This window comes from Camellia sinensis, chromosome 11 (assembly GCF_055761805.1).
Source record: "Camellia sinensis isolate YWXY chromosome 11, ASM5576180v1, whole genome shotgun sequence".
NCBI lineage: Eukaryota > Viridiplantae > Streptophyta > Magnoliopsida > Ericales > Theaceae > Camellia > Camellia sinensis.
In genome coordinates this window covers 6,087,632-6,209,434 of record NC_138971.1, presented here as the reverse complement: position 1 = coordinate 6,209,434, position 121,803 = coordinate 6,087,632, and the positions used below count along the sequence as shown (strand labels likewise).

The 121,803-nt window shown below is 38.5% G+C and overlaps 2 protein-coding genes across 2 annotated transcripts; both read right to left on the bottom strand.

The window, feature by feature from the left end:
* Window positions 1-7,511: 7,511 nt before the first annotated feature.
* On the bottom strand, window positions 7,512-46,266 carry LOC114301372 (WD repeat-containing protein 26 homolog). Its single transcript, XM_028246341.2, has 5 exons — window positions 45,881-46,266; window positions 44,102-44,927; window positions 39,447-39,548; window positions 8,958-9,587; window positions 7,512-8,061 (listed from the first exon to the last, which is right to left on the bottom strand). The coding sequence occupies exons 2-5, from the start codon at window positions 44,897-44,899 to the stop codon at window positions 7,834-7,836; spliced, it is 1,758 nt and encodes a 585-aa protein (XP_028102142.1). The 5' UTR covers window positions 44,900-44,927; window positions 45,881-46,266; the 3' UTR covers window positions 7,512-7,833.
* Window positions 46,267-61,390: 15,124 nt separating this feature from the next.
* On the bottom strand, window positions 61,391-73,759 carry LOC114301375 (uncharacterized). Its single transcript, XM_082893496.1, has 4 exons — window positions 73,482-73,759; window positions 73,179-73,232; window positions 69,231-69,359; window positions 61,391-61,845 (listed from the first exon to the last, which is right to left on the bottom strand). Exons 1-4 carry the CDS (start codon window positions 73,605-73,607, stop codon window positions 61,717-61,719), a joined length of 438 nt encoding a protein of 145 aa, XP_082749622.1. The 5' UTR covers window positions 73,608-73,759; the 3' UTR covers window positions 61,391-61,716.
* Between the last annotated feature and the right edge of the window lie 48,044 nt (window positions 73,760-121,803).

The window sequence follows — 121,803 nt, the reverse complement described above, 5'->3', positions numbered from 1 at the left end:
TATAAAAATTTTAAAAAAAATTCAAAAATATTTTTTATTTATAATATAAAAATAACAGGTATCAAAAAAAAAAATAAATAAATATTGTTCTGGTCAATCGGCCGGACATCCGGGTTAGCAAAATTTTTCCGCTTGGAAAGGAATTTTTAAAAATGAGTATGAAATTATAATTTAAAAATTCAAAACAAGCACAACACTCAAATCAATGGGTGAAAATGTATTTGAAATACGTAACCAAACATAGCCTTAACTTTTATCTCTATTTCTTGGAGTGTTTTTATTGGACCAAAATATTTTACTGACTATGAACATTTAAAAAAAGCAAGAAATTACTTTATATCTATAATTTCTATTTTTTGTTTTTGTTTTTTTTTTTTTTTTTTTTTTTTTTTTTTTTTTTGACTGTGAATGCATGAGATGGAGTAAGAAACATGTGCATTGTTTGCTTGAGAACTGAATAATATCTTCTCATTTCTCTTAAAATTTAGGATATAAATTACATTAACATTCTATATATTTTTTTAAAATCACACTATCATCCTCTTTATTTTATGAAATCACATTGACTTCCCCTGTTTCAAAAAATATTAGGGTAAATTACATTTACCTCCCCTGAGGTTTCTGACAAATACAGGGACCTTCCTGTGATTTGAATAATTACAGTAATCTTCCGTACTTTGCCTGACAATATCAAGATTCTCCCCTGCTGTCAAAAACCACCAAACAGTGTTACTTTTTTCATAAGAAATTACCTTATTGCCCTTCCTTTTAGAATATTAAAAAAAAATGGATTGGATGACAGGTTTGAAAGAAACAAACAGTGTTTGGAACAATATTTTGGATTTATTTTTTAAAAAATGCTCCAAAAAAATTATTTTTTATTTTAAATATATAATTTTTATTTAAATATTTTATTTTATTTTATTTTATTTTTTAAATATTTTAATTTTTAAATTTTAATATTTTAAACCCAAAACACAATTTCATACTCAAATCGTAACCAAACACATGACTAAAAACTCAATTCAAAAATTATTTTCAAATCTCATAACCAAACACATAACTCGATACTCCACACTACTTTCAAAACTCTACACTCAAATCGTAACCAAACGCATAACAAAAAATTAAAATATTTAAAAATATATTTATAAAATAAAATAAAATATTTAAAATAAAAACTATATATTTAAAATAAAAATAAAAATTTTAAAATTTTTTAATATTTTAAATATTTTAAAAAATACAACATGTAGATGTATGAAATATAATGCACATTAAAATAAATAAATAAATATTTAAAATGTAAAATATTTACCTTAAAAAAATAAATTCAAAAAATTATTTCTAATTGGAATTGTGATTCTATGAGTTTTGAAAAGATTTTTGAAAATTTCTAATTGGAATTGTGTATTTGGTTAAGACTCTGTGAGTTTTGAAAAGATTTTTGGAAAATTTCTAATTGGAATTGTGATTCTAAAAGAGAACCAAATATATTTCTAAAAAAAATCTTTTTTCGGAACATGTTTTTACTTAAAACTCAATTCAAAAATTATTTTCAAAACTCATAACCAAACACAAACTTAAAACTCAATTCAAAACTTTTTTCAAAACTCAAAATTCTTTCCAAAACTCAAAACCAAACTTTTTCAAAAACTCTATTTTAAAAGGAAAAAAATTACAAAAAAAAATTATTTTATTTTTTTTGGTTATAAATTTTGAAATTTTTTGAAATTATTTTTTTAGGGTAAATATTTTATATTTAAAATATTTATTTTAATGTGCATTATATTTCATACATCTATGTGTTGTATTTTTTTTTAATATTTTAAATATTAAAAAAATTTAAAATTTTTATTTTTATTTTAAATATATAGTTTTATTTTAAATATTTTATTTTATTTTATAAATATATTTTTAAATATTTTAATTTTTTTTGTTATGCGTTTGGTTACGATTTGAGTGTAGAGTTTTGAAAATAGTGTGGAGTGTCAAGTTATGTGTTTAGTTATGAGGTTTGAAAATAATTTTTGAATTGAATTTTGAGTTATGTGTTTAGTTACAATTTGAGTGTGAAATTGTGTTTTAAGTTTAAAATATTAAAATTAAAAAATTAAAATATTTACAAAATGAAATAAAATATTTAAATAGAAATTACATATTTAAAATAAAAATAATAAATTTTTTAAAAACATTTTTTAATATTTAAAATAATTAATCCAAAAATACTATTCCAACACAGACACTGTTTGTTTCTTTCAAACCTATCATCTAATCTAAAAACATTTTTTAATATTTTAAAGGGAAGGGCAATAAGGTAATTTTCTAAGGAAAAAGTAACACCGTTTAGTGATTTTTGACCGCAGGGGAAATCTTGATATTGTCAAGTAAAGTAGGGGAGGTTACTATAATTATTCAAACTATAGGAAATGTCCTTATATTTATCAGAGACCTCAGGGGAGGTAAGTGTAATTTACCCAAAATATTATAACACAGACGTCTTTGTAAGTCAACCGTTTGTTGACTTGACGGAAATTGCTAATGTTGGCAAAAAAAAAATTCGTAAATGCCCACTTTGCCCTTATTGGTTTATTTTCTCATCCAAACCTTCCTCACCAATCTGTTAAAATAAAAGGAAGATTTAGTTAAAAACCGTCGTAACATTAAAGAATAAACTAAAAAAATGTTTTTTTAAAAAGCCTAATATATACCATTATTACTAGAATATTAATCTTTAAATAATATAATTTTTCATTTAAATATCAATTTTTAATAAAATTAATATTTTTAGAATCATCTCATCAAGATATATCAAATAACAGATCAAAAAAAAAAAGATATATCAAATAAGATTCATATTGACTATGAAATTTTAAAAAAAAATAAAAAAATATTTCTATTGAAATTGATGTAAACAATAACATGTTACTCTTATTTGACAGTAACATGTTATTCTGTCTCACAGTAACATGTTACTCTAATAATATTGTCCAAGAAAAAAAAATATTTTATTTTATCATTACTTAATTGTGCGCCTTATTTTTAGAAAGTTTATGAAGCAAAATAAATTGGGCGACTTTTTTTACCAAATAAGAATCCAATGAAGAGATTTTGGCTAAATTTCCACACAAAAAAAAAAAATACTAGCAACTGTTTTTCTTTCTCTATAAAAACACTATCAGTAATCCTCCCACCCCACAACAGCCTCACCTTTCATCCTCCACATATTTTTTTTTTTTTTTTTTTTGGATATAAAAGTAAGATTTTATTGATGGTAAAAGAACACATTACAATATAATTTTGAAAAAAAAATACTTAAAGATGACTCCTGAAACTCAATAAGACACCCTTATTCAATGCAAATCCTCGGTTCCAATAGCTCAAGTCCACAGCATCCACCTTTCATGATTTCTACAAAGTTATAGACCCTTGAGGGATCAAAAGACCCTAAAACATTTTTGCTGCCTCTCAAAGAACATTGAATAATTAAAAAATAAAGTACTAGAAATTCCAACAAATGGGTAATAAAAGAGTATGTAGAACTAGTGCCGACAATCCAGCAATTCTAACACAGAGATAGCTCTGTTAATCACGCCTTGACAACTTAGGCCAAAATCATCAATCACATTATCACCCCAACCCTATCTTCCACTGCACCCCCACTCCGCCTCCCATAAATCCATCACATAACCACTATATAAATCAATGGCATCATTTTGATCCATCAACAGCAGTAAGTGGCCTTCCCACAAACACCTTATAAACAATATTTATTGACATCGGTGGGCCCACAAAAGATTTTGGCCCACAACTTAGAGCCTAATTCACGGTCCAAGTACTAAAGCCTAGCACCCTATGTTGAACCAGGGACCAATGGCATCTAAACACTTGTCAAGCAGGGAACCAGCCACGTAAGTAGATCAAGATCTGCAAAGTTATTACACCCATACATCAGCCATTAATGAGACCTTGGTAGCATTAAATGCAGTAGTCCCTTCACGTCGGAGAAAACAGGCTCAACGTGAATGACGTCAGCTAAAACTTAGACTTACGGCCGACGAGGCAGCTGGGAAGGAACAAGGAAATGATGAATGAAAAAGATAAAAGGCTTCAAAAGAACGACATAGGTTAAGTTTTCTCTGATTCCTCTCGTACATTATCTCTCTGGAAAAACCTCATTGCCTTGAACTAACTTGATTGTCGGAGTGTCCACTAGGGGACTTCCCTTCATTGGACCGTCTTTGCAGGTGTATTCTGCGAACTATAAGCCCAACAGACCTATCTGAAGTATGGATCAATCTGGCCCATCCATCCTTCAAGTTTACAGTATCATCATATATATATGTGCAACAATCCAATTGATGTAGCAAACACAGCCCCGACCCCAACTCTACCACACAAAATCAATCCAATTGATGCACAATTTGAACCCATACTCACAAAATCAAAATACACAAATCATGTTGGAACAATCTTTTGTGTAAAAAATAAATTGAAACCAAATCAAACAAATAAAATAAATAACTTACAGAATTTATTTTACCGAACTGAATGAATAATAAAAAAATCATGTCGAATATGTAACACTCTATCCTTAAGACAGATTCGCCCCGCTACGGTGCTTACAGATATAAGGCGTCTATCTCCAAGGATACAATGATCTTTACAAATTATAGTAGCACTACAAACAATTTATACGGCGAACCAAACCTGTATTCTATATTCTCTTTATTTTTTTTTCCCCTAAAATTAATATGAAGAATAATGCAACCAAAGAGCAAAACTGGAAAGAAAATGAATTTTTTCAGACTTTTCCTGGATGATTTCAGATCTCCAAAAACTGCTGGAATCAATTCTATTTATAGGCAAATTGCAGACCCGAACAGGTATTAATTTCAAACTGGAACAGATTCAATTCAAACCAACAGGTGCAACACTGTTTGAATAGATAACTGTTGGAGTTTGAATCTGTTGGTAACTGTTGGACAGATTTGAATCTGTCTGGGCCAAGGTTCTGAAAAGCGGTTGCGGTCGCCGTAACGGTGGCGGTGACGCGGTTGCGGTTGCGGGGTGTAAAGGCCGTAGCGTAACTGTTGCGGTAACCGGAACCGTGAATTTTTCTATTTTTCGCACAATTTGAAAAAAACTTACCGATACGCATATTTTTTTTCCATGATCATATTTATTAGGTTTTAAAATAAATATTGATCAATTTTTATAAATTTTTAAGTTTGATCCAATATATTTCATATTTTTAAATCACTATAAACTAAGTTTTTTATATTTTATTTTAATAATTAATGACTTTATATTATACAAAAAATCAATCACTAACTATTATATATAAGATAAAAAATGACAAAAGTAAGAATAAATAAAAGCCTATATATATATATATATTAATCAAACCAAATAGATAATGACCACACTTATTATTATTATTATTATTATTATTATTATTATTATTATCAAACAATATATAGATACGCACACACAAACAAAATGGTTGAGTGATAGCAGCTGAATAAAATAGCATAGGTCTTACAACTTCAACAAATCAATAATATGTTCTTCATCTTCCCTATTCTTTCTCTCTATCTCTTGTTCCTCCATCTTCCCTCTTCTCTCTCTATCTCTCTTCCCTCATTTTCAACTTTTTTTTTTTTTTTTTGTGTTTTTTCGAAAGAAGCAATTCGGAACCGTTACGTAACGGTGCGTAACAGGCCGTTACGGCCGTTACGGCACCGTTACGACCGCTATAGCAGCCGCTACGGCCGATACACCTGTGAATCTCAATCACACTGCAAAAGCGACCGTAACGGGTGACGGTAACTACCATAACCGTTTCGTAACGGTTGCGGACGCGTTTTAAAACCTTGGTCTAGGCAGTTTTATAACTATAAAACTAATTTGAATCTGTCCAAATTTGAACAGATTGAAAAACTGTTGTGGAATTCGGATCTAAAAAGGGGCGCAAAATTTGAATTCAAATACAAATTACAGTGGCACAAAATTTAAATTAATTTTTCTGCAAGAAATTTGGAAAAAATTTAAATAAATTTTGTCCAAAAAATTAATATAAGAACCGATCTGATCCACAACTCACACCCGCGCCCGGCTCGACCGGCCGAACAGCGGTGGCAGTGCGCGTGTGGTGGTTCGGGCTAAGGTATACTTTGTCTATAACTCCTCCCTTCTACAAACTTGAGGTGCCTCTTGGAGCCCAACCCAAGTGTTGCCACTTAGAACTTATATACACACATAAGTTCTCTTAAAGTTTCAATGTGGAATAACCTATTTCAAGGAAACCCACATTTAATTCTTTAAATGTCTATTCCACGAACCTGAAAACAATATCAAGTTCTCACTCACTCATAAATGATTTTGACGAACCGTCTTTATCGAGTGACTTGTCATGCAGTAAGGAACACATCACCTCTTCGGACCCACCTCAAAAGACATGGGACCCTCTCTATTTTGGACTCAAAGATTGCTCAAAATAAGCCTATATAAAACCAATTTTTCCAATAAATCAAACCCTATTTTGATGATTTAGAGAGAGGGTAGAAGAGTGATAGAAAGAAAAGGTAGGTTTGTGGCTTCAATGGACGACGGGTTCATAGCTGTCGGCGGCGACTAAGGGCTTCCACTCTATTGCTGGTGGCTCACGATGGACACTCTAGAAATCAAAACCATAAAAACAATCCCCATTAGAGTGATCAAAGCCCCTAACATTGAGGGCAATCGAACCCAAGATTGGTGTGGTGAGCTCACCAATTGTGTTCTTCAAACATTAGCAGCAACTGTCATCAGTGGTGATGAGGCTGTATGTGAAGGAAAAAATAGTGGAGAAAAGAGTGGTTATATTGTAGGATAGCGACAACAGCTGCACTGATACAGAGTGAATAAGTGATCATTGACGGTGATAGAGAGTTTGGTTGTGAGAGTGTGTCTCTGGAAGGTACGAAAAGTTAGAGAAGAAGGAAAGGACGAAATAAGTGGGTATTAAGGTAATTTTACCATTGCATTAAACAGAGTTAGCTAACAGGGGTGCCAGTGTGATTTTAGAGAATAAGGGATAAGGAGTGTAAGTGTAATTTACCCTAAAATTTATAACCAAAAAAATTTGGTTAAAAAATGATAAATCATCAGTGATTCGCAATTATCAGTCAGTCAGTGAAATGTTGATGTTTGAAGACACTGTAGACAAATAGTGAGTATGAATTGAAAAAAATAACAAATTATAAAAACTAAGTTTTAATTTGTTATGAGTTTCAAACCTGTTTTCAATAAATAAATAAATGAAGTCAAAAGAAAAGAGAATCACAGACAATAACATGCCTGGAAACATACTTGCAGAGCATAAGTAGCTTGCCGTAGCTAAGATCATCCAAATAGGTCACCTGCAAATACTGAGAAAGCTACCTGCCATGATAAAGGATGGCCCAAACAGTGTTTTTGGCCAACTAGACTAAAAGTTACATAAAGATACTCAAAAGGACTGACCAGGGTTTTATTCGAAAATCAGAAATGTACCCATTTGTATTTCCCAACGAAGAAATCAAAGAACAGAACACAAAATTATAAGGTAAAACTCGTAACCACTAGTATAACCAATTCAAATAAAGGAAATAAATATTGTAAAAAAATGGCCATTAAGTTGCAGAGATTATTGGCAGATGGCGGTCCTACATAATAGAGAGTTTTTGCATGCTTCAGAAAAGAAAAGCCAATGAGAGGGAGATTTATACAAAATGTGGATGAAGATAAGCTACAAAGAAAACTTCCATCTATCATGAATGCAAGGGAACTTTTCAACTCTTAATAATCATCTCAAGTTCTTCCATTGGACTGGTGAACAATGCCATTGCCATTGCCATTGCTGTGAGTACCTCCTAAACACTGGAGATCATCTAGACCCCATATTCGAATTGTATGATCATCACCGGCAGAAGCCAGCATGTGAAGATTTCTTGGATTCCAGCTGACACAATTAACAGCTCCAGAATGCCCTGGCAGTGTTGAAATGAGTTCCCCAGAGCCTCTATGCCATATATATACCTGCACAAGGAAGGATTAAAAAAGTTACCAGTAATCTAGAGACAGAATGGAGCTATGTTTCTGCATGACAGGGAGAGAGGCTCCTCCTTTCACAACGCAAGGTGTTCACCTTCTACATTAAAAAGACCCAAAAGGTTGCCATTCTCAACCAATTTGACAAGGCTTGTTAATTGCCCACATCATGAATCAGCCAGATTTCTAAAATCACACTAGTAAAGAAAGTCGCCCATCATGTCAATAGACATCTAAGGAATCTAAGTGGCTCATTGTCTCTTAAAACCAAACTGAATTGATGACCGAATGAAGTTTGGCAGAGTCATTTCATCAAGCTGCAAGAAAAGACAGTTAGTAGTACTGCAGTCAGGATGCTGACCCCCAAAAGCTTTCGGATCAGCACCCTAACTTGATAAATCCTATTAGCATGTCTGAAACATTGCTCTATTTGCTAACTTAAATAGCATTAAAACATGAAAGCTTAGTTACTGTAGGATCTAGTTGGCTAAATTCTTTCAAGTTCCCTAGCTTAACCTTGTAAATTGTAATTGAACTGGCCTGACATCATTTAATAAACAAGACATACAAAGCTTGCCACTTTCCAACCTATCTTGAGCTAACCTTATAGTATGATTGAACCAAAAGAAAAAAGTACATTAAACAAAACAAAAAAAATGGGCTGGGTTTAAACCTTCTATCTTAACTCCAAAGCACAAAACACTAAAATATAATTAAAAAGAGGCAGAAAAAAATAAGTTTTCAAAGTCTGCCCTTGCTCCTTTTTTCTATATAGTGAAGTGAGAAATAGAGAGAGAACAGTAATGAGCAGTTAATTGAATTTGAGAAGTGGAAATGACAACTCTAATAAATCACGTCAAAACTAAACACGAAGAAGATTGTACCTGTGAATCTTCACTCCCACTGGCAATAAACGCTTGCTCAAATCCACCAAAACAAGATCTGATGACGAATCGAGTACGTTTCTGACCTTTATACTTGGAAACAACCTCTACATCATCCTCTATGCTCCAAAGATGAATTTCTTGGTTCATAAGATTAACCAATAAGAACTTGTTGTCCTTTGACAATGAAAATGAAGTAATTACCTCCTGCTCTTCAATTAGTCTCTCAAATTTTGCTTCCCTGTCAAGCAACAAGATTGCAGTCTCTCTACAAATGCTTATGATCCTCTTCCCATCATCAGTTATGGCCATGTCTGATATATTGAGCGTCCGCTGCCCTTTCCAACATTCCAGCTCTCTTCCCTCCAAGTCCCACAAGCAAATGCTCTTGTCCGTCATGCCAGAAACTATCCCTTTACCATCCGGAAACCATCCACAGGATACCAGGCCAACACCAGGTCTTTCATAAACATACAGACATTCACCAGAATTAACATCCCAGCGTTTGATAACCTCCTCCAGTCCACATGTAAGGAGCTGACAATCATCAGGGCTCCATGAGACAGCCGACACTGGTTTCTGGTGACCAGTTAATGTGTTCTTCAGCACCACTTGACCATTATCTTTGACCTGAGAAGTGAAATTTGTCAAATCTAGAAACATATAATCAGCATACCCTACCACGTCTAGGTAGGTGATAGAAACACTAACAGGTAAAGACTAAAGAACATCAAAAGCTTTACAAGGCTGTCAAAGAAGCTAGTTATAGTGATAGTGATAGTTATAGTTTGCATTTGGGTGCTGAAAGTTTGTAGTTCTAAATGTTAGTTTCATGCTAATGTTTTTGGTTTGGGTACTGTTGCTAATCTGCAACTGCCACTGATGCTGTGTTGCTGCATCTCCTTTTTTTGCCTTGGTTGTTATTGTTGTCCCCCTGCTGTAGTAGCCACGCTGTGGGGTTGCTACTGCTGCTGTTGCTTTTTGTGCATGTCTTTTTATGAGTTGAGAACCCATAGATGCACTTTCTCAACAAAAAAAATACTATAGCAGCTTTTAAACCAGTCTAAATGGTTGAATAGGTATCAATCACCTAGGAGGCCCGGGAAGATTTGATTCGGTGTGTTTTTTGAATCTTGAAGGCTATGCCAGATGGAAGACCCATAGCTTTCTGTTGCTATGGTTGCACTAAGCCATAAATAATGGTTGAATAGCTGCTTCAACCACCTAGGAGACCCAGGAAAGATGGCTGTCTTGTTATCTGCTTTGTTTTTCTTTCGATTTATTATTTTGGGTATGTAAATAGATGTGATATTGGCCTACAAGTGAGATAAAGCACATGCTGTAATTATGGTGTGGGATTTGGATTAGAGTTGGTTCATTTTGGTTAATATAGGTATATCCTGGATTGTGGTTGTAATTGTAAAATTAGATAGGTTTATACTCACTTGTGGGTTGTGCAAAGTATAGAAGTCCATCCTTCCCAGCTCTTCTGCTACAGGCTCATGTTCAGTCTATGGTGGTAGTGGTTGGGTGACCTTTGGTTAGGACTTTGGTTAGATATGGTTTGTTTACCCCTTCTTAATGGTTTGATTTTTTGGGTTTGAGTTATTTGTATGAATATGCCTAAGGTATGCCCCTTGTAGACTTGTATATTTTCTGTCTTTTATACAATGTTTTAAAAAGCTCCAGGCGCATTAAGGCCCTAAGGTCTTCTGGAGCTTAAGCGTGGCGCCTCACCGAAGCGAGGTGCAAGTTGTTGAAGATAACCAAAATATTAATATAGGTGAAGGTTTTAATATAAAACAAACATTCTTAGAATTTCAAAAAATAAAAAATAAATAAAAAGAACGACATTTAATATTCCAAAACTAATGAAAAATAACATTCAACGTTTCAAAAATTTCTCAAAAATAACATTAAATTTTTTTTGAATAACAACAAAATTTTATTAAAACGGGAAAGAGAAAGAGGACAAGAAGTCCTTATACAAAGAAAGAAAAGAAGAAAGAGCAAAACAAAATCACAAAACTCGAACCCAAAGGATGGCAAACAGTAGCCCAATCCCTAGAGATCAAAAACAAAAGGACTCCTTTAAAAGAAGGAGATACAAATGCCCAAAAAGAGGCCAAATATTCAGCCTTATCCCACAAATCCTCTACACTTCCTTGCCTTCAAAAATTCCAACATTTCTCTCCAACCATATAACCCAGAAAATAACAAAAACAATGCCTATCCACATTGTTTTAGCTTTCTTGGTACTCCCAAACCCGTCAAACCAAATAAGAAACATATGCATACACTCCCGTGGAGCAACCCACTGCACTTCACATAACCTGAAAAGGCGCTGCCATAATACAGCAGCAACCGAGCAATGAAGAAAAAGATAATCCGCTACCTCCAAGCTTCTCTTGCACATCACACACCATTGGGGGCATAAAGAGTGATTAGGCCTTCTCCTCTGGAAAACATCATTAGTTGTAACACTCTTTTGAGCCAAAGACCACATGAAAAACTTCACTTTATGAGGGACACCCGCTTCCCAAAATTTCTTATGAAAAGGGAACAAGAGAACCGAGGGATTATCAATAATCTTATCAAAAAAGGATTTGCATGAAAAGACCCCAGAAGAGACAAGATTCCACACCCTACTATCGGAAGATGAAGAAAGAGAAACCCCCTCAAGCACAACCAACAAAGATGCCAACTCCCCCGCCTCCCAATCATTCAAGTTTCTAATGAGATCAAAATTCCAGGAGATGGGTGTCGTAGACGAGCAAGCCACCGATGCTATAGACACATTTGGAGAACGAGCCAACCTGTAAAGAAGGGGAAAAGATCTAGCAAACGAAATATCCCCTATCCAAACATCCTCCCAAAACCGAACATTCTTCCCATTACCCACTTTGAATGAAAAAAAATTAGACACTAGAGGATACAAACGAGAAATGGATTTCCACGGAGAACGACAATTGCCTCTATTAACCACATTAGAATCCCTACCATTGGATTGAACTCCATACTTGCTTTTAATAATTGAACACCATAACGACTCACTTTCAAGAGGAAATCTCCACAACCACTTACCTAAAAAAACAATATTCCTAGCAACGATGTTTCCTATAGCCAAGCCACCTTTTGCCCTAAAAAGAGAAACAGTCTCCCACCTAACCAAATGAACTCCTTTACCCTCTTCACAGCTTTCCCAGAGAAAATCCCTCATCAGTTTCTCAATCTTTCTTTCAATGCTAACTGTTAAATGTATAGATGAGAAGAAGAAGAAGAATAAGAAGAAGAAGAAGAAGAATAAGAAGAAGAAGAAATAGAACAAGAGAAAACTACTGTAGATTATTGATTCAAAAAACTTAGGGTTTCCCCCTTACACACAACTACTTATACTAATAAGAATAATACATAAAGACCAAACTACCCCTAACACTTAACACTCCCCCTCAAGTTGGTGCAAAGATGTTTCTCATGCCCAACTTGCAACAAATAGGGTGATACATATCACACCCTTAGTAAAAAAGTTGGTGAAAGACTTTACTACTAAGACTCTTAGTAAAAACATCCGCCAGTTGATCTTCAGACTTAACAAAAGGCATACATATCACACCCTTATTCAATTTCTCCTTAATGAAACGTTTGTCAATCTCAATATGCTTAGTCCGGTCATGTTGAACAGGATTGTGTGCAATACTAATAGCAGCCTTGTTGTCGCAATACAAAGTCATGGGACCACTCCAATCAAGCCCTATATCACTCAACAAAGATTGAAGCCACAAAATTGATGTATAAAGAGAAATAGAGAATTGTATTATTGATTGATATATGTTGTGTTTACAATGAGTCCTATATATAGAAGAATAGAGGAGGTAGGTATGTAGTAGGTGGAGTAGTAGGTGGAGTAGGTGAAGTGGGTGGAGTAGGTGTAGTGGTAGGTTTTGGTACATTTTAACAGTCCCCCGCAAACTCAAGGGGGATAGGAACTAACCAACTTGAGTTTGGAGAGAGTAACAAAACAAGAAAACAATCTGAAAAATAAAAAATGGATAGGAGACACTGTATGGTCGTGTCAGACCGGTGTAGAAGACTGTATGGTTATGGCAGACCGATTTAGAAGACAGTTTATGGGGTCATGTCGGACCGTTGTAGCAGACAATGTTGTGACAGTTGTTGTGACAGTTTACGGAGTCTTGCTGGACCCTTGTAGAAACTAACCGGAATCAATGTCGGGACAGTTTACAGAGTCTTGTCGGACCCATGAAGGAGCTAACCGGAATCAATGTCGGGACAGTTTACAGAGTCTTGTCGGACCCATGAAGGAGCTAACCGGAATCAATGTCGGGACAGTTTACAGAGTCTTGTCGGACCCTTAAAAAGTCGCACCCTCAAAAGGTGTGCCCAATCTTTCAAAAGGCGTGCCCAATCCATAAAAAGGCGTGCCATCAAAAGGCGAGCCCAAGTCATAAAAAGATGTGCCAGACATGATGGCGAGGCGCGTCACCACATTGGCTTGCGCGCCCGTTTTGTCGTCTGGCGTCAAGTGGCGCGCGATGCGCGTGTCTGCCTCTTCATTATGGTCTTTATAAACCGAAGCGGAGGCTGAGGCTGAGGCAGAAAACCTGCTAAAAAACTCTGAAAAAATTCTTCGTTGTCTGAGAGAGAAACTCTGTAATACTCTGTAACAACTATTGCCCAGAAAATGGCCTCTTCTTCCCGTGGTCTGCTCACTCTCTTTCCAGACCTCAACGAGTCAACAAGAGAGACAACTGGTGTGGCGGCCCGTGAACCTCAACCAAACACCTCTGGTTTTGCTCCGTTGAACTTTCCGATGCGGTCGGTGGAGCAAAAAATGGCAGTACAAACAGATATTGAAGCCAATCAGTATACATTGAAGTCATGTGTTGAAACCATGACTGCGGTCACAAACTTGTCGCACCAGCTGCGGAGTAGGACAAATGAGGTGCAGCAGTTAAACGCCCAACTGGCTCTGCTCCAACGCATGTATAAGGATGCGCGAGCAGAGATAAGTGTGCTAAAGGCGGAAAACAAGGAGCTGAAGCGGAAGGCCACCGTGATGTTTCGATTTGGAGGTCCGCCATATGCTGCAGTGGAGGAGTAGGGAGTAGTGATCGTGCCCAGTGGAGTGGGAAACACGGAGGCAACACCGGCAAGGACTGCCCAGGACGGAGGCAAGAAGAAAAGACCGGCAGCAGAGTAGAGAAGGGATAAGGAAAAAAGTCCCGCCTGTGGGTGATGTTTTTTTTTTTTTTTTTTTATGTGTAAAATTGTGATCGGGGTTGATCCTGGAGATGAATAAAATATGGGTGTTGTGCAAATTGGTAAAATGATTGGTTTTTTTTTATTTATTTATTTATTTATTTTTATTTTTTTTTAAATTGAGCATGGGGATGATGAAGATATAATGATGAATAAAAATAATAAAGGTGGGAGTGGGGAACAGACTGTTAATGGGTTCTGAAACGGTGGGATGAAAGAGAAAAAAATATATAAAAAAATAATAATAATAATAAAAATGGGTCAAATTGTGAGTGTGTGGAGAATTATTATGTTATAGGATGGTGTATGGTCAGCATGATGATTGTGGCCATCTTTTATATATGTATTTATATATATATATATATATCAATAGGACCAAGTGATGTATGCTGCAAAACCGAAGAGGAGTTGTAAGTGGGTCATGTGGGTTGATTTTGCTAGCATATTTTAATATGATAATGGCCATACATGTGCTGCAAGTGGGTGGAATAAAGTAAGGCAAAAGAAGGATATGATTAAAGGGAGTATGGTGGAGAGAAAAAGGGACCAGAGAGAGAGGGAGTGGGTGGATTAAATGTTTTCATCATAAAGTGCATGTGTATCTGTGCTTTCTGTTTTTTGTTTTTTGTTTTTTTTTTTTTCTTCAACACCCCAAACCCGAGAGAGAGAAAGAGCTTGGTGAGTGTATTGCAAAGAGAGAGACCCAGCATAGAGAGAGATAGAGATACCGCTAGAGGGCCAGAACATGGGGTGATTGCTCGTAATATCTCTCCGCAAACGCCTCTAGCACCCTCTGTATCTTCTGAGATTCTCCAGGCAATCGAAAATTTTCCAAGAAAACACGCAATGCGGTATCCAAATTCATGCCTTGGAAATCAAATGCCCCAGCAAATTCATGAAGCACTTGAATACAGAATTCATCATGATTTCCAAGGAAATCTCCGACAAGATTCTTATCTAACCCAGTCGTGTATCTGAAGAAGTATGCTACACTTTTGGGGTCAAGTTCATCAGGCAACAGATGCATTCCTTGGAGAAATTCTAAACCCTTCTTTGGATCCCTGTTGAAGTGATCGACTCCAATCATCAACCTTTTCTTGATGAACTTCATCTTATGGACAAATGCAACCCAATGTTTAGGGTCATCATAGTTCTCACATTTCACTGTCCAGAATGGATTGTATTCCTCAAGATCTGATGAAGCAGTTTGTTCTGGAGCTGGAGAATCATTGCCTATCCTGTCAGCCATACCTTGAATCATCGCATTCAGACCATCCAAAGCAAGAACATGCATTGCAGATAGAGGGCCAGAGGGTTTGCCGAAGAAGGAACGGCCGTTGGGAGGTGAGAGACGACCGAACACGGCTGAGACGCAGCCAGTGTCAGAATTAGAATCGTCGAAGTTGAATATTGCTGGAAATGGACAAGCATTCGATCCTTGAAGTTGAAGACTCAATTTGGTTCTGTGATTCGTGGCAGTGAAAACCCAGAAGGCGGCGAGGAGAGTAACTCCGATTGTGGCTGCTTCTAGAGTTTTTCTCCGAGTCCAAGGACCCTTCCATCTCCTGATGCTGATAGTCGTGTCCATGGAAGCGAGTTGAAGATGCAGCGGAGTGAAGGTACGTGTAGAAAATTCCAGCGGGCAGTGAAGGCAAGGTTGCCGGCCGACTGCCCGCTGGTGAGAAAGAAATATAGGCCTAAATCTTATGGCCCTGATACCATGTTAAAATTGATGTATAAAGAGAAATAGAGAATTGTATTATTGATTGATATATGTTGTGTTTACAATGAGTCCTATATATAGAAGATTAGAGGAGATAGGTATGTAGTAGGTGGAGTAGGTGAAGTGGGTGGAGTAGGTGAAGTGGTAGGTTTTGGTACATTTTAACATGTTCCATGTGCCATAACCCTGTATTCAGCTTCAACACTAGATCTAGAAACGACCCCCTGCTTCTTACTACGCCATGTGACTAGATTTCCCCCTACAAAAGCACAATAACCAGATGTAGAGCGTCGGTCATCTATAGAGCCTGCCCAATCTGCATCTGTGAATGCTTCCAACCTCAAGTGACCATGATTAGAGAACAAAATTCCTTTTCCAGGGGCAGATTTAAGGTACCTCAAAATGCGATAGACTGCATCCAAATGAGTTACACGAGGATCATGCATAAACTGACTCACTATTCCAACTGCATAGGCAATATCTGGACGAGTATGAGAGAGATATATCAGTCTTCCTACAAGTCTTTGGTACCTTTCCTTCTCCACAGGCTCACCAATTCCACTACAAAGATGATGATTAGTCTCAATTGGTGAATCAGCTGGTCTGCAGCCCAACATGCCCGTTTTCTCAAGAAGATCTAGAATGTACTTCCTTTGAGAAATAAAAATGCCTTTGTCAGATCTAGTAACTTCAATCCCAAGGAAGTATCTCAATGGACCAAGTTCTTTTATCTCAAACTCCTTGGCTAACTGCATCTTAAGATGAGTCACCTCCTCCTCATCATTACCTGTCACAACTATGTCATCCACGTATACAATAAGCACTGTTACCTTATGTACATTACGTTTGACAAACAAGGTGTGATCCGCATTGCTTTGCTGATACCCAAATCCCAGCATTGCCTTGAGGAATCTACCAAACCAGGCTCTAGGAGATTGTTTCAAACCGTACAAAGCCTTCTTTAATCTACAAACCTTTCCAACTGTAGACTGAGATGAGAATCCTGGAGGTACATCCATATATACCTCCTCCTCCAAATCCCCATGAAGAAAAGCATTCTTCACATCTAGTTGTTGTAGAGACCATCCCAAATTAGCCGCACATGACAGAATAGCTCGAATGGAATTCATCTTTGCTACCGGGGCAAAAGTTTCTTGATAATCTGTTCCATATGTTTGGGTAAATCCCTTGGCCACTAGTCTTGCTTTGTACCGTTCAATCGTCTCATCTGCATTGTGCTTAATGGTGAACACCCACTTACATCCGACTGGGTGTTTCCCATTTGGAAGAGACGCCAACTCCCATGTGTTATTTTTACTCAAAGCTTGCATCTCTTCTACCATAGCTACCTTTCACTTAGGATCATTGATGGCTTCTTTCCAACCCTACGGAATACACACAGAAGAAAGGGACGAAACAAAAGCACGATACGTAGAAGACAACGAATCATATGACACGAATTTAGAAATAGGGTGTTGAGTACAAGCTCTAACCCCCTTTCTGAGAGCAATAGGGAGACTCAAATCATCCGTAATAGGACCATCAACAACAGGTGAAGAAATGAGATGAGGATCATTACCTGAAGAGTTAGTGGAAACTGGGTGTGGAACTGGCATAGGAGATGATGATTGACTTGGTGGCACAAGAGAAGCCGGCTCTTTCTGACGTCGTGAATAAGTCTTAAGATCAGCTCTGTCCAAACGACCACCAATATCCGACTCCTCATCAACAGAACTCCTAGGCTCCCCCTCACCACAAATAACAGCCCGTTGAGGAGGAAGGAAAAAAGACAACTCATGCTGATATGATGCCGTCTCATCCGCAATCTCATCGATACCACGCTCCCCCTGAGAGATGGCGGAGGACCAGGAAAAAAAGACTCAGATTCACGGAAGATGACAGCCATACTAACATACAACCTATGAGAGTGAGGGTCATAGCATTTGTAGCCTTTCTGAGTAGCAGAATAACCAAGAAAGACACACCGGACAGCCTTAGGATCAAGCTTCCCACGAGTCCGAGGTTGAAGATGAACAAAACAGACACTACCAAAAACCCGAGGCGGAAGAGAAGAAGTGGGATACGTCACAGGAAGAAGCTCAAGAGGTATTTGGAAATGGAGGACACTAGAGGGCATACGGTTAATAAGATAAGCCGCGGTAAGAACCGCATCCCCCCAAAAGGACTTAGGAACGTTCATGGTAAACAAGAGAGAGCGAGCAACCTCAAGTAGATGGCCATTCTTACGTTCAGCAACTCTATTCTGTTCAGGAGTGCCAACACAACTAGTCTGATAAAGAATGCCATGGTCGTCGAGGTATGCCCGGAAAGCGCCATCAACATACTCAGTCCCATTATCACTCCTAAGAATTTTGATAGTAGCATTGAAGAGATTGGATACCATTTTATGAAAACTTTTGAAACATGAGAAAACTTCATTTTTTGTACGAAGTAAATAAAGCCAAGTCACACGGGAATAACAATCAATGAATGTGACAAACCATCGATAACCAGAGGTAGAAACAACAGGGGAAGGACCCCACACATCGGTATGAATAAGCATAAAAGGAAAAGTACTTCTTTTATTAATTGAAGGATAACAAGTACGTTTATGCTTAGCAAGCTCACAAGCATCACAAACAAAGTTATTCCTAGGACAATCACGAACTAATAAAGGAAAAAGTTTCTCTAAAATGCTAAAGGAAGGATGCCCCAAACGGCGATGCCACTGGTGAAGGAGACGAAGGGAGGAGCCAGAAGTGCATTGAAGAGCCTGAGAGGACAAAGGTGAGACAAGCATGGCATCCAGAAAGTACAGACCACTTTGTGCTCTACCACTGCCAATCATTTTCCCCGTAGCCAGTTCCTGAAAGACACAATGAGTCGGAAAAAAGGTTACAGAGCAATTGAGAGCAATAGTAAGGCTACTAACAGAAAGTAAGTTAGTTGAAAAATTAGGAACATGAAGAACAGATGAAAGCGAAAGTAAAGAGGTGCAACGAACAGAACCCTTGCCGGAGATAGAAGATAAAATGCCATCAACCACTCTAACCTTATCTCGCCCAGAACTAGGTGAATAAGAATGGAAAAAACTAGAAGTACCCGTCATGTGATCAGTAGCACCGGAATCAATGATCCAAGGAGACGACGAAGAAGCACTGAGGGCACTAGCAGAAATACCTGTATGAGCAAAGTTGGAAGAGGCAGAAGAGGAAGGAGTTAAGGCAGATGAAGAATCAAGTCGAGCCATCAAACGTCTGAGAGTGTGAAGCTCATTCGGGGAAATAGAACTAGCATCATTCGAGGCACTAGCAGTAGTCTCAGAAACATGTGCTTGAGGACGAACACCACGACCACGACCACGACCACGGCCTCGAGTAGGGCGGCCATGCAACTTCCAACAGTGTTCTTTATCATGTCTATCTTTCCCACAATACTCACACTTCAACCGGTCCCGATCAACCAATGGACCCTTACCACCACCTGGAGGCAGAAAAGGTGGAGTATCACGTGACTTGGGGCCGACAACCATCGCTGACCGATCCAGAACATGAGCATGCACCATAGCACTACGACGACTCTCCTCCTGCTGAACCAGGGCATAAGCCTCACGCAATGTAGGAAACGGAGAGCGACCCAACACCTGAACCCGTATCTGATCATACTCCAAATTCAGACCAGCAAGAAAGTCATACACCCGCTCCTTCTCCACAGCCTGCTGAAACATAGTGGCATCCTTGGAGCAAACTGGCTGGAAACTCTGGTAAAAATCTAGCTCTTGCCACAAACCACTCAACTCAGCATAGTAGACTGCCAGAGAGCGATCCTTCTGATCCAAACCCCTAATCGTCTTACACAATTCATAAGCCTGTGCATCATTCCCTTGTTAAGAATACATTTGAGAGGCGGCAGCTATCCAGATCTTGTGAGCAGTATCCATCAAGAGAAAAGTCCGACTAATGGTAGGCTCCATAGAATTGATGAGCCAGGTCATAACTAAAGCATTCTCAGAAATCCATTGAGCAGATAAAGTACTATCCTCAGTAGGTGGCTGGGTACTACTACCAGTAATATAGCCAGTCAAACGTCGGGCAGCAATCGCAAGACTACAGGAGCGGGACCAAATCAAGTAATTAAGACCATTAAGTTTGACCGGACTAATCTGAAGAGAAGGACTATCACTAAGAGTCAGACCACAACTCAGTCCACTCTCCTCTTTGCCCTTAGAGTCCTGACCCAAGCTGTCAGCCATGAGATGAGAAAAGAGGGTGCAAAAAACACAAGCCAGATATCAAACAAGTTCACAAATCACCCAACCAGCACACCAAACACCTTCTAAGGCTAAAACAGTCCAAAAGAAGCCCAGAACAGAGCAACCAAATCAACTACAAGTCAAAAAACCGAAGCGGAGCATCTGAACAGCGATAAAAATCCAAGATAGGGCCAAAATACATCAAACCAGGGACAACAAACCCCTCTAGGGTTCCAGTCGGCTCCCAAGGATAGGAGAAGAAGGGACAAAACCAGAAAAAAGAGGGTCAAAAAGTGATTTTTGAAAAATCACCCAATTTTGACGAAAAATCAAAAAAATTAGAAAATTCAATCAATAATGACCAAACAATCAAAATGAGATTATAGGGTGATTACCCATTAAATTTCGAGCATACTATAATTTTTTTTTTTTTTTTTTGTGGCTATAACAGACGTACCAGGAACAATATGGGGCGAACAATCTTCAAGGAGGAAGATAGTGCTCTAATACCATGTTAAATGTATAGATGAGGAAAAGAAGAAGAAGAATAAGAAGAAGAAATAGAACAAGAGAAAACTACGGTAGATTATTGATTCAAAAAACTTAGGGTTTCCCCCTTACACACAACTACTTATACTAATAAGAATAATACATAAAGACCAAACTACCCCTAACACTTAACACTAACCGGAATTTTGAAAAGGGCCAGGAAATAAATAGGAACAGATCCTAATACGGATTATACCAACGTGTACCTCCCTCCCTTAGACAACAAAGCTCGCTTCCATCCCTCCAATCTTTTCCTAATTTTGACAAGAACAGTTTCCCAAAAAGACACCAATCTAGGATCTCCTCCCAACGGAAGCCCTAGACATTTGAGGGAAAGAGAATCAATTGAACATCCCAACATAGCTGCCACCCTATGCACATGACTATCATCCAAATTAACACCCACTACACTGCTTTTGCTAAGATTGACCTTGAGGCCCGACACTATTTCAAAAATTCTCAGAATCTTCAGCAAACTCCCCACCTTACTTTCCTCCTTAGAAGAGAAAAAAATAGTATCATCCGCAAATTGTAAGTGAGTAACACCTATCCTATCCCTTCCCACCACAAACCCCTCAATGACACCATTGTCCTTAGCTAAATCAATAATCTTACCCAACACATCAGCAACTAAAATAAACAAAAATGGTGATAAAGGATCACCCTGTCTTAGACCCCTAGATGCTTGGAAAAAATCCCCCGCCTTGCCATTCACAATGATTGCCATGTTGCATGACGACAAGCACCCCCAAATCCACTTCCTCCATCTAACACCAAACCCCTTCCTTTCCAAAACAAAATCCACAAAGCCCCAATCAAAATGGTCATATGCCTTCTCAAAATCTACCTTAAATACAATACCCTCCTTACGTAGTCCCCTATACTCCTCCACAACCTTGTTTGCCATTAAGATTACATCCAAAATCTGCCGACCCTGCACGAACGCACCTTGTGCTGAAGAAATTGTACCCCCCAGGACAACTCTTAGTCTTCTAGAAAGCACTTAAGCTAAAATCTTATAAAGAGGATGTGACCAAGCTAATGGGTCTAAAATCCCCAATCTTGATCGACATCTCCTTCTTGGAAATTAGACAAATGAAGGATGCATTGCTGCACAAATTAACCTGCCCACTTTCAAAGAACTCGCTAAATACCCTCATAAGATCCCTTTTTACAATTTCCCAACAATCTTGAAATAATGCCATTGAAAAACCATCTGGGCCTGGAGCCTTGTCTCTGTCGCACTCAAATACAGCCTGTCTCACCTCATCTTCGTCGAAGGGTCTTTCTAGCCAACTAACAGACGCTAGATCCACAGGGACCCAATTAATACCTTCAATTAGGGCTGAGCAAGAAATCCGTGAAATCTGTAATCCGATCCAGTCCAGTCCAATCCAGTAGGTTTGGATTGGCTTTTGGAATCCGTGGTTCGGTTCCGGATTGAAAAATTAAAAATCCGTAGTTCACGGATTGGTTCCGGATTGAACCCCATGGTTCCGGATTGGAACCGATCCGGACCGTATATAAATAGTCTATATTTTTATTATACACCCTCCTGCATAGTATTTTCTCTTATTTCATATAAAACTTAAATCCAAACCTAAACTTGTACAGTATCTTCTTTTATTACTTTTGTTTGCTAATTTTTAGTGTTAATTTGTATTGGTCTAAATACTTATAGTGGAACTAGTTTTCTTGTAGTTGTTTAAATTCTAGAACAGTTTGTCGCTATTACAAAAAGACATGTTGCTATTATGAAACTAATATGGTGCTATATTTATATTTTTATGAAATTAAAGTGTTGTATATATATTTTTTGTTATTTAATTATGTAAATCCGTAGTCCTAAACCGATCAAATCCGTGTTTAAATGGATTGGTTCAGATTGGTTCCATGATTTAAACGGATTGGATTGGTTCCAATTTTTCAGGATCTGTAGATAACGGATTGGTCCTGGTTTTACTCCAATCCGGACCATGCTCACCCCTACCTTCAATCCCTGGACGATCCACACACCCATCAGAATATAAATTTGAATAAAAATTAAAAATTTACTCAACAATCAGCTCCTCCTTACACACAACTTCACCAGAAGCCACTTCCAAATTTTTAATAAAACTCTTCCGCTTTCCCGACGCAACTCTATGATAAAATCTAGAATTGGTATCACCCTCTCTAGCCCATTTCAACTTAGCTCTCTGACCCCAAAAAATTTGCTCCCTAAAAATGATCTCCTCCAACTTCATTCTTAGCATTGACCTCCTATACCTTAACGTTTGAGATAAACCCTCCCCGGCCTCCTTCACATCTAACTCCCCAATCTCCCGAACTAATTCTGCTTTCATCTCACCCATATCCCCAAAAACTTCACGTTCCCAAACTTTAAGATTTTCCTTGACTCCTCTCAACCTTCGCATAAACTTAAAACCCTCCCACTCATGGACACGAGCATTTTCCCACCATTCCTTAAAGAATGCCTTGAAAGCTCAATTTTCCAACCACATATTCTCGAACCTGAATGGGGTTGGACCCCATTTAAAATGACAACTCTCTAGAATCACAGGACAATGATCTGACACCACTCTGGACCCTACCTCTTGCCTTACATCCTGAAACAACTCCTCCCACCCCAAAGTATGAAGAAACCTATCCAACCTACAACACACCCGATTTTCCTGCAGATTAGACCATGGGAATCGCGCATTACTCAAAGGAAGATCAATCAACTCACACTCCCTGATTAAAGAATCAAAGTCCCGTATACTCCTATTTGTTGAAACCCCATTTAGTTTTTCCGAAACTTGCCTAACCACATTAAAATCGCCACCCACACACCAATAAGGAGAACAAAGCCCAAATAATCCCACCACTCCCGTCGATCCCCTGATCTATTAGGACCATACACCCCTGACAACCGCCATTCCTTATTATCCCTATTCCTAAACCTAATAGACAAAGAAAATACCCCAACAACTACCTCACATTCCGCTACAACTCTCTCATCCCACATAATCAAAATTCCCCCTGATCTCCACCCAGAAGGCAATACAACCCATCTCCTAAATCGAGTCCCCCAAGCACTTCTAATAAAAAACCTATCACACTCCTCACACTGTCTCTTGAAATATAACTATGTCTGGTTGTTGAATTTTCAAAACCCCTTTAACTACTGTCCTCGAACATTCCAACTAAAGATCTTCATCGGGAACCATCATCACCCCTTGCCTCTTCTCCCCGCCCCTCATAATTGATGCCACTTTTGAGGTTTCTTAATTCCCTCATCCCTTTCCTTAGCCCCGAACCTCTTTGACTTCCATCCCCCCAGATGGAATCCCCACCCTCTTAGCCCGAGACTTCTTCCCAGTATTTCTGACCAATGCCAACCCAAGAGTCTCAAGCAACTGTGCAAAGTGAGGCACATCATCCTCCTTTGAAGGAAAAGACACATACTTACTCATTTCCCTCAACCACATTTTAGACTCAGCACCATCGTTGCCACTAACAGTGTTCCTTTGAAGCCTATGATTAGGAGATTCCTCTCTCAAAAGATTAGTCCTATCAATATCCATGTTATTCAGCTGTGGGTTCAAATTGCCACCGGTAGAGTTCCTATTCTCATGTAACAGAGACAAATTATCATTCTTGTTATAATCCATTCTGGCAGCTTGTAAGGAACAAGGGCCCAACACTGACTCCCCCTCCCCCCCCCCCTTCCCCCCCCTAACTGACACAGAATGAGAACTTTGAAGATGAGGATGAAGTGAAGAATTCATGTTGTCCCTATCAATAGAGTCGCCAACCTGTTCACAAGAATTGAAGACAGCCTCACCCTCGGATCCCCCAGTGAGCTTAATACAAGAAGAAACTGGTACCTCCTCTTCATGGTATAGCCAATTGAGATTCAAATCAAAATCATCAACCCTCTCCTCCTCCGAATAATTATCAGCTTCCTCATTCGTACCCAGAGATTCATTAGAACTGTCTTGAGAGCCATATTCTTCCAATGCTTAGAGCACCCCTTGTGGATCGCAAATGCCCCTTTCCACTTCATGAATCATTCTGTCAACACCAGAAAAAATTCGATTGCTACATCCTCACCTTCAGCCAAACCATTAACATCAATGGGTCGCTCAATCTGAAGAAGCTGGCCTGTGGAACGATCGACCACATCGGCCAAACCCAATTGAATTTCATTTGGGGTTAACCCAACCAGCAGAGTCAGAACCTGATCAGCCCCAACCTCCTCATCCTTCTGTCGCCAACTGTCGTTACCTTCATCCACCTAGGTCGCTGTCTGTATACAATCGTTCACCCCATCGAGAACACCCGTCGTCTCCTTTACCCGACAAAGCCCTAGATCCAAACCATGAATAGAAATACCCATTTGGTCTGATTTCAGCCCATCGCGATTCAAAATATGACTTGGTTGTTTGTTACCTAATGGGCCATCACCCCCAAGGTTCCCTCCCTGACCCGAATGACGAGTACTAATAAGGCCCAAATTAAAACTCTCATCTTCATAAACTTGGTCTGCAAGTGGTGCAAGAGAAAGGCCCAAAACTGACCTGGGCCGGAGTTCAGCCAACAGCCCATCTTCACCGAAATTAGCCTTTCGAGATAAGGAGCCCAGAACAATAGGCCCATGTTCAATACGATCATGCCCAACGCTTGACCTCCCCTCTTTGTTGACATTCTCTCTATCGAATAGAAGAGTCCCTTCGTCAACCCCAACTTCCTTGGGAACCAGACATCCACGTGTCCCAACTGTCCCCTCAGTCTCTTCATCTCCCCCACCTCCGGCGCCAGTCTTCGATGGAACCTCTCGCCGTAAATCCCATTGCAATCCCATTGCCGATGACCCTCCCTTCGTCTAAAGGACTTCGATATCGCCTTTACTCGCACAGTGATTGGTCCTTGGGCCGTCGAGATCTCCATAGATGATGGTAAAAACCCAGAAACTGATCCTCTCACCTTCAACCTTGCTTCAAAATGATTTTCAAAATTCTTGGTTTTGTTGTCCACTTCTAAGAGCCCTCCACATTTTTCCCCAATTTGTTCGAAAATCTTGATATTCCATAGATTAAACGGTAAATCACAAATAGCAATCCAGCCTCCATACGAAGTAATCACAGTAGATCTCACATGCTTCTCTTCTGACCACCTCTCCAACAATACTGCAATACCCTTATCAAAAAACTGCCACCCTTTATCCCCATAGAACGCAGCCATATCCTCGGTCTTGGTGAAAAACAGAGCTCGATTCAACTAAAAGGGGCGAAGCTTGATAGATATCTTGTAAGATTTACATAATTCCTTCTCAATTTGCTCCCACCCAATAAAGAAATCTGCTCTCTCACACACCACCGCTTGATGGAGCACTAGCGCAGAACCATCTTTTAGCGAACTCGATGAGGGAAGCTTGAGAACCTCCGCATACGACCATCCTCTGTTTGCCCCTGTTTTCATTTGCTTACTCGATTCCTTTGTGTCATCCTCCTTATTGGCCCCATTCGACCGAACATCATTGCGAGGATCCTTTACCATGGCCAAATTCCTTGTCCCATTACCTACCTTCTTACCTTCTACTCCTCTAGCACGGTTGTTCTGCCTTGTTCCAAATAGAATTGTTTCAAGTAACCCAGCCACATCCTTCCACCCCTGTCGATTGACTCCTGCTGGGATGATAATGTTTGATGTCCTTATCCCAACAACCCACTTGGATAGCTCCACAAACTCACCTCTCCTATTTGAATAACACTGAAGACAGAAAACAGCCGAGCTATTCGTATACTTTCTGAAGAACTGCCTCATTGCAATCATGGTTCCAGCATCTTTAAGAACCTGTGATGCCCAGAAAACCCCTCCCAGATCAAGTTTCAATGTGAAACTGCGATGCCTATTCCTTTCTATGATTTCCACTACCTCCCTATGTGATCTCTCATCAACGTGAACAATAATTACCTTCTGCTCAATCTTCAAATCAAACACACGATCATTGTATCTCCTCATGATTAAAAGTACACCAAAAAATTACTAAATCCAAGAAACCACAATGAGATCGCGATTCAAAATATGACTTGGTTGTTTGTTACCCAATGGGCCATCACCCCCAAGGTTAAAAATAACATTAAATTTTACTATGCCCTACACTGTTTATCTTTCTTTATTAATTTATTAACGTGATTTATTTCTTTTTTAGATAAGGAACTTGCACCATATAATACCTTAGTGGTTTTAATTTTAAATCGGAACCAAATTGCCTGATAGCTTCAATCATTGGCCCGAAACTGTTGTAATTTACTACATTGAAAGAAATCCCACAGCCATATATCCATCTTGCAATCCCAGAGCTTTTGCTTAATGCCTAGAGCTTTTTTTTGATATAAAAATTGGGGTTCAAAGCATGTGTTTATATTTTATATTAAAGGGGTTGTAATTCCATATGGTTACACACACAAAGAATAAGGATGGAGCAACAATTTAAATGAAGCGCATAAGGCGTGCGCCTAAGCCTAAGCCTAAGCCTAAGCCTAAGGCGCGCGCCTCAAGTGCCTCAAATGTGCCTTTTCTACTACGCCTCGCCTTAAGCTGTCTGAGGCGCCTCAGGTGCGTCTCAGTGTGCCTCACGCCTAAGCACGCCTTTTAAAACACTGCTTTTATACACCACTAGCTTACCCCAAAAAAAGACTGCCAGAGAATAAAAAGTAAGCACAACATACAGTGTCAGTGTTAGTAGTTTGTTTGTCGCTAGTCATAATATTTTCTTTCTTTTATACACGGCTTGCTTACCCCAAGAAAAAGACTGCCAAAGAATAAAAAGTTAGCTCAACATACACTGTCAGTGTCAGTAGTTTGGTTGTCACTAGTCATAACTCTAGGTAATTCTCATATTTATTGACTTTTCATACAGAACTATTGTCAATTGAGATTGACACCCCTAGATCTTAAGTTTCAACAATTGCATTTTTATCACTACTTAAACTAATTTTCTTGAGCATCTCACATAACTTTCTCAAAATTACATGCAATGTCACCACTTGACTAGTAAAATGCACAAAAAACCCACTGGTGCAAATTCCCTAGTACATAATTAAGAACCTCCACTACTCGCAGTGTAGTCCTCTTCAACCTTACAAGAGATTAGCAAAATGGAGTAGCTCAGGAAGACAGAAGCATGCTCTCTCTAATTTTACATTCTTTTTTATATGCAAAATTTCATTAAACAAAACAAACCGCCTTAAAGGGGGTGAACCATGTACACTCAGAATGTCAAAACATATGAGCTATACATCCTCTGGCATGTACAACTGACCTATAAACTGCGGAAAAGACGAAATAAAAAAGGAAAATCCTCTATCAACCAAACAAGTAGAGAAAAGAGCAAAGATCCCTTCAACCAATGGAAAGCTTGATACCATCAAAATATATACTCTTACACTCCAACCAAACTATCCAAATGTGCTGCACACTGCCATGCCTTATTCTCCCACCTCTTGGGGTAACAAGAACTCCAAGAAGCAAGAAGCACTCCAATTGAGAACGACATAAACCAGACAACACCAAAAATCAAGCACATCAAATCCCAAAGCTCACTTTCCATTAGACAATGAAGAAGAAGGTAATTGACAGCTTCTCCCGCTTGCTTACACATGCAACACCAATCTACAATCACTTTGCTTATCTTCGTAAGCAATGTTTCGAAACCGAACCAGACTGGCTGGTTCAACCGGTTGACCAGTCAACCAGTCCAGTTCCAGCCCAGAATAACCTAACCCCTAAACCCACTTCAAACTGAAAACCGGCTTATTTTCATCAAACTGGCAAGAACCACAGTTTAATCAGTCACCTGTTCAAATTGGTGCTGGTTGCTTGAACTGGCTGACCTGAACCGCACGCTAATTCCATGCACTTCTTCAAAAAGTTCTGTGTAGTTCACTTTCCAGCTATGTTACATAGACTCAGGTACAACTATTGGGAACAGGTGCATGCCTTCATGCAATCTATCTCACATCAATGTTAGAGGTTAAAATGTTTACTTTCTAGCAAATATGAGTTTCTTAATCTTCAAACATTATAAAAAGTTGGAGGATCTAAGTGTTTAAATTGGGTACAAGTGTTGTCATATCTAGTGGACACGGGTACTTTAAGGCAAACTGAAGAGTCCATGTGCAATAGCTTTCCACAGAGTCGAACCAGCCACCTAGCACATGAAGGCCAAAGGCTCCCACCGCTTGGACAGGCTTTCCATTTCTTAAATATTAGGTGATGGAATACCGATTACGAGATATAACAGAGGTGTCAGCGAATCAATTTGGGTTTATGTCTGGCAGGTCAACAATGGAAGCGATCTATCTGTTGAGGAGAGTAATAGAAAAGTATAGAGAGAAGAAAAGAGACATTCATATGGTGTTTATCGATCTTGAGAAAACATGTGATAAAGTATCTTGAGATATAATATGGTGGGTGTTAGAGAAGAAAGGGGTGACAAAAAGTCACATTGATGCGATTAGGGACACGTATGAAGGGGTGGTGACCACTATTAGATCGCCGGCTAGAGAGACAAATGAATTTCCTATCATTGTAGGGTTATACTAGGGATCTACCTTAAGTCCTCATTTTTTTGCATTAGTTATGGATGAATTGACAAAAAATATTCAAGATGATGTGCCATGGTATATGCTTTTTGCAGATAATATCATGTTAGTGGATGAGACTAGAGAATGAGTTAACACAAAGTTGGAGATTTAGAGAAAAGCACTTAAATCTAAAGGATTCCGGATAAGCAAAACTAAGACAGAGTACATGGAGTGTAAATTTAATAACAGTAACAATGAAAGTTGAGGAGAAGTGAAGTGAAGATTGAGAACCAAGAATTGCCTAAGAGTGAACATTTTCATTATTTAGGGTCGATTATCACAACGGCGGGGGAGATTGATGTGGATGTGGATGTGGATGTGGATGTGGCGCATAGGATTAAGGCGAGATGGCTTAAGTGGAGAAGTGCGTCTGGGGTACTGTGCAATAAACGAATACCCACTAGACTAAGAGGTAAGTTCTATAGAACGACTATTAGACCAGTGATGTTGTATGGGACGAAGTGTCGAGCAACCAAGAAACAACATGTAGATAAAATGAGTATTACTGAGATGAGAATGCTAAAGTGGATGTATGGCAAAACTAGACAAGACAGAATTAGGAAGGAGTGTATTCGGAAATGGGTAGGAGTAGCACTGATAGAAGATAAATTGAGAGAGAATCGATTGAGATGGTTTGGTCATATTCAATAGAGATCAATAGAGACAGTAGTGAAGAAATGTGATGCAGTTACGGTAGATGGAAGTGTTAGGGGACCGGGTAGGCCTGGATTAACATTAGCTAGTGTTGTAAATAGATATATGGATCTACTTAATTTGACCAACGAAATGACATTTGATAGAACCGCGTGGAGAAGAAGGATTCATGTAACCGATCCCATTTAATGAGTTTAGTTGGTTAGCATTTTTTATTTATTCATTTCTTTCTCACAATTACAAATCAATACTATTTTTTATATCAAAAATCAAGTAATACATACAAAGTTTGAAATTATTGAAGTAAAAATAAATTCTTAATATTAATATTTAGTTATAGTTTTTAATATATTTATTATGTCATTATGACATCACGATGCAATTCCATTTGACCCAACAGTTGAACTAGTGACCCTTAACCTGGTCCCTTTACCAATTTGCTCAACAGTCTAAATTTTAAAACATTGTCCCTAAGGTTGTCTACAGTGAAAATAGTCTATAGAGCAAAGATGACTAAAACAACACCCAAATAGTACACATTAATGTGTTTGGGAGAGGAAAGATTAGGTACACACCTAACCTTTGGCATAGTGCACAAAGTGGTTGCCCTGAGACTTGAACTCATAGCCTCAAGGTTATTAGGCTACGGTTTTAACATTGAACCAATGGTCATCCCTGTGGCAAAAAAAAACAAACAAACAAACAAACAAACAACCACCACCACCATCTTAGAGAGAGGGAGCCATGTTTCTCCAAATAACTTTCCAAATACAAAAAGGAACAGCATCATCACACAAATCTTGCTAGAAATAGCATACTAAAAAAATTTCCCATTGAAAACCCTCTAGCCTCCAGGCCAAAGCATTCTCACCACTCCACTAAATATTTGAATTATGCAGTAATTTAAACAAAAATAATAACCCTCAATAGATTGGACTTTGCATGGGTGGCCAACACAACCTATGCCTAGAAAATCTAAAAATTACAAAAATAGCCCTAATGTCAAATAATGACAAAAAAATATTGCTGGAAATTTGTGTTAATGCATATAATAAGATAGTGGCATATGATAGTGGTGTTAGTGGTAGATAGTGGCATGTATAGAATATGATAGTGGCGTTGGTGGTAGATAGTGGCATGTATAGAATATAATAGTGGTGTTGGTGGTAGATAGTGGCATGTATATAATATGATAGTGGTAGATAGTGGTAATATATAATATGTAAGTGGCATATAATGGGTTATAATGATGTTTGTAATATCTCCTATATAAGGAGTGTCATTTGGTCTTGTAAAATAAGAAGTTTTGAATATAACAGATATATATTCCTTCTTCCTCATATTTTCGGAGTTCTTCTTCCTCATATTTTCTAAGTTGGTATCAGAGCTACAAAAAACACAGCAGCCCTAAAACCGTCATAGCAATGTCGGAAGTCACGTCCGAAACCACTTCAACCCCTGCCGCTGCCATTCCGGTGAAAACGTCCAACTCTCACTCTGTCCAAATCACCACCATCCGCCTAAATGGTGATAATTTTCTCCGCTGGTCACAATCTGTCCGGATGTATATCCGTGGGCAAGGAAAGATCGGTTACATCACTGGTGACAAGAAGGCTCCTGCTGTTAATGATCCGCTGTTCGACAGTTGGGACGCTGAAAACTCTATGGTTATGACATGGTTGGTCAATTCCATGGAGGAGGATATAAGCTCTAATTACATGTGCTATCCTACTGCACAAGAATTGTGGGATAATGTTAGTCAGATGTATTCTGACCTAGGAAATCAATCTCAAGTTTTCGAATTAACTTTGAAGTTGGAAGAGATTCGTCAAGGAGATGATTCCGTCACCAAATATTTCAATTCGTTAAAAAGGTTGTGGCAGGATCTTGACATCTTCAACACATACGAATGGAAATCGGTTGACGACTGCAACCACCACAAGAAAACTGTGGAAGACAGCCGTATTTACAAGTTTCTTGCCGGCCTCAACATTGAGTTCGATGAAGTGCGAGGAAGAATTATTGGCAGACCTCCTCTCCCATCCATTGGCGAAGTATTTGCCGAAGTCAGAAGGGAAGAGAGCCGAAGGAGCGTCATGCTTAAGAAAAAAGGTACTGGTGAATCAATTGAAATTTCTGCTTTAATTAGCGATGCTGCGGCCAACAAGGCTGCAAATTACCAGCGCAGGTTTGATGATAAGCCACGGGTCTGGTGTGATTTTTGCAACAAGCCTCACCATACACGCGAAACGTGTTGGAAGATCCATGGCAAACCTGTCAACTGGAAAAGCAGCAAACAAGGAGAGAAGAATCGTGGCTTTCCTACCGCTAATGAAGCCGATTCAGGTCCCTTCAACAAAGAGCAGATTGATCAACTCTTAAAGCTGATAAAATCCAACTCCTCATCCGGTACTCCTAGTGTTTTGTTGGCACAAACAGGTAGAAATCCTAAAGCCTTCTCTTGCCTAAACTTCTCTCCGTGGATCATAGATTCCGGTGCCTCCGATCACATGACTAGTTTTTCCCATTTATTTAGTACCTATTTCCCTTGTTCTGGTCATAACAAAATCAGAATAGCCGATGGTAGTTTTTCACCTATTGCAGGAAAAGGATTTATTAAACTAACTGAGAAAATTAATCTCAATGCTGTTCTTCACGTCCCCAACTTAGCCTGTAACCTTTTGTCTGTCAGTAAACTATCTAAGGATTCTAATTGTCGTGTTACATTTTTTGAATCCCATTGTGAATTTCAGGACCAAAACTCGGGGATGATGATTGGGCGTGCTAGGATGCTTGAAGGTCTTTACTACTTTGATGAAGTACCTGTTAGTAATAAAAAAGCTCAGAGCTTTAATAGTACTAGTTCAATCTCTGTTCGAGAAAAAATAATGCTATGGCACTATAGGCTAGGACATCCTAGTTTTCTTTATCTGAAACATTTATTTCCAAAATTATTTAAAGGGATTGATTGTTCTTCTTCTCATTGTGAAAGTTGCATTTTTGCAAAATTTCATCGCTCTACTTATTTGTCAAAACCTTACCAGGCTTCCAAACCTTTTTATTTGATTCATAGTGATGTTTGGGGCCCTTCTAAAATCACTACTCTTTCTGGTAAAAAATGGTTTGTTACATTTATTGATGACCATACCCGCTTATGTTGGATTTATTTGATGAATAAAAAATCTGACGCGAAAAATTTATTCACAAATTTTTACAATATGATTGAAAACCAATTTCAAACCAAAATTGGTATTTTACATTCTGATAATGGAACAGAATATTTCAATGAGCAGTTGGGTGAGTTTTTGGAAAAAAATGAGATTTTTCATCAATCTACATGTCGGGATACCCCTCAACAAAATGGCATTGCAGAACGAAAAAATAAACATCTACTTGAAATAGCACGTGCTATAATGTTTTACATGCAAGTTGGTATCAGAGCTTTCACATCTAGGATTTCACACTTGTTTGTTCCAAGGAATATACAGGAAGTATTGGATGATCCGAATTGGAAATTAGCAGTCATGGAGGAGATGAATGCTTTAAGGAGAAGTGGTACTTGGGAGATAGTTGATCTACCCAAAGACAAGAAAACAGTTGGGTGTAAATGGGTGTTTACGATAAAATGTAACGCAGATGGAAGCGTTGAGAGATACAAGGCGAGACTGGTGGCTAAAGGCTTCACTCAAACTTATGGGATCGATTATCAGGAGACGTTTGCTCCTGTTGCTAAAATAAATTCCATCAGAGTACTGTTATCTCTTGCAGTAAATTCAGATTGGCCTCTACATCAACTTGACATTAAAAATGCATTTCTCAATGGTGATCTTGAAGAGGAGGTGTTCATGAGCCTACCGCCGGGATTTGAGCAGAGACTTGGAAGCGACAGAGTATGCAGATTGAACAAGTCATTATACGGACTCAAACAATCACCAAGAGCGTGGTTTGAACGCTTTGGGAAGGCAGTTATCAGTTGTGGCTTCTCGCAGAGTCAAGCAGATCACACAATATTTTATAAACATTCAAAAAACAGTAAAATTGCAATTTTGATTGTTTATGTTGATGACATCATTTTAACTGGTAATGATGAAGCAGAGTTAGCAGCCCTCAAAGAGAAACTCGCAAAAGAATTTCACATTAAGGATCTGGGAGCCCTCAAGTATTTTCTCGGAATGGAATTTGCAAGATCCAAAGAAGGTATATTCGTTAATCAGAGAAAATATGTTCTTGATCTCCTTGGAGAAACAGGTATGCTTGGTTGTAAGATGGTGGAGACTCCGATCGAGCCTAACTTGAAGTTACAAGCTGCTAAGGCTGAAGAAGTCAAAGAGAGGGAACAATATCAGCGACTTGTCGGGAAATTGATTTACTTGTCTCATACGCGGCCTGATATTGCCTTTGCAGTCAGCATGATAAGTCAGTTCATGCACTCACCAGGGGCAGAGCACTTTGAGGACGTTTATAAGATCTTAAGATATTTGAAAGGAACTCCAGGGAACATGAACATAGGCAGTACATCCAAAAACTTTGGCGGGTAAATCAGAAAACAACCTCGTGTCAGGAAAAAAAGTTTTGAGACAATCGAAAGGTGTTTGGTATGTTAACACCTTTGTAGGCATCCTGTTTATCAAATAAGAGGCTGTTAAAATTGCTTCACCCCATAAATATTTAGGAACATGCATGTAAAACATTATAGAAGTGGATAAACATTTCATCAAGGAGAAAATCAATGCTGGCATAATCTGTATGACCTACCTTCCAACAGGTGAACAATTAGCTGATGTGCTTACGAAGGGACTACACAAGAAGCAATTTGATAAGCTGACTAGCAAGCTGGCTATGGAAGATATCTTCAAACCAGCTTGAGGGGGAGTGCTGGAAATTTGTGTTAATGCATATAATAAGATAGTGGCATATGATAGTGGTGTTGGTGGTAGATAGTGGCATGTATAGAATATGATAGTGGTGTTGGTGGTAGATAGTGGCATGTATAGAATATGATAGTGGTGTTGGTGGTAGATAGTGACATGTATATAATATGATAGTGGTAGATAGTGGTAATATATAATATGTAAGTGGCATATAATGGGTTATAATGATGTTTGTAATATCTCCTATATAAGGAGTGTCATTTGGTCTTGTAAAATAAGAAGTTTTGAATATAACAGAAATATATTCCTTCTTCCTCATATTTTCGGAGTTCTTCTTCCTCATATTTTCTAAGTAATATTATTGAACTAAACAAAACGTTAATAAGCATAACATCTAACTTGATCAAGACCCAAGATGCAATTATTCTAGATTCCAAATGGTCTCACATCACCTAGGGCATGCCAAACAAAAACAAGCATTAGAAGCATCCTTTCCGTGTCACTTGTACACCTTCAAAGCTGCTGCCATGCTCCACCATAATTCTTGGCAAAAGAAGTACAATCTTGTGACACGAACATGTAACCATTATACGGAAGAAAAGTTTTGTCACTAAATATGACAAACCTCTCCATGCAACAGCAATCTTAAATATGTTCCTAACTCAACAAAACAATAGCATTCTTAAATATGTTCCTAACTCAACAAAACTGAGTCCTATTCATACACAACATGCCTAAGGTGGGACAGAATTTGATGCTTGTATATTACATGTCTAAACAAATATAATAGGTTTTAAGGCCTAGAAGCAAGGCTACAAACCCCACAATTGTCAAGAATCCTTGTTCTTCCGAATATATTGTCCTTGTCATAGCAAAAGTAGGGTCACACATTTGGTTGGTTTGGTACTCACATGCTCTATTATTAGAATCTTATGATTCACGATTCGATTCGCAATTTTGCAAAATCAATACAAATCTATGAGTGAACCTATTTTAGAAGTACATCTATAGTAAATCGCACGATTCACAATCGATTCACGATTTGATTCACTTTTTAGGATTCATGCAATTCTTGAAACTATTATGTTCGACATATTTTCAACTATTTTTTTTCTCCATCTTTGTAATGACAATGACATAATACAACTTCTAATAACTTTTAATATCAATACATATACATGATTTGTTGTCATTTTAGTAATCATGGAGTTTTTAACAAGATCCAATCAAATTCAGTCAGACCCAACATGTTTTTAACCTTTCTTCTTATTTTTGTCCCTTAAAAATCATAATATATCTGCTTTAAGATTAAGGTAATTTACACCATAAATTATCTATTGCTATTTTACGAAATGAAATATAGTTGAATATTACATGGGCAAGGTCAATTATACTTTTTAAAATGTTTTTGGCTTCTAAAATAAAAGATCCTAAATAATTCTATTATTTTGGAAAAGTATGTATGCTTATTGTCTAAATATCAATATAGTTGTTAAATTATTGTTACTTTGAAAAATAAGAGTTTGTTTTTGTTTACTATCTTTATTAAGAATGATTGATAAGAAACATCAAAAAAAGAAAAAATGTAAGATAGTGATCTTTCTATAGGAATCTTTGTTAACTTCTAATCTATTAAACTACATGACCATCATTAAAAACAACATTTTCATTGATTTAAGTCCAAATATTTCATATTTATAAAATATATTTAACATCCAAGGATGTATATATATTTTTCTAAGCAATATAGAAAAAGTGACCGAATCTTTACGATTCACGATTTGATTCAATTCACGATTCGGTACAAAGCCATTTCGATTCACAATTCGAATCCCGATTTGACAACTATGCATGTCTTGAACTGACCAAGGCTAAGTAACAACAAACCAAATTAATTTGGTTTGGTTCTAGGTTGAGTAGTTGGGACGAGATGACCTTTTAATTTTATCTACCTACCTATTTATATAGCTGTATAATTTACATGAATATATACAAGCTACAGTTGCCTTATTCAAATGTTCCTTTCCTATTGATTCATTACTCAGTTTATAAATTAGTGACATAAGTAACCAAATATTGTTTAAGATTATCAATTATAATAAAATATGAGATATCCTAATAATCAATAAACAATTTGATTAAGCTCTCAAATATGGACTCCTTTGTGATTAGTCTATTCTTTATTTTCCTATAATGATAATATGGGGTTGCACAAAATACCCTATACAACTGGACCACAAGCAACAAAGCCAATATTGCTCTCTTGAATACTGATGGTTCAACGTGTTGATATCTTTCAGCCTTAGACAGACAATAAGGCATTTAGAAGTTTTACAAGGAGAGCAGTTTCATGTTTTATGAAAAAGGAAAAAAGAAAGGGCTAATTACACGAACCCCCCCAGGGTATCTGACAATTACAGGTGCCTCCCTTGTGGTTTTTGAAATTATAGCTCCCTCTGTTTGGCTTGGAGTTTTCAAAAATAATTTTCTGAGTTTTTAATTTGTATTTTTTGTATTTTTAGTATTTTTTAAAATATTATAATCAATTTTTTTCCCCTTTTTAGATCCATTTAATCTAGATATACTTAAAAAGTATAAGATTTGTACAAAAAGTTTTAAAATATTCATTGAAAACAATAAAATACGAAAATATACTGAATTTTCGTATTTTTTTTGTATTTGATGAAGTTTTTAAAGATTTTTTCACAAATATTATATTTTTTAAGTATATCTAGATTAAGTGAATCTAAAAAATAAAAAATAAAAAAAGCATAAAATATTAAAAAAAAAATTAGTAAAAACAAAAAACACGAAAAATAAAAAAACTCAATTTTTTGAGAAGTGGTTTATGAAATTACACTAAATTCCCTGCCAAAATTGTTTGGTGCTGGTAGGAAATGGGAATTGAAAACTTACTATTTACCCTTCTACAAAATCCAATTTCAGTTACCTCTTTATTTATCGACATAACCAAACAACCCTATTAGATTTATTATCACTGTAGCCAAACACCTTGAACCACCATCCACCATCCTCACTCTCTCTCTAATAGAGACATTGCTCTCTCTCACTCACTCTCTATATAACCAAAAAACAAAAAACTCTCTTTTTTCTTTCTCACTGTCCGCCAAACATTAGTCACTAAACACTGGCCAACAGCCACCACCACGACCAACCCACCCCACTGCCACCATAATCACCGGCCGCCGCCACCCCTCACTGGCACATCCAACATACCGTTACCCCACTGCCAATTCACTGGGTCTGGTTTCCAAAGGGGAGGAAAAGTGTGGATATCATTTTGAAGCAGCTATGCTACAGGTAGAAGAAGTTGTGTCCATCAAGCTCCAAAGCTCTAACAAAGAGTTGCAAGATCTTGGATATACCACACTTTGAAAGCTAATTGGATTACAAATTAAATAACAAATGATTTAAAATAGTTGTTCATATACAAATGTATGTGTGTGTAAATGCAGTCTGATTCAATTTTTTGGAAAGGGTTTGCCTCCATTATCAATTTACTTCCATTAGTGTTGTGTATATATATATTATGTATGCTTATGTACATAACAGTTTAATGAAGTGCATGCGAATGGAATTTTATAGCCATTTGAAGATGTTTTGGTGGTGGTTTTGGTTTTGGGAATAGAGAAAGGGTTGGGTAGCAAGCTCATATCATGTTTGAGGAAATGTAAAAGAGAGGGATTCAAATGGATAATTCTTTGCAATTGTAGAGGTGGCGGTGTCGTGGGTGAGAGGGAGGAGGTGGTGGTGTTACTATTAAAGAGAAAGAAAGGGGGGCGGTGGTAGTGGTGTTGCAGAGGAAGAGGAGGTGCTGCTGCTGTTGCGTGGGGGGGAAGAGGAAAAGAGGAGAGAAGAAGAGAAGGTGAGTGTTTGGTTGTAAGGATAACATTTTTGGGGTGTTTGGGAATAAGGGTAACTTTGGAATTTACATACAAAAAATTGTTGAAATAAGAAATTGTCGTCATTATCTCTAACGGCTAGATAACAGAGGGGGAGATAGGTGTATATTGTTAGCAAAAGTAAATGGATCAGTGTAATTTTACAAACCACAAGGGAGGATCCTATAATTGTCAGATACCTCAAGGGAGAGGTACCAGTAATTAGCCCAAAAAGAAAACAAGGAGAAAACATTCAATAGATGATCAAAGACAATGAAATTTAAGAATATATATAACTCACTTATAAGATGACAAAGGTTTTAACATTGGAGTACATTTAATTGTATAATATCATTGGAGTGCATCAAGTTCTATGATATCATAGGAGTATGACAAATGTTTGGACTGCATTAAGTTGTATAATATCATTGGAGTATGTCATATTCTATTAATTAAAATTGTTTGTTTGGTCTAGTATTGTATTTATCCTATTCAGGGAGCTTCCAAGTAATTTTACTTGGACATATGCTTGCATGTAAGAGCGCTCATGTGCACACAAAGAGTAGTGAACAAACTACTTTATGCCAGTGATCAAAAATCAAAAACTCAAAGGAAATTTTACCTCCCATATAATGGCTGATCGATCTTTGGATGATGATGCCAAATATTTTCCATTATGAGAGAATTGCAAAAACCATACTTCATCCTCATGTGCATGCAATACCTGTTCCATTAAGATACACAAGAAATTTTTTTAATTTCGAATGATTACTAAAAATGTTTAAATCAAGTGTGAGCTCCCTTCAGTGTATATGAAGATCATTAAATAGGTACTTGTAGAGGAGAAGTTATTTAGTGGTCCCAGACATAGTTTTAAAAGGCTTTATTGAGGCTTGCCTCCAAGCGAGGCCAAGGCAAAATGCATCGAGGCTTTGACTTTTTTTTTTTTTTTTTTTGATAACTCAGGGTGTCCGGGCCAGCTTGCGCGCACCTCGACTAATCCCTGGGAAACCAATCCCACCTAATCCCTGGGAGACCAATCCCACCGTCCACTAGTAGGGGACCTATTTAAAGCCAAAGCAAAGCTCTGTATGAACTGGCCCAACACAAGAATTGATAGCACCTAAGAGATTTTGAACTTAAGACTTAGAGAGGAGCAAACTCCTAAGTCCCAAGCCTACACCACTAGGCTAACCCTTAGGGGTTCATCAAGGCTTTGACTTTTACGCAACACTCTCCACAGGCTTGCACATCACAGTCTGAGGTGTGTGCCTCATCTTGTGCTTTATATGCCTTTTGCTCATAAGCATATGTATACACCTATGGAGGGCTTGTCTTGAGCGCTAAACTTAGTTTGATACACAGTTTAAACATAAAAAAGAAGAAACTATTTTGTAATTACATTCCATGAAAAAAAATCAAGTACATGACCATTGACCAACCAATAAAAAACACAAAACCAAGGCTCAAGTGAGAAACTTGGCAAATGAAGCTAAAACTTTGATTTCACCTTTAATGAGGACAAGTTTTCTTCCCTGTAGTGAAATGTTCAACGCCTTGAGGAGTATTTACACCTTTATACTTAGTTTTTAAATTTTTTTTTTACTAATTTTAAATATAATATTTAATTGTTAAATATAAATTTTCAAAATTAAAAATGCTTACACCTTGCCTCACCAAGGGTAAAATGCCTTGTATTACACATTCATCTTTAAAAACTTTGGTCCCAGGCACAGCCTAGGTAGTGCTCCACTCCATGCAGCATGTGACACCAGGCTACTCTTATCAATGGGTTTGGTGGCCACACCGGAAGCCCCAGTAGTAGGGATTTCAAGTGGTTCCCGGGGCACATGTTAAACAATATGGAGCAACACATGGCATAGGCCACACCGTGCATACAAAGCACCTAATAATCTCTCAATTGTAGAGGTAAACTTAAATTCAACAAATTATTCAAAAATGAGAATTCATCACGGAGTGATTGCAAAGGATAGATTAGAAACTTTAAAATGTTAGCAAAGGAAAACAAAAAGCAAATGTATTTTTATTGCTTCTTTTGTTTGAAAAGTCAATAATAAAACAATATATTTACCATAAACGATATGGTCTAGTTAAATGTACAATACATCATCACAGCATAAGCCCAGGAGAGGACAAGAAATATGTAAGGAGACAAGTTCTAGAAATTGGTTCCATTGCAAAGAGAGTCTACTCAAGATCTCTTGAAATCACACTATTTGGCATCCCTTATATTAGCACACTTTTTTTTATCTTTTTATCTTTTTTGAATCACATTATCTCTCTACTTTTTTGCACATCTTTTTATAAAAAGTCAAAAATATACTTATTTAGATCATCCCAAATACCCTCAGCTTTGGTCAACTCTTCATGTTTTTGTTGGGTAATTATTGTGAGAATATTAGTGTACCTCTATATATGAGATACACTAATATTCTCACAATTACGCCACAAATTTAGGTTTAATGTGTTTTTGCAAGTTTATTGAGTCAGTAATGTTTTAGAAATTTTAAATTATATTGGTCTAAGTGTATTATATGCCCATCATCTTTGCATTATTAGTAGATAAGCTAAACTATGTTATTTAGCCTTAATGCGCTAATGCATTATTTAACAAAGGTTAGAACAATTCTAAAGACAAGTCTACAATTTTTGAATAAAAAACAACCAAACTCTTTACATTGACCATCTCTAAGGTTTCTAACAATTGCAAGACTTTTCCTAAGGTTTCTACAATAACACTGACCTCGCTCAATTTATTTGACAATATATGAATTCCGCCTTTTGTTATCCAACCATGAAGGACTTGATAAAATCTGTAGATGTCACCATTTTTTGCCATGGGGACAAAATTATTTGCTGAGTAGTTCACCAATTTTTTTTCCCTTCTTATGTTTCCAAATGATAAAATGGTAGGTATCATTTGGAAACACTTAAGCTATGTTTGGATGACAAGAAACCTGAGGGGATATGGTAATCTCATTATTAGTAATAAAATTCATGTATCAATGTTATTCAAGAGTTGGTTTCGCTAGAAAATCTCTACGGAAAAATGATAAAATTCCAAGTATGTGAGATTCCCATGGGAAGTGGGGAAATCAAATTCTTACTTAGTTTGGGAATGTAATTCTTGCTCGAATGAGTAATCATGAATCACTTTCCTATTTCAATTCATTCCAAGCGATAGAATCATGAGAACTAAGGAATCACATTCACATTCCCCCTCAAGCTTTCTCCCATACAAACTTAGGCCTCGTTTGGGAAGCGACCCGTTTAACCAAAAAGTCAAAAAATCACTAAAAAAACCAAAAAACCAACAACTCATACCAAAAAACCAAAGATACTCTTTTCTCTCTACTTTTTGCACATCTTTTCGTAAAAAACCAAAAAGTCATCCCAAACATACTAGTTTTTTTTAGTTCATATTTTAGCCAAATAGCCAAAAAGTTACTAAATTAGCCAGTTCCCAAACGAGGCCTTAGTCTTACATTTTACTTTTTTTGTTTACAAAAAACATTAAAAATATTTATATTTAGTTTTGAAAAAAACAAAACAAAAAATATGTTTGGTACACACATGTTTTAACAACTTATTTTGAAAACAAGTGAGAGGAGGTGGCCGAAGGTAGTTGCAAGTGAGAGGTGGCGGCCGAAGATTGTTGTCAATAGATGGAGGTGGTAACTTACAGGAGATGGTGGCCAAAGGTGGTTGCCCCCAGCAAGAGTTGGTTGCTATCAGCGAGAAGTGGTTAACAGAGGTCGAAGGTGGTTGCTAGCCATGGGAGATGGTGGTTAGAGAAGGTCGCCAATGGCGGTGACTGGAGGTGGAGGGTGGCCAGAGCTAGTAACTGAAGGAGGTCGTTGACAATGGTGGACAAAAAGGGTAATGGGTGTGTTGGTGGAGATTATTTTAAGGTAAAAGTTGATACTCAAAAAGCAAAAGCTAAAAGCACCCATCTCCCAGCTTTTGGAAAATCGATTCTTTTTCAACTTATTTAAGTTATTTCTACCTAATAAGCTATACGCAAAAGTTGCACCAAACAATCTAGTACAAACTCCCAAATTAAAATAAGCTATAAGCTGCTTGTATAATCCCCACCAAACACCCCTAATGAACAGTGGGTGATGGCAGGAGATAGTGGCGCAGAGAGAAGAATTAATGAAAACTTAGTTTCAAAACGAGTGAAAAACAAATTTTTTTTTTTGGGTTGCAATAATTTAATAAATTTTGCAAACTGTTTACAATTTTTTGGAAATGAAAATAGGCATGAAATGAGTTTTTGTATATAATTTTCAAATTTTTGTAAACATAATAAAAAAAAATTGGAAACATGCATGTTACTAAACGGCTCCTTAGTGTTTGTTAGGTGTCTTATGCTATTTGTTGAATATTAGTAGTTATAATGTTGGATTTGTTGGTTGTTAGTATTTAGAATGTTGGATTCGTCATTTTTTTGGAGCTATTGAGTTTTTGTCTATGTTATTTATAAATTTTTTATAAATTATATATATATATATATATATTCATTAGAATTCACCTTGCTTCAATGAAGCCATTGCCTCGGGCTTTAGGCTTTAGGAGGCCTAGTCACCTCAGTTCATTTTTTTCCTTAAAAAAAAACTGATTATATGAATGTACCACAAGCTATGCAGCACAAGTACTTACAACAGAAGGAAACTTAACTGTGTGCTCTTCTTGTCAGGTCTATCTCACGATTTCTCCAACAATGACTAAAGTACACCCTCCCCTCTGTCTACCTCTCTTGGGATATGAAACCTTGTTGTGACAGTGCTGTGTCAGTCATCCATATCAGTGCATGCTTATGCAGACACATTACAGCAATGCCAACGAATAGAAATCACAAGCAAAAGGAAGATTCTCGCAACATATTTGCAATGAGAAAAAATACTAATGAGACAAAAAGATTATCCATACACAAACTCATGTAAGTTCAGTCATCTATAACACATTTGCACATAAACAACGGCAATCAAAAGGCACCCTAAACAGTTATTTCCTTATTCTATGAAGAAGTGCATAAACAGAACTCAATAGAGCACTTCAAACAATTACATAATATTGATTTGACATCAAATTTAATCATTCCTAACAAACCAACAATTCATGTTACTTATACACGATCTAAAATCATGAGAAATTTATATTGTTTCCAGTACTGACGAGGAAAAGAACAAGTAGAAACAGCAGCAACTGAGATTAGAATCTATCTATGTATCTTGAACAAAGAAGACATCTAACCTGTAATGTTCGAGAAGGAATCAGGTTTCTTCCGCACTGATGATCTGACAACAAAGACAGTTCATTGTCCAATGTGTTGTGAAACACACAATTAAATTGCTGCATTTCAAGAGCCTGCTCAACTAGATGTTCCAACCTTCTTTCAGGAATCATAACAGCTGCAGGAAGCAACTTCAGCAATTTCTCAAGAAATCTTGACCTTGAGTCTGCACCAACATTATCTTGACTGGAAAGCCCAAGTACAACAGACTGAGAAGGTAAGATAATGCAAGTAGCAAGTTCATGAACTCGGCCTGTATTGATGGAAAGGGGCACAATCTCATTCCTAAGAGTATGCAGAGCATCCATGTATTCTCCCACTTTTAAAAGCTCTACAAACTTCTGTTCCAATATCAAGAAAGATGTTGATTTCACAATGGATTCATCAGCCAGCTCAATAGTGCGCAATGTGGCCAAACTTTCATCCCACTTTCCATCCAGCACTTGCTGCATAAACAAACTTAATGCTGATGGGTGCAACTGTATCCCAGATTCTTCCTGCAGAAGAGCCCCAGTCCTATCATATCCAAGAGAGTATAATGCCCTAGTTATAATTTTCACAAATTCATGCTTCTTGAAAACTCCTTTTGAACCAATCCTTTCTCCATCTCCTTGGGAGAATAACGGCCTAGCCATAGCGTCTCCCAAAGAGCCAGATACCGGCTCTAGATAAGATGAGTTGTCAAAAGATTTCTCCAAATCTCCTGGAGGAACTCTCACACGTTTCAAAGGTGGTTCAGTGTCCTCTATACCTCCCATGAAATGCCAAACTTAGCCCATGAACGTTCTAGATACAAGCAGAAAAAAACTAGAAATGATTAGAAGAAAAACATCTGCCCCCAAAAGTGCCACGTTGAAACATTTGGAAAGGAACTATTTCATGCACAACTTAGACAGGGGAGAAAAGTTGTGGAAAGCATGTATAAATAAATTTCAAACAGCAAAAATATATATAACCAAGGAGCACAAAAAGAGCTTGTGAAAGCAAAACAATAACATGGCCACATGGCGAGTACAGCAGTTGTTATGTAGACATGAACCTTGTGGTTCTCAATGTCTCCAGTTTTAAATGGATAATAATGGCAAGAATACAAATAGGTCATGTTTAATAGTGAAGTAAGGTCATGTTTGTTTGGGTGGACATGAGCTTGGGATTGGACTAATAGTCCAATAAAATTATTAATCCGATGTTTGGTTAAACAATTGAAGTACGGATTAATTATTTTAAACTTGACTATTAGTTAAGATAGGATACATAATCCAACGGATTGATAGTCCTAGGACTATTAGTCATAGGAATACTAATCCAGTCCGCCCAAACAAACATGGCCTAAGTGTGCTATTCAAGATCCAATTGGATTAATATCCATTGGATTAATAATCTCACCCCTACCGATTACTAATAATCTTAAACCAAAATGTTAAAACAAATATAGGATAATTGACTCCACGGATTAATAATCACGGTTAATAATCCCAATCCCAGACTCTAATCCACCCAATCAAACATGCCCATACAGAAATGCAATTGATCAATGCTAGTAAGTACTAAACATAAATATAATTATGCAGCATTTTACGCTAATTTCAGAAGTCCAAATATAGCTTTCCAAAATAGGAAAGAGGGCAAAAAGCAATTTTCAAGTTTTCTAGTTAAAACAAAGACACCAATATTAGTTTTGCGGCCATCTCCAACTGGGGAAACAGATGGTGGGAGGCAAGCTTTCGTGTTTGTTTTACCGTCAAAGCGTGATGCAGAGGGCCGTGATTTACACTTGGAATGGTGGACACCTTGTGGTTCGGAAAGCGTTTGGTGATCGTGATGTTGGTAATCGCTGCGGTGGATTTGTGGAGGCGGATGAGACGTCGTCTGATCTGGGATGGGTTCGTCTCAGAGTTCGAAGCGCCCAAGGAATGCCATCGCTGGTCTCCGTACAGTGGGGCTCGTGGAAGTACTCGCTACCGGTGTGGGTAGAAGCCAGTCCGTTGGTGGACCCTGTTTCGCCGCCGGTGATGTCAGGATGGATAAGGAAGAGCGTGATTTGGGACGAAATGATCGGAGGATCTTCGCGAAGATGGGGGGGACATGTATATATACACAAAGATTTGGTTTGGATGTGGATCAGGGCAGGCCAATCCGGTTTGGGCCTGGTCACCAAGCTAGGGACCGGGTTGGTCGTGTGGGCCTGTTTAAGGCCCAAAATGTGACGGTTCACTTTGGGGGTAAACAGGTTTGGGCCACAGCCACTAAGCACAAGAAAGATGGTTTGGGCTGTGACAGGTTTGTGTTGGGCCTCCAAAATGGTGACGGTTTGCTAAGGTCTAGTACAAGCGACCCACCCGTTTCGGGTCAAGACAATCCGGATGTTCATTGGGTCTTTTTGACGATTTTTGAAGGATTGGGGCTTCGCGAGCAACACGACGGCGAGTTAGTGTCGTCAGTGGAGGAGCCCGACCATCGGGAGGACACTGGGAGTGTAACGACCCCGAAATGGGTGTTACAATTATTTTTCTTAATTATGCGTTAATATGAATTAATTTGAGAATATTTGTCGAAATTTGAGAAATATCTGTTGGGGCTACGACTTTGGAACTGAAATTGATGACCTTAATAGGTTCAAAAATCGAAATTGAGTACATGAATATGCTAATGGAAATTTTTAGAGTCATTTAGAAGTTTAATTGAAAATTGATTTCGTCTAATTCATTAAGGTGTGTTTGGATGGTTTCATTACGACTTTACACTGCAAATTGAAGGCATTAGAGGCTTCAGAAACCATAACGAAATACATATTTGTGATTAGTGTGATTTTTAAGACTTAGGCCTCGTTTGGGAACAGGCTAATTTAGTAACTTTTTGGCTATTTGGCTAAAAAGGTAGGTAAAAAAAACTTATATGTTTGGGATGACTTTTTGGCTAATTACGAAAAGATGTGCAAAAAGTAGAGAGAAAAGAGAATCTTTGACTTTTTGGTATGAGTTGTTGGCTTTTTGGCTAATTTAGTAACTTTTTGGCTAATTGGCTAAAATAGCCTCTTGCCAAACGAGGCCTTAATATGGAGTTTTGTAAAAATCTGATTCATAATGGATTAAATTGGATTTAATTAAATATTAGATAGTATATATACATATATATTGCTTAGGCTCAACAAAAGAGAGGAAGAAATATCTGTGTGTGTGTGTGTGTGTTTGTGTGTGTGAGAGAGAGAGAGAGAGAGAAAGAGACTTCTAGAGACTAAGAGAAGAAGATAACGAAGAAGAGAAAAGAGTTTAAGGCCAAAACAACCATCAAAGGTAAGGATCTTTCTATAATTTCATGAATTTGAAATGATATACTCATCAATCTATGGAATTTAAGTTGTATGTGGAAGAATTCATGTTTCATTGAGAGTGTTTGTGGGGTAAAGTAAAGGAGAATACCTATATGAACATGTATTGTTAGATTTGTGGAAATTAGCTCATAAATTCACCATGTATGACATCAAATCATGTAATTCATGTTCATAGACTTGTTTTCGTGCATGGCTTCTAAGGTTTGAAAGAAATTCCTCCATGAAAGCTTGAGTTGGAGCTTTTAACTACATGTTTGGTTTTTGACATTTAATTCATGATTTTTGGTTGCTTGATGGGAAATTGGATTTTGTTTTAAAGGTATGATTTTTATTTGATGTTAGAATTATTCATTCAACTTGTTTTGTTGAGTTTTGAGCGTTGAATTACATGAAAATAAAGTTGATTTTGTAAAAGAATAAGGTTCCATTCAAAAGCAGAAGTTCGAACTAAAAATATACCCAAACCGCTAGAGCGACCTGGGCCACCGCTTGAGCGGCCAATCCCTTTTTGGCCAAAATTGCATTCTGAAGTTCCACCGCTCATCCGGCCAAGGCACTGCACGAGCGGCAAGACTACCGCACGTATGGCTAAACAAGGTAGATTTTTCAATTTTGTTTTCTTTCCATTTTCTGACTTCTGAGCCTTCATTTACATGGTTTTCACGTGTAGTTTATAGCCATAAACATCTCATAAGCATGAAAATAAGTAAAAGAAACATGGAAGTAACTGAATGAGCAAGTAGCAGATAACTAAATAAGGTTAAGAATCAACTGTATAACTTGAATGTGTATTGAGAAATTGTGCTATGAATAGTTGTGTTTGTAGGCCCAGACTCGAAGATCGAGCCACGGGTTTTGGAAGGCCACTGCGAGTAATATTTCTGTAAAGATAGGTTGATATGAACTATGTTTCTACTATTATGCGATAAGTTATAATTTCTGAAATGGTATTTTGATTATGTAAACGAATGTCTTATTTGCGAATCTATTATGGCATTCATAGATAATCCCAAGTCATGGGGGACGGCATGTAAATGCGGGTCCATGACATATATGTGATACGAGATCTCGTTAGCCACTTCATTGTAGTGACATGTGTTTAATCGGTTTTCGGAACGTATGACTCTAGTCGGAAGACGATACGTGATATATTCTATGGAAGGTACCATTATGTTATGTTTTGATATGAGACTAATATGAATAATTGTGTCATGATTTGTTTTACAGATATGATATATTTAGAATTCATTCACTAACCTATTTACTTTAATGTTATTCACTGGGCTTTAGCTCACTATTTTTATGTATATGTATAGGTGAGCGTTCTGGAGGGCAAGTTTAGAAGGAGACTTTAGCCAAGCCACCGTTTTGAAGCCTACCAAGTTGATTTGTGTGCCTCCGAGTTAGGTCTGGAAGGACATTGCCAAGATTTTGGTCATGAAGAACATTTTCGACACATGCATATGTTTTATATAAAATATTATGTTATAAGTTATTTAATGTTATGTGGGTAAATTAACGCTTATGTTTGTTCATATAGCTGCACAGCCCATTGGACTCTTAGTATTTTTGTATATTACTTCCGCTAGCCCTGATTAATTTTGATTGTACAGGAAGGCCTATGGTAATCCAAGGATTACTAGCCGATTGCGATGCCAAACTTTTAGGGACGGGTTTGGGTCATGACAGGGAGGCTGTCGTCTAGTGCTCAGCATCTTAAGTATCCTCGAGATAGGGAATGCTTATCGCATCATGAGAGTCCACGTCAAAGGAGCAGCATCAGACTATGTCGGGATTTGGGGGAAATTACATGGAGATGTAGTCAGCAAACAAAACTCGATGGGCCACTATGGAAGACAAGTTGGCGATGGTGATTCAGCCGATGAAATGGGATATTGAGATAGACACGTTGACTGTTGCGAAAGAAGAATGAGAGTCGAAGGCAGAGAAGGTGTGTATACACCCTATTTTGACGGGTTCTAAGACATGGGTGTTTTCTTTTGATTGCCCGATGATGACAATTAGAATGTGTTTTTCACAGAATCTTCAGTAAAAGAGATAGAATTTGAGCTTTAATACCAACTTCCACACATTTTTGGCCAAACTATTTTACACCTTTAAACCCTATTTTCAAAATATTTTTCCAAATGTTTCTACGATGTTCTGAGGCTTCCATTTCAATTAAAATATTGCACTTTTCAATAAACCGAGTAAGGACAGAGTGAAAATAAATGGAAAGGAGGTGAACTTTTTGAAAAATTATTTTAAAAACATATTCTTCATAGGTTTGGATTTGAAGGAAATTAGAGGGAATGAAAGAGAACTAGTTTAGGAAAAGAATGAGCGTCAAATCATTAAGAAGGAAATGAACAACTTTTAATAAATTAGGCATATCTCTTTGTACACTTCGAATTTAAATGTGAGACTACCACCATTGGAAAGTAGACTTTTGGGGCTTTAATTTAGACCCAAGAATAACCTTAAACCGAGTCCGGATAAGGGAGATATGCCCGTTTGAATTTGGGCTTACGATCAGATTTTGTTGACCTAAAATGAATAGTCTTCACTAAATTAGGCATATCTCTTTGTACACTTGGAATTTAAATATGAGACCACCACCATTGGAAAGTAGACTTTTGGGGCTTCAATTTAGACCCAAGAATCACCTAAGAACGAGTTCAGATAAGGGAGATATGCCCATTTGAAGTTGAGCTTAAGAGCAGATTTTGTTGAACCAGCCCGAAATAGCATCAAACCCTCTTCTCTTTTTTTTGTGGTTCGATTGGGACACCTCATTAACTTATTTTCTGATATTTCACCACCAAATATATATACACTCAGCCTCCATTACCTAAGGCTTGATCCGTTATAGATAATGCTCCACTTTTGTCTCTCATTAGCTCTACTAGTGCTCCATTAGCTTCAATATCTTCCTTTTGTCTTTCACCTTGTCTTCCACCATTTCTCTACTTGCTTAGCCTTGCTTAGCCTATATATACACATCATATTGTTGAGAGAAGCAAGAGGATAGATTAAGGAGAAAACATTTGTACTAGAGAAAAGAGGAAGAAATGAGAGAAATGTTGAGTTTTTGAGCTAAACACACTTCTATCTTCCAAAACACTTCCAAGCTTCCATAGCTACTGAAATTCCTCATTTTCATACATCAAAACCACCCCAAAAATTTTGATATAGCCAAAGATCAATTGCCTTGATGATAAGAAAGAGTGTTTATTGATTGAAAGTGAGAAAAATTAGAGAGTTAGCCACTTTCCATACTATAAACTCCATAATTTCGAATTGAGGATTTGAGAACACACTTCCTACACTTGAGGGTGATCAAGAGAGAGTTTGTGAACTAAGGAGTTCATCATTTCCTTAGAAGGTGAATTTCATAAACCTTTTATTTTATTGCATTTCTTACTTATTTTGCTCTTTTGCTTTGATTTATTGTTATGTTGTATATTGTTGTAATATAATTGAAAGTGGTGAATTAATGTCCCATATATGTTGTTTTTAGCAAGAGAAAGAGACATTCCATGCTAAATGGTTTAATCTCTTTGGAGGTTCATTACTAGGGCATTACATCTCTCATGCCAAGAACAACTCCTTGTTTGACACTTCTTTCCATTTAGAGGACTTAAACTCACCATTGGACTTAATGAATTAAAGAATATATGGTAATTTGAAATTGAGTAACTAAAATTGAGGCTAAAATGGTGCAAGATAATAATTTGGTTGTATTCGATCGGACGTTAATTGAACACATGGAAACTTGAGGCAATTTATACTCATTAGTGATGAAATGATTCAAGTTTCCAAGGTTACCACTTCCCTTAATCAATTCATGAAAGGAAAGAGGTTACAGTCATATTTTGTTGCATTTATTGAACTTACACACTTTGATTCACAAGCCATCATGCAATGAAATTATTTGAGTTAGTGGTTTGTGGCTTAAGTTTATTTCTCCTTTGATTCATTCATGAAAAATGGGGGTGCGTTGTGCAGACAATGCTAGAGAATACCCTATGCATACTCTGTTTGTCCTCTGTTGCAACAAGATGAACTAGGTAGCAGTGGCTGGCAAGCCACTTTCCATAGCCAGCAGGTTGCCGGCAGACCACCTTTGATAGCCAGCAGGCTACCACTGGTGGCCGATGTCCCTCACCAGTGGCCGGTAGGGACTAATGCAAAATTCAACAGTGTGTTCCTTTGGCAGAGCAGAGCCATTCTGGAAGTGGGCAACAGTGTATGTGTTCTATTGTGCAACAGAGGCTCTCTAGAAGCAAAATAGTGGCTTTTCGGGTGGAAATCGAACATGTGCATGTACATTCCTCGCTTCCCGAGGTGAAGTAATTAGTTGTTTAGCTTACTTACTTCTTTTAATTATACTTATGTTGTAATTATTTAATTAGCTAAAGTAGTTAATTAGCTGTGAGTTAATTTATTTCATTTGGTTTATAATAGTTAATTAATTAACTTAGCTTAAATAGTTAGCTAGTTAGTTTATTCATTCGGACTCTCCTTCGTGAGAGCATGATGTTGTAATAATGTGTATGTCTTCCAACCCCACGTCTTTTTCCCTTTTATTTAACTGCTTATGATGGTTAGTATAGGGACATCAGTTTAAACTAGCATTCTTCATGTTTGCATCCACTTATATTGCATGCACCGAGACTCAGTTCATCATTCCAACTGCATTGTTAGTTTAATACTTATTTGAATACATGCTTAAACCACATGCTATCAATTGATTCATATGCCATGTTAAGTAACCGAGCCTATTTTAGATTGCATATCACATGTGTTGCATTAGTCATATTGCATAGTTAGGAATCATGCATTTTTTCTAACTCTCTTATGTCTTTTTGACTTGGAATACTAGGTGAGCCTTTCCTCGCTTTAGCATATTGCATGAGTATGATTGTTGCCATGTCTAGCATGCTTACCATGAGACTAAGTGCTTAATTGATATACATGCTTGTATGCTTGTGAGTGAAGGCTAATTGCTTGAATTGGAATAATTTGAGCCATGCACATTTAAACCCACTTTTCAAGTGGTAAATTCACAAACTCTTTTCAGAAAACAAACATGACTCAAGTGTTCCAATCTTATTTTACATTCACAAACTCTTATTTCACATAGTAATGCTAGATTAATAACCGGAACAAGAATATATAATGTAAAATAAGATTCATATCATGATTAGTAGAGGCCGATTTTTGATCGGGCGAGTGGGAGGTGCTTAATTCATGACCTTCTCCTCTTGTACCTAAGTTCCCGAGCTGAGACAATCTTGGTGATGATGGATATGTGGCCTTTGGCACGAGTCATGGGTTTCCTAAATTTTCCCAAAATAAAACATTTAAGTAGCGACTCTGTATCTAGCAAAACAGTCCATTTTTTGAAATTTGATTCAAAATCGATTTTCCAAAAGATTCGCCAGATTTGGACTCTTTGGTGTTTATCTATTTCACATTGCACTTGTGGAATCAGATTCAAAACCGCGGGAGTCCGACACTGTAAGGCTTATTTTGACTTCCGGAAGGCGGCGCGAAAAAGTCGAGCTACAAGGTGTTTCTGGAGATGATCCTCCTTATACTGAAGAGGTTTCGGCTTGGGTATTGAATCGAATCAATGAAGTGAGTCAATTTCTGGGTGTTTCTTTTAAAAGACATGAGGACGAGGCTATGAAGTATTTACTACGATTGAAGAATCTTGGAGATGGGGTGCTTCCTCTTGACAGAAGGTACAATATGTCGACCAGAATGGAAAGAAAGCCAGAGAGTTACGAAAACTGGAGTACTCCATCAATTATGATCAGGTTTTGGAGGGATGGTTTGGGACATAAGAAAGGGGTGTGGAAATCAATTGATGTTATCATGCGGTTAAAAATATTGTCTTAGAATATGCGATACTTGAACGATCCAGGAAAAATGGTGTTAGTCCGATCTCTACTTAGAAGTGTTAGGGCGGATGTGGTATGTCTTCAGAAAACAAAGATAGACTACATTGGTGGGAAGGTTGTAAAGGAGCTATAGGGGGGCAATTTGTGGACTGGACCTATTTACCTGCTCTTAGGGTAACAAGTGGAGTTCTTATGTGTTGGGACCAGAGGGTGGTGGAGATGGAGGATGTAGAGGTGGGCAGTTACTCATTATCATGTCTGTTCAGCTATATTGCGAATAAGTTTTGATGGGTTTTCATTATGGAGCGAGCCAACTTTTAGAAGGAGCTACAATATATTACTTTTCGTTGGGGCTTTCTTAGTGTTTGGGTGGCGATTTTAATGTGGTTCAAAGCATAGAGTAGAAGTTGGGAGCCATTTCGATGGTGGGGTCTATACATGTCTTTTCCTCATTTATTGATAATATAGTGGATCTATCGTTTCAAGGTGACGATTATACTTGGTCTGAGGATAGAGCAATGATTGATAGATTTCTGGTCTTAGGGGAGTGAAAGGAGCATTTCTCACAGGTGGCTCAATTGAGATTACAGCGCCCGGTGTCGGATCATTGACCAGTTCTATTGGATAGTGGTGGGATCAGAGGGGGATCGACGCCATTTCAGTTTGAGCATATGTGGTTAATATCCAGGGGTTTTGGAAAGATAACAAAGAGCTGGTGGGATAGTTTCAATGTATTAGGGGAGCCCAGTTGTTGTTTAGCTTAGAAATTAAAATTGCTCAAGATTGAATTGAGAATATGGAATATAGAGGTTTTTGGTCGATTAGAGGTTCAGAAGGCTAACATTATAGACTACAGTAGTGATACAGGGGTTGGATGAGAAAGAGGTTGGGAAAATATTGACTGAGGAGGACTTGGCTTGTCAAGATGCAATTCGTAAGGAATTTGGGCATGTTGCTCATATGGAGGAGGTTAGTTTCCACCATAAATCTAGGTGCTTGTGGTTAAAGGATGGGGATCGGAATACGAGTTTTTTTTCCATCATATGGCCAATGCTCATCAACGAGTGAACCAGATAGGCAGGTTGCGAGTCAATGGAATGGAGTTCTCATCCTCAAAGGACATCAGGGCAAGCATAACGCGCTTTTATGAGCATTTATTTTGGGATGATTGGGACACTTAGAGACTAAGCTTGAATGGATTACTTTTGATGTCATTTCTGAGGTGGATTGTGTTCTGTTAGAGAGACCATTCACAGAGGATGAGGTGTTCAGGGCTTTGCAAAGTATGCCTACGGATAAGGCTCCTGGGCCTGATGGGTTTTCTATTCCCTTTTTTCAGCACTGTTGGAGGGTGGTAAAGGTGGATGTGGCGGCTATATTTGAGCAGTTTTATCAGATAGTGCAATTTGAGAAAAGTCTTAATGCGACGTTTGTTGCTATGATCCCAAAGAAATGAGGGGTAGAGGATATTCGGATTTTCGGCCTATTAGCCTTTTGGGTAATGTTTATATGTTATTGGCCAAGGTTTTGGCGAACCGACTTCAAGGTGTATTGGATGGGATGGTATCCGAGTCCCAAAACACTTTTGTGGGTGGTCGGTATATTTTAGACGCAGTGTTAGTGGCTAATGAGTGTATAGATTCAAGGCTACGGTAGGAAAATGATGGGATTATTTGTAAATTAGATATTGAAAAGGCATATGATAATGTAAATTGGAAGTTTCTTTTGTATGTGATAGAAAGGGTGGGCTTTTGGGAAAGACGGATGAGTTGGGTTCAGTTTTCTATCTCCACGGTGCAAATGTCGGTGTTAGTCAATAGATCCCCGGCTGGTTTCTTTCTTATACTTTGGGGGTTACGGCAGGAAGATCTGTTGTCCCCGTTTTTGTTTATTTTGATTATGGAGGCGCTAGGGCGGCCGTTATCAAGGGCGGTTCAAGGTGGCTTGTTGAAGGATTTTAAGGTGGGAACGGATCTATCTACTCTGGTGGTATATCATTTTTTTTACATGGATGATGCCCTTATTTTCTGCAACGTGGATCCAGATCAGATTGTGTATTTGAGGTGTGTGTTGCTGTGCTTTGAGGTAGTTTTGGGGTTACGGGTGAATCTAGAAAAATCTGAGTTAATTCCAATTGGTGAGGTGGATAGATTACCAGTCTTGACAGTTATTTTGGGGTGTAAGGTGACCTTTCTATCGGTTTCTTATTTGGGCCTACCTTTAAAGGCTTCATTCAAGGTGAATAGGGTGTGGGACGGGATGGTGGATCGTGTACAACGATGGTTGGCGGGTTAGAAGAGGCAGTATTTATCCAAAAAGGGGCACCTCACACTGATTAAGAGTGTTTTGTCAAGCATCCCGACTTCCTTTATGTCCGTTCATGTGATTTCGGTGTCAATGGTAAAGCAGATTGAGAAATTACAAAGGGATTTCCTGTGGGGTGATGAAGAGGCAATTACTCATTATCATTTGGTGGCTTGGGATTAGATTTGTAAGCCTAAGGAGAAAAAGGGTTTAAGGGTTCGCTATCTGACTGTGTTTAATATGGCTTTGTTGGGGAAGTGGTTATATGGCGTTTTGTGGGGAAGAGAGATCGTTTATAGAGGAAGGTGGTAATGGTGAAGTTTGGTTTAGGCCGAAATGGTTGGTGTTCGGGAAGAGTAGGCCAATCCCATGGTTGTGGAGTGTGGAAGGGGATTTGGTTAGCGTAGGAGGATTTTAGAAGAGGGCTCGGTTGAAGATAGGGATTGGGGACTGCGTTCGGTTATGGCATGACAGGTGGTGTGGTGAGCTTTCTCTAGAATTGACACTTTTATACAAGTGGTTTAAAGATTGAAAGATGCATTTAGAAACCATTTTTGAAAATTTTGAAATTTTGGAAATTTTATAGACCGCCTGAGCGAACAAATTATTGCTCGAGCACACATTGAAGGCTTCCAATACTTTTGCAATCTTTTACATACCGCTCAAATGACCAGAAGTTTGCTTGAGCGAACAACTCTTATCAGCATATTTTGGAAAAGTTGCATTTATTTCATATTTTCAATCTCATCTCTTCTCAAGCATTCTTAAGCAAGAATTATGACTCAATGAAGATTGATAAGCTAGCAATCAACATAAATTAGTCGGTTAAGGAATAAGTCATTTATTTAATAATGATTGATTAAGAAGCCAAGTAAGAAATCGGTCTATTTGGAAAAAGACTTAGTAATGAAAGAATAATAAAAGAATATGTGAAATGAGAACCCGATTCATTTGAATAAAGAAAGAATAAGCCTAGTAAAACTTCAGACTATTTTGACAGATAAAAACAAGAGAAGTCAAGTTTGATCAAGGAAGTGATGTTGTGTTTCAATGTGTATATGTTAGATATTTGTGTAGGTCACACGTTAACGTCTGCTTGATCTATCTGATCTGCTTCTTAAACTATCCATGAGTAACAACTCTGTAAAGCTATGTTTGATTATAAGTATTTTTTGATTGAAATGATATGATCTATTTTTTGAAATTCTATTTTATGAATCATGAATGAATGTCCATTTTTTCTTAAATGTATTTATGGCATCCTTAGTTCACATGGCCCTCGTCCGAGGGTAACAATACCGTGACTTATGTTCATGTGCCTCTCGCCCGGGGGTAACAATATTGTGGCCAATATGCACGTGGCCCTCACCCGGGGGTAACAATACCGTGGCTTATGTTTATGTGACCCTTGTCTGGAGGTAACAATACCAAGGCCTATGTTCACGTGGCCCTCACCTGGGGGTAACAATACCATGGCTATTTGTGTACAAAGATGTTGACCTTTATGGTCGTCGATACCGACTATACATGTGGGTCTTTTGACCAATTTGATCTGTTAGCTAATGGATGTACCACATATAACTGTTCACAAATCTAAATATGTATACGAATATGTTTCTAACATAAATTCTGATTTCTGAATTTGTGATGAACATCATTCATAAATCCTTTACTTTGTTGTTATTCACTGGACTCTAACTCACTGTATTATTTATGTATGTAGATGATCAGGCGTATGACCAGGCTTAGAGGCTTCTGCCTGGCCTCTGTCTTGTCAGCCAACCTATCTGCCTCCCGTAGAGGTTCCGAATATGTCAAGTGGTCATGGCTATGTAATTAAAGTTCAAGTTTTTGTTTATTTTGTAATTAGGGCTACGTCCTTTTTCGTCTTATCCATACAAATGTGATATTGTAAGGGTGATGTACGATATATATATATAGAAATGTTAAATTTTTTTTGTCCCATATATGTATGCACAGCTCAATGGACATTGCATATTTGTTATTTGCTTCCACTAGCCCCTAATAATCTGATTTTTTATTTAGAGGCCTTCGGTAATCTATGGATTACTGGTCGGTTACGATGCTAAATCTATAAGGGTGGGTTTGGGTCGTAGCAAGGTGTCTCGCCGTGAGAATATGGCTCGATGGTTAAAGACATTAAAACTCTAGTACAACATCATTGTCTGGCTTTTGGTGCCATAGGAAAGCTAATAGTGCCGCCCACTAGGTCGCTCGTGCGGGGTTAAGAGGTTCTCTTCCAGTTAATTAGATGGTCAACCCTCCCCCTGAGCTTGTTTGCTTTGTTTCCTAGTAGATGCTTGTTTGCTCTGTTTATGTTTCCTTGTAGCTTGGCTGGGTTATTGTTTATAAAATTTTTGGCATTCAAAAAAAGAAAAAAAGAAATATGTTGGTTTGATTTCAATAGATAGTTATCTTTTTGAACAAATTGTGTCATTTTGGCTTAAAGAAATTAGAGTTTGGACTTAATGGCCCAAAAGATTAAAAAATAGAACTATGACTTAAGTACCCAATTATATTCAATGAGATTACTCCCTAATTGTGATGTCCTGGGTCATTGACCCGATTTGATTATGCCTTTTCAAATTGTTTGTCTAGTTGTCTTAAGTGTCGTTTGACATGTTGGTGTTGTGAATTGATTCTTGTTAAATCGACTTAACATTTTCCCGAGTTAGAAAATTTGAGTTTTAGGCATTAGAACGGAGACAAATAGTGTGGACACCTTAGGAACACTTTTGTGCTACCAGGTGGTCCTTGCACATGCGGCCAGGAGGGCCCACATGTACGGATAGATGTAGTAGAAAAATTTGATTATGGGCATGGGCTCACATGTGCGGAAGGCTAGCGTCGCACGTGCAGGGAGTTGCGTCGCACGTACACCAAGGAAGAGTCACCACCTGGCATACATTGCAGAAAACCACACATGCTCCATGGGGGCACTGCACATATGGGAGAGGCAACCGCATATGCAGCCAAGGGCTCTACAAGTGCGGGGTTCTATGTTTTAGCGTCGAATTTTGGACCCATTTTCACTCAAATCTGATCCCTCCTCTCCTTTTTGAGTCATTTCTCACCACTCTCTCTCTAACTCTCTTTTTCTCTCTTTCCTTTCCCATTTCTATATAAAATTTTACAAACACTTCCATCCTAACAAATCCATCAAGTTTTGGAACCTAGTTCTCAAGGGCATCGTTTTAGTCGAAGTAGATCAATTTTCCAGTGACGTCAAATTTGGGGCTTTTCTCTCTTTTCCTCCTCTAAGCTTTGAGGTAAGAATTTTCTTAACGTTGTGTATGTATTTTAACTCTTTTATTTGCGATTTTGATAGTTATAACTATTTTGAAGATTAGAATTTTGTTAAAATTATATTTAATGCACAAAAAGAGGAGAAATTATTGAATATCTTACCAAATTTTCAATTGTTTGCTTAATATGGTTGTGGGACAATTAAATTTAAGAAATTTACTTTACGATGAGAAACCCCAAATTTTTTTCATAAACCATAAAATATTGAGATTTGAGAAATTGGTTTTGTGTTTGAGAAATTATCGAATTCTCAGAAAATTATGAGCATTTGTTGTGTTGAGAAAAGAATATCGGGAATTTGAAATATCACTCCTATTTTTGGAATTATTAAGAATGTTGAATTATGCTCTATATATTGCCTAAATTAGAATCCATTAAAATAGAGATAATTATTTTGGTAACAAGTGGAGGGTTGTATTGACGTGTTATAGAAATTTTATGTGAACGAGGTAAATTGAAACATTTACAAGCCATGCATATCATTGAACATTCACATGATTTTCTGAATTTAATTTATTTCTATTTTGAAAAATGCATTGTGAATTTTTGAAATTATTAAAAACAATTGAAATGTATTTAGAAAATGGGGTAAATACATTGGCAAATTTGGTTAAGGATTATGAATTGTTGAGAATTAAATTGGCTTTAGGTCCACGATGAAAGTTCTAAAATATGTGCGGAGTAGGTTTTGATTTTCTTCTAGTTAAAAGCCAGTAAATTGGTTTTAATAGTGCTCAATGAGACTATTTGCAGACGTATTTATTGCCCTTATTTTATCGAAAAGAATGTTTGATTTGTAATGGTTTTTGAACAAGTGCATTGTATGGGTTTTGGCATGGTATTTGATTTGCATTCACTTCATGATATTGTTAAATTTCATGCACTTCATTAAGATTATATTTATTGAGCTTTATGATTATCCCTATGTGGAAAATTATTTTCAGGTGCTGATGGTGTGCCTCAAGGTGATGGCCATGAAGGATTTTGGAGCAGGAGGATTTTGGAGCACAAGGCTCATTTATGTTTCTTATTTTGTATCGCCAAGGGCTTGTATGTTTTAGGATGTAAAATCTACTTTTGACGTAACCCGAGCAAGACCTTGGAACTTGTAGTCTTTAAGGCATAAATTTGTATTTATTTAGCCTTCATTATCATGGTCACATGCTATAGATTCATATCATAGGAATGATGAATGTATTAGCGCAAGTGATCCTATTTTGTAAATCTGTAGATGAAACTCATAAATGAAATATAGGGATTTTAGTATGAAATGACCATTGAATTGTTAGCTTCCGCATGAATAATGAATTGAATGTGAGTTATATTTGTTAGACCGGGTTTCAGTATTTTGTGGATGTTACACCAATAGAAAAAAGTTTTCTCCAACTCAGGTTGTAAGAACTCCTAGATCTCAAATGATGTGACATCTTATGATTGGTTAACGGATTAAATAGTTATTTGTTATTTATTTTAGGTAACTTATGTATTTTTTTATAATTAAATTTTTATCTAAAAATATATAATTCAATTTTGATAATTTTTAGATGATTTATCACCTGAATTTTTTGTTTCATGATCAAATTGTTCCACAATTGTATTACACTATTAAAACCCGATGAAAATCTGTCTACATTGGGCAATATTGTGTGATAAAAATATGCAAAAAGTTCACTGAAAAAAAAAACACAAAAAAATGCCATTTTTCATTATTACTTGTTTTTGACAATAAAATTTCAGAGTTGTTCACAAATATAAAAAAAGTTACTAAGGACAAAAAAATAAAATAAACAAATTCAAAAATTAAAACAAACATAATTTTTGTTGCGAAACGGTTTGATCCTACAAAAAATAAATAAATAGAATAAAAATCAGCTGATGAATTATTCAAAAATTGTAAATATTAAATTTTATATTTTTAGATAAAGATTTAGTTACAAAAAAAAGAAGATAAATAAGTTATTTAAAATAAATAAGATTCCAAATATAAGTTTCCTTAAATTGTACAATCTCTTAACCAATTATTATTATTATTATATATAAGATGCCACGTTACTTGGATTGTAGAAATTCCTCCATGCTAGGTTGGAGGAAACCTTCTCCCCTTGTTTAATTGTTCAGTGTCTAAAATCACAATGTTTACTTTAATAATACTCATTTAATTCCCAAAGTGAAGAATAAAAGGGTAAAATTATTAAATTATGTGTAATTATAATATACATACATATATATATATATATATACAGTAAGTGCACAGTGGACTAAAAGCTCGAATAGAAGCTTTTCATGAAAAAAATTCACTGAGAAAGTGGAAGATTCTCTATTGCCCTAAACCAAAAGGATGAAAGAAATGAAAAGAGAAAGAATATAAAGACAGGATCTGTACAGAAAAATTAAAATATATCAACTAAAAAGTGGCAAAAATAAATTTTTAAGGGAAAAGAAAACAATCAACAGACTAGTATGTTATTATGTGCTTACAGACTACAAAGTCATGAATTCCTTGAAAAACATTCTGTTAGTTAGGAAACTACTCTGAGAGGAGAGTTGAGGAGAGAGTGCAGTACAGATTGCAGCAAGATTACCAGAAGTAGTAGGTATCTCTATACATCCACCGAAGTAACCCCCATCCAAGAAGGCTTGACACTTTTATACCTGAGTTGAGAATCTCTGAAAGGGATATATATATATATACATAATGGAAGTGTCAAACATTGTCTGGCCAGAACTCCCTGAAAAAGGCCCGCTCAAATTCCTTCTCTCGCAAATTCTTTTCAAACTCTTGCATTTTCTTCACCCTTTTAGACATGGCCTTTGCTTTCTTTCCAGAACACACCTAACATGAGTAGTGACATCATTAGCAAGCAATGACACAAAAAAGGTTGAAGCAAGAGTAATTTAGGGGCCATATACAGATGGCGGTAGTAGTAAATGGGTACTCCAAGACTACAATACAAGTATACATCAACACAAAGGGTCCAGCCCAGGTACACAATTATATGCTAAAAGTAATGATGTTCTCTCTCTCAACCTATCATTGCCCTCCAGCCAGTTTAGCATTGACAGTGATTTGTCTAGCAGGAATTGTGTGGAAGGTTGCACTCACTCTCATTTTCTTGTTGAAACGACACAGTAAGGATTGCGCCATTTTTTCTCATACTGTGGCAAACAACAAACTTCAACAACAAAGATGAGTCATCACCAGAAGAATTAAGGAACTAAACAAAAGGAAGACGCCAGAAAGACACCTCTAAGGCAAAATGAGCAGCACTTCCACCCTAAAACCATAACAAGTCACACCAATCCATACAGACGAACTCGACAACCATGGACTCGTTAAAAATGCTAGAAGAATGGATTGAGCTTTGGGTAAAATCATTGACAATCTCAAAGAAAAAATCCAAAAGTTGCAGGAACAACTTGAAAAGAAAAAGGCGCCAGAGCCCCGCAAGACCAAGGAGAGAGAGTAGAAGGGCGTTGGCAATCATGCCAATGAGAGTGTTACAAGGGTTCAAAGTCACTAGAGATGAAATGGAGAGCAATCCAAACTATAGACAAGAAGCAAAAATCAGAGCACAACGCAAAACTCATAGCCGGTTGAATAGAAGTAGTCCAACCAAGATCCAACCAAGACGTAGAAACATTGCACAAAGAGTGCAGATTCCAACCTAGGGTCATGATAGATAAAGTCTAAAGACAATCTCAGAATGTGGTTGGTTGGATCATCTTGAATGAATGAAGGTAACACAACCAAAGGCATAGACCAAAGGGATATCAAGCAAATCTCTGCTTCTTCCCCATCTAAGGAGATAGAAAGAGAATCCTCACCAAGGAAGTTATTCCCTCCAAAGTTTACCACGTACTATGGGAAGTCAGACCCAGTGAGCCACATTTTGGCACTAAAAACAAATGATGGCCCTTTGGGAACCAAGCATTAATGCGTACTATGTTCCCTTCTAGTTTGGGAGAGGTGGTTCTCAAATGGTTCCACAAATTGACACCGCGATCTATCTATAGATGGGATCAACTAGTAGAAGCGTTACATCAAGGTTTACTACCAACAAGCACCCCGGAAATCGATGTCAGTGAGCCTAGGGAATATGCTCGAAGGTACAGGGAGGCTTATAATGAAATTGTGCACTACATAAACAGTTAGCTATTGCATCCTTCAAAATCGGCCTCTCACCACAGAGTAAGTTATCAGTCTTTGACTAAGCAGGCTTCATCTAGCATGGCTGACCTCATGCAGATGATCAAAATACTAAAGTGGAGCAAGATATTAGCTAAGCAGAGGTACGAGTCATGTCCCCAACAAGAACAAACAATAAGGAATCAGAGAAAGAGCAGGGAGGCTAAAAGCAACACAGATGAAGCATGGGAATGACCAGAAGACTTGTCAGGAAATCAACATTGTCTTCAAGGAGCCTATTGACAAGATCCTTGACCAAATAAAAGCTCACCCGTATTTCCAATGGGCTTAAAAGATGTTCGGGGATCCCAGAAGGAGAATCCAGACTCTCCAATGTGCCTACAAGAAAAAGAAAGGTCATCTCACTAAGAACTACCAAAATCTAAAGTGCCACTCGGATAATGCACAGAACCAAACAGAGGTTCAATTCCAATTGGGGTCATAAATATGACCCATGGACTCATAGACTCCACATAGAGGTGGGCAAAGGCCTAGTGGCCTGCCCACCCACCCATCCTGCATTTTTTAGGGCTTGGGATTAATATTTAAGCCCATTGGGTAGGATAGGGCATGGTTGGGCTGGGCTGAACTTTTAGGCATGTTAGGCTTGGGAATAGTCCTTGAGCCAAACCCGGCCCAAGCTAACCCAATTATTAATATATTTTAAATTACAAATATATCCCTTGAGGTTTGCTTAAAATATGAATTGCCCCCTATGATTTTAGAAATTACAAATACCCCTTTATCATAATTTTTTATTTAACAAAATTAATAGAAAAAAATGAAATTCCTAACTACTCTTCTATACAACAATTAAATTACTTGAATTGTTAATTGAAATATATTTCTGACATCATTAAAATTTGTTAATTGAATTGATGAATTATTAATAAAATTGGTCATTTGTTAGGCAATTAGAAACTTGAAGAGCGGGATGTAATTTCTAGAACCGCAATAGGTAATCTGTATTTTAAATAAACATCAGGGGGTGTATTTGTAATATACAATTTGGGTTTATTACACAGACCTTCCCTGAGGTATTTGACAACTACAAAAACCTCCCTTGTAGTTTCTGAAATTACATTAACCTCCCTTACTTTTACTGACAATATACAAAAACCTCTCCTTCATTATCTAACTGTTGAATAAGATAACAAAATTTCTTATGTCAACAAATTTTAATTTCAAAATTCCAAAAATACCCTTATTCTCTTACATCATTCGTTGTCACTACAACCAAACATCTCACAACAGTATATTATTTTGACAACCAAACAACCATCTTCTTCCTCTTTCCCACATCCACCGTTCCAATAAATCCACCACCATCTTTGTCACCCACCCCATTACCTCCACCATTATTACAAAGCCACCATCTCTTTGTCACTTGTTGGCAAGCCACAAATCATACTTTGGTAAGTTAGATTCCTTACTAATATATATATATATATCCATATAGATGTAGATATATACACAAAAAAAATAAAAAATAACAGAGAGGCTGAGTATTGAACAGAGCAAATAAATATGAATTTTGAAGATATTATATAGATTTATATATATGCCTGTGCATATGTTTGAGATGCAAAGAACAAAAAACAAAATAAAATAACAATAAAGGCTAGGACATATATATATTAAATCTGATTTGTAAATATTTTATATGATTGAATCTAATTTGAACATATATATATATATATATAATGTGAAGCATAGAGCTACAAAATAGAGACCCAAACCCATTACATTGTTGTCCAAATTGTAAAGTGAAGCAGAGTTCTACATCGTCACCAAAAATCAACCCACTGCTCATTTATAGAATATGAATTAATTGTTTTTGCAATATTAACTAATTGAATGGAGTGAGGGTGAGTGACTGGATAATGGAACTATGGAGTGATTTAGAGAGAGGACATGGTGAAGTTTAGAGAGAGAAGGGGCCAGGTGAAGAAGATGGGGGAATTGGATTGTGTGTGGTGAAGTCAATGACAAGGGAGGAATGTTTATTTTGAATTTTTTATAGGAGGGTATCTTTGTCGTTTTAGTGGCAATGTTAACACTGTTGGTAGACAATTCTGATAGGGGAGATCAGTGTAATTTTAAAAACTACAAGGGCAGTCTCTATAATTGCCAGATACCTCAAGGGAGGTATGTGTAATTAACCCTACTTATTATATTATTAATATGCGTATATAATTTACTAGTAATTTTTGTTTAAAATAAAATAATATCCTAAAAAATACACCAACAAAGCTTTGACTTAGGATAAATGGACAATAACTAAATATCTCTTCATCCTACCACCAGTGATGAGGTTCCCATCTGAAAGAGGGGTGGACAAAATTCAATGAGACCAACTCACCTTGCTTTCTAGCCGCACTAAAGAACAACACCATGACAGAACATTTGAGAACAACAGAGGTGCCCAATCAACCAATCTTGGAAGATGTAGGAGCACAACCCGCCAAAAAAGTGGAGGAGAATTTGAAGAGATTCCAAATAGATCAAAAGCATGCCAACAAGCATTTTTTATCAGCATATCACAGAGTGCCAGAATGACTTGGTAAGCAAGCAACCACTTATGTAGGCGCCTATGCTATTTCTTTCTTCTTTCTTTTTTAGTTTAGTGATAGTTAGTCATGATAAGGAACAAGAGCTCATTTCCTTCTTTAAAATTTAGAGGCCTTTGCTTGGACACCATATGGTATGCCTGGGATAGATCTAATTTTATATGCCATAAGTGGAGTGTGGATCCCAAGCATAATTCCAAGGTGTAGTGGAGAACATCATTCGTTGTCCAACAACATGCAAAAGCAACCATTGAAGAAGTCGAACGGCTATTGGAGGTAGGTGTTATTCAAGAAGTCTATTATCCTAAATAACTAACATTGAGGTCTTCAAGAAAAAGAATGGCAGGTGAATGGTTTAAGTAAACTTTACAAGTCTTAATAAAGCATATTCAAAAGATAGCTTCCCACATTCCAAAATCGATCAATTCGTGGATGTTACTGCATGACAAAGGTGGTAGAGATTTTAAACAAATATAGACTAAGAAGTATGGACACAGACACATGACATGACGCAAATATGACACGGACATGCCGACATGACAATTTTTAAAAATACAAGATACGACACGACACGTGAGGGACACACACATAATATATAATTTTATATATTTATTATATGTCATATATATGAATATGTCATTCTAAAACAATAAATAAATGCAATATAAAACTAATTTCTATAAATTAACATTATTTTTCTTTTATCATAAGTTATTTTGTTTAAACGTATAATTAATTTTGTGTGTCTAATCAATGGACACGTGTGTTTAAGCAATGGACACGTATGTCCTCCAAGTGTCCAAAGAGTGTTCGAATCTAAATTCTATTTTAAAAAATAAGACATGTTTGGATGAGTGTAGTCAGACACATGTCGGGAAAGTGTCTAACACAGACACGCCACCTTTTTTGAAGTGTCCGTGCTTCTTAGGATATAGAGGATACCACCAAATAACCATGTATGCCCCTGATAATGAGAAAACAATTTTTATCACTCCACAGGCATATTTTGCTACAAGGTGATGTCATCCGATTTGACAAGCATAGCTACAAACCAACATCTAAAAATGAAGATGTTTCAAAGTTTGATATGAAACACCATGAAAGTATATATTGACGACATGGTGATCGAGCACTTTTCTTCCCAAAAAAAAAATTATGAGGATCTTCTAAGGTAGATCCCTCCTGTTCCTATCAAAGAGTGAGTCGACCATCATGCCGACATGAAGAAATCATTTGACATGCTTAAAGCCTACAAATTAAGGCTTAATGCATCAAAAATGTGCCTTTGGCATCGGGTAAAGAAAATCTTTAGTTTACCTGGCCACACATTGAGGGATAGAAGCTAATCCAAACCAGATAACAACAATAAAGGAAATAAAAACCCCAAAGATAGCCAAATCCATAAGTTAACGAGGATGACGACTGCACCAAATAAATTCATTAGCAAGTGGTCAAATAAGTGATGACCATTCATCTAGCTTCCGAAGAAGAAGAATCAGCTTCAATGGATTGGGGAGTGTGATAGTGTTAGAAGAACTAAAGACATGCTTACCTTACCCTCCATTACTCTCTACACCCCAAGATGGCAAGGAGTTGTACCTATACTTATCTAAAAACAACAAACCCCGTCCGGTAACACTTATTGGCAGTTTTTTTAGCTTAAAAAATATTTTCTTTTGAGTGTTATACTTTGGTAAAACTTTGGAAGTTTGTAGCTTATTTGTTTTTTAAGCTAAAAAGGCTCAAAGTAAAGTTAAAATGTAAACTTTTTCTAAGCTCATTTTGGGATATTTTTTAGCTAGTTTTTTTTTTTTTATATAAACCAAACTCCAAATTTTACCAAATAGAGCTACAATCTGACAAGGAAAATGGTGTTAGAATACCAAATTCCACCTTGGACTCACAAGGGGGATAAAAGTGACATCTAAATTTTAAAAATCCAACAATAGTATAGATAAATATATCATCTCCCTAATAGAATCACAGTAACTTTATTGTCCTATGATGTGATTCCACATCAAAAATATACCTCTCAACCCTCTTCCAGTTGCCTCAATTAAATCTAAGCAAATAACAGAACATATCATAATATGAAGCAAAAAATGTATCAAAACCTTTAATGAGATAAAGAAACAAAAATATAGACATAGACAGTAACACCAAGCTTGTTAGCCCAGTAGCTGAGGCAAGCATAAATTTGTTTATCATTAATGTTTTCCTTGCAATGAAAAACCTAGCTTGTTACTCGAAGTCAAGTTCTTCCAACTAGTGCTGCCTCAAAAGTCAAGTTATTGCTGATTCATACTACATAGACCTCTTTCCTCCTACGGCACACTCTACAAGTTTTGCTAATGAAATAGCAGGTTGTTTAATATCAACCCGCCAGAAAATTGTCATGCACGATCTACATTATCCCTCCTCTTGCAAAGATAATAGCAATCATCTTGAAGTATAGTTGGCAATGTCACTTTAATTAGGCCACCTCTATCAAGCAAACTTGGGCCTTCTAACTCTGCATTTATTCTAATGAATTACTCATGCAGCCCGCCATCAAGTTCCACATTTATTTGTCTTTTAACAATAAGAAAGTCTAAGTAACGTTTAAACTAGTCGTCTATTTGTTCAACCCTCCAAAACAAAAATTCCTTATACTACTAAAACATATCCGAAAATCATGTAGTTAAGATTGCCAAAATGGATATATAGATAGGCTACTCCATAGACCCTCTAGGGAGTATTGCCCCATAGCAACCACAGCACATCAGCAGGGAACCCCACCGCACAACCGCACATACGTCGAGGCCAAAACTAAGGCTCCCCGCATGTTCTGGGCGTTAAGAAGTATGTTTAACCCCAACAAGGGACTATGGAGACTTTAACCCAGTCTTTGAGCGAGGAATTCGCAGGCCTTACCACTGAACCAACCCCCTGTTGGTTAAAAAATCATGTAGTTGGCATACTACAAACATACCTTTTGAGTCTTGACCAATGAAATACATACCCTTCAACCAGACATCTAAAAGAAGTGTATCTAATTGGTGACAACTTCAAAGAAATCGAAATTGGATCTTTTATAAACTTCAACCAGACATCTAGTAGTTCCCACAAGCATTAATTCAAGATCATTGTTTTGACTTGGATATTTTATAAAGTGAACAGTCATCAGCAAACAATGAATGAGGTATTTGACTAGTTATTTTACTCCATTGAGCTTCATTAACTTTTCTCTATGGTTATTTGCTCTTCAAGGAATTCCACATCAGCACTCCACTGTGAGCACTTTATTGGTTTTGTTTCATGATCTGCTAAAAATCTTTGTTAGCTTTCTAAGCTCTATGGTTATTTATTCATTTTATTTCATCATATTCCTAAAAAATCTATCTTATTTAATCAATGAAAGAAAAAACAATTGAACCAACAACTGAATAAAACAATGAAACTATAAGAGCAAATGGAACTTACTTTGTCAGGTTTCCTATCAGAAACAGGATGTTCAGAATTTTCCAAATGCTGTGGTTTCTTCTTAACTTTTTCTGCTCCCAATCCACGCTTATTCTTCTTAAAATAAGCCTGTACAGGCTCCAACCTGCCCTGTATATGAATGGACTAATTACGTAAACATAGAGATAGTACTACACAATAAAAAGGCTTTAACTTCAGAAGGATAAGCTATGATGCACTGCAAATCAAAATAGGAAATAATAACACATAGAAGATTAAACAAGAATGAAATTTCCATACAATCTAATCAGGATACTGCACCTTGGTAACTTTATTACTCATATTTTCCTACTTATGGATCACAAAATTTATTATATAATTGAATCTGCTTCACATGCTTTCAACCAATGTTATTAAAAGTGCGCCTAGGCATGCGCCTAGACCCAAGTCCCATCCAAGCCCAAGGTTTGCGCCTTGTAGTGTTCCAGGCCAGACGACTTCGATAAGGTGCGACTTCGATAAGGTCCCATCCAGGCCCAAGGTTTGTGCCTTGTATTGTTTCAGGCCGAGCGACTTCAATAAGGCGCGCAACTGGTCCAGGGCCCAAGGCTTGCGTCTTGAGGGCTTTTTTGTTTGTTGCTTTAATTGTTTTGTTTAAAATCTAACCATTGATTTAATATGATCTAGCTACAGAAGATCCCTACTCTTATTACGCATGCCAATACATTGGGTATTCAACCCCAAATTAATGATAGAAGAAAAATTAGCCTTAATTTCTAATATCTGAAGAACACTTTATTGCTGCATGCCTTCATTATTTAGTCCAGCAACTCCAAAAATTCTTCTTCACGTTGTTGTCTTCTTCTTCTTTTCTTACTTTCTGTCTCATTCTCTTCTCTTCTTCTTGTCCATGTTGTTGTCTTCTTTACTTCTCTTCTCTACATTGCTATCTTCTTCTTCACATGGTTGTGATGTTGTTGCCTTCTTCTTCCATCTTCTCTACTTATTCTCCGATCTCCTTTTCTTTCTCATTATTCTTTAGACTGATCTATTTTTTACCCCTCTTGTTATTCTTCTTCTCCTCTCTTTTTATTTATGTTTTATGTTAAATTTTGAAATATTGATCATTTGTCAAGGTTAAAATAGTAGTGTTTGTTAGTATTTATATTTTTAAATGTTATTTCATTTTACTTATGTTGAATCCTAAATTATTTGCTTATATTAAATTATATATTTTTTGTACGTACAAGGTGCGGCTCACTTCGGTGAAGCCTGCACCTCGCCTTGCACCTTGAGCTGAGGCCCCAAGAGACCTTGGCACCTTGGTGCACCTATCGCATTTAATAACACTGCTATCAGCATCATCATCCAAATGCATGAAAGACACATATTTGATTTATAAAAACAGGATCCTATTGAAAGAAAAAAGTAATAAGTTTTGATCCTATTGAAAAAAAAAGTAATGAGTTTTGATCCTATTGAAAGAAAAAGTAATAAGATGGGAAAGAGACACATAATATGTTCAACTACGTTTCTAATTAGAGAAATCTTGCCATCAAAGGAGTGGAAGTAGATGTGAATAACTTAATCTCAACATTTTCTATCTCAGTTCAAGTTGATTCATGTAATTCTTTCTATGGGTAAAAATCATTCTGCATGCCATGAGATATTACATGTTGACCAAAAGGTTTGCAGATGTACCAATGTGTTTCACATACCTAAAACATCATCATCCATGTCAAAGGTATGTGAAACACCTTTTTATGTCTTATAGGGTAAAAATCAATATTAGACAGACACGGAAATTACATTATCTAAAAGAGCACAGATAGGTTGCTCCTCAATTGGTGGTACAATTTCAATCAAAGAGTAAATCTAAATGGTATGCAAATTTATTGTTGAATATTAGCATATAATTTTGTTTTATTTTCATAGATAAAATCAAATATTTTTCTAAATAATGATTGGTGCTGAAATGATAATGAGAAAGCACAATAGAAGATAATTAAATATGTAAACTAAGATGGTTTTGAGTAATGGGATCCTAGTTGGGCAGCACTGTCTGCATTGCATGTCTGGCTTGCTAGATATATTGGTGATGGTTCGACAATGCTTCTTCTTTTGTTCCCTTAGATATGCTGATTTATCTGTCAAGAATTGACCAATGTCATATCAGAGACTTCAGTCTAAGGAATTGTTGCTATTCTTGCCAAATAGGATGGCCAGTTCTGAAAGCTGTTGGTTCTGGGCTATTTTGGGGGGTGTTAACGATACAGTATATTGGTTTGCAGGCCAACCTTGGAGCCTATTGAGATGAAAAATATTACCATTTTGAGAATTAAGGTAGAACTTAAGGTGGTGTTTGATAAAACTGAAAACTAAAAGCTAAAAATTAAAAACTGAAAGCTAAATGCCGCATTTTTTAAGCTAAAAAGCAGTTTGATAAAAATTAAGGCTGTGTTTGGTTGTATTCTCCAAACAAATTTCTACTCTATGTTTTGAGCGTGTTGTTCGTTTAGAGTTTTAAAAAACTAATCCCACACTTACTTACTTTTGAAAACTCTATCCAAGGTGGGAAAATTTGGGTTAGCCGGTCGTCCTCCAGACATCCGGCCGGTTGACCGGAACAGTGCATATTTTTATTTTATTTTTTATATTTTAAATAAAAAAAAATTCGGAATTTTTAAATTTTTTTATGAGCTTTAAATAAAATTTTAAGATGTGTGTTTGGTTACGAGTTGTAAGTTTTTGTATCAAATATCATATGTCATATCAAAAATTCTCCACTCAATTTAAAATTCTTTTAAAAACTCATTCACCAAACAAATTTTCCACACTCAAATCATAATTCCAAAACTCACAAACTCAAAATATAACTCAATTCTCAAATCATATTTAAAAAACTCTACCAAACGCAACTCAAGTGTTGAACTAAAATAGATTGTTTGATATAGACAAGATCAAATTTAAAAATTATTATTTTTAAATTGTAACTTCCAATTTTTATATTGTAATAGTGGCGTCGACGGCACCAATAGCAATGGTGGTGGAGGTAAAAAGACAATGGTTATGGTGATGGTGAAGGGGTAATGTAGTAAAGATAAAAGGCGGTGGTGCTTATAGTGGTGGAATGATGGCAGTGGTTATGGCAATGGTTACGGATGTGAAGGGTAGTTGTAATGGTCGTGGAGAGGCGGTCGTAATGGCAATGACAACAGTAGTGGCGGTGGTGGTGTGGTGGAATGATGGTAGTGCCAATACAACGATGACAATTGTGATGGAGGTTGTGGTAGTGATAGTGATAGTGGTAATGGTAGTGGTAGTAGATTGGTGGTGATAGTAGCTGTAGGGGTGGTGGCGATAGCGAAGATGGTGGTAAGAGTGGTGGTGACGGTGGTAGTAGCAACTGTGGTGGCGGCAGCGGTGGCGGCACTAACTATGGTGGCGGTGGTGATAAGAGGGGTGATGGTGACGGTGGTAGGAGTGGTGATGGAAGCGGTGGTGAGGTTATTACCATGTATGTCGACACATATGTATTAGTTTTTATAACTTCAGTCAGAATTAAGTAGTTTTCAATCACTTAAAATTTTCTTAATTTGTAGCCTACATTTTAAGTGCTACTTTTGTAGTTATCAAAGGAGCTTAATGAATTTTCACCAAATACATTTAGTTTTAAATGCTGAATTAGGTAATCAAACATCAGCTAAAGCACACAACGTAAGTCTACTACAATCTATGCCTATGTTGTTTTCCAATCATTTCTCTGCAGTGCAGTGGTGGACACAAAACACATGGTTGATAATCAAATAATATCGCAAAGAATAAGCTTATTGATGAACTGGAAGTACAAACAATGGTTAACAAATATTTAAAAAAATTGGAATAAAAAGAAAAACGGTCGTTTCTAGATCAAAGTTTAAAAAAAGGAAAAAGAAAGAAAATAACACAAAGGAGGCGAGAGAGAGGAACCTGCTCAGAGATACCAAGACCTGTCCCTTCTTTCCAACCGTGCTTCTTCAGGAGCTGCCAGACAAATATAATCCAAAACCCCCACCCAGATCAGAATTAAGATTATTTACTGCTATCATGTTCATATACATACAAAAACGAAAAAGAAGAAGAAAGCGTGTGTATGAGTACTTCAATTTAAAACGAATTTTTTTTAAAAAAAAAATATATATATATATATATAGAGAGAGAGAGAGTCGTATGAATAATTGAAATAGAATTACCAAACATATACGCATAAACCCAGAGGGAAAAAGGCAAAACCTGAAAGCCAATATTAGAAGAGTCGATGATGCGCGGTTCTGAAGAAGATGATGATGTCGAATCCCGACTACCACTCCCAACCCCCACGCCCACCCCCATGAATTCACCGCCCTTTACATCTCCCATTAGTAAAATACAGCAAGATTGAACAATGATGATTACACGAATTGGCTCGTGCAACCCTAGGCAAACCCTAGAGTAGTGTATTGGTTTTTTTTTTTTTTTTTTAATTTGATTACAAAAATTGTGAAGAGGAATTTTTGTTTTTTTGTAATTGATTTGATAAAAAAAAAAAAAAGTGAAATTATTATAATTTAAATATATCATTTTATTTATTTATTGTTTTAACTTATTCTATCTTTATTAATTATTTTAGTAAAAAAAAATAACTTGCCAAACACCCCATTAGTAGTAGACTAACGTTAACGTTAAGTCAATCTCGGTTCGGGTCAAGTCGGCACTGCATAAAAATGAATTTTGTGTTTATCTAAGTTAGTTTAGTCTTAATATTGGGCCTCTATATCTGTCCAAGCCCGGTTAAAAAATTAATTATAAATCTCAAATCCACTATTTGTTAAAAAAATAAATTATTCTATAATTAAATTTAATCACATATTATATTTCTTAAATAAATATATTGACATCATTATAAATTTAAAATGTTTGTGTATAAATTGAAATATTTCTTAACTAAATTCAATCACCTATCACGACAAATATGAGTTTCAATAAAATCAACAAAGATAAAATTTAGATCCTAACAAAATATATATTTTAATGTATTACAAATAAATAAAAAAATTAATTTAATAGTGTGCCAGGCTGAGACAAAATGGAAATATAAAATCCCAAGCCCAATCCATTACCCATTAATATTTCAGCATAAAACTGTTGACTCAACCCGGTCCTACGGGCTAAACAAACTTCTCAAACCCTAGAAAAATAAGGCTAAATTGACGACTGTGTGGGCCAATGAGTTTATATCCACCCCTATTTTATATGATTTTTTTTTGGTGAATACCTATTTTATATGGTCTATTACATATAATGGAAGCTATTAGAATATCTCCAACCATGTATCATTTATTTCACCAAATATGAGTAAAAACTCTATCCGATATTCAACTCTCCAACGAAGTACTGTGGGTTGTCATCAAAACACCAATTGACCGAGAAGACAACCAGGTGAAAGTCCAGCCGATTGACTGGCCAGTGTAATCAATCAATTTCGAAAATTCTTTTTCTCTCAATTCCTTTGCCATTTCTTTTTCCTATCATTAATTATTTTCCATTGCTTTTTGACTCCATTAATTATTTCCTTCCAAAAGATATGTATAAACAGATTAAACCATGTAAATAAACCCAACAAATAACATTTTACCTGGAACCAAACCATTACTGAAAACCATAGCATAATGACTTCTTCAACTTCTTATTTGTTCACCGGTTTTTCATCTTCCTCTTCTTCCTCATCCTCTGATGATGAAAAAATTGTTGTACTTGTGGGTCTTTAGGAGATAAATACTACTAGTATGATAGAGATTCTAACAGCAAGTGATCAATCAAAGAAAAAAGGTGGCTTTGTTGTAGGGCATAAATACATACATCGCGAAAGAATAAAGGGTCATGATCGATTGTTTGAGGATTATTTTGCTATAAATCTAGTTTATTCATCTTCAACATTTTGGAGACGTTTTAGAATGCGTCGTGATCTGTATCTACGAATTTTGAATGCCATTGAAGCACACAACACATATTTTGTTCAAAAAAAAAGAAAAGATGTAGCTCATATTCTTGGATTGTCTCCACTTCAAAAGATGACTTTAGCAATTAGAATGCTCACATATGGAGTGGCAACAGATACAGTTGATGATTATGTGTGAATTGGGTAAAGCACAACAATTTAAAATTTGAAATATATTTGCAATTCAATTAACGAAATCTTTGGACCTGAATATCTTAGATCTCAATCAATAACTAACATTACTAGATTACTTGCTATTGGAGAGATTCGTGAGTTTCTGGGTATGTTGGGTAGTTTAGATTGCTTGCATTGGGAGTGAAAAAATTGTCTAATGGCACGGCAAGGTTAAATTTGTAGGCCATCAGAAAAAACCAACCATAGTTCTTAAAGCAGTAGCTTCTTATGACTTGTGGATTTGGCATGCATTTTTTAGAATGCCTAGATCACACAATGACTTGAATGTCTTGGATTGTTCGCCTTATTTTCTAATCTTGCCCAAGGTAAAGCTCCACCTACTAATTACACAATTAATGAACACACTTACAATATGGGTTATTACCTTGCTGATGATATATACATTCCATGGGCAACACTGGTTCAAACAATCTCTTCTTCCTAATGAGCAACAACATTTTTATATGATGCAAGAGTCAGTAGGGAAAAATGTAGAGCGGGCATTTGGAGTGCTCCAATCCCAATTTGCAATTGTAGGTGGTCTAGTATGTTTTTAGGATCTCAAAATCCTTGGTAACATAATGAAGACTTACATTATATTGCATAATATGATTGTTGAAGATGAGAGAGACTTCTATCTTGATTTGGATTATGAAATATCATCAACCAACTCAGCAGTAGTAGTTTCTACTATCAGTAACAATGACTTTGAATCCTTTATGTCCCATCATTTAGGTATTAGAGATATTATGCCCTCCACAATGATTTAATTGAACATATGTGGCAACTTCATAGTGAAAAGTAACTTCACCATGTGGACAAGAGGATGAACTTTTGGTTGGCTTTTTTGATTGGGAGCTGTTTAGGCAAATGATTTGTTAGTGTTTCTTGTTGTTTTGGTAATAAAGATGCTCTTAAACTTGTACACATATATCATTTTTGGAGCTAAATACATGAAATTAATATATAATTTTTGTGAAGATGGTCTTATCTTATTGGAGATGATTATTGGATTTGATTGTATTACTGTATTTTTAGTTGACATTTTACTGCTATTTTAGTTTTGTTTGTAATGCATAACACTTGAAATTAACATCACCAAAACTTTTACACTCAAGACTGTTGGTCAATTTTATTTTAAGAAATTATACTTTTTACCTAAAGTATTATTGGTCCTTAAATTTTGTCAATATCCAATTTGCCGTCGATATCCAATTTACTGATTTAAAATGACATGCTACTTTAAATTTATATGATCATAATATTAATTTTTTTATCCTCTACAAAACTATTATTTGTTCTTACTTTGATCTTAAAAATAACACATTTTTTTTCACTTTAGTCCATTAGTTCATAGCCACATCAAATTTTCCCTACCAAAAAATTTGACAGTAGTTTCTAAATGCTCCAAATTAAGTATACATAAATTTGATACTAGTTTCTTTCATGGGTTTTTTTTTTGTTGTTGTTGTTGTTGTCATCAGTCGTGGAGGATGGGAACATCAATGCATGCATTTTAAAGTTCTGAAAAGTCTGACCCATGAATGCATGAGAAGTGTAAAGCATAGAAGGCTACATCTACCTCATTAAAAATGCAACCACCTTATTAAATCTTGTATCTACCTCATTCATAATCATCTACTGCCTCACTTTTCTATAAATCACTATGAGTATATTTGTATGAATTAAAGTGTGGAGGAACTCTTTGGATCACTAGAGAAGCTATCATCCGAAAGCAGAACAGGGCACCCAACTGCACAAATCTAGTTGACCGGGGGTACATCTGGTAGGTTGACCGGTTGGTCAATCGGTGGCTTTAATCTGTGATTGAATTGCAGGCAGGCTCTAAGGTTGAGGCTTAAGCCTTTCTGTTCATTTTTTTGTTGCTTAACTTTCACACCATTTTGTGTATATTTTCAAAGCCCCCACACTCAAATATTCATACCAATCCTCTCCAACATTAACATTTACCTCTCCCAATCAAATCCTTTACATATTGAGATAGTCATGCCTAGAACCAAAAGAGCAAGAAGAGAACTTGGACAGACCTCAAACCCTGTTGCACGTCAATAATAGCCTTAACAACAGTATCTAACTCAAGATTTTCTGACTTATACTCATGAACAAGCCTTTCCAAACTTCTACAACCGACTTATTGTCACTGGTAGAAGGCTAAATCTTGCTCCTCAATATGATGCTATGTTGGTTACCAAACTTTAGACTATGGGGTGAATAAATTTGATAAATTTACCATAGAAGGTATATTCTCGTCTTGTTTCTCTTTTTTATGTTCATTTGGAACGTACATATGAAAAAGGTGGAGACTAGATAATTATGTCTTATGTAAAAGGTAAACACATTGAATTTAACATCCTCACTTTGGCACGAATTATTGGAGTTGAGCAAAGGGAGATGCAAATCTGCTTTTACATTGAGTCTGAATTGCTTGATATTGTTGGCAGCATAACTGAAGTATATTCTGCTATTTGTGAGAGTAAATTTACAAGAAGTAATTTGCCAGCAAGACATTTGAAATCCCACATTCGTTTAGAAAATGTCACTTCCAAAAGAGGACATTTTGATGATGTGCCAATTTTTAATGCTTATATGCTATATTGTTATAAAATTGGACATAAATTGAATTTATGTTATATACTCATGAAAGAAATGGTGGTTACAAATTTTATTATGAGTGGCTGGTCATTAGTTGTTAGAGCTCTGCTTACAAAAATTTTCAAAGCTTTCAAGATCAAACTTGTAGGTGAAGCAGAAACAAAAATATCGTCTGCGATTTCAGAGTACACATTCACCCAAGCTGGCAGCGGTGATCTATTGTTGTAAAGTCTGAATGCTTCAAATGCACCAACAGATGATCCCTAACAACATTATGAGAATGTCATGCCACCACCTCAACAACCTTAATATTGGACTGATTTTTTGTCTATGGAACAAGAACAATACGATCAGCACGTTCAATGGGAACAATACATGGCTAATTAGTTCGATGCATTTGCCGCCGCTCATAACTCATTAATTCAACAATTTGGTGAGTTTCGTATGGATACTAAAAGATGTCATGAACAATCAAGCAATCACATTGATCAAATTGAGCATCGAGTGATTGAGATCTACCATCGCTACTTCCCTCCATCACCACTTGACACTAACCTTTGAAGTTATTAACGAAGAGATCGGACGTACTACTACTATGTGTGTTTTTTTTTTTAATGGATGTACTACTAGTATGTGTTTTTTTTAATCTTTGAATAGATGTACTATTAATCTGTCTCAATTGATAATCAACAATGGTGGACACCAAACCTAGAGACAAAATTTTTTTACAATTTAGACAATTTAAACCAACACACTTATGAGCACTATGTTATCAACAAACACTATTTTTCCACCTTATTTATTTATAAAGCAGTCCTCAAAATAAAATAAATATCATGGGTGTGTTTGGTTTGTGTTTTGAAATAAATTTTCAAAAAAAAAATTGAGGAGAGAGTTTAGAAATTTTTTTGGTTTGTTTGGTTGTATATTTTGAAAATAATTTTGGAGTTTGGGAGTTTGGGATGATTTGATATTTTGTTGTAGTTGAGTAGATATGTGTGAGAGAAAAAGTGATTGAGAATGAGAGAGGAGGGAGAAAAAGTGATTGATTGATGTGTAATAGAGAGAGAAGTAATTTTGAATTTTTTTGAGAAAATTTGTAACCAAACATGTTTTTGGAAATTTTCTTCCAGAAACATGTTTCAAAAGACAAACCAAACACGCCCCATTACTATTAGAAGATCATTACTAAAACAAATTGAACATCATTACTACAAGAAGATCATTATTAAAACAAATTGAACATCATTACTAAAATAATAATAACTGAAAATAAAAAATATATGAAAATTGAAATGAAACTAATTTGGAGCCTTTCAGCGGTCTTCATAAAACAATCAAGCAAATCTATTTGTTGATCAAAATAAGATTTGTCGTTAAAGATCTTCATAGTAGGACCTTTGCATAGGATTTAAATTGGTCATATCCATTGACATTATTTTCTGTTCCTTATTTTGTTGTTCTCTTTCATTCATCATAGATAATATTTTTAGTTGTTCCTCTCTATTCTCGGCTCTTCTTCGACGTTCTGCACCCTTTTGTTCACATTCTATCGCCTTTTGTTTACCTCGATCAACACTTCTAAAGGATATAGTTGACAAGACTTCAATAATTTTAGACTAGTTGACTGCCATTTCGTCAAATCTAACATCATGAATTGCTTGTTTCTTCGAATTTTCTTTCACAATCTTAGTACCAATTGTTCAGGTTGATGTATTAGTCAGTTATTGGTCCAAATCTATATTGTTGTTAGATTCCTAAGCCTCACCTTCAGTTGCTGGAGTCGTATATGGATTCGTTGGCGATGCAGGTTTCTTGCATTGTGTTCTAATTTCATCTCACTTACAACTTTAGCGCAAAGTATTCCAACTTGTATCAAATGTAAAAGTGTTTTTTTTAGATTACACGATACATGAGCTTAACTTTAGCGACTTGAAAACGAACTAAGTAGTAAGTGTAAAACATATATAACGCAGCGGGTAAAACATTCAAATCATACCTTAGGTGATAGAACCTAAAACGAAGAATCTCGTGGGTAAATCACGTGCTTCAAGAATGCGAATAACGAACCCAGCAGTGGAGTGATACCACAATATGAGTATCACCCACACAAGTCACAGTGCAGAGGCTGGATTGTTCTCATATGTGAGAGAGTTAGAGAGAGAGAGTCTGGGAAAAAGGTTATGGGTAAAAACACACAGCGTACCTGATATCAATATATTATTTAAAATATATAATCTAATATATAACCATATATATCAATCTATGCGTATCAGTTAATATGATAGATATAGATATCATGAGTGGTTATCCAAATAAGTTTTGAATTCAAATTCAAACTTACATGGATAAGGTTCAAAAGGTTCATGGGTCATGCCACATGGGCACCCAATATCTAACAGTAAGTATAAAAAGTACATACAAATCATAAAATAGATATGCTAAAAAAATCAATGAAAGTTATCTTGTCTGTCTCATTTGTTCCACTTTGTTGCCTCAATTGAATTTGCTCAAGAAAATCACAGAATTTATTAATTGCCTTTTCCATCACAGACCAACAGTGAGACAAAGAAATACGATTTTGATTTGATTGACCATTTAATTGTGAATTAAAATAAACAAATACTCGTTCCTAGAATATTGCATTACCTGCAATGGAATACTGAGAGACGGCTAACCAAGATCTACCTAAAGTTTCATCTTCTATAATGGTGAACGCTTTATCATAAGGAACACGAGAAATTTCAGAAATAATACTTATATCATTATTCTGCTCTAAAGTTTGTGATTCCTTAAACATTTCAAAATCTTCCATAGTTTGAAGGTAAAACTTGTATAAATAAACAAGTTCAAAAAAATCGATAGGATAGAAAATTCAAGTTCATAGTGAAAAAGATTGTAAAAGAAATAAGTGAAAAATTAAAGAAAAACTAAAGATTAAAGTTAACAATGACAAGATTATAAAAGAAACAAGTGAGAAATGAAAGAAAAAGTGAAGATTGAAGTTAACAATGACAAAGAAAAAAGAAATTGTAATAATATTGTAAAATTCAAAAACAAATCATTCTTATTTTTTAGGCATTACACCAATGGTAACTTTGATCAACCCTCTGCAAAACCAACTATAAACTTACAATATTTACACCCTGCAAAATCAACGACTAATTTGAGTACAAATTTGAATCTACATGCATTTTATAGCTTCTGTTATACTTTCCTCAATTGTTGGTAAGAAATTTGGTATTGGTGCCACAAAATTCACACAATTTTGCAAGCCTATTGACACATAGGTTATTTGGGAGGACATCCTCTCGGTCATCTGAGAGTATGCTTTGTTTTGGGAATTCTTCAACTAAGAAGATGACCGGGTGGACATCCGGCCAGACGTCCGACGGGTTGTCCAATGCCAAAACAACTGCGATGAACAGTGAAATGCTGAAAGGTCCCAAATGTCCTCTATTTGGTGAAACAATTTTTATATTCTCAATATGATATGTATTTGATGAAACCATTGGAGCAGGAAAAAAAGTTATTTTTCATAAAATTTAAATTTGATGACAGTTTTGATGAACCATTATAGATGGTCTTACCCTTTCTATTATTAAATTATCATCAAATTGTTAGTGTAGTTTGGCAATGCACTACAATATATAACAAGTTGAAAAATCATTAAATATATATATATATATAAATTAAAAATTCTATTTTTTTTTTGTGTGCACATTTTCATAAAAAATTAAGAATTCATGAAAAAATAACACTGTGGTGGTGTTAGTGTAATTTTTAATATTTGTAATGTTTTTTTTACTTTTTTATAATTTTTTTCCTTACCACACTGTCAAGTAGTGTCCCAAAAATCATCCAAAACATAAGCATATTAGTTTTTTTTAATCTTCTAATTAGCCAAAAAAAAGTCAAAAAAGTATTAAAATAACATATTCCCAAATCAATTAAGCCTACTAAATCATAAAATATCAAAATGAAAATCTATTTAGTTTCTAAACTATCAATTGAATTTATTAAGTCTTAAGGTATTAATCCAAACCTATTTAGTCCCTAAAAATATTACAAAAATAAAATATATGCTCATAAGTATTATAAATTAGCAAAAGACCCTACCTAATTAAGATTTTATTACAGAAAAATCTTAACTTTTTATTTTATTTTTTAAAAAGTGTTTTATTTCGTTATGTGTTTAAATTATGAGAATTTACCCATAAATCTTATATGGAGGAATGTTGATCCATTTAGTCCTAAGAGTTTTCTTATGAACTGATTGGTCTTACTTGTTTTTGGAAATATGTATCTCTCTATTAAAATATCCTTTTTTATGATTCATTTTGGTAACAAATTGCTGCGTGTGTGGGATTTGGTGGGTAAGACGTGCAAGATATTAGTTGTGTGTAAGATTTGGTGAAGTTTATCATGGTGGATGTGGTTTTCTAGAGTATGGATGGTTTAGTGTGGATTTTGGCATTTTGGAAAAAGAACATGGGTCTTTTTTGCTGGTGTGTTTTCCTAGAGACAGTGGTATTGCATTTTACTGGGTCTGTCAGAATGACACAAGGTTAGTACATTTTCATGGCTTTTTATTTTATTTTATTTATTTTTAATACCGGTGTATTATCTGATTTTTTAGTTGTATGGGGATGGGTATTATTATTGTTTGGGGTTCATTTTCGTGCTGGTTGTATATGTTATTAATTGCGGGTGTTCATGTGAAATATGGATTGTTTTGGTGGTTTTTGGGTTTCTTGTGTGTACGATTTGGGAATTTTTTGTTTGTTTTTCTTGGGGGCAACATTTATATGTTGGTTTACGGATGTACGTTAGCAACTTGATTCATCATGGTGGTTTTGTTTCACTCTGGGTAACATTTTTGTATTTATTCAACAAGTTAACTGTAATAGTGTCTGGTTCAGAAAAATATACATTACTGTAATGCATAATGAACCTAATGTGTGATTGCCATCTATTTGTGTTATGCGCAGATATGGATGTTATGATTTGGTTATTATGCACATATGTGCAAACCAATGTTGTTCGGTTGCATCACGCATCCAAATTCGATAAGATTGTTGATGTTATTTGTGGGAAGTTTGATGGGTTGGTTCTGAGTTTTGTCTACATGTTCGATATACCCGATTACAATAAGTCTAAGGTGGATTGCGATGATGGTATTCAAAACATGTTGTGCCTTGCTAAGTCATTCGGTCTCAATCATATCAATGTCCTCATTCAATTACTGAGTGACGGGTTTGCTGATAACCGTGGTGAGGTGGATTGCAAGAAACACGGCAGGATTACTCAAACTTTTTGGTCAACATTCGATATGAATAACTAGAAGAATTTGTTGCCAATGTATTACCCTCACAAATCGAAGTATTATTTGTCTACCGGGTGGGTATATGGGATTACGCATGTGAGTCAGTGCTTTGGAGGGGGCTCAAATGAGTTTTGAATTGTGCTTGCTAAGTTTGCTGTTGAATGTGGTTTTCAGTACCGGTATGTAAAAAATGATTCTGTGTGAATTACAGCTGTTTGCAAATTTGCAGCATCGACTGGATGCTCATGGTCGGTACATGTGAGGGTGTTACCATCAAATGGGGTTTTACGTGTGTGAAGGTTCGATAGTTCACACACTAGTGGGGCTGCTGTACAGATGCATAGGAACCCACACGCCGAGTTTGAATTGGTGTCTGATGTGATTGCGGACCAAGTTCACGCCCAACATATGTAGTGTTTGACATGAATAATGATTATGGGCTGGAGATTAGCTATCAAGTTGCATGGTTGAGGGTATAAAAGGCAAGGGGTCTAGTAAATGGGGATCATGCCATGTCATTCGACCAACTCAGGTGGTATAGTGATGTGGTGATGGAGAAAAACTCGAATAGTTACATTAATAAAAATTCGATCACAATTCTGAAAAGTTTGTTAGATATTTTATTTCATTTCGTGCATGCACAGATAGGTTCAATCAATGTCGTCTTTTGCTTTTTCTGAATGGAACGTTCTTGAAGGGCCGATTTAAGGGGAATTTACTCATTACAACTGCCAAGGACGACAACCAAGGTAAGAGTATCATTATGTTATGCTCTGTGTAACGCTTTTATAACGTGACATTTGGTCACTTCTTTTATTTTAAAAAAAAAATGCATTGTTTAAATGGCTAATATACAGTTATGTATCACATGATGAATTTGTTTTCCACAAATAATGTTTACACTATATTGTTTGTAAGATTATTTTCGGTGGCTTTTGCAATTGTTGATTCAGAAAATACGGCCAATTAGGAGTGGTTCTTGCTGCAGCTATCATACATTGTTGACGGCAGACATACGCTGACGTTCATTTCTGATCGTAATGTTGGATTGATACAATCAATGCCTATCATTTTTCCTTCGGCACATCATGCTCTTTATTTGTTACATCTTTAAATGAATTTGCGGGACCGAATGAAATATGTCAACGCAACACACAAGATTAGATTGATGCGCAAGTTGCAAAAATGCGCTTACTCACCAACGATAACATATTTCAATCAGAAATTGAAGGCATTGAAATAGTTAAGCCCAGCGATTATCGAAGATTTCATGAAAGATTTGCATCGTAAGCATTGGGCTAATGCATATTTTAGGTATTTGTAGTATGCATGTAGAAATTCCTACTAATGTTTGTATGTCACATACTGAACATCAATGTTTGTTGGGCATTTTTTGTTTAACAAAATATTTTTGCTATTTTTGTTTAACATATCAACCTTGGACGTGTGTTTATTTTTTAAAACTTTTTCAGGGGTCACGTCACGGTGAGATGTGGTCCAACGCGGCAGAGTCATTCAACAATTGGATACGTGAAGTACATCATCTTCCCACCACTTAATTGGTCGATACAATAAGGGGAAAAATCATGAAAAAGAGAACAAAGCGTAGAATGAAATTCTGTACGTGGTCTGGCATTATATACCCTAAGATGGAGAAAGAATTGGCATAGGCATTAAAAAGAAGTAGGGCATGGATTGTTAGTCAAGCTAATGATAATGTGTACGAAGTTCATTCGCACCTGTCGATATTGGTTGACGTAGGCAGGCGTACATGTTCACATTTTCAGTGGCAGTTGAATGGGTTTCCATGTTTACATGCTGTTATTTTTCAAAACAACGGGAGGAACGTATATGACTCGCTCGATTTGTTTTACCATGTAAAGAAGTTTAAGATATCGTATTCTGGAACTATATATCCAATTTCAACGCCCGGAAAGGCAACGTTTAACCCTTATGATTACCTTATTGCACCATCAATAGTAAAGCGTCCGCTTGGAAGGCCTAAGCGGAAGAGGATTTCATCAAAGGGTGAGGTAGTATAACGTATTCGATGTGGCCATTGCGAAAAGATGGACAACCATAATAGGAAGACATGCAAGGAACTAATATAGGTGTTTCACATCGCGAACAGTTATCATTACATTGGATGGTCATTTCACTTTTTTTGAGTTTTAAGTATTGGTTTTTAAGTATGTTTTCATTTCACAGTGCACGTTGTGACTTTGTCCTTTGTGTTTAAGTAACATTGTTTCATATACATTTTCATTGTTCGTGATATGTTGGCGGGTTTCCCAGTTTGAGTCTGTATGAATTTTGCTTTCATTATTCATGGATGTTGGTTTTATTTTTTATTACATATTACATTTGGTTGATTTGAGTTACATTTACAATCGTTACCAACACACATGGGTAATACGGTGTAACACACCAACTATTCCACTATGTGTGTCCATTCCCAACTTCCGCTCGCAAGGAATTCGTGAGCGAAAAAATTCGATTTGCCCAAAAAAATTGGATGTTTGCTGCATTGTCCATTTAAGTAGTTCTTAATAGTTCACTGTGTGTCATTGTTTACATTTTTCCCTGTGCTGTTGATAAAATGCAATGTACATTTTTTTTAAAAATATCGAATCATAAAAATACTGATGTGTGTTTAACGCATAAGGTATGCCTGATTAGTACAAAAAAACATCTCAATCACGTAGACGTTAACACATTACAACCAGTAGCTAACATTACATACACAAGAAACACACAAATAATACTGCGCAAAGGATGTCCGGTAACGACACCAATAAAATAGAATTGATCTAATTCAACCACCGCACATATCATATGCTAACCTTACATATTTAAGAAGAAACAGTAATCGGCACGTCTAGAAACTGAAAACCATTTACTCTTACGAGCCGACATGGATTACTTACTATAACATCTTGCGATATTGACGTACTTACATATCCGTACGACATAGTTAGATGCTTAAAATTAACCATTAACCATCAACCTTAACATCACACAAACAATCAACATCAACTAATATTTATCGAATCACACCTACAAATATTGTTTCTAAAAACAACAATGTATAATAATCCATCCCAAATATCAGATTTCAACTACTTATACATAACAAAAAATAATAATCAACTTACACAATATGAAATACACCAATTTTCGTGCAGCGCATGTTAATGCAGTCGCCATCTGGGATATATATTTTCAGATAGTAACACATTGATATGTACATACTTATTTATGTCATTGTTAAGCATTCTAAAAGAACACATCAAAAAAAAACCAGCAAAAACATTCTGCAATTTCAGTGACTGTACTGAAACAAAATGGGAATCAGAAATGAGAATCAAACAAAAAATGAGAATCTTCAAACAGGCTTTTCAGACGTCCAAGTCGTGGATCATCGCAGAGCCTGGGTGCACAGGCCTTTTTTCGAGTCATTCATAAATGTCTTCACTAAGGCAACCCAGAATGTAATGGGGGTAAGTCCATCCATTGAATTATCAATCTCCACCTTGTGTACATATTGGCACATGATGAAACAAACCAAGATCCCACAATCAACGTTGTATCAATGTATGAAAACAAACGACATAAATATAAATGGTTGTTAAAAATATTGACAAATGTAGAAAATGTATAATTTATGTTTGTGAAACACGTATGAGTTTGCTTATTGTTGGAGACATTTGATGACTGACTCGAGTGTACCATCAATAGCTTGAGTTGCAACTTCATCGACCAACGAATCCTTTTTTAGCAACTGTTTCGTATAGTCAACCACCTATTGTTTTAGCGAATAATGAGCACCGTAACGCCTCAACATTTGTAAACAACAAATAATTTCATAAATCACAAATAACATCCAATCTGGAATTACCATTTTCAATGCCTCTGTGAAATGATCATCTCGGCTACCCTTCCATTGCCTCATTGAATTGTAATGATGTCATGTCCCACATTCTGAATCATAAACCATGATTGTCCAATGGTTTGAGTAATATATCAAATAATGGATGTATATGTGTCCTCGTGTGCCGTTAAATTGGACTTTCAGATATCGGTCTTTGGATGTCGATCTTGGATTCCACATCATGTCCTGCACACGCGTGGACAATGGATATTTTTAAATAAGTATAACTTATACATATCATAGCCATTAGGTGGACAGGGTTGTGTTATCATATTGAACAAATACTACTATAAAAGTAGGATTGGTCAAGATATTTACTTCCAGCGTTCGCCCTAGTTTGCAAATCCATGAGTATATCAGCATATGCATTAATAACCTGGTTGTCAAAATAGTATGTAAATGACTAGTTATCTTAATAACATAGATTTAACGAGGAAAAATACAAGCCAACTCCCTACTATTTAAATGTATGCCACTTATGCACCCATTGATGCCCGACTGTTGTACCAAAGCTTGGATGTCCGTGAAAAATACGTGCATGTCGATCCCTTCCCCACTCCAAATTATAGCTCTACAATAATAGGAAATCACAGACAATAATTCATAAATACTAACATTTAGTTTTTAAAAAACAGATGCTACATTTCAAAATTGACACACACCCGTCACTCTCAAAGCTGTACACGTCCTCCAAACGTTTTTGTTCCTCTAGGCTAAGCATTTTCCACACAGGGTGTCGATTGTTCATTCTGAAATCGGCCTAAGTCTTTTCCAGTTCTGAGTCGTCATCAACATTAATCGCATCCCCAGCCATAACTAGATTCGCTTTAACTAGATTCTTTTGTTGTTTCGTACAACGAACAACACCCGGGTACTTGTAATCCGCTAACCTCCATTCTCGTCTTGGTTTTTCCTTCACACGTCTTACCAACGAATTTATTTTTGGGCTCGCGACGTTTACAAAATGAAATTATGGACACGCCATTTCCCCCTATCTGCATTACCCGCGTTGTCTACCATGATGGTCTCTTTAGGTTTTGAGGTGATTTTGGGCGATACTGTACGTATTGGACTACCAACACCCCTGACTGGATTTGATACATTGCTTTGGAATCGATCATAGATGGACGGTGAACTATGTCGCAGCAATGATGTTTTAACAATATTCAGACGATGCTCCTTAGTCACACATTTTACTATGCTGACAGCAGGCAGTGTAAAAGTGACATTTGGCGACTTGGCAGGTGAGGAATGTCATTATGTTTCAATGGAATTGGAAAAAATTTATGTCGGCGTAACGATAACATGTTGTACTCTGGCTCGCGGTTGTATTCATCACTAATTGACTGACTTCATGATGGTTTCCTTCAAATCAATAACAACCCTAGATAAACGTTCTATTTCAGCGTCTTTTGAACGTATAACACTGTCAAAACCCATAAACATGTTGGTGCATTGCACACCAATCATCTGTTCCATGGTACTGACTCTCCATTCTGACTCTTTCACACGTTTGAACTTCTTTATTAATTGATTCTCTAGCTCCTTAATCCTAAACAATGTTTTCCTCAATTCCTCTTCTGTATTTTCCATTTTGTCATCGTTGTCGTCTACCACATATGTGCTGGATAGATTAACAAGATCAGGGAACAAGTTTGGCCAGCCTTCGCCTGCAACAAGAATGTTAACATTATTATTATCAGAACCCTGCGCAGAGTCAGTATTCATGCTTGTGGTTCCAGACTCTGGTTCAATTTCAATGTGTCCACAATTTAGAGAATTTAGCTTCCAACATTCAAGACTTAGCTCTGTGATTTCCACATCAGCACCACCATCTTTATTGCCTTCCCATACCGATTTAGGGCCATATTCAAAACCTGTGTCAATTCGATATTGACATCAAAACTTTGTCTCTCTTCCACCCTTGCTACATTGGTGTTCAGCTGATAACGCTCAAGCATTGTCTCGGTCAATTTTTCACACTTTACCTACGAAAACAGTAAACGTCACACAACCAGAACAAGGAAAAAATAAATGGATGTAACCTAAATGTAGATTGGTGCAAACGTAAAAAACACCTTCAGCCGTTAAATCCATCAATTTAATCATGCTGATTAGATTGCCAACGTTCTAATTACAAAATCGTGAAAACAATTTAGGCAGTTTGGATTTGATTAGGTTTGTATGTTCACAAACCAAAAACTGCAATACAAACATAGACCATAAGAATTACATACATCAGCAAACAACTACTGAAATGTGCATTGATGACGGTGAATATACATGACATGTGTGAAAAACAACTTACCAGCAATGCGACAACGCAACCAATCACTTTTTCCAGTCTCTGGTAAAAATCATTCAAAAACCCAATCAATGTATTACAGATTGCTGCTCTCTAGTCATAAAGCCTTAGCATCTCCAGTTTGTCAATGGCTTGGACATAAACCCACTAAATAGACTCTATGGTCGTTGCAACAAAAAATCTTCGCACAGATGTACAAACATAAAAGCATTGCAACTTCTTCCTCATCACGTTGGATGGTCCCTCGTAGTGCTTTAATCAGCAACTCCTTGATGGCTTTAGAGGATATTCGTCTGATGTTCGGGCAACGTCGCTGGATGAAATCAGATGGGGTCTTCATTCCATATATCAAGTTCAATTTGTCTCAACCATATTGTATCCCAAAAATTAGTCTTACATCACTATTGCGGAGTGGCATGCCCTTCCCCCCAATGTGAAACTTCTCGTCTGACGAATTGTATGTTTGAATGATTCGGTACACAGTTCCGTCACATTTCTTGAAAATTTTCTCCGTTAGGTTGTGTGCATGTATAACGTCAATCATCAACCAAAATGGGATTTTCTACAAACGGTATATGTGCCCTTCACCCAGTTCAACTTTAGCAATTGTTTTAATGACCTCAGCAATATTTGACCGATACATTAGCTTCGACGGGTCAACAACTGGCTTTTTTCCTTCGATTTTCACACCGGCACTACCTGATTTTTTATTCTTGAACAGCAGCTTACTTTGTCTTCGCACCGCTAATCTTGTTGATGTTGACGTCACCTTGCTTGATTCACACATTATTCCTTCTGCATTCCGTCGTGGTGGTTGCCTCCGCGAAATACCATTTACATTCGTAACCAATCATTATTACAACATTTTTTCTGTAAACCCGTATTATTATATAACACCAAAGATTAAACAACCGAGCTACACAAGTGTTATGATCAATTACAATGGCGATTTCAAATGGCATACCACACATAAATTTTAACATACATTGTGGAAAAAAATTATCATTTCTTACAAACAACACATTAAAAGGATTGAATAACAAATCATTACAATCATTTACTACTCATACATCCCTCATGTAAAAAACATAACATCAAATAGTTGTAGACACCCTATTTTTGACCATCCTCAAGACTTGGACGTCATCGTTTGAACACTCGGTGATCATTCATGCTCGTGTTCGTTTTGAGTTCCTGAAGGTCTCGACTGTGCGCCTTGCCTTGGAGTCTCTCAACTTGTCTGTTTTGTACTTGGTTGTGGACCAAGAGCTTGTGGCTTTGTTTTTGAGGGAAGGGGGTGGCTTGTTGGCCATCCCTACAACCCATCGGCCAAGCCCCATGCCCATCGGTCATCAGTGGTGGCCGGTCGGCTTCACTGATGGTCGGTCGGCCATTGTTTTTGGCCGAGACCCTTTTCTTTGCTTTTGCAGATATTTTTATTGCCAGATGTGCCAGCTGGTGAGCATAGAATGCATCCTTCATACACGTGTATAGAGGGCTTGCACCAAGCTTCTAGCTTGTTCAACAAGCTTGAGACTTGGATTTCTATAAGAGGGGAGGCTCCTCTTCCCTTTTAGAGGTTCAGAAAATTGCTTAGGGCTATACATATCCCTCTCCCTCTCTCTCTATATTTGCACTAGTTTGTGCCTTAAAGTGGTTTTTCTTCACACTTTTGCACTAAAGCACCTAGTGAAACACCTTCACTCTTGAGCTGAGGTACTTGGAGGTTTGTTTGAAGCTCAAAAGCTTGGTTTTTTGCCTCAGAAGTTACTGTTTTGAAGTTGTTCTTCAATGATGAGTCTTGATCTTCTTTAAAGCTTTGTTTTAGTTGCTTACTTAGTCATCTTTGCATGCTTCTTTTGGCTTAACTTTCAACTGCAAAAAGCTTTATTTTTAAGTATTAAAAATGGTTGTTTGAGGCTTTGTTTGAGTTAGGAGTGGTCTACCCCCTTTGGTGGCTTGTTTTACTTTGATTTGTGTCATCTCTTTAGGCCTTTGAGATCACCTTTGTTTGGCCTTTTAGCCACTGAAATCCAATAGATTTTTAGTGGTAGAAATGTGGTTTTGAGGTCCAAAATGAGAGGGGGTGGTCCCCTTTCCTCTTGTCTTGTTTGCTTGCCTTGTTAGCCTCATCATTGAGCATGTGTTTCTAGCATGTGTTGGCTTGTTCTCAACCTATTTTTAGCCTTATTTTAGCATGGCATAACTCTGTTTTGGCTTGGTTGAGTCACCCCGTGCATACTTTCTACACTTGTAGTGTAATCTTGCCATTTAGCCTTGTGTACTCAATGCTTTGATCTATCATGCTAGCCTATTTTGGTCTTATCTCAGCATGTTTTTGGTGTTATTTTAGCATGACTTAGCTCTGTTTTGGGTCAGTTTGATTGCCTCTTGCATGCTTCATACCCTTGTAGTGCAATGCTCCTTATAGCCTTGACATGCATCATGCTTTGGACCACCATTTTAGCATGTTTTTTTGGCTCTACTCCAGCAGACTTTTACTCATATTTTGGCATGCCTTAGCTCTGATTTTGGTCAACAAGGTCACCTCTTGCATGTTTCTTACACTTGTAGTGTAAACCTTGCTCACTAGCCTAGTATACTTGGTGTTTTGGCCCATTATTCTAGCAAGTTTTGGCTCTACTCTAGCAAGTTTTTACTCATGTTTTAACATGCTTTAGCTCTGTTTTGAGGCTTCGTGGTCGTATGATGCTTGTAGTGCAATAGCCTTGAATAGCTTTGAGTTTTGAGGCATCTTGTATGGTTGGCTTGAGGTATTTGCATGTTTTGGCATCATTTGGCATGTTATTTCAGAGCATATAGTGTTGTCACACTTCCATGTTTTTCACTCTTTAAGTGTTCTTGAGAGTTGCACCTTTATGCCTTGTTTGTGAGTCATTGCATGAGCATCATTTCCTTGCCTTTCAAGCCATTATCTTATTCATTGTGGCCATTATTTTGGCATGCATAAGGTCTGTTTGGGGCTGGTTTGGCCATTTGAGCATCGTATTGCATGCCTCTTGTATGATGATCTTTACGTGCTTTGATGCTTTAGCCTCCAAACATGCCATGCATGCATTGTTTATATGATGGAACCTCATGAGTGCCACTCTAGCATTGATAAATAGCATGTTGTTTGCATGTGTGATGCATTGCATTTGGATCAGACGTTAATCTAAATACGAGGAACAAGGGACATTTCATATTCAAAATAATGAAACGTGCCTCATTCCTTAGGTCACCGACACCTTTGATCATGTATGATAAGGTGGAGGCCTCTCGAGTCTTGTGTGTTACTTGTGCATTCATCAACATTGTGCAAGCTTGACTCTTTGGCCATCATGCATTGAGATGCGTGATTGGTGGCTCGAGAGCTGAGCACTACACTCCTTTGAGCTTGAGACATGATAGGAAGTGTGGTTGCACACACATTCCCTTGCAAATACACTACCATGCCCCTGTTTGTGCTCTGTTGCAGCAAAAGGAGAAATTGCAGGAAGCAATGGCCGACTGGCCATCAAGGCTGCTGACCGGCCACCAAGTCTGCCGATCGGCTATCAAAAGTGGCCGATGACCATCAACTTTGGCCGATGGCCATCCCTCTTGGCCGACCATCCCTCAGTATGTTCCTAAGGTGGGTCAAAAGCATTCTGGAAGTTGGCATAATTTTCAGAAGTCCAAAAGAGTGCAAACAGAGGCATCATGAGGCAAGGTAGTGGATTTCCGAGCGAAGCCAACCGAGTATGCATGTTCCCCTTGCTTCCCGAGGCCATTTGTTTAAATTTCTTAGCTAAACTAGTTCATTAGCTTAGTTATTTTGTAATTAATTAGTTAAGTGTTTAATTAATTAATTTGGTTTGTATTTAATTAGCTTAGATTAGCTAGTTGTTCAAATTCATTTGTGTTGTAATAATTAATTAGCTAGAATAGTTAGTTAATTAGTTGGCTTGTAACAGTTAACTTAATTTACTTAGCTAGTTAGCTCTCTTCCATTCGGACCCTCCGTCGAGAGGGCAAAATGTTGTAATAAGCGTGCGTGCATATGATGCATGTCTTCCAACCCCACGTCTTTCTCCCTTTTATTTACCAGTTTTGATGGTTAGTTTTAAGGCATGTTTCAATTAGCATACTTATGTTTGTATGCTTGCATCATTCATTCGTCTTGCATGCACCGGGCTCAGCGCATCATTCAAACTGCATTGTATTTAAATACACTTTCTTGAATACGTGTTTCAAAGCATGTTATCAAGTGTTGCATTCATATGCCATTCTAGATAGCCGAGCCTATTTTAGTTGCATTTTTGCATGTGTTGCATTAGGCATCTTAACATAGATAGGATCGTGCATGATTTCTAATTAGCTTCTGTTTTGGCTCGGAGCACACTGTGAGTGTTTACGCTTTAGCATCCTTGCATGTGTGTAAGTGACTACCATGATAGCATGCTTGCCATAAGGCGATGTGCTTATGTGTTTAAATGCATGAATGCCTGTGGATGAAGACTTCATTGCTTGAGTTGGAACAATTCATCAAAATTCGAGTTTTAAGTAGGGGTGCAACTCGGGCGGGCTCAACCCGAGCAACCCGAGCCCAGCCCAAGTTTTTTTAGGGCTTGGGCAACTATATCTTGTAATCTGGACGGGCTTGGGCAGATTTTTGATGCCCGAATTGCAATTCGGGCCGGGCTTGGGCAGAACCAATGGCCAACCCGAGCAACCCGAACCCGAATTGAATTTAACATATTATATAAATTATATAATATATATATATATATAATTTAATAAATTATATAATATATATAAATTAAGTAAAAGAGTTAGTCTTAATTTTTAATTTTTAATTTTTTTTTGGTTAGTCTTCTATTAAGTAAAAGAATTAGTCTTAATTTTTATTTTTTATTTTTTTTTGGTTAGTCTTCTACCATTAGATTAGCATCTTTTATGTCTACCCTTAGATCTACCTACAGGTTTCTGGACTCGGGCAATTCGGGCTAACCCGAGTTCAAAATACAAAGCTTGGGCCGGGCTTGGGCAGCAATGCTCGGGTTCATGGTCGGGCTTGGGCGGGCTTGGGCACTGCCAAATACAATTCGGGTCAGGCTTGGGCAGACCCCCAACCCGACCGAACCCACTCGAGTTGCACCCCTAGTTTTAAGCCCACTTTGTTTGGTGGCAAATCCACGCTTTAGCCTACTTGCGAGTAGCATCTTCAAACCATTTTCAAAAAACAGGCATGAGATGTTTTGTTCCAAATTGAGTGATTGAGTCTATACTTGTATGTTGCGTGCATCACGTAGTAAGTTAGCTAAATAACCGGAATAAGAACACATGTGTTTTCAAAAACAACATATCATGTTAGTAGAGGCCGATCTTTGATCGGGCGAGCGGGGGTGCTCATTTCAGGACCTTCCCCTCTCGTACCCAAGTTCCCGAGTCGAGGCAACTTTGGTGATGACGAACACGTGGCCTTAGGCACGAGTCAGGGTTTCCTAAATTTTCCAAAAACAAAACATTTAGGTGGCGACTCTGAAATCTGGCAAAGCAGTCCATTTTGACGCTTTTTGATTAAAATATATTTTCTAAAACGATTTGCCGGATATAGACCCTTTGGTGATTTATCAGTCTTACATTGCACTTTGTGAGATTAGATTCAGAACCGTGACAGGAGTCCGAACTGTAGTAGTTAGAACCATAATTCGCGCCCTCGCGCGCGGAGTGAGTTCGGGCGGTCTACAATAGTCTACAAACAATTTAACATCTAGCACATAATCACGGCATACACGTTTCGGTCAACTAAGAACGTAACAAAATTTGCACACCAAATCTTCAATTAAAGACTTATAATACGGTCAGGAAAGCACATATATATGCTAATTTAAATTAGGCAGTTGGTGGTCATTTTAATTCATCCATTTCAAATAATGATTGTACAATAAGGTTTAAAACACATATGCTAGAATGATGTTGCTGACAATTTCGATAAAATATGTATTATTACGCTGCATTTCAACATACTTACCTTACGAAAACATTTTAACATTTTATACAAATATAGAAAATGCACCACACCCCCACAAGTGCGATACGCACCTACCAACTGTATTACACCCGTTACATTCATGGATTCAAGCATTATAGGCACTTTTTAACATCACACTTCCAACTAAACCGATAAACCTTGACATGCTCCATACGACAATACCAATGTTAATATAGAAGTCAAATATTATTTTTTTTCCATCTAATCAGATACTGCACTACTTAACATATACAAATAAATAAATAACCAAAAATAAAAAAAATTGGCATTCTACAAGAGCCAAACCGCACACATTCACAATTCCTTCTACAAAATGAAACAAAATAACCTCACAAGCTTATGGAAGGACCAAGTAGGCAACTTTCTGCAAGTAAATTTCATACGCGTAAACTACCAAACGTCAAGAACATTCAATCTAGCATTGGCAACATATTTCTGACTATACGTTACAATATTAAACGCATGCTATAATTTCAAATCAAACACCTAAAAACCCATGACATAATTTCGAATAAGGATATTGATGTTTTATGCAATGTTTGTGTGATATGTGATTGGTATTTGGTCCACCTTTGTTAGAAATATGAATGTTGTTTAGTGTTAGATGGTCTGTCAGTGGCGTCTAGTATTCAAGCATGTGTTAATATGTGTAGTGTTCTTAGTTGGATGTTTTGTGATTTATGGTTCACTGTTTGGGCGTGGGATTCTCCCGTTAGCACATTTTGAAGTTGGAAATGTGCTGTTAATATGCGAAATACGAGAATCCCACATATACCTTAAATCATATAGCGGAAATGTGGTAGTAATTATGCGATTTTAATGTCTGTGTGAATTAGTGTTACACATTGGCCCCCTCTTGGTGCAGTGATAGTTTTTTGAAATGTGGAAGTGTTGAGGCTAATTTTTACCCCGACATTAACGATGTAGTTGAGTGTGTCGTTACATGCTATGCAAATGTGGATTAACGGTTATTGGGTTGATGTGTATATACATTTTTTTTTTCAATCAAGCTAAGCGTATGGTGTCATTTTTTATATGACTGTGCTATTAAACTGTTGCAGGTGAGAAGCGGTAATCGATGTTGTTTTTTAGGTGTTTTTAATTTAACCCAATGTATCAATCCCCTCACATTACGTTCACAAACCCTAACATTATGACTCTCAAACACGATTACATGTCAAATAAACATCACTAACCTTCCTGTCTCGTCCTCATTTGTGGAACAACCCTTCAACCGTACGAATTCAACGTCTGTTGGTATCCAACGCAATCTCTCGTTCAAACAATGTAGGGTTCCTCCTTCCAAAAGTGACTCAATTGACGACTACTGAAAATGACAACCACGAACATTAGGTTACAATTACATATTAAGGAAACAAGAAATCAACATTTGAATACAAAATCTTTCCATTCCTAATAGTGTGGGATTCGATCGCAAATGAGGGAAACCACAAAAGTCTACAGTGAGCTTGGTGCAAATGTGTAATTTCATCTTACAGCGAAATCCCACATCTACTCCTCATTTGACTGACACGCTTGTTTCTACTTCATCTTTTAGAGTAATTTCACTTCTAATAGGACTTTTGGGTCCATAAGAAAAAATTAAGGACTAATCAGTTCACAAAATCCAAATTTGGGATTTATTAGTGCTTCACCCTTTAAATTATTGTTAGAGTCTGATTTCTCAGTATTACCAATAAAATTATATGAGTACTAGATATACTGAATAAAAATAATTAAATAATTTAAATAATACCATTTCGTTAGAGATAATAACAGAACAAAATAATATATTGATTAAGTTATAAGAATAATTTAGCGAAAAACTTAAAATCAATTATAAATTATAAATGAAATTTGGCATATAAAATTAGGTAAAGGCAATCACATAGATTTATAGAAGATAAGAAAATATTATAAATAATTACCCTTACCATATAAAAGAATTCACCATAAGAAACTTACGCCAACTTTTCAAAAATCGAGAAAAAAATTAATATACATATATATATTTTTTGAAATACAATTTGAACAATACATCATTTTTTAATACTTATGAGTATATATTTTACTTTTGTAGTCTTTTAAGGGACTAAATATGTTTGAGTTAAAAACCTTAAGGACTTAAGAACACATTTGGTATGGCGGAATGAGTTAGAATGAAATGTCTATTCTAGTTTTATATTTCATTTCCCTTGTTTGGTATACCTTATCTAAGTGGGAATTGTCATTCCATTGGAATGGCTAATCCAACAAAATGTGAGAATACTTATTCCTTCCTCAAACTTAAGAGCGCGTTTGGTACAATGGAATGGGCTGAAATGAAATGCCCATTCTAGCTTTGCATTCTCTTTCCTTTATTTGGTATGCCTTATTTAAGTGGGAATAGTCATTCCATTGGAATTGTGTAACAACCCCGACCTGTGATTAACTGTTGAACCATGATTAAGAATGCCAAATAAGTAATTAAGGTGAAATTTTACATTAATTGCACGTGTTATTTGTTATTTGTCTTTATATCTGTCGGTCGTAGAAATATCTGTCTATGTTTTTGTTCTGTTTTGTGAATTGAAGACCTTATCAGCATTTGATTACAAAATTGACTTGGTTTATGTGTTATTTGAAATTTTAGGGAATTTATGGTAAGTTCAATTGAAATTCGATTCAGACCCAAATAAATAGAATAAAATAAGTATAATTGTTTGATTTAAGCAATGATTAATTAATCTCACTAATGGTACCTATATAAGCCATATATTGCCTTGTTCCACCACTATACATACACATTTCATCATCTTTTGTCATAAAAAACATAAGAGAGAGAGAGAGACTGAGAGAGAGAGAGAGAGAGAGTTAAGTGTAAAAGCTTGAGCTCAAGAGAAAGAGAGTTTGGATTGAGAAAAACTTGGAGCATTTGACTTGTGAACTCAAAACATCTACACATCTAAGCCATAATTGAGCACCTAAGATAAGAAATCAAGCCTTTAGTTGTGTAATTGGGGTACTTAACACATATATTCAAAAGAATTAGGTGAATTGAGGCAAGAATTAAGCTTAATGGAGTAGACAAGAAGAGTATACATACACGTATGTGCATTACATTACAATTAGAGCATGTTGTCTAAGAATTTGTCCCATGCATGTTCATATTTTGGTTTTAGTTTAAGAATTCAACATGTTTTTGTACCAATATCTCTATTAATCATGTTTTGGAAAGTTGAAGCTCATATCATTGCATGCAAGTCATGTTCTAGAAGTTTCAAGTTGAATTCTGAACAATTGACTTACTCTTGGGCCTTGATTTTGTGAAATAATCCTTAATTCTTGATGTTTTACAAGTTTAGACAAGTTTTCTCAAGTTTTAGGGCCCAAAGGTTGTATTTTAAGACTTTGAATTTGAGTTTTGAGCTTGGGAGTGCAATTTGGAAATTCTAGAATTCTGTCTCACCGCTGGAGCTGTCACAACCCAAACCCGCTCCTAAAAGTTTGGTCCATGATCGGCCTGTACATAGGCCTCAAAACAAAATTTCACGAATATTTATTCGAATACAAGGCCTTAAGCAGAAGCAAATAACAACATAAAGACAACGCCCATTGAGCTTGTGCATACATAAAGACTTAGATTAATTTAAGCATTTAAACATACTTCCATATTTACATATGTAATCACAGAACTTATATAGATCTCACATACAAATACATATGACTCAATAAAAGACATAATTCTCCAATACAAAATTAAAGCCTCGGCGCGGAGGCGTAATCTGGACGGCTTGACAGAGCGGTAGACCTCAATACAACTCTAGCGTTGGTCCCCGATGGCTCACCTACATAAATATACATAAAAACGGAGTGAGCAAGGCTCAGTGAATAATAGCAATGTAAGGAGGTTAGGTGAATGAGCATGGCCTTGGAGAATATAAATCTACATATAGTAAATCATATACAGGTCTTATCCATAACCATATGTCAAAACGGCCTCAGGCCCACATGTAATACAGAACGGCCTCGGGGCCATGTATGATACGAAACAGCCTTAGGCCCAACATTACCACAGCTGTCCAGAGCAATATAGGGAAGATGGAACATCGACATGTCTCTATCTCCCTTGGCGTAGAGCCATTAGTCATATACAGTTCATATCATTATAGGGTAGACGGAGCATCGGCATGTCTCCATCTCCCTCGACCTTAAGGCCATGAGTCATAAACAATTCACATCATAACGGCCTCGGGCCCACTTTTATTAATAGGAACAAAAAGACCTTAGGTCCATATCAATGCCATCGCTCAATTATGTCCATTAATTCAATCAAAGCACAATGTCAATAGTATATGTCATTCACAAACAACAATATATAAATCATAATCACAGGAAGTAAGTAAAACATATCGTTACACTACTATTACTCACAGTGATGGGCTTCTAGCAACGATGGGACGATGTCCTCGTCTTGACCTACAAACACAATGCACATAGCATAATATAAGAATATAGCCAATCCCTTACTTGTTCTTTAATCAATTAGTCATGTTGGTTCTAAACTCATTAGTCCTCAATAGGTTATAACCCGTGTCTAGGAAAATAGGAGGAATCGAAAGGAAAATGGTTTAGAAGAAGAAATGGTATAAAACCGGTAAACAGAAAGTGAACAATCTTCATTAATTTGGGCATATCTATTTGTGTACTTATAATTTGAGAGTAAGACCACCGCCATTAGAAACTAGACTTCCGGGGCTTGAATTTAGGCTTAAGAATCACTTAAAACGGAATCCGAATGCAAGAGATATGCTTATTTGAAGTTGGCTGAAACAGAGTTATCCCGCACCTGCGGGAAACAAGGCCGCACGTGCGGTAATTGAGCCGCACGTGCGGGACAAGGTGCTTTTATTTCAGAATCATTTTTGGGTGCTAGAATGGACTGCCGCATGTACGGGAAGCCCCGCCGCACGTGTGGCTCTGGGCAAATTCTGCTGTGCAAAAATGTGCGTTGGCTCTAACACTTGTTCTTTCCATTTCTAAGCTTGGTTTCAACTCTAATCACCCAAAAACATGTAAAATTACCCCATAACATGATAAACTAACATCATTCAAGTGTAATTCCATTTCAAACAAATCAATCTTTGCCTCAAGTTCAAGATCAATGTTCCATCTTTCATAATATTTAAAGTTCTCAAAACACAACCCACAAACACACTTGATTCTTGTATGATCTTGTTCTATGGACAATCTAGAGTTCATTTCATATGGTATTCATAAGATGGAGCTCCAATCATAACCAAAATCAAAGGACCCAAGTTCTAATTTCTTAAATTTAGCTCAATTAAATACATTCATAAACCCTAACCCAAATGGGTTTCAAATCTTCCAACATCATTATGATTTCATGAAATTTATGCATTAAACATAAGGATTCAAGATAGACTTCCATACCTTAGTTCAATCTTTGCCTTTCTCTTAGCTCTCTTCAATTTCCCAAGCTTCCATGGTTGATCTTCTTCCACTCTCTTCAATCTCTTCAATTTATCTTCAAACCCCCATGAATGTTGAGTTCTCTCTTAGAGAAGCTTGTCTCTCATTCTCTCTCTCTCTCTCTCACGGTTTTCTCCCTCTCCCTTAGATATTTTTGGACTCCAATTGATGAGTTCCACAACTCATATCATATGTATATATATAAAAGCTTATCACAAGTAGGGAGAGCCAAATGCGTCCTTACGAATTGTACAAAATCAAATTTCAATTAAACTTTCTAGATGACTTTAAAAATTATGCTGATCATAACTATGTACTCCGTTTTGGTTTCTGAAGCCTCTAAGGCCTTCAATTTGCAGTGCAAAGTTAACCACCCAAACACACCTTAACGAATTAGACAAAATAAATTTTCAATTAATTTTCCCAAATGGCTCTAAAAATTCCCATTAACATATCTATGTACTCAATTTCGATTCCTAAACCCATAAAGATCATCAATTGCAGTTTTAAAGTTGTAACTCAACAGATAATCCTTCAATTCGAACAGACATAATTAAATTAAAGCACATTAACCCTGTACGGGGAGCAAATATTTCGGAAAGCCCGTACTCCTTTCTTCCGAGCTCCGTTTATGTCCGATCACCTACGAGCAAATAACGGTGAGCTACCCGGCGGTGTGTGGCCGGAAAAACCCTTCGACGATCAAGTTAGCACACACCTTAGGATAGAGAGATAGAGAGAGAGGGGTGTTTGAGTGTAAGAATTCCTTACAAAGTGTTCCTGTGTCACGTATGGGGGGCGCAGACATGCTTATATACCCTCTGTGCCCCATATCCACTCCCAGTCATTTCCTGACACGTGGCTCTGCTATCCCATCTGTCAGCATAAACCTTGCTGAACATCACCTAATCTCAACTGCCTGCCTTCTCAGCTGGAGCTCGGCAGCCGAGCTGCTCTATCCACGGCCGTGCTGTGCTTCATACCCAAGCACTTAACTGGCTAAACCCAAGGAGGACCGGGCTAGGCGGCATCTCGGCAAAGCCTAGCCCGGGGCACCTCCTATGGTCGGCCTTCCTGCCGATCAAATGATTACCTCGGCTGACCACGCCTTTCCGGGCGCCGGTCACCCAGCTTGACTGGCTATACCATCGCCTGATCAAGCAGCTCGGTCCAACCGAGCACTGCCATGCCGAGCAGCTTCTTTACGGTCTTGAGCGGCACATACTCGACCCAATTCCTGCCCGACCTAAGTCCTGGCAGCCCATCTATGGGCGAATCGCCAGTCATCTCGGCCCCATGCACCATTGGGCTCTCAACCTGCTCGGCCGTTACCTCGACCCAGTTCCAGACCATACATCTCCCTCTCAATTGCCCCTTAATTCCGTCCGCGAGAGCGTGACCGGGATTACCTATACTTCGACCGGGGTAACAATTCTTCGGTCTTCAAGATGACAAAGGGCGACCGGGCTAGTTAACATAACTGTTTGCAAATTTGCCCGGTTATACTCCTCGGCTGACGTCCTCTTCTTCGAAAGTAGCCCGGTTGGCTCTTCGACTCTTCAACCCGTCTCTTCAGTTCTGACGTCACAATAAATGGGGACACGTGGCGGGCTGCCATTGGTTCTCGAGCAGCCAACCCGCCGTTTTTGCCAGAATTTGAATTTGGGCGGTCTCTCCCTTGTCTATACATATAAGAGCCCCCAAACTCAATTTCCTCCTACTGACATTCTGTTATTCGACTCCAGAGCTCTAACATCCTTGTCCAGGCCTCGTTTGCCGTTCTTTGCATTTGTGCTCGAAGGAAAAGCAGTTGCCCCTCATTGGTAAGACCTTCGATCCCTCTTTTGTTGCTATTTTCTTTAATATTACACACATTAGGGCACTAAAACGTAGCTCTTAAGGCATAGGCCATAGAAACCGTCCCAAACCTCCCACTGTTCTTGGTGTTCTTTATTTTCCTGAAGAACACTGAAGAACTGGGCGGACCGGGCTCCTCGTCTTCATTTGATCCAAAAAACCAATCTAACCGAGCAAATAACATGTTTGTCTTAACCCCAGCAAAAACCGAGATAACAAAAGGAAATGGTCGCTTAACCGGGCTAACAACTGGCCTACTTGGGCGACCGAGCTCTTTAGTTAGCTTAGAAGGCCGAGGTGGTTTGGCACCCTCAATGACCGAGCTAAAGTCCAGCTCCTTCCGCGCGACCGCGCTCACACTTACACTTGCCATCCTTTTCCTGCAGAGTCCAAGGGGACCACTGTCCATTCCTCAGGATCTCAAGACCGAGCAATTACCAATTGCCACTGTGCCAAACACCTCAGCCGAGCCACCTCAGTCCGGCCACAAATGGGGAAATCCCGCTTCCTAGTGGATACTCCGGCCGCGCTAGCTGCATTCAGAGAGGAGTACGGCATCCCGGCCGACGTCCATCTCGAACTGGCTGAAGAGAAGACAACACCCTGGGGCAGACTAGACCAATGCCCCTTTACCGTGCTGTCAATTGTCGAAGGAGGCCTCCGTTTCCCACTAAATCCACTTATCACCGAGTTCCTCCGCCGCACCGAGCTGGCACCCATACAAGTGTCCACCAACACTTATAGAATTATCAACGGCACTCATGAATTGAACAATCGGCTAGGCACCAACTTAGTTCTAGCCGAGATATTGAGGCAATACACAATGGGTCACACCGGTGACGGCCTAGCTTATTACTTGACAATCAGACCGGGCAAGGAAAAAATTGTAACTGGCACCCCGGATAAAGATCTGCACGACGACGATTTTTTCTGGTGTCAGGCAATTACGAAACAGCCGAGGTGCCGGGCTGGTTTATAAACAAGGACTTCGGTTCCTCATGTAAGCTGCTCAAACTTGCTCGGTTAGCCTACCTCTTTACTCTGTAACTAATCGATTTTCCTGTTTCTTTTGCAGCAATCCAAGCCTTGCAAGCCAACTATCAATTTCCCAACGTCGAGGCAATTCAGACCGTGCTTCGATATTCCCACCGAGATTGCAACGATTTACTCGGTTACACCCCGACCTACAGGTATTCTGCTCCGCGCCGGAGTAGAGTAACAGACTTCCTCCGCGCTCCTTCGCCACCTCCAGACCCTACCCTTCCTGACGTCCCCTTAATCCGGTTAACAGACGAACAAGAAATGGCCAAAAGAAGTCGAATCAAAAACCTTCTCACCGCAACCTCGGCCGAGATACCAAGCATCATCGCCCGCTCCCTGGCTGCCGGTCAATCGAGCGCCGCCGTGGTCGCCTTAGCTTCTCCAGCCACCGGGCAGTCTAGCCAAGAAACACGCCGGGCTGGCAAAAGACCACGGGCCGATCCCTCCGCCGAGCTCATCACCGAACTGGCGACCGAGCAACCTGCCGACAGGGTCAGCTCCATCCCAGCATGGCGGCCGTAGCTGAAGCACCGGGGAAAAGAGATCCTGGCAAATGCTTCGGTCAAAGGCGACAAGGAGCACTTGCTTGCCTTCGACCTATCAAAGGCTTTGCTGCTGCCCAGCGACGTGGTTAGAAGCGACCACGTTCCTGACACCCGGCTGGTCAAATCCGCCGTGAAGTCCATGACCAGGGTAAGAAGTTCAATCTTATGTTTCAATTTTCTCAAGTGTTTGCACGGTTTCTTCTCTGATCAAATTCTCATTTTGCAGGCCATCCAAAAGCAGCACTTGGTCATGGAGCGCATCCACAGACTTCGGCAGAAGGCGAGTGATACCGCCAGCCAAGTCGAGAGCCTCCAAGCCAAGCTCGGCCGGGCAAAGTCTTCGCTTGAGATGGCAAATGCAGATAACAACAGACTGCTCGGTCGGCTGGAAGAGGCCGAGAAAAAACGGGATGAGCTCCAGACCGAGGTGCGCACGCCCAAAAGGTCTAAGAAGAAAGACTGCCGGGCTGCTAACAACGCCGGCTTCAACGAAGCCGAGCAGAGCTATAAAAAACAAGTCTTTGCAACACAAGACATTTACTTCAAAGCTGGCTGGAAGACCGCCTGTGAGCATCTCGGCCAGGGCTCTGACACCGACGTATTTGCCAATCCTCCTCCTGCTTCGCTACCGGTCTACCTCGTGCCATACGCAAACGACGTATTCAGCGCTTTGCAAGCTGAGGCCGAGGAAGGGCTTGAAGAGGGAGACGCCGAGACAGATTCAGAGGGGGAGGATGCCGAGGTGTAGGAGCAGCCCGGCCATGACAAGCCCGGTGCGCAAGACAAAAGTCCAACCATCAACCTTGAAGCCGCCGAGGACGAGTTTACCAGTCTCTCCCCCTTAGTTTAGTTTTCTTCTATTTTTGTATTTTTGCTTTCGCTCTTTTGATGTAACCGGGCTCTGTCCCCACCTTTTGTATTTACTTTCTCATCAATGAAAAACTCAAATTTCGCCAAGTGTTTGCACGGTTGTTATCAATTCCATCTTCGACAAATCATCTCGGTATTAAATCATAGATTGAACACCTTGTCAACCGGAATTCATAACTCGGTTGAAATACTTAGAACAAAACGAATTCTTAAACTGAAATGACCATCTCGGTTGGTAATAACAAAGTTGAACAAATCACCAACTCTTCCAACCGGAGTATATCATCTCGGTTGGGAATCCTGAGTTAGACTAAACACCAACTCTTCTAACCGGAGTAAACCATCTCGGTTGGGAATCCGCAGTTGGACAAAACACCAACTCTTCCAACCGGAGTAAACCATCTCGGTTGGGAGTCCGAAGTTGGACAAAACACCAACTCTTCCAACCGGAGTAAACCATCTCGGTTGGGAGTCCGAAGTTGGACAAAATACCAACTCTTCCAACCGGAGTAAACCATCTCGGTTGGGAATCCGAAGTTGGACAAAACACCAACTCTTCCAACCGGAGTAAACCATCTCAGTTGGGAATCCGAAGTTGAACAAAACACCAACTCTTCCAACCGGAGTAAACCATCTTGATTTTTACATTAAAACAATAGTCCAAATGCTAAAGCAAAATTACTTCAATATATTGACAAAAAGAATTACATTTTGGAGTGCAATGCCCAAAAATCCCTTTGCACAAGAAAAGAAAGCAAAAGCTTAAAAATAATACAGTTTCAAGTTGGCCGCATTCCATGGCCGGGGTATTGCTCTTCCCTCTAGGTCCTCCAAGTGGTAAGCCCCCTTGCCCGCCAGACCGGTGATCTTGTAGGGTCCTTCCCAATTTGCCCCTAGTTTGTCTTCTCCTGGCACCAGGGTGTTGCCCATAACTTTCCTCAAAACCCAATCACCAACTTTGAACGGTCTGGGGTGCACCGTCTTGTTATACTTCTTTGAGAGCTCTTGTTGGTAGGCGGCCACATGGATGAGGGCCTTCTCCCGACGTTCTTCCACTAGGTCCAGCTCCAAGGCAATAGCCTCGGCGTTCAGCTCGGGCTCAAAACTCTCGCTTCTAAGGGTGGGCATTCCAACTTCCAAAGGTATGACCGCCTCCATGCCATAAGCCAAAGCAAATGGAGTTTCCCCGGTAGATCGCCGCGGGGTTGTTCGGTATGCCCAAAGGACGCTGGGTAATTCCTCAGCCCATTTTCCCTTTGCCTTCTCCAGCCGTTTCTTTAACCCAGCCAGTATAGTCTTGTTCGATGCCTCGGCTTGACCATTGGACTGCGGGTAAGCCGGGATGGAGTTGTGGAATTCTATCTTCAAATCTTCACAAAATCCTCTGAATAGGCGACCGTCAAATTGGGTGTCGTTGTCAGAGATCAAGATCTTGGGGACGCCAAACCGCGTGACCACGTTCTGCCAGACAAACCGCTTCACGTCTTTCTCTTTGATGATTGCCAGGGGCTCAGCTTCAACCCATTTCGTGAAGTAATCTGTGGCCGCAATGAAGAATTTCCGGTTGCCCGGTGCTGTTGGCAGTGGCCCCACTATATCTAGCCCCCACATGGCGAAGGGCCAAGGACTGGTGAGGGGAAGAAGTTCCCTAGCAGGCTGATGGATCTGATGGGCAAATTTCTAGCATTTTTCGCACTTGCGGAAGTACTTTTGTGCGTCGGCCTGCATGTACGGCCACCAGTATCCCTGCGAAATAGCTCGGTAGGCCAATGACCTGCCCCCTATGTGGCTGCCACAAATGCCTTCGTGAATTTCGCACAACAAAGCCTCCACACTATTCGGGTGCACGCACTTTAGATAAGGACCAGTGAAGGACTTCTTATACAGCGCGCCAGATGGAGAGAGCCAAAACCGCTCCGACTTCACCCGGATTTTGTGGGCTTCTTTCTTGTCAGTTGGTAGAGTCCGGTCTCTGAGAAATAAGATCAAGGGGTCCATCCAGGAAAGACCTAGTGCGGCGCAGAGTACATCCGTCTTCCCGGCGTCCTCAATGCTTGGCCGCGGAAGAAAGTCAATTAACAGGGGGTTTGGAGACGTACTATCTACCATGGAAGCGAGGCCGGCCATCTCATCAGCTCGGCTATTTGCCTCACGGCCAATCTGTTGGACTCTGATTGTTAGGCCATCCGGGGAGATAAGAACGATACCTAGGCCGGCACCATGACAGTTGGACGCTCCATCAACAAAAAGCTTCCACATTTCCCCCACAAAAAGCTTCCAGCAGTCGGATGGGTCCTGAGAGTTGCGAAGGGCAATGGGATCACAACTGCTCGGCTATGCGGTTTCAAGTTCTGTGTTGACCGGTTCCAATTCAGTCCCCCTTGGTGATTCGGCAACGGACTCAGCAAGTTGTTCTGTAATGCTCAAGTCCGTGGGCGAATCATCAGGTTGTGGTGTTAAGCCGGCCGCAGGTTCTGAGCTGTGTGGGTCCATTCCTTCCCCCCTTGGTGATGCGAGACCGGACAGAGCGGATGGGTCGGTGATACTCAACTCCGTCATCGCATCACGGGGTGGTATAACCATGCAAACTAAGGGTGTTTCACTTCTGCGTCGCTACCTCCACCAACTCGTTGTATCTCAGGTGGTCTTGCGTGCATCTCATCATCTGCCACGGTAATATCGACCGGGCACACTGGATGAGTGTCAGGTGAGAACTCGGCGACGAAATCTACTAAGGTCTGGGCTTTGATAGCGGTGCGCGGCTGGAACTTCACATCAAACTGTCCCAGCTCGACCGCCCACTTAAGAATTCGGCCTGAAAAGTCCGTCCGTTCAAACAAGGCCTTGAGGGGAAACTCGATCAGTACGACGATGGCATGGGCGTGAAAATAATGCGCCAACTTCCTCGAAGCCATCATCATTGCCAACGCCAGCTTTTCCAGCGGCAAATATCTCGTCTCAGCCGGCAGCAAGGTCTTGCTGACATAAAAAATTGGGAGGTGCTTGATTCCTTCAGCGCGGACTAGCACCGCACTGACTGCGTGCGGAGAGACGGCAAGGTAAAGGTAAAGTTCCTTACCCGGCTTTGGTGTAACCAATAGTGGCGGAGAGGACAAATATTCTTTGAGCTCGGCCAAAGCTCGGTCACACTCTTCGTCCCACGAGAACTTTGACTTCAATGCTTGAAAGAAAGGGCGGCGGCGATCTGATGACCGGCTTATAAAGTGATTAAGCGCGGCGGCCATCCCGGCCAGATGCTGCACGTCTTTAGCCGAGCTGGGCTGCTTCAACTCTTGCACGGCTCTGATCTGAGTAGGGTCTGCTTCGATGCCTCGGTTCGTGACTAGGAACCCCAAAAATTTTTCGAATCCCACGCCAAAGGCACACTTTGACGCATTCAAGCGCAACTTGTGCTTCTTTAGAATGACAAACATCTTGGCTAAGTCAGACAAATGGTTTGCCTCATGTCGGCTCTTTACCACCATATCATCGATGTAAGCCTCTATTGTCCGGCCAAGCAAATGAGCAAACATTTTGGTCACCATCCTCTGAAAGGTTGCCCCGGCGTTCTTCAAACCAAAAGGCATGACTCGGTAGCAGAAGAGTCCCCTTGGAGTCATGAAAGAGGTGATCTCTCGGTCAGGCCCATGCATGGCGATCTGATGGTAGCCGCGGTAGGCATCCAAGAAACTGAACCTATTATGTCCAGCCGTCAAGTCCACAAGCTGGTCAATTCGCGGCAAAGGGAAGCTATCTTTGGGACAAGCTCGGTTGACTGTCTTATAGTCGACACAAACTCGCCACTTTCCATTCTTCTTGGGCACCACTACTGTGTTGGAAATCCACCGAGGGTAGTGCACTTCCTGTATTGCTCGTGTCTCAAGAAGGTTCTTCACCTCCTCTGCAACTACCTCGGCGTGATGCAGTGCCGATCTCCTTGTTCGTTGGATGACTGGCTTTGCTCCAGGGAAGACATTGAGGTGATGGCAGATAAAACTTGGGTCGAGGCCAGGCATATCGTAAGGTGACCACGCGAAGACTTCGATGTTGGCCATCAAAAACTCAACCATCTCGGTCCTCTCTATGGCCGTGAGACTGGAGCCGAGCAAGAAGAACTTATCCGGCCGTTCTGTGTCGATTCGCACCTCAACCAATTCCTCAACAGCCTTATCTTCGGCCTTGGTGCCCACATCATCCAAGACACCCTGGTCCTCCGGTCCCTCAATCATTTGAACGAATCCTTTGGCAGCCTGGCTCCCGTTGACTGCCACGAAGCACTGCTTGGACATTACCTGATCGCCCCAAATCTCCTCGATTGCCCCCATAGCCGAGGGGAATCTCATCACCTGGTGGTAGGTCAACGCTATAGCTTGCATAGCGTGAAGCCATCCCCTTCCAAGGATAAGGTTGTACGTCGAAGGCACTTGTAGCACCCAAAACTCCACTTGCTTGACCACGGATCCCGCTTTGACCGGCAGGATAATCTTTCCCAAGGGCCACTCCGGTTGTGAGTTGAATCCAACCAGTGGCAAAGTCGCCGGAGCCAAGTCTGTCTCTCGGAGTTTGAGCTGCTTGAACGCATCATAATATATGATCTCGACCGAGCTTCCCTGATCGATCAAGATCCGTCTAACATCAAATTCTTTAACGCGTAGTGTTACTACTAGGGCATCGTTGTGCGGCGTCTGGATACGCTCTAGATCCCTTGAGGTGAATCTAATCACGTCTTTTTCTTCGGTCTTTCCCTTTTTGATGGCTGGCTGAACCGACAAAACCTCCCTCATATGTTCTGTCTTTTTTATCATGCCCCAGAGTTCGCAAACACGCTCCGGTTCCACGATACCGTGGATGACATTAATAACTCCCTGTGGTGGTGCATCTCGGTCATCCTGTCTCCTGGGATCGACCGGAGCCTGATTCGGCTTCACGCCGCCATCAATGTAAAGGTCTAGGTGCTCGGCCGCGACCAGCTCTTCTAAGTGCTGCCTCAAAGGCAAACAATCCTCAGTCCGGTGGCCTCTCTCCCGGTGGAATGTATAACGATACCGCAGATTGTAGCCTTTTTGTCCATCGCCCAACTTAGCAGGAAACCGGACATACTCCTCGTCTCGGATTTCACTAAATATGCGATAGATTGGAATCTTGAAGACCGTGGTTATGTCAGTCCTTGCCTTCAACCTTCTGTTTGCATCCGCTACGTCATCTCGGGGGTAGTCATCCCGGTCATTACGACGTCCTCTACCCCGGTTTTTCCTGTTCGAGCTACGGTCCGATTCCTCTGCTCGGTCACTTGAGTGGCTGGACTCTTGCCCAACTGCGTGCACTTTGCCCGCTGTCTTCTTGTCTGTTGCTACCGGAGTTGCCTTTACAGTAGAAGCTGACGCGTCATCCTCTACTCGGATGTGCTCATTGATGCGCTGCATGAGCTGGCCCATGGAGGTTGGTTGGTGCATGGTAAGCGAGTCCCGCAATCTATGGCCGACCGGGAGACCACGCTTATATTGCGTGATTGCGAGGTTGGCCGGGCAATCCAAGATCTCGTTGAAGGTTTCCCAGTACCTTGAGTTGTATGCCTTCAGTGTGTCGCTCGGTTCCATTTTGACACTTGGCAAGTGATCGACTTCCTTTGGTGTTTTTTTGTTGGTTTTGAAGCGTGTAACAAACGCCTCGGCCAACTGATGCCACCGTTGTATGCTCCCTTCCGGCAACCTCTCGAACCATTTTAAGCCCAGCTCGCCTAAACTTGACGAGAAGATTAGGCACATAAGTCCGTCGTTTCGCCTATGTCCGGCCATAACCTGTCGGAAGTGGCTCACATGCATGTAAGGATCGGTTTTTCCGTCGTAGAGTGTGAACTTAGGCTGGTGGAAGCCTGCCGGAAGCAGTGTTGTTTCTATTTCCAAGGAAAAAGGGGTGGCACTCAGTCTGGCCAAGTCTGTATCTTCAAAGATTGGCACTGCTTGGCGGGGTGGAGGCATTCCGACCTCCTCGCTGGCGTGAACCCCGTAGGAGAGCCGCTGGAAAGCCGGTATTCTCTGAGCTTCGCGCCGGCGAGCCCGCTCTTTTAAGACCGCCCGTAGATCCTCTGACTGAGCAGAGTAAGAGTACCTCGATGTCGTCACCGGACGTGAGGGTTTGTAGGTGCTGTCTTACGCGCTAGACTTTTCTGCATGCGCGTCGGAATCATCAACCTGGTAACTTCTGGTAATAGATATGGACTGACTACGTCGCTGACTTTGACCGCCTGAACGGCGGGATGGGGTGCGCTCACTGTGGTCTTTCACTCCAGCTACACCTTTCCCTTTGACATGTCGCTTCAGGTCCTCCATCTCCGCCGCCATTCGCCGGATGACAGCGTCTTGGTCCCTCAACTTATTTTCCAGACGTTTGGCGTGTGAGTCTCTCCTCCGCCGGTGACCGTCTGGACTCCGTGAATGACCATGACTTCTTCCGCGCTTATCCCGCGCGTCTCCTGACTGCCCTCCGGTGGGCGTCCCCAAGTCCGCCATTGGATGGATGGCAGGAGGTCCCTCTCTCCTTTGGGTATACTCCGGGGTGGCTCCGTCGATGGCAGACAACGGAAACTCGTCGTTGTTCGCCATGGACAGCGATCAGATGAACCTGGAAGACAAGGTTTTGTCTGTCAAATTCCCACAGACGGTGCCAATTGTACGGGGAGCAAATATTCCGGCAAGCCCGTACTCCTTTGTCGCGTATGGGGGGCGCAGACATGCTTATATACCCTCTGTGCCCCATATCCACTCCCAGTCATTTCCTGACACGTGGCTCTGCTATCCCATCTGTCAGCATAAACCTTGCTGAACATCACCTAATCTCAACTGCCTGCCTTCTCAGCTGGAGCTCGGCAGCCGAGCTGCTCTATCCACGGCCGTGCTGTGCTTCATACCCAAGCACTTAACTAGCTAAACCCAAGGAGGACCGGGCTAGGCGGCATTTCGGCAAAGCCTAGCCCGGGGCACCTCCTGTGGTCGGCCTTCTTGCCGATCAAACGATTACCTCGGCTGACCACGCCTTTCCGGGCGCCGGTCACCCAGCTTGACTGGCTCTACCATCGCCTGATCAAGCAGCTCGGTCCAACCGAGCACTGCCATGCCGAGCAGCTTCTTTACAGTCTTGAGCGGCACATACTCGGCCCAATTCCTGCCCGGCCCAAGTCCTGGCAGCCCATCTATGGGTGGATCGCCAGTCATCTGGGCCCCATGCACCATTGGGCTCTCAACCTACTCGGCCGTTACCTCGGCCCAGTTCCAGACCATACATCTCCCTCTCAAACCCATAATTACATAAAGGCAATTTCTGATACGCATTTTGGGATCGTTACATGACTGACAAAACCTACACTCGAGCGACCACTCTTTGTTTTGCACTTCTGCTCGAGCGACCAAAAGTTGGCTCGAGCGTAAAATTCATGCTCCTAGAAGTTTCACAAAGTTTGCAGACAGCTCGAGCTACAATAGTTGTGCTCGAGTGAGAACTCCATTTTACCCAGTCTTCCGCTCGAGCAGCCGTTAAGTGTCCATCAAGCGAAGCATTCATGCAACCAGTACTTTTACAGAGTTTACAGACCGCTTGAGCGACCGAAGTTGTGCTCGAGCAACCACCCTTATTTTTGAACCCCCGCTTAAGCGAATGAAGTTGCGTTCGAGCGAAGACCTAGTTTGCAGCAAATTTAACTAAGTGTTTCAAAGTGCATTTTGGCATCCTCATTACATCTTAGGCATTCTTAAGCCCTAACTAAGATATAATAATGAGGGTAAGGATTATAAACACACCAAAGTAAAAAAGAACTAAGTTAAAGAAATTCTGGGTGTGTGTTTCAATATGTGTATTTGTTCTCTGTTTGTATAGGTCACACGCTGTAGGCTACCTGGTTCTCTGCTCTATCTGTCTGCTTTATCTGCTTTGTCTGTCTGCTATTGGGGCCAACTGTGAGTAATAACTTTGTAAAGCTATGTTCACATTTAAGTATTTTCCTCTAGGATATGACAAAAAATGATCTGTTTTCTGAAATACTGTCACGACCCAAACCCGCCCCTATAGGTTTAGCACCGTAACCGGCCAGTAATCCGTGAATTACCAAAGGCCTCTGAACAGATTATCAAGTAATAAGGGGTTGCGGAAGCAATAATACAAAATAGACAAGGTCCAATGAGCTGTGACAATGTACATGGGACAGAACATTTTAAAACTTATTTATATATACATAAACATGCCAGTCAAGGACACCAATATTTACAAAATAATTACAGAAGTGAACTTCCCAAGATCTGACTATACAGTGCAAACACAAAGACTAGCATGAAATACAAAAACAGGCATGGCATTAAACTTCGATCGGAACCTCCCTGGAAGGCACAAAGGTTGGCTGAAAAAACAGTACAGAAGGCCGTCAACTCTAGCCCTGGTCATGTGCCGGCTCACCTATATACATAATATAAACTGTGAGCGAAAACCCAGTGAATAATAACAGAGTAAAGGGGTTATAAGAATGATGTCCAGCAGAAGTAAGAATCCAGCCTTTAAATCAGAGCATAATCAGACTTCAAACAGGAACAGAAACAGAAACAGATTCATATACATTTTCATATTCAGATTTTGCATAAGATCATACGTGGTACACCCATTAGCTATCAGATCAGATTGGTCCAGAGACCCACATATATAGTTGGTACCAACGACCACAAAGGTCCATATCTTGTGCGCAAGTAGCCATGGTATTGTTACCCCCAGGCAAGGGCCACGTGCAGATTGGCCACGGTATTGTTACCCCCGGGCGAGGGCCACATGCAAATTGGCCACAGTATTGTTACCCCCGGGCGAGGGCCACGTGAACTAAGGGTGCCACAAATACTTTTTAGAAAATCGGACATTCATTCGTCGTTCGTAAGATAGCATTTAAAAAAAAAAAATTATACCGTACCAGTCAGAAAATATATAGGTTAAACATAACTTTACAAAGTTATTACTCACAGTGGGCCTCGAGACAGACAGACGAAGTAAACTTGATCAAACGGTACGTGGCACGTGACCTACATAACACATAACAAATGCACACTTGAGACACACGATCTAATTGCACAAAACTTATTACATTGGCCCTTAGTGTGTTTCTAATTTCCTATCCTCATTATGGGGTCTAAAACATGGCCTAGGAATGCCTAGAATGGAATGAGGATGCAAAGGTGCCTTGAAAAATATTTTTCAAAACTTGCTGAAAACAGGGGTCTCGCTCGAGCGTGGCTTTCTTCGCTCGAGCGAGCTTGTCAAAACAGAGGGGTCGCTCGAGCGTAGACTCTTTCGCTCGAGCAGTCCGTAAAAATGCAAAAGTACTGGTTGTTGAAATTTTACGCTCCATGCCCGCTCGATGCTCGCTCGAGCGTGAGACACAGCTCTTCGCTCGAGCGTAGGTCTCGTTGCTCGAGCGTGCGTCTGCGTGCACCAAAAACCTGAGAGCTTGCTATTTACGCTCAAGCCACCATTCCTTCGCTCGAGCGTAGCTCTGAACAAACGATGGTCGCTCGAGTGTGGAATCCTTTGCTCGAGCGAAGAAGCCAAATTCTGGAATTTCCAGATTTGCCTTCCAAGCTCAAACCAAGTATTCAACACCTCAAAACTCGACCTCTTGGGCCCATTTTCTGGAAAACACTTGTAAACTCATAGTATAAGGTGTTTCAAAGATCAATTTGTAAAATCAAAGCCCAAGGGTGAGTCAATTAAACACAATTTCAAATAAAATCTCAAGAACAAAACTTGAATGTAACATGCAAGAATCTCCTTGAAACCAAACCCTCCAAAACATGATCAATCTTGATAATTTGATGGACAACAAGATAAATGGCCACAATGTGAGTGAAATTAATATATGCATGGAAGAAATCTTAGAATTCAAACTCAAAACATGGAAATTTATGCATGCATGCATGAATGGACTCTCAAAACCACACTTTGAGCTAAATCTTGACTTCAACTACTAATTTCACCAAGAACCTAGCAAGAACAACCCCCATTCACAAATAAAATGATGAATTCACTACCTTTAGGTCTTCAATTTCAAGTGTGGGAGCTTAAACATGCAATCCTCCTTCAATTCTCCTAAGTTCTCCAAGCTAATCTCTAGATGAATTCAATTCCTCCCTCACTCCCTCTCTCTCACGGTTTCTAGCAAGGAAAGTGGCTGAAAATGGTGTATGAATTCAGTCTAAACATTGTATGAGAAAGTGGCCCACTCAAGGGCAATTTCGTAAATAATTGGACTAATGTAATTTAACGTTATTTAATCTAATTTAATCGCTCCGAACCGAATTTTAATTAAACCTACCATAAAATTCTATAAATTCTAGCTAGCACATAAATCAAGTAAATTTCTGATTCGGACGCTGATAAGGCTTTCAATTCGCAATTTAAAGTCAAAGACATGAACAGATCATTTTATCGCAAACAGATAGAAATACGTAAATAACGCAATACACGTGCATATTAATTCCAAATCTCTCATAATTTACTGTTAGACATAATTAAGTACGAATTAACGTTAATCAAAGGTTGGGGTTATTACAGTCTTCCCCCCTTAAAAGAGTTTGGTCCTTCAAACTCGAATTACTTTCAGTCGTAATCAACATTGGGTCCAGTGGAAACAAATCCGGATATCTCTTCAACATGTCTTCCTCGGTTTCCCAAGTTGCATAAGTTCCTCCGTGGTTTTGCCAATCAACTTTCACCTACGGTATTTCTTTATTTCTCAACTTTTTGATCCGGCGATTCACAATTTGGATAGGCCTTTCCTCGTAGATGTAATCATCTTTCAAAAGTACATGTGTCGGTTCAATGACGTGGAGTGGATCTCTCAAATATTCTTGTAGCATCAATACATGAAAGACGTTATGCATATGTTCCATTACTGGAGGCAAGGCTACCCAATACGATACCAGATTGATCTTTTCAAGGACTTCATAAGGTCCAACATATCTTGGCGCCAATTTTCCTTTAACACCAAACCGAGTTTGACCCTTCATCGGGGTCACCTTTATGAACACATGGTCCCCAACTTCATATTCCCTATCTCTTCTTCGGACATCGGCATAGCTTTTCTGCCGACTCTGTGTAGTTTTCAGGCGTTGCTGGATCAGTTTTACTTTCTCGGTTGTTTCTTGCACAAGTTCTAGTCCTAACAAAGGTCTATCACCTACTTCAGCCCAACATAGCGGAGATCGACATTGTCTTCCATACAAAGCTTCGTAAGGAGCCATTCCAATGCTTGAATGGTAACTGTTGTTGTACACAAATTCGGTTAATGGCAAATAGGTCTCCCAATTCCCTTGGAAGTCCAACACACACATTTTGAGCATATCCTCTAGAGTTTGGTTCGTTCGTTCAGTTTGGCCATCTGTCTGTGGGTGATAGGCACTGCTCAGTCTCAATTCAGTCCCTAAAGCCTGTTGCAAACTCTACCAAAATCTCGATACAAACTTTGAGTCCCTGTCAAACACAATAGATACTGGCATTTCATGCAATCTCATAATTTCAGTCATATAGATATTGGCCAATTTATCAGAATTATAAATAGTTTTGACAGGCAGAAAATAGGCAGACTTAGTTAAACGGTCAACTATAACCCAGATAGAGTCCATACCTCGAGAAGAATGAGTCAATCCCACAATGAAGTCCATGGTAATGTGCTCCCATTTCCATTCCAGTATTGGGAGTGGTTGTAGAAAACCAACGGGTCGTTGATGCTCAGCTTTAACCTGTTGGCAATGTAGGCATCTAGCCACAAAGTCTGTAATACTCTTTTTCATTCCAAGCCACAAAAAATTCTGTTTCAAATTATGATACATCTTCATGTTCCCCGGATGCATAGAAAATTTACTACTGTGAGCTTCGGTTATAACACGTTTTCTCAAATCACCACAATCGGGTACACAAAGACGGTTCGGAAATTTCAGCACACCACTCTCAAACACAAATCCTGGCCTTGGCTTCGAATCAAATTCCTCTATGATTGTAGACACCCCATTTTGACCAACCTTAAGACTCAGACATCACCAGTTGAGCGCTCGGTGATATTGCATATAGTGCTCGTTCAAAAGTTTCAGAGTCTCGGCTGCGAGCCTTGCCTCCGGACTTCCGGACTCTTTCGTGCCTTGCCTCGGTTTGTGAACCAGGCTCTGTTTTCTCTGTTTGCTCTTCCCGAAGGGAGGGAGAGGTCTCGTAGATCATCTCTCAGTGGCCGTAGGCTACGTTTCATGGTCGTAGGCCAGTTTTCCCGTTTGGAGCCCATTTTCCGGTTTTTCAAAGCCGACGGCCGTGTGCCTCGGTTCGGGACCGCCTAACCACCTCCGTTTGCTCCAGTTTTTGGTATACACCTTATTTCCTCCCTTTTGAGGAACACTGTGGCCTGAGAGACCAACTTCGTGGTCAAACGCCACCTCCGGTGCTTAACAGCCCATTTTCGGGGCCTCGGGCCGCGCGTTTCGGTCCCCGAACCTCCGTTTTGCATCCGTTTTGGTTCATTTTTGGTGGAGACCTTATTTTCATAGTTAGGAAGCTTGTAGGAGGGTGGGAGGCCAACAATTGTTCCAAAAAAACCAGTTTTATTTCTTCATCGCTCTCCGACGCCCGTTTTCCTCACTTAAAAGCCAATGTTGACCACCCCGAGGCCACTTTCTTGAACCCTAGACCCCATATTTGTGATGTACACACCTGAGAGGCCACCAATATTTGGTGGCCGATCAGTAATTATGGCTGACCCTTTTGACACCCTCTAAAAAATGGTCTTTTCTCTCTCCTGTTTCACTTTTTTGGGGTTTCAACCACATAGTTGTGTTGTGCACACATGGGAGGCCACCTTTTTGAGGTGGCCGACCAGTAATTTTGTTTGACCGATTTGACCCCTGGTCGGCCGACCATGGGGGGTGGCTGGCCGACCACCTCAACTTTTTTTACCAGGCCGGCCAAACTCCCCTCTCCAAGTGGGTCCCAGCTGTGTATTTTGTTTCCCCCCAAATTTTGTATTCGGGGGGGCTGCCTTTTGGGGGCAAATTTGAATTCATTTTCCCCCCTTTTCCTTCCCTCCTTTGCCTATATAACCAGCCCCTCAGCTGCATTTTGAGGGGTTACAAAAATTTGGTATTGAGCCCTTGCACTCAATCTCTCTCTCCCTCTATTCCAACCCTCAAAACCACCTTGCTCCTACACCATTTCTACACCACCTCATAGCACCACACCTCCATCCACCATTCCAGAAACTTGAGGCTGTTTTCTAGAGGTGAAGAACTCCCAAACGTGGCTCAAAAGTTATTGGAGCATTAGTCTACAAGGGTGAGTCACTTTCTTCCCTTTCCTAGTCTTTTTTTACTTTGTATATAAGCCTTAGTTGATTGCATTTTTAGGATCCGACCATAACTGTAAATAGTCATATTTTGAGGCCCTTTTCATGTTTGATTAAGGGTCTTTCTCTGTTTGAGACCTCCTTCTATCACTTTCTTCTTTAACTCTCTTTTAGGCCTTATTTTTGCATAGTATTTTAGGCCTATTTATGAGTTGTTTTGAACTTTTCCATAAACTGTAAAATAGCTTGTTTTGAGCCCCTCTTAAACATTGTTGAAGGGATATCCTCTGTTTGAGGCCTCCTTTTATCACTTGCTTCTCTATCTCTCTTTTAGGCCAATTTTTGCATAGTACTTTAGGCCTATTTGTGAGTTTTTTTGGATCTTTCCATAAACTGTAAAACCTCTTGTTTTGAGCCCCTCTTCAACATTGTTGAAGGGCTCTCCTCTGTTTGAGAACAGAAGCTGCCACTTGTCTTTTTATCCCTATTTTAGGCCTTTTCTTGCATGATAGTTTGGCCTTATTTTTGATTATTTTCGTGGCTTGATGTAAACTGTAAAGTGCCTTATTTTGAGCCCCTCTTAAACTTTGTTGAGGGATCTTTGTCATTCGGGGCCATATGCTGTCCCTTTGTGTTTAATCTCTATTTTAGGGCCATTTTTGCATGATAGATTAGCCCTATTTGTATTCATTTTTGGGACTTGTTATAAACTGGAAATATGCATGTTTTGGGACTGTCTTGCATCTTTCTTCATACTTCATGATAAAATAATGCATGCTTTATATAGCTATAGGCCAATGCGTATACCTAGTTTTGTGTTTCTTGGCCATTCCATGCATCGGGTGCCATGTTTCCATGTTTGGGATCATTTTGCATCACATTTCAGTGCTGAAACTTGCATGTTTGTATGCCATATTTCGTGCCTTGCCATGCTTTGTTAGAGTGACATTTGTGCCTTAGGATTAGTCCTCAGTTTGCGTGCATGTGTGCACGCATCTCGAGAGTCTCATTGTTCATCTAATGGCTACTGATGAGAGTGTGGCTGAGGTCCACTCATGTTGGTGTAAGTCCATCATGCATTGTGTATGCCATTTCATTTCATAGCATTGTGTATGCTAGGTTGTATGTTAGCGCATTGTGTATGCCATGTTACCTCGTGCATCGTGTATGCTGTTTCATAGCATCATGCATGCTAGGTTGTATATTAGTTGCATTCATGCATGTCATGCATATTGCATTGTGCTTGGGACAGGAGTTAGCCCGAGCACGGGAAACAAGGGACATTTCGTACTTCGAGTGACGGAACGTGTCTCAACTCCCAGTCACCGACACTCCGGATTATCCATGATGGAGCTTAGGTCCTGTTGTGTTTTCATGTGCATTCATTTCATATTGAGTCATGCAATTCGACTCCTCAGCCATCATGCATCAAGATGCGTGATTGGTGACACGAGGATTGAGGACTACACTCCCCGAAGAGTAGTCACGCATACATATGTGAAAATACTTTGCCATGCCCCTTTGTTGCTCTCTGTTGCAGCAAATCAAGAATCAACAGCCATCCGGAGCTTGGCACACATTCCAAGAACAATTGCAAATAGAGGCAAACCGGGGCATCCCAAGGGATTTTTCGACAAAGGCAACCCGAGCATGCATCATTCATCATCCGGAGCAGATTTGAGGCAGTCCCTGGCTTGCATGCCAATTTATTGCTTTCCTAATTTAATTTGTTAATTAATTAGGGTTTTGTACATATTTGGACTGTAATTATTTGGGACTGTATATTATTTATTCGGACCCTCCGAGTGATGGCACAACTGTAATAAGTGTGCGTGTGTGTGATGTACATCTTCCAACCCCACGTCTTTCTCCCTTTTATTTACCCGCTTATGATGGTTAGATTAGGGCATGTTTCAATTAGCATACAGTATGATAGCATGTTTGCATTCATTTCATCTGTCTTGCATGCACCGGGTTCGGCGCATCATACTAACTGCATTGTATTTTCAATTCCAAGTTAAATACATGTTAGCTGTAGCATTTCATATGCCATGTCTAGAATAGCCGAGCCTGCTATAGTTGCATTTTTGCATGTGTTGCATTAGGCATTTCTGTATAGTTAGGATCATGCATGGATTTCTAATTAGCTTCTGTTTTGGCTTGGAGTACTCGGTAAGTTTTATGCTTTAGCATCCTTGCATGCGTGTGAGTGACTGCCATGAATAGCATGCTTACCATGAGGCTATATGCTTATGTGATATAACTGCCTGAGTGCCTGCGGGTGAAGGTTGGGTTATTTGGATTGGAACAATTCATCAAATGTGTGTTTTAAGCCCACAGATAGTGACAAAATCATGTTTTTCTAAGCCCACCTGAGGGTGGCAAATCCACGTCTTAGCCTACTTGCGGGTAGCACCATCAAACCATTTTCAAAATAAACAAACATGAAATGTTTTGTTCCAATTCAGGCGATCCAGTCTATACTTGTATGCTGTGCGCATCACATAGTAAATCTAAGCTAATAACCGGAATAAGAATGCATAATGTTTTCAAAAATAAATATCATGGTTAGTAGAGGTCGATCTTTGATCGGGCGAGCGGGGGTGCTCATGAAGTGACCTTCCCCAATCGTACCCAAGTTCCCGAGCCGAGGCAATTTTGGTGTTGACGGACACGTGGCCTTAGGCAAACGAGTCAGGGTTTCCTAAATTTCTCCAAAATAAAACATTTAGGTGGCGACTCTTTATCTGGCAAAGCAATCCATGTTTGGCACTTCTTTCAAAATCTGTTTTCTCAAAACGATTTGCCGAATTTGGACTCTTTGGTTCAGATTTAGAACCGTGACAATTCAAGAGTCCGAACTTGTAGTGACCCCAATATCGAACGGAACGGAGGGGACTCACCCTCCCGGGGCGTTCGGGGATTGATTGTGCGCAATCTCCAGCCAAAATTGATGCAAAAGATGATTGTACTCCCCTTCCTCACTTTTTCAGATCTGCATGAGATGAGGGTACAGATTGAAGATGCAATGAAACAGGGTCTGATCGACCAAGATAGGC

Coding starts and splice junctions, on each gene's coding strand:
- LOC114301372 (XM_028246341.2), bottom strand. CDS start 44,899: ATGGGAGGTATAGAGGACACTGAACCACCTTTGAAACGTGTGAGAGTT. Junction 39,549..44,101: donor TTCCTTCTCGAACATTACAG/GTTAGATGTCTT, acceptor TTAATGGAACAG/GTATTGCATGCACATGAGGA. Junction 9,588..39,446: donor GATCAGCCATTATATGGGAG/GTAAAATTTCCT, acceptor TTCACTTCTCAG/GTCAAAGATAATGGTCAAGT.
- LOC114301375 (XM_082893496.1), bottom strand. CDS start 73,607: ATGGGAGATGTAAAGGGCGGTGAATTCATGGGGGTGGGCGTGGGGGTT. Junction 73,233..73,481: donor CTTCTAATATTGGCTTTCAG/GTTTTGCCTTTT, acceptor TTTGTCTGGCAG/CTCCTGAAGAAGCACGGTTG. Junction 69,360..73,178: donor GTCTTGGTATCTCTGAGCAG/GTTCCTCTCTCT, acceptor ATTCATATACAG/GGCAGGTTGGAGCCTGTACA.